This window comes from Arachis hypogaea, chromosome 15, assembly GCF_003086295.3.
Source record: "Arachis hypogaea cultivar Tifrunner chromosome 15, arahy.Tifrunner.gnm2.J5K5, whole genome shotgun sequence".
Lineage (NCBI taxonomy): Eukaryota > Viridiplantae > Streptophyta > Magnoliopsida > Fabales > Fabaceae > Arachis > Arachis hypogaea.
This window is the reverse complement of record NC_092050.1, coordinates 151,570,129-151,697,634: the sequence shown is the minus strand read 5'-3', so window position 1 is coordinate 151,697,634 and position 127,506 is coordinate 151,570,129. Positions and strand designations below refer to the sequence as shown.

The 127,506-nt window shown below is 32.5% G+C and overlaps 2 protein-coding genes and 1 pseudogene across 4 annotated transcripts; 2 read left to right on the top strand and 1 right to left on the bottom strand.

Moving 5' to 3' along the window:
• The first annotated feature begins 35,897 nt into the window (after nt 1–35,897).
• LOC112751371 (lupeol synthase-like) lies at nt 35,898–52,430 on the top strand (annotated as a pseudogene).
• A 16,542-nt stretch (nt 52,431–68,972) lies between these two features.
• Nucleotides 68,973–71,758, bottom strand: LOC112751368 (uncharacterized). 3 transcript variants are annotated; one of them, XM_072218432.1, is made up of 4 exons: nt 71,071–71,758; nt 70,896–70,979; nt 70,678–70,814; nt 68,973–69,193 (listed from the first exon to the last, which is right to left on the bottom strand). In XM_072218432.1, exons 1-2 carry the CDS (start codon nt 71,459–71,461, stop codon nt 70,975–70,977), a joined length of 396 nt encoding a protein of 131 aa, XP_072074533.1. In that variant the 5' UTR covers nt 71,462–71,758; the 3' UTR covers nt 68,973–69,193; nt 70,678–70,814; nt 70,896–70,974. The 3 variants fall into 3 exon arrangements, with proteins under 3 accessions (XP_072074533.1, XP_072074531.1, XP_072074532.1); XM_072218430.1 differs by having other exon boundaries at nt 70,896–70,959; XM_072218431.1 differs by having other exon boundaries at nt 70,896–70,954.
• Nucleotides 71,759–74,831: 3,073 nt separating this feature from the next.
• LOC112747248 (lupeol synthase-like) lies at nt 74,832–114,322 on the top strand. Its single transcript, XM_025795210.2, has 18 exons — nt 74,832–75,112; nt 75,281–75,466; nt 77,791–77,880; nt 78,071–78,268; nt 94,908–94,992; nt 95,123–95,289; nt 97,103–97,291; nt 97,410–97,523; nt 99,808–99,927; nt 100,040–100,162; nt 100,464–100,562; nt 101,303–101,359; nt 101,439–101,485; nt 102,636–102,779; nt 102,962–103,139; nt 103,301–103,381; nt 114,010–114,093; nt 114,212–114,322. Exons 1-18 carry the CDS (start codon nt 74,918–74,920, stop codon nt 114,320–114,322), a joined length of 2,268 nt encoding a protein of 755 aa, XP_025650995.1. The 5' UTR covers nt 74,832–74,917.
• Nucleotides 114,323–127,506: the final 13,184 nt, after the last annotated feature.

The following is a 127,506-nucleotide window of genomic DNA, read 5'->3' as shown; positions in this document are numbered from 1 at the left end:
CCCGCCTTGTGCATGCAGCAACCCATTGGCCAGCGGCAAACCCTTAAATGGAGCTCAGTACCGCGACGGATTAGTCCTTGACCTGCCGGGTTGGGGGATACCGTGGGAAACCAAAAAAAAAAAATTTGTATCAATATAATATCTGAGATAAATTAAGTTGGATTGGTCTAATGGTATCTCATTAATCCGCTTAATTAAATATCCAACAAATTAATTTTTAATTTGCTGGATTAGGAATACCTTAAAAAAAATCCGAAGTAATCATTAATCATATATATGTTGGTGGACCTAATATTAAATTGTTAATAGCTCATTTAGATAATTGGAACATATCTAATATTAAAAAAATTATAAAGAACATAATATTGTAGTTATGTATTAGAAACAATTATAAAATTATATTGTAGCCCATGCTGTTACAATACATTACAATATGTGAGAGAAGTAATTTATGTGTCCTTTTTAGTGTCATAACAGTCAAACAGACTAATGACCATAATAGCGGAGGAATGTGGTAGATTTTGTATATGGAATTGGGGAATCTGTTGGAGATAATCAGAATTAGGTACTTTTTAACGTAAAATTGATGTAGAAAATCACCCTAAATACAGTAAATAAAACTGTAGGTGTACCATGAACAATAAAATAACATTCTTAATTTAACATGGAAAATTTTAAAATTATTGAAAAAAAATTACCGGCCGAATTCTAAAAAAATCTACTATATTCAATCGTACTTGTAATAATAGTGTGATCATAGTAAGACACTATTTTACTATAATTTATAGTAACTAACAAATACTAAAAAAATTATCTAAAATCAAATGTTTATTCCTCACAACACTCTAATTTTATATCATACACTATCTTCTATAGTATTACATTCACTATAAGAGAATTTATTTTACAGAAACTATGAATTGCTTCTGTTTTGGACGAGTAACAATGTTGTAAGAAGGGTTCTACTTATAGAAAAAAAATTGGGCATGTGCTACAATATAACTGTAGTGCCAATTTTTATTCTCCGATTCGGTGGTTATTTTGCACCTTTCTTTCTTTTATTTTCTTAGCCAACAATGTTGACTTTTATTGCAAAAAAAAGCCATATTCACACGGTTTTAACAGAATTTAAAGAAATAAGTAGAGAAAAGAGTAGAAGGTGGATTTGCATCAGAAGATGAGGGACAATAAAGAAAAGATTCGAAGTAGCAGCGGTGATTGTGTATAACGAACTCGTAGGTGGATGGAAAATAATATGGGATGAAGTGTGGGGATTTGAATGAAGTGCTATCAATAGAGAACAGAGTAGTCGCAGAGGTATAAGAGACTAATAAAAGGTTGCAAAATATGAATGTTGTAGAAAGTAGATATCTACGGTTGTCTGAGAGAAAATAAACATGGAGGACAGAGGAGGGAGAATATGTGTAGATTTGACGTGCAAAGTTAAACATTTTGTTGAGCTAAGTTTGATTTTGGGCTTATATATATATGATGACAAATATTTATTGAGTTAAAGTCCAACTATGGTTTAAAGTGTGTTTTAGCGATGCAGGTCCATTATTTATTTTTCAGCCCAACAATGTTGCTTGAGTATTCCTTTAATGCTTCAATTCAATGCATAAGTCCAATACCTTTAACAAGCACCGTTTAGCAAAAATATAAAGAAAGAAGGCTATGCATTTGTAAAGTGATACATGGGCATTTGTCTTCATTATGGAAAGTGAAGGACAGTTGGAACAAAAAGACATTAACAACACAACAAAGACAGCTGGGATACTCTCATGATATTAGGACATCAACAGACTCCAAGAACATTAGCAAATCAAAATGCAGAAGATCACAAGTAAAGTTTAGAAGAGCAAAACAAAAACACAGAGCTATGGACAACAGTTAGAATGACTCAAAAATGGAAGTGTTTTGCAAGCCAAGAAAGACAGCAGCTCCAAGGACAACAGAGGCTGATGGATCAGACCCTCCAACAAGCAACGTTAGTGAAGCAGGATGGAAAAAGAACTGCATGCCATAGGTGACAGCTCCAACGGGTTGATGGTACGAGGGATTGAAAGAGGAATGGAGAGCAAATTGGAAGAGTAAGCTGATTCTATAAGAAACTTCACTTCAACATTTGAAAGCAAGAAAAAGAGAGAAAATTCAAAGCAACATATCCTCTCAATCGAGTTAAATTCTTTTTCTTCTACTAGTGCTTCATTTTTTATTTGCTTTGTTATGGCCGTCTTGTGTCATCTTTTGTATTGAGAAAAGGCTGATTATGTGAGTGAAAAATTCACAAGAGAAAAAGCTAGAAAGATGCATGAAAGAGCCACTGAAAAATCTGTGTAATTGAGATGTTGAACTAGGATTAGTTTCCCTTGCCAAGTTGGGATAACACTTGATGAGTTTGAATCTGTTTAGGTTTTTCTTGCCAAGTTGGGATAGCACTTAGTGGTAGATTGAATCTGCGGGTTCTCCTTACCAAGTTGGGATAGCACTTGGTGTTTCTGAACCTGGCTAGGTTCTCCTTCCAAGTTGGAACAGCACTTGGGTTGCTAGGCTTTGGGGTAGAAAGCTTAGTGGAAGATACTAGATGAATTAGGTTGTAATTCATTAGTATTGGTGTTTGTAATCTGTTTAATTATAGTAAAAATTCCACCATAGTTGTGGTGGAGACTGGATGTAGGTTTCATGGCACATAGAAACCGAACTAGGATACATGCTGAGCTCTATCTCTTCTTCCCTTCTCTATTTTATTTCTGAGTATGAGACAAAACGAAAAAATCTTCTGCATATTTAGCTTCTGCGAAAATAGAGCATTAGAACTTCAGTTCTGAGTTAACTTGATTCAAGCCCCCTTCTCAAGTTCAGGAAGTTCCATCAATTGGTATCAGAGCAAGGTATCAAGAAGTCAAGCTTCACAACTTGGAGCAAAGATCCATTGCCAACAATATGGGTCCTAACATCATGGCATACACACTCATTGAAGGGCAGTCAAATAATAGACCTCCTTACTACAATGGAAACAACTACTCTTACTAGAAAGAGAGAATGAGAATCTCCGTGCAATCAATCGACTACAATATTTGAAAGATTATTCTCAACGGACCAGATGTTCCAACCAAGCAAATTGCTGATGGAGAAGTTGTGGCAAAAGAAGACAATGAGTGGACAGAGGAAAAAAGAAGAAGGTTGAACTCAATGCAAAGGCAATCAACCTAATGCACTGCGTAATCAGTTTTGAAGAATACAAAAAAGTTTCAAGATGCAAGACGGTTAAAGAAATCTGGGACAAGCTCAGACTCACCCATAAAGATACTAAACAAGTGAAGGATACTAGAATTGACATGCTGATGAAGGAGTATGAAATGTTCAATATGAAGGAGTATGAGAGCATCAATCAAATGTTCGAAAGGTTCTCAATAATTATCAACAATCTGGATGCCATAGGGAAGAGCTATTCCGAAGAAACTTTGGTAAGGAAGATCTTAAGGAGTCTTACTAAGAAGTGAGAAGTAAAAAACACAGCCATCTCTGAAAAAAATGATTTGATAAAAATTACCTATGATAAAACTACTCACATGTCTCAAGACAAAGATGACAAGAAAAAAAATGTAGCACTGAAATCAAGAATGACATCCAAAGAAGAGGAATCTGATGATAGTTTCTCAGATGAAGAAATAGTGCTCTCTGTAAGAAAAATGAGGAGATTACTGAGATTCAAAAATAAAGGCAAAGGAAGTTCTTCATCCAAAGACTTCAAGAAGGATCAAGCCAAGTTCACATGTCACCACTACAAGGAACCGGGTCACTTCAAGTCAGATTGTCCTTAATTAAGGAAAGGCGAAAAATCAAAAAAGGAGAAAAAGAAAGTGATAATGGCAACATGGGAAGATTTGGAAAATGACACCAGTTTTGAAGGCTCAGATCAAGAGGCTCAACTATGCTTGATGGCTGATCACGATGATAAAGATGAGGTAGATCTCTCTGACCTATTTTTTGATGAATTGCGCTACATTATCAAAGACTTTACTGTGAACTCTAAGAAACTCGTAGATAAATATATTAAATGCAAGAAAGATAATGAAGCATTGAGAGCTGAAAATAATTTTTTACTGAAAAAAGTAAAGGCAACTGAAGCTTATGATGAAATTTCTTTAAAAGAAGAAAATGATGCTTTAAGAGCTGGATTAAACAAATTAAAACTCAAGCATACAATCACTGTTTCCATTGATTTAATTGCTGAAAATGAAAGGTTGAATAAAAAAAATTAAAAGCCTTAATGAAAAGACTTAACAAAATTTGTTCAAGGTTCACAAAATCTTGACAAATTACTTGTTGGTGAAAGATTTGGTTGTAAAAAACCTGGACTTGAATTTAAAGAGGAAAACAAGGCTGTTTTCAAATAAATTGTTAAAAAATTTGAAGTTTCCTCTTTCAAGAGTGTCAAACCAAAAATTTTTAGTAAGCCAAAAAAATCAATGAACAAGAGCCATTGCTATAAGTGCAATAGAAAAGGTCATAATCCTCTACAATGCTTCATCTTTCTAAGATTTTTTGGTAATGATAGTAAACTATATAAAGCTGTTCATGATTATAAAACTCTTAGACAACCAAGAAGATTTCACATGAGAGGTTCCAAATGAATTTGGATACCTAAGGTCAGTTGAAGAACATGCAGGTTTGGCTTACATCCAAGAAGAAATTGGACATGTGGTATCTTGATAGTGGATGTTCAATGCATATGATCGGAAATGATACTTTCTTCATCAAACTCAACAAGTATGATGGATGATTTGTCACTTTCGGAGATAATGGTAAAGGTAAAATAATTGCTATTAGTAAGGTTGGCAAAGATTTTTCTACTTGCATTGATAGTGTCTTCTTGGTAGATGGGTTAAAACATAATCTATTGAGCATAAGTCAATTGTGTGACCTTGGATATGCTATAACCTTTAGGAAATTAGATTGTAGGGTTATTAATGAGAAAACATGGGTTGTTTTATTTATTGCAAAAAGAAGTGACAATGTTTATGGTCTCACACTAGATGATCTTAAAGTTCAAAATGTTACTTGTTTCTTTTTAATAGAATTTGAAAAATGGATGTGGTATAAGAGACTAGGACATGCTAGCATGTTCCAAATCTCTAAGCTTGTTAAAAATACTTAGTAAGAGGTCTTCCTAATATTAAATTTAATAAAAAACATCACTTGTGATACTTGTCAAATGGATAAACAAACCAAAATCTCTTTTAAACCCAAGGAAGATGTCTCAACTAAGAAACCATTGGAGTTGTTGCATCTTAATCTGTTCGGACCAACTAAGACTCAAAGTCTAGGAGAAAAAAGTTATGGAATGGTTATTGTGGATGACTACACTAGATTTGGTTGGGTGTTCTTTCTAGCTCATAAATATGAAATATTTTCTATTTTCGAAAAATTTAGCAAGAAGATTCAAAATGAAAAGAGTTTAAAAATTATTTCAATTAGAAGTAATCATGCCAAAGAATTTAAAAATCAATACTTTGAATTTTTTTGTGATGAATTAGGCATATCACACAACTTCTCTTGTTCTAGAACACCACAACAAAATGGTGTTGTGGAAAGAAGAAATAGAAATTTACAAGAAATGGTTAGAGCTATGTTATGTGAATATGAGGTTTCCAAATTCTTATGGGCTGAGGCTGTAAATACAGCCTGTTATGTTTTAAATCGTACACTCATAAGAAATTTTTTAAAGAAAACTCCCTATGAACTTTGGAAAGGACATCCTTCTAATCTCAATTACTTTCATGTGTTTGGTTGCAAGCGTTTTATACTGAATATCAAAGAAAATTTGAGAAAATTTGATCCTAAAACACATAAAGGTATTTTTCTTAGTTATTCCACAAATAGCAAAGCTTATAGAGTCTATAACAAGAAATCTAAGACAGTTGAGGAGACCATGCATGTCATATTCTGTGAATCTAACATTGTTCCTAGTATTTGTATTGATGATAGTCCAGGTTTTGAAGTTGAATTGACCAAAAATATTGAGAAAGTTTAACAAAATTCAAGCCCTCAAGAAACTCCATCTGCAAGCAATGAAAACACTGATTCTGCAGGAGACAATTTGGAATTATCTCCTGTCGCAGCAGAAAATCCTGATGCAGAGGCCATCGTTTATCAAGAGGAATTAAAATGGACATTCAGAAATAAATTGGATGAAGATGGAACCATTGTCCAAAACAAAGCAAGATTGGTTGCTCAAGGCTATGATCAAGAGGAAGGGATTGATTTCGATGAATCATTTGCACATATAGCTCGAATGGAAGCCATTAGATTGCTCTTAGCCTATGCGGCTCATTGCGACTTCAAGCTATTTCAAATTGGCATAAAATTTTGCTAAGCTAATGACAAGTGAATTTGATATGATCATGATAGAAGAATTAACTTTCTTCCTAGGCTTGCAAATCAAGTAAACTACAGAAGGCATTTTTGTTTATCAAGAAAAATATGCCAAGGAATTTGTCAAGAAATTTGGGCTGGAATGTGCCAAGCCAATGAAAATCCCATGCATTCAAATATCAAGCTTGACAAAGATGAACATGCTAGAGATGTTGATGAGACACGTTACAGAGGGATGATTGGTTCTTTGATGTATCTAACCTCCTCAAGGCCTGATATCATACAAAGTATTGGTGTGTGCTCAAGATTCCAATTCAAACGCAAGGAATCTCATCTCTCAGCTGTCAAGAGGATTATTTGATATGTGCTTGGTACCACTAATTATGGTTTATGGTATCCCAAAATCAATTCTTTTCAATTAGTGGGTTATTGTGATGCAGATTTTGCTGGGGATAGAATTGATAGAAGAAGCACCAATGGTATATGTTGCTTTCTTAGCAAATCACTCAATGTATGATCAAGCAAGAAGCAAGCAATAGTGGCATTATCCACTGCCAAAGCTGAGTATACTACAGCCTCTTCTTGTTGCTCTCAATTACTATGGTTGAAAACTCAGTTAGCTTACTATAAACTGAAAGTATCTAATATTCCATTATTTTGTGACAATATAAGTGCTATAAATATTTTAAAAAATTTTGTTTTGCACTCAAGAACAAAGCACATTGAAGTTAGATTTCATTCTATAAGATAACATGTGCAAAATGGAAATTTAGATATTCAGTTTGTTAAATCTTAAGATTAACTAGCTGATATTTTCACTAAACCATTGATAGAAGAGAGGTTCTACAAATTACGAACTGCACTGGACATTCTTGATTCATCTAATTTTTCTTAATTTTTCTGATATTTTGGTTTGAGCATTTTGTCTCATAGATCGAGATGAGATTATTTTGGACAGGATGATGAGTGGGCTTCATTTATTAACTTGTCACTAACTGAAATCGTTGGAGGCTTCTCAAATTTGGTGGGCTTAGGGTGTTTGCTTGCATACTCACAGATGGACCACTTATGTCCAAAAATGTTGGGCCTACTTGAGACTTAAAATTTAAAACCATTGTTTTCTATTTTGACTTGGATTTATTTTTTGTTTTCAACAATTAACTCTATCAACTTTTGAAAACTTGGTTCATTTGGTTACTACTGTTAAACTCAATTATTTTCAAAATATTTTTTAATATTTTCAAGTTGAGACCTTTGCACTACTTTAGATTTATTTTTTTCCTCTTCATGAATCATTTCACACACGCCACTCTTCACTCCTTCACCCCACTTCTCATTCTGTGATACATGGATTATGTTTGCTCTTCTTTCTAAAATTTTCATTTCATTCGTTTATTTGTTGTTGAGGCACATGCATGCATGTGTGAGTTCAAAAAATGCTTTGCCTTTTGCCATGTTGCTCACAAATATTTTTTTCAGTATTATAATTTTGATTTTGGGACTGAAATTTTTAGGAAATTTAAATTCTTACATTAAAGGGGGTGGTGTAGTAAAGAAAATAGCGACCAAACGTAGAAGCACTGATGAGGATACTAAAGCTCCGGTTCATGGTAATGATTCATTGATTCTTAAGTTCAATTCAACCAAAATCTGAATCATGACTGGAATCATGGAGGATTTTCTCCAAGAATTCGTGAATCTGACAGATCTTCTCATCAACTTTGGGGCCAAAAGGAAGAGAGCTGAAGGCATGGAGAAAACTGCACTTAAGAAGACAAGGGATGCATTCGCATTCTCAAAAATTATGTGGAGGAAATTGAAGTTGAGTGTACCATCACTGACAATGAGGATGAGGATGAAGGCTCTGATGACTCCAACTCTGATGCCTAGCTACTCTCATCTCTAATTTAACACTTTGCTTTGCTATTACTTCAGACTGCATGTGTTTAGCCACTAACAAATTTTTTGTAGGGTCTTTCATTTTCCTCCCTGATGACAAAAGGGGGAGAAAAGAAAAGAAATGTTAGATTTGGCTTAGGTTATGGATGATGATGCTTAATGATATGTATTGTCTTGTGTGTTGCAGTGTTACTCTGCTTAACTTTAATTGCTTATGCTCTGTGTTATTGTTGTTGTGATATATTGCTTTAGTAATTTTTTTTGGCTGTTTTAAGTTATAACCACTTGAAGAAGTAAGCCAAGATTAAAGGAGAGAAATGCTAATTTTGAGGGGGAGCACTATACATTTTGGATGGTCATCAAAGGAAAGTGTTCTCAACTTATTTAAATTAACATTTTAAATTCAATTATCTTCTTTTATCATGTTTGTCATTAAGGGAAAGATTGTTGAGCTAAGTTTGATTTTGGGATTATATATATGATGACAAACATTTATTGGGTTAAAGCCCAATTATGGTTTAAAGTATGTTTTACTAATGCAGGCCTATTATTCATTTCTCAGCCCAACAATGTTGCTTGAGTATTCCTTTAATGCTTCAATTCAATGCATAAGTCCAATGCCTTTAACAAGCACCGTTCAACAAAAATGAAAAGGAAGAAGGCTATGGATTTGTAAAGTGATAAATGGGCATTTGTCTTCATTATGGAATAAAGGACAGCTAGAACAAAAGGACATTAATAACACAACAAGGACAACTAGGACACTTTCAAGACATTAGGATATAAACACACTCTAAGAACATCAGCAAATCAAAATGCAGAAGATCACAAGTAAAGTTTGAAAGAGCAAAACAAAAATGCAGAGCTATGGACAATAATTGGAATGACTAAAAAATGGAAGTGTTTTGCATGCCAAGGAAGACAACAGCTCCAAAGACAATAGAGGTTGGTGGATTAGACCCTCCAACAAGCAGCGTTAGTAGAGCAGGATGGAAAAAGAACTGCATGCCATAGGTGACAGCTCCAATGGATTGATGGTACAAGGGATTGGAAGAGTCAATGAAGAGCAAATTGGAAGAGCAAACTGATTCTATAAGAAGCCTCACTTCAACATTTGAAAGCAAAAAAAAGAGAGAAAATTCAGAGCATCATATCTTCTCAATCGAGCTGAATTCTTTTTCTTCTACTAGTGCTTCATTTCTGATTTTTTGTTATGGCTGTCTTGTGTCATCTTTTGTATTGAGAAAATGCTGATTATTTGAGTGAAAAAAGCCATGAGAGAAAAGGTTAGAAAGATGCATGAAAGAGCCACTGAAAAATCTGTGTAATTGAGATGTTGAACTAGGATTAGTTCCCTTTGCTAAGTTGGAATAGCACTTAGTGGTAGATTGAATCTGCGGGTTCCCCTTACTAAGTTGGAATAGCACTTCGTGTTTCTGAATCTGACTAGGTTCTCCTTCCAAGTTGGGACAGTACTTGGGTTGCTAGGTTTTGGGGTAGAAAATTTAGTGAAAGATACTAGATGAATTAGGTTGTAATTCATTAGTATTGGTGTTTGTAATCTGTTTGATTATAGTAGAAATTTCACCATAGTTCTAGTGGAGACTGAATGTAGGTTTCATGACACATAGAAACTGAACCAAGATACATGTTGGGCTCTATCTCTTCTTCCTTTCTCTGTTTTATTTCTGAATATGAGACAAAATAAAAAAATCTTTTGCATATTTAACTTCCACAAAAACAAAACATTAAAACTTCAATTCTAAATTAACTTGATTTAGCTCCCTTCTCAAGTTCAAAAAGTTTTATCACATTTGATTTTAGTTTAACCAATCGATTAATTGCACTTGGATTTCGCTTTTTGCTTTGGAGCAAATCTATAATCGATTGATGCAGGTTTGATTACCAATCTGGCAAACCCCGTCCCTATTTCACTTAATTCTAGCAAATCAAAATTATCAGACTCTCTCCTAAAATCTATATCATTTCTCATTCTCATTCTCCTAGTTGGGAGAAAAAATTAACTCGAAGCTCTCATGAAGTGTATATCATCATCCTGATGAAATAAAGAGGACTACCATTCATGCTCTTCTTCTTTAATAAAAAACTAATACTGCTGTTATTTGGTCTTTCCTGAGTTAAGAGTCTTGTGTGAGATTTAAATAAAAAAATAAGAATAAGACTTGTATGCAAATATAAATTTTAAATGTCAGTTCTTATAAATGATAAATAAATTTTTAATTTTTTTTGTAGATAAATAAATTTATCATTAAATTTAATTATAAATAAATCTTTAATATTTATAAATGGGTTGCGAGACACATAAATCCTTCCGTACGAGATTTATATCATCACTAGAAGAATCGATGTGTCTTCTATTTACGTATTTTAATTTAGTAAAAATTTTATTTGTCTTTGCAATAAAAATTCAACCACATTTTTTTTTCTTTTATTTAAAATACGTTCAATCAAGACCATCAAATCCTTTGCCATAATACTTGCATACACAATATGCCATAAATATAATTAGAATGAAATTATGTATTAATCATGTTATGTATACATTAAAATTAATCTATTAATATAAAATATATATTAAAATATAAAAGATATATTAAAAATAGAGAAACATTAGATCATCAATTTAATTTTTTTAGTTTAAAATTTTTTTAGTTTAATAATTCAACAACATATTTTATCTCATATTTTTAAATATTGATAGTCTTTTGATATTTTTCTTAGAAATAAGTTAAACAATGTATTTATATATTTTAGTGTAATAGCATTTTTAACAATAAAGAGATAACCCAACGTTTCAATCACATAAAAGTAGTTGTAGGCAAACCCCATCAACCCACACACTCCGCAGTCGCCACAGTTTATTTAGGGTAACACTCAACGCTGATCATTAAAGCACCCATAATGAGTCACTAAACATTGCAATACAAAAAAAAAAAAAAAAAACCCAAGATTTTCATGTGTTTTTACCATATTATTAAAGCTAAAGATCAACATTTTTTTGGGAGCTCAATTCACATTATTATTAATGAAAAACCTTCGTCCTAAGAAATAGGAAGAACTCACATCATGAAAGAAAAAAAAAAGAAGAAATTAAAGAAACTCGTAAACAGCAGAAGATGACCTCGGTTATATAGATTAATAATGCTATGTTTAGTTAGTTTGTTATACTGATTCAGTCAGGGAGAAAAGGATGTTACATGCTAAAGATATATCAATTTGAAAAGAATCATTCAGAAGATATATTATATGCATAACCCTCTTGTTCCTAACTGGCTTTTTTGTTTTTTGTTTTTTTTACCAAAGATAGGAGACTCGAACCCGCAACCTCTTAATTGAGTATGGGGAGATTATGCCATTTGAGCTATTACTCATTGGCTCAAATTTTAAAAAGATAGGAGACTCGAACCCGCAACTTCTTAATTGAGTATGAGAAGTCTATACCATTTGAGCTATTACTCATTGGCTAATGGCTTTCTATTAAACTTATTCTAAGGTACTTATTTCATTCAGAAGATTTTATATATGCATAAGCATAACCCTCCGATCTCGAAGTCATGTTTATAATTAAAATATATTTTTAGTAAAATTAATAATAAAATATTATGTTTTATTTTCAGTTAATATTTTTTTATACTATGTGATATTACTTTTGTTTTAAAATAATTTATTTTGATATATATATTATATAATATTTATTAAATTTAATTTTTTTAGAACAAATTTTTATCAAATTGTTATTTAATTATAATTTGTAGAATTGTATATACTACTAATTATTACTGGGTAGATCTGATTTACTTAGACAAAATTTAAAATTGGGTTTAAATTTTAAAATAAACCTAATAAAATATTCAAATGAGTTTGAATTTAATTAAACCCAATTTGATAGTCCATGAAACCCCTAAACTTAGCAACGGTTATACTTTTTTTTTTTGTTTTTTTTTAGGTTTTTATGTTTTTGGAAAAAGACGTATATGTACCAATATGCGCCAATAGAGTTAATACTCAAAATGGTTCCTGAAATTTAACCCCAACTCAATTTAACCCTCAAAACTTTTAAAAAATTTTGACTCGTGCCTCAATTCGACCCTTCTGTCATTTTCCTTTATCGAAAAGATGACTTGCCAATTTTAATTGACACCTGACACTGTAACGGTGAGATGACGTGACCAAATTCTTTAAGACATCAATTTAACCATTTACAATTTGATAAAATCTAGCGCCCCAATTTCTCCAAATCATAGTAGTCTCTTCAAGAGTAGGAAAGGATGTTGGGAAGCACCAGCCAAGACTTGGATAGTTCTAGTAAAGCTCGTTCGCATGATGGATGGGTGAAAAACGCACACCGTGACAGAGGTAGAAAGGTTTCACATTAGTGCGGTTGTGGGTTGCGACCTATTCTTCGATGGTCCGGGATGGATTCCAATCCAGAGAGACCATTTTATGGATGCCCTAACTATAATGTAGGTTGAATGGTTGCAACTTGATTCTGTGTCTTATTTCTCAAATTCTTCTTGGTTTTATAGTTGTTCTTCCTTTTAATTTATTCTGGATTTTTATGTTGTAGACTACCGATATGAGATGGTGCGATTTTTTTAAATAGACAGATGTTGAAGAAGAAGCCATAGTTAGAAGAAATGAAACTCCAGTTAGTAAAGATGGGTGAAAAATATCTCTAAAATGAAAAATTAGTGCAGTTGAAGCTGAAATTATAATCTTAAGAATGTAGAATATTATGTTGTCTATATTTGTCATTATTTTTGAATTTGCGATTGTAACTTATGGATTAAGTGGGTAAAGTACCAACCCGGTCCCTATCCATTTTTCCGAATGACAAGGCGATCCTTAACCAAAAACACGTTCTATTACGATCCCTGACCATGTACTCCGTCTACCAACCCGGTCCTTCTGTCACTTTTACGGCGAAAACTCGACGAAAATTACTGACGTGTCAGGTTCAAAAATGGACAGGGACCTAATTGTCTCTAAATTTAAATTAGTTAGGGGTTTATTTGTCTTTACCATTCTTTAAAAAATATTTTTTAATTATTTTTTTATTCATTATATTAATATTCTTTTTTAATAAATTATTAAATATATGCTACAATAAGTACAAACTAATTAATAAATTATTCAAATTTAAAAAGATCATTTATTATGAAACCAAATAAATAATTTTTAAATATAATTTTTAAATATATAAATAATAAACATTCAAATTCAGTTAATACATTAATAATAATAACCCTATGATATATATACTATTAGTATTATAATTAATGAACACATTATTTGATATATAGTAAACTTTTTTTGACTAATAACAAATTTAATTTTTTATCTCTTTAAACTAAATTAATAATTCTATTATGTTTTATTTCATTTAGTATTAGTAGCCTACTCATAGTGTATTTTAGTGCAAAAATATCAAATAAAATTATTAATTTAGTTTAAAGAGATAAAAAATTAAATTTGTTATTAGTCAAAAAAAGTTTATTATATATATATTAAATAATGTGTTCATTTGTTTTCACTTTATTGTGAAAATTAACTAGATCATAATACTAATAGTATATCATAGGGTTATTGTTATTAATGTATTAACTGAATTTTAATGCTTATTATTTATATATTTAAAAATTATATTTAAAAATTATTTATTTGGTTTCATAATAAATGATATTTTTAAATTTGAATAATTTATTAATTAGTTTGTACTTATTATACCATATATTTAATAATTTATTAAAAAATATTAATATAATGAATAAAAAAATAATTAAAAAATATTGTTTAAAGAATAATAAGGACAAATAAACCCCTAACTAATTTAAATTTAGAGACAACTAGGTCCTGTCCATTTTTGAACCTGACACGTCAGCAATTTTCGTCGAGTTTTCGCCGTGAAAGTGACAGAAGGACCGGGTTGGCAGACGGAGTACAGAGTTAAGGACCGTAATGGAACATATTTTTGGTTAAGGTCGCCTTGTTATTCGGAAAAATGGACAGGGATCGGGTTGGTACTTTACTCTAAAATATATGTAAATGTGATATCAATCATGTGAATGAAATATTATTATGTATTTGATTGTTTTTTTTTATGGAGTTGGAAGTTGATGACAAAATAGAAATAGAATTTTATGTTTTCTTGGACAATGATGTATCTTGTGAAAGTTGTTTAAAACTGAAATGATATGAAAAAGGTATAAAATTTTAGAAAATAAGTTATAAAAAAGAGTAAAGTGACAATTAGGTCTTTGAAGATTTTGACTTTGGACTGATTAGTCCCTAAAGAAAAAAAGTATTAATTTAGTCCTCTAAGATAACAAGCAGTGGTCATATGATGTCCTTATATCAATTCATCAACTAAAACTTAACGGTAATACTTATATGTACTATGAATTACTCATGTCTATCTATAAAAGATAGTCATGTAGATAATAATTTTTGGAATGAAACTTTACTTGTTTTGATAGAACTTGTGATAAATAGAGAGCATCTCATAAAAAGTATATGAAAATTCAAAAGATAATAAATGCTTCACTGTCCAAAACTACATTATTTTCCTACTCACGCGACAATAACGAGACATACACCACTATAAATAACAAAATACATGGACAATTCGATTTTATTTTGCACTATTCATTAACAGAAGGACATACATGTCCACCGTTTGCTATCTTGGAGGATCTAATTGGTACTTTTTTTTCTTCAAGATCTAATTAGTCCAAGGTCAATATCTTCGTGGATCTAATTGTCACTTTACTCCATAAAAAAACAAAAGATAGTCATTCATTTAGTAATTTATAGTGATTAATCATTAATTTATAGTGATTAATCATTTCATCAATGATAAGCAGCATTAGCAATAGCAGTATCTATAACATACCACAATACCCTACATAAGACAATTTCAAAATATCCTAGTCAAAACAGAATACCCTACATATTAAAGTTTTAAAATATCAAAAGAGTATAGTTTGAAAAGGCTCTCTACAAAATATGTCTTACACAACTTTTTCTAATTAACATTGCAAACCATATTCTATTTTGTTGTTCGTGGTGTGAAATCCGGGGTGGGAATGAATTTCATAAACTTTGCCAAACATACAATTGTCCCAAAACTTGCTCCTTACATTGAGTCCATCTTAAAAGTTATTTTTTTCTTAGATTGCAGCTTCTCAAGCCTTGTCAGTTGTTGTGAAGGTGGAGATAGTTCTGATGGAGGGACCTAGTAAAATTTTTAATGTTATTAAAAATCAATATAACCCAATAAAAACTAATTGAATAGTATCAACCAATTAGATCCAACCAATATTTAATCGTGTATTATAAACCAATACAAACAAGTCAACAGTTAATCAAATATTAGAAACCAATAATTACCTGTTCTTGATTTTTTTGCTGTAAGTAAATTGGTTGGGTAAGTACAATCTTTGAAGCTTGTGTGTCATCAACAGCTTGAAGTAGTGCTAATAGAGCATTTGCATTAATTTCACCAGTTTGTGTATCAGTAGTAGCAGCATTTGCTAGCTCTGTAGTCTTTCCAGCCTTGGAACTTTTTTCTTTTGCAACAAGAGCTATTGCTGCATTAGCAAGGGCACTAGCAAGGCCATCAGCCTTCTTATGAGCGCAACTCCTCTTTGTGTATCCTCTCGTATCAGAGTAAGTACAAGTGAATTATTTGTATTGCCTCTTCAACTTGGTTGAAGTTTTTGACTTCTTAACACCAGAGGGCTTTCCATCAGCGTCCTTCCTTTTTTTTTTGGTTATTGACCTTGACTTTCTCCTTATTTTAGGTGCATGAGGCTTATTGTGTTGACTTCTCTCCCAAAAATTCTGCCCTAGTATTAGATTGAGAGAGTGTCTGTAGGTATTTCTATAGGCTTTTATAGTCAGCCAATGATGACAAAAGTTCTCAAGATTTCGATTAATCCTGGAGATGGCTGCACATGCATGAACACACGGCATGCCTACAAAGACAAATATTATGAAACAGTATTCAAAAATCTATTTAATCAAATGGTATAAATAAATTGAGACCAATCACTAGTTAAACAAATAACAAGACTTAATTCAATACAAACTAGTCACTATCTATTCCAAAATCTGTTTAATCAAATGATATAAACAAATAGAAATCACTAGTTAATAACTTTATTACCTGTTATTTACCAAAACCTATAAGTGCAGATGCTTTTTCCTAAGTCAACAGCCATGTTGGTAGGCTAACTGTGGAGCTCAAATCTTTAATACTCTTCATCTCCACTCTAAACCGGTGTCTATTTTTGAGATTCTTTCCGAATTTTCTACAATCTACTGTGTTGTTTTGGTGGGAGCTTACCAATATGGTGGGATAACTTGATCTTGTTTTTTGCAGTCGACCACATTGAAAATATCTGAACCTCCTCTAATAGGGTGATTATTGGCTTAGCTCTGTATTCCTTGATCATCGAGTTAAAAACCTCACAAGCATTATTACAAATGTTGTCAAATTTTTTTATCATGTCCAAAATATGCCCTTATCCATGCTTCTCTAAGCCACTTATCCAAGTATGCCCAAGCTTGCTTGTTAAGTCTTTTTAACTTATCCATCTTCTGATCAAAATCATGGCGAGTTATTTTTCTAGCACACTCCCATAATAGTCCTTTACTCCTGTTCTTTTCACTATTTGTTAATATTCTTCCATACATGCCAGACACATAATCTATTGTGTACATTGGGTATGAACTCTTTTATTGTTGAAGCCAAACCCTAAACCAGTAACACAAGCAAATTCAATTATCGTGACTCAAACAGACCCCAAATATATTAAATGACCTCAATTAGACCCTAAAATTAACTTAAATAAACTCAAATCAACCTCCCAAATATTTTAACTGTACTAATAACAATCCTCACAACAAACATCAATAAAAAATATAAATACATTTTATGATTTATCTTTTGCATGTCTAACATAAAAATTCATTTGTTAGCAATGTAGTCACCCAAGTCATCAAGCAGCAGGTCCAAAAATCATCTCCAATTCTCTTTATTCTCGACATCAATAATTGCCCACACAATTGGATATATATATATATATATATATATAGTTGTTGGTCTCCTGAGCCACTGCTGAGAGTATTTGTCTCCCAAATCGAGTCTTCAAGAAGGCTCCACCAAGTCTAATCGGTGGACAGCAGCCAGCCTTGAAACCCCTCTTATATCTCTCCAGGTATACATACATTTTTTCAATGATAGAATCTTTTCCTTGAAGATATGTATCAATTTTTACTGTTAAACTTGGATTACTCTTAAGTAGTGTCTTTGCATAGTCTTTAACCAAACCATACTCAGCAGTTGCATTACCATAAATAATATTTCTTGTGTCGTGTTAAACCAACACAAATTAATTCTACCAAGACCAAGTTTCTACAATAATAAGAACTCTTACTATTGATTTCACCAAATTTCTATAATGTACAGTAATTATATTCCTTCTACATTGTTCTAATAATTTAAAATGACAAATTTATACGAGAATCATAGTTGCTACAATAATACAATTGTCTAAATATACGTAATTGTATTCCTTCTGTGATGTACAATAATTGTATTAGAGAACCATGAAAGAATAAGATTGTCTTTTTAAATTGATCAAGGAGAAATATAATTGCTCTAACAATGGTTGCTCCAGTAATAAATATATATAATTTCAACCGAAAAATCATGGACGAAAAATTAAAATGGGATATGAAGGAATAAGATTGTCATTTTAAAATAGAATATGAAGAATCAATGATTGTGAAAAATGGACAAAGAATTAAAAAATTTAGTTAATCACAGTCACATACATACAAAAAAAAAAATTAAACCCTGTAATACAAGAATCCTACCATCACCAACAACCATAATCATCCAATGTCTCCCAAAGATTCACCGATGAAGTAGAGCGAAAAAAACAAAAAACAAACCTCAACCAACATTTTGCAAAAAACAAAACATTGTATGTTAAGAGTAACGATTTTGTTACTAACCTGTTTTTGAAGAAATGGTGATTCTCAGGTATTTCATATTCACTAGGGAGGTGAAACAAGAGAAAAAAGCTTCAAACTTCAGTTACAACGACAATGATGAGCGGATATTTTATACGCTTTTTGGGGGTAATTTCATGTAGTTTTTAGTATGTTTTAGTTAGTTTTTAGTATATTTTCATTAGTTTCTAGGCAAAATTCATATTTCTGGACTTTACTATGAGTTTGTGTATTTTTATGTGATTTTAGGTATTTTCTGGCTGAAATTGAGAGACTTGAACAAAATCTGATTCAGAGGCTGAAAAAGGACTGCAGATGCTGTTGGATTCTGACCTTCCTGCACTCGAAATAGATTTTTTGGAGCTACAGAATTCCAAATGGTACGCTCTCAATTGCGTTGGAAAGTAGACATACAGGGCTTTCCAGCAATATATAATAGTCTATACTTTGCCCGAGTTTAGATGACGCAAACTGGCGTTCAACGCCAGTTCTCTGCCCTATTCTGGCGTTAAACGCCAGAAACAGGTTACAAATTGGAGTTAAACGCCCAAAACAGGTTACAACCTGGCATTTAACTCCAGAAACAGCCTAGACACGTGTAAAGCTCAAGTCTCAGCATTGGAGTTAAACGCCCAAAACAGGTTACAACCTGGCGTTTAACTCCAGAAACAGCCTAGACACGTGTAAAGCTCAAGTCTCAGCCCCAGCACACACCAAGTAGGCCCCGGAAGTGGATTTCTGCACTATCTATCATAGTTTACTCGTTTTCTGTAAACCTAGGTTACTAGTTTAGTATTTAAACAACTTTTAGAGATTTCTTTTGTATCTCATGACATTTTAGATCTGAAATTTGTACTTTTTGACGGCATGAGTCTCTAAACTCCATTATTGGGGGTGAGGAGCTCTGCTGTGTCTCGATGAATTAATGCAATTATTTCTGTTTTCCATTCAAACATGCTTGTTTCTATCTAAGATATTTATTCGCACTTCAATATGATGAATGTGATGATCCGTGACACTCATCACCATTCTCAACCTATGAACGCGTGCCTGACAACCACATCCGTTCTACATTAGATTGAATGAGTATTTCTTGGATTCCTTAATCAGAGTCTTCGTGGTATAAGCTAGAATCCATTGGCAGCATTCTTGAGAATCCGGAAGTCTAAACCTTGTCTGTGGTATTTCGAGTAGGATTTAGGGATTGGATGACTGTGACGAGCTTCAAACTCACAAGGGTTGGGCGTAGTGACAGACGCAAAAGGATCAATGGATCCTATTCCAGCATGAGTGAGAACCGACAGATGATTAGCCGTGCGGTGATAGCACACCTGGACCATTTTTACTGAAAGGACGGATGGTAGCCATTAACAACGGTGATCCACCAACACACAGCTTGCCATAGGAGGAAATTTGCGTGCGTGAAGAAGATGACAGTAGGAAAGCAGAGATTCAGAAGACAAAGCATCTCCAAAACTCCAACATATTCTCCATTACTGCATAACAAGTATTTATTTCATGCTCTTTTATTCTTCGCAATTCAAACTGATAATTATAATTGACATCCTGACTAAGAGTTACAAGATAACCATAGATTGCTTCAATCCAACAATCTCTGTGGGATTCGACCCTTACTCACGTAAGGTATTACTTGGACGACCCAGTGCACTTGCTGGTTAGTGGTACGAGTTGTGAAAAGTGTGATTTACAATTCGTGCACCAAGTTTTTGGCGCCGTTGCCGGGGATTGTTCGAGTTTGAACAACTGACGGTTCATCTTGTTGCTTAGATTAGGAAAATTTTGTCTTTTGGATCAGAGTCTTTTATTTTCTTTTCAAAAATTTTCCAAAAAAAATTATTATTTTTCTTTATTAATCTTTAGAGCTTTCTGTTTAAGTCTAGTTGCATGTTTTAAGTTTGGTGTTTTCTTGTTAGTTTTTATTTAATTTTTGAATTAGTAGTGTCATGTGTGTTTCTATTTCCTTAAATATTTAAAAAAAAAAAATCGTTCTTGGTGTTATCTTGACATTCAAAGTTTTCTTATTTGTTTTCTTTGTTTTGATCTGAAAATTCTAAGTTTGGTGTCATTTTAGTGTTTTTCTCTTTTCTCATTAAATTCAAAAATATCTTTTCTCTTTATTTTAAATTGAATTTTCGAAAATTACTTCTAAAAATTCAGATTTTCATTTTAAAAATCAAATCTTTTCAAAATTCAAAATCTTTTTCAAAAATCATATCCAAAGTTTTTCAAATCTTCTTAATCAAGCAATTATTTTCATTTTCAAATTTACACTTTAATTTCTAAATATTTTATTTTATTTTATCTTATCATTTTTTTTATTTGGTTCATCCTACTTAAATAAAATAAAAACAAAAATATATTTTCTTTGCAATTCATATCAATTCTATTTTATCCATCATGGATCTAAGTGGAAATGAACAGTCCAAAAGGACTCTGGGATCATATGCTAATCCCACTACTGCTGCATATGGAAGTAGTATATGTATACCTCCCATCAAAGCAGGCAGTTTTGAGCTAAATCCTCAGCTCATTGTCATGGTGCAGCAAAACTGCCAGTATTCCGGTCTTCCACAGGAAGAACCTACTGATTTTCTGGCACAACTCTTACAAATTACTGACACAGTACGTGACAAGGAGGTAGATCAGGATGTATACTGACTGTTACTGTTTCCGTTTGCTGTAAAAGATCAAGCTAAAAGGTGGTTAAATAACCAACCCACAGCAAGCATAAGGACATGAAAACAGTTATCAGACAAATTCTTGAATCAATATTTCCCTCCAAAAAGGATGACACAGCTAAGGCTGGATATCCAAGGCTTTAAACAAGAGGATGATGAATCCCTTTATAATGCCTGGGAGAGGTACAGAGGGATGCTAAGGAAATGTCCCTCTGAAATATTTTCAGAGTGGGTGCAATTAGACATCTTCTACTATGGGCTTACAGAGAGAGCTCAGATATCTCTAGACCACTCAGCTGGTAGCTCTATACACATGAGAAAAACTATTGAAGAGGCTCAAGAGCTTATTGATATAGTTGCCAGAAATCAACATCTGTACATAAGTAATGGGTCCTCCATAAAAGAAGAAGCCAAGGCAGTGTCTACTGGACTTGGTCCTCCAGAACAAGTTGCTGAACTCAATCAACAATTGTATTTTCTAACAAAACAGCTAGCAGAATTTAAGGAGATGCTACAAGACACTAAAAATGCTAATAAAAATATGGAAGCACAATTGAATCAGACAAAACAGCAGTTATCAAAGCAGATAACAGAAGAGTGCCAGACAGTTCAATTAAGAAGTGGGAAAATATTAAATACATCACTTCAGGGCAGCGGAAAGCCGAGAAAAGAACAACCGACAGAGGATGAGCAAAATATTATCCAAAATCCCTCTGAGGACAGTAAGAGCCTGGAGAGGAACAACTCTGGCGTTCAAACGCCAGAGAAGGATGCAAAGTTGGCGTTAAACACCCAACCCACGCGCAGTTCTGGCGTTCAAACGCCAGAAATAGGCAAGGAGCTAGCGTCAAATGCCCAATGGAAGCTTAGTTCTGGGGTTCAAACGCCAAAAACAGGTAAGAAGTTGGCGTCCAACGCCAATCAAGCTTCTAACCCTGGCATTCAAATGCCAGTGAGGGATCAGACACACACAAGTGCTGATAACAACCCCTCTAAAAAGGCTTCTCCAACCATCTTTGTAGGAAATAAACCTACAACAACTAAGGTTGAGGAATATAAAGCCAAGATGCCTTACCCTCAAAAACTCCGCTAAGAGGAGCAGGATAAGCAATTTGCCCGCTTTGCAGACTATCTCAGTACTCTTGAAATAAAGATTCCATTTGCAGAGGCACTTGAGCAAATACCCTCTTATGCCAAGTTCATGAAAGAGATCTTGAGTCATAAGAAGGATTGGAGAGAAACTGAAAGAGTTCTCCTCACTGAAGAATGCAGTGCAGTCATTTTGAAAAGCTTCTCAGAAAAGCTTAAAGATCCCAGGAGTTTATGATACCATGCACATTAGAGGGTAACTGCACCAAGACAGCTTTATGTGATCTTGGGGCAAGCATCAATCTAATACCTGCATCCACTATCAGAAAGCTTGGTTTAACTGAGGAAGTCAAACCAACCCGGATATGTCTCCAACTTGCTGATGGCTCCATTAAATACCCATCAGGCGTGATTGAAGACATGATTGTTAGGGTTGGGCCATTCGCCTTTCCCAATGACTTTGTGGTGTTGGAAATGGAGGAGCACAAGAGTGCTACTCTCATTCTAGGAAGACCTTTCCTAGCAACTGGACGAACTCTCATTGATGTCCAAAATGGGGAAGTAACCCTGAGAGTCAATGAGGATGAGTTTAAGTTAAATGCTGTCAAAGCCATGCAGCATCCAGCCACACCAAAAGACTGCATGAAAGTTGATCTTATTGACTCTTTAGTAGAGGAGATCAACATGGCTGAGAGTCTCGAATTAGAGCTGGAAGACATCTTTAAAGATGTTCAGCCTGATCTGGAGAATTTAGAGGAATTGAAAGAGCCTCTGAAACTTCCTCAAGAAGAGGAGGAACCTCCTAAACCCGAGCTCAAACCACTACCACCAATCCTGAAATATGCATTTCTGGGAGAAGGTGAAACTTTTCCGGTGATCATAAGCTCTGCTTTAAATCCACTGGAAGAGGAAGCACTACTTCAAGTGCTAAGGACGCACAAGACAGCTCTTGGATGGTCCATAAGTGATCTTAAGGGCATCAGCCCAACAAGATGCATGCACAAGATCCTATTGGAGGACGATGCTAAGCCAGTGGTTCAACCACAGAGGCGGCTAAATCCAGCCATGAAGGAAGTGGTGCAGAAAGAGGTCACCAAGTTACTGGAGGCTGGGATTATTTATCCTATTTCTGATAGCCCCTGGGTGAGCCTGTCCAAGTTGTCCCCAAAAAGGGAGGTATGACAGTGGTTCATAATAAAAAAAATGAACTGGTTCCTACAAGAACAGTTACAGGGTGGCGCATGTGTATTGACTACAGAAGGCTCAATACAGCCACCAGAAAGGATCATTTTCCTTTACCATTCATAGACCAGATGCTAGAAAGACTAGCAGGTCATGATTATTACTGATTTTTGGATGGCTATTCAGGTTACAACCAGATTGCAGTAGATCCCCAGGATCAAGAGAAAACAGCATTCACATGTCCATCTGGAGTATTTGCTTACAGAAGGATGCCATTTGGGCTGTGTAATGCACCTGCAATCTTTCTGAGATGCATGCTCTCTATTTTCTCTGATATGGTGGAAAATTTTCTGGAAGTCTTCATGGATGACTTTTCAGTATATGGAGACTCATTCAGCTCCTGTCTTGATCACCTGACACTAGTTCTGAAAAGATGCCAAGAGACTAACCTGGTTTTAAACTGGGAAAAATGTCACTTTATGGTGACTGAAGGGATTGTCCTTGTGCACAAGATTTTGAACAAGGGAATAGAGGTGGATCAAGCTAAGGTAGAGGTAATTGAAAAATTACCACCACCTGCCAATGTTAAGGCAATCAGAAGCTTTTTGGGGCATGCAGGATTCTATAGGAGGTTTATAAAATATTTTTCAAAAATTGCAAAACCTCTGAACAATCTGCTAGCTGCTGACACGCTATTTGTTTTTGACACAGAGTGTCTGCAGGCGTTTGAGACTCTGAAAGCTAAGCTGGTCACAGCACCAGTTATTTCTGCACCAGACTGGACACTACCATTCAAACTAATGTGTGATGCCAGTGATCATGCCATTGGTGCAGTATTAGGGTAGAGGCATGACAAGCTTCTGCATGTCATTTATTATGCTAGCCGTGTTTTAAATGATGCCCAGAAAAATTACACAACCACAGAAAAAGAATTGCTTGCAGTGGTTTATGCCATTGACAAGTTTAGATCATACTTAGTAGGATCAAAAGTGATTATGTACACCGACCATGCTGCTCTTAAATATCTACTTACAAAGCAGGATTCAAAACCCAGGCTCATAAGATGGGTGTTACTTCTGCAAGAGTTTGATATAGAAATAAGAGACAGAAAAGGGACAGAAAACCAAGTGGCTGATCATCTGTCCCGGTTAGAACCAGTAGAAGGGGCGTCCTTTTCCTCTATTGAGATCTCTGAAACCTTTTCGGATGAGCATTTGTTCGCCATTCAGGAAACACCATGGTTTGCAGACATTGCAAACTATAAAGCTGCAAGGTTCATACCCAAGGAGTACAGCAGGCAACAAAAGAAAAAATTAATTACTGATGCAAAGTACTACTTGTGGGATGAACCCTATCTCTTTAAGAGATGTGCGGATGGAATAATCTGTAGGTGTGTGCCCAGAGAAGAAGCACAAAAGATCTTATGGCATTGTCATGAGTCACAATATGGAGGCCATTTCGGAGGTGAGCGAACAGCCACCAAGGTCCTCCAATGTGGCTTCTACTGGCCTACCCTCTATAGAGATTCCCGAGAGTTTGTACGTAACTGTGACAGTTGCCAGAAATCTGGTAATCTTCCTCATGGCTACGCCATGCCTTAACAAGGAATCTTAGAGATTGAGTTGTTTGATGTATGGGGTATTGACTTCATGGGGCCTTTCCCACCATCATACTCAAACACTTATATTCTAATTGCAGTCGACTATGTATCCAAATGGGTAGAGGCCATTGCCACACCCACTAATGATACTAAGACAGTGCTGAAGTTCCTCCAAAAACATATTTTCAGCAGGTTTGGTGTCCCTAGAGCCCTAATTAGTGATGGGGGCACTCACTTCTGTAATAAATAGCTTTACTCTGCTATGGTCCGGTACGAAATTAGTCACAAGGTGGCAACTCCATATCATCCACAGACAAATGGGCAAGCTGAAGTCTCTAATAGAGAACTAAAAAGAATCCTGGAATGGACAGTAAGCACCCGTAGACAGGATTGGACAAGAAACTTGGATGATGCTCTGTGGGCTTACAGAACAGCATTCAAGACTCCTATAGGGACCTCTCCATACCAGCTTGTGTATGGTAAGGCCTGCCATCTGCCCGTGGAATTGGAGCACAAAGCCTACTGGGCAACCAGATTCCTAAACTTTGATGCCAGATTAGCTAGAGAAAAAAGATTGCTCCAGCTGAATGAGCTAGAGGAATTCAGACTCACTGCTTTCGAAAATACCAAGCTTTACAAAGAGAAAGCAAAAAGGTGGCATGACAGAAAGCTGTCATCTAGAGTCTTTGAACCAAGACAGAAGGTTCTGCTGTTTAACTCTAAGCTCAGGCTATTCCCCGGGAAACTGAAATCCCGGTGGAGGAGACCATATGTGATTATAAGTGTGTCACCATATGGCTATGTAGAGCTTCAAGATATTGATTCTAATAAGAAGTTCATTGTTAATGGACAGAGAATCAAGCATCATCTTGAAGGCAATGTTGAGCAAGAGTGCTCAAGGCTGAGGCTAGATTAAAAGCTCAGCAAGGTCCAGCTAAAGACAATAAAGAAGCACTTGCTAGGAGGCAACCCAGCCATTAGCAAAGCTTTTTATTTATTTAATTATTTATTTATAATCTTCAAGGTAAAGAATCAATTGCATAAGTTCACAGGGTTACAGAAAGATTCAAAATACAAAACATGGAGGAAGAGCTCACTGGCAAGAAAACGCCAGTAATAGGTATATTTGGGCGTTAAACGCCCAAAAGAAGCATCTACTGGGCGTTTAACACCAGTAATGATACCTTTCTGGGTGTTAAATGCCAGAATGGGTACCTTTCTGGGCGTTAAACACCAGAATGGGTACCATTCTGGGTGTTTAACGCCATACTTGCAGCATCCTGGGCGTTCAGAAAAACGCCAAGTGATGAAAGATTTCTGGCATTTAATGCCAGCCAGAAGCAACAGCTGGGCGTTAAACACCCAAAAAAGGCTACAGATGGGCGTTAAACGCCCAAAACAAGCAGCAGTTGGGCGTTTAACGCCAGGATTGTGGAAGAGAGGAAGTTTTTGTTCCCAACTTGATTTTTTTCAAATTTTCATATTTCCATCCATATTTTCTTGCATAAACATGTTCCCATACTTTCAATTTTCAAACTTTTTCCAAAAATTTTTAAAATATCTTAATCCTAAAATTAAATCTTTCTCAATTCTTCTTCAACCTCTTCTCAAATCTTTTTCAAAACAAATCTATCTTTTTCAAATTTTTTTTTCAAACTCATCAATATCTTTTTCAAATCTTCACAATTTTTTTAGAACAAATCTATCTTTTTCAAATATCTTTCATATCTTTTCAATTTTAAATTACATCTTTTCCTATCATAATTATCTTTTCCAAATCACATCTTCTATCATATCTTTTTCAAAAAATTTTCGAAAACCCACCCCGCCTTCCCTTTAAATCCTCGTTCGGCCTCCCCCTCTCATCCACAAATTCGAACTTAGCTCTCCCTCTATCCCTCTCCTTTCTTTTCTTTTGCTTGAGGACAAGCAAACCTCTAAGTTTGGTGTGTTTATCAGTGATCATTAAGCCAATACCCACTAAGATCATGGCTCCTAAGGGAAAACAAACCAACTCAAGAGGCAAGAAAGAGAATATTCCAAAACCACTTTGGAATCAAGGGAAGTTCTTAACTAAAGAACATTCAGACCATTACTACAAAATAATGGGTCTAAGGTTAGTGATCCCGGAAGTTAAATTTGATCTGAAAGAAGACGAATATCCGGAGATCCAAGAGCAAATTCGAAACAGGAGCTGGGAAGTCCTAGCTAATCCTGAAACAAAGGTGGGAAAAAATATGGTTCAGAAATTCTACTCTAATCTGTGGCAGACAGACAGGCAGAGAATAGCTGGAACCGCATTCTATGATTATTGAACTCTGGTCAGAGGAAAGATTGTTCACACCCATCCTGACAAAATAAGGGAGATCTTCAAGCTGCCTCAACTGCAAGATGACCTAGACTCCTTTAATAGGAGAATGATGAGACCAAATCAGAGCTTGGACAAATCCTAGAAGACATATGCCTCCCTGGAGCCAAATGGACAACCAACACAAAGGGTGTCCCAAACCAGCTCAAAAGAGGAGATCTCAAACCAGTCGCCAGAGGCTGGCTGGACTTCATTGGGCGCTCTATTCTGCCCACTAGCAACCGCTCTGAAGTCACCATCAAAAGAGCAGTGATGATTCATTGCATTATGGTGGAAAAAGAAGTGGAAGTTCATCAGCTGATTTCTTGTGAGCTTTACAAAATTGCAAACAAGAACTCCAAAGATGCCAAATTAGCTTATCCAAGCTTGATCTCCCTGTTATGTAAAGATGTTGGAGTAAAAATGGGAGTAGATGAGTATATCTCAGTTGAGCAACCAATCACCAAAAAGTCAATGGAAGGACAAGTGCAGGACGACCCCATCAAGAGGAGAGCACAGGAGTTCCTCTTGGAAATTCCTCAATTTGAATACTGGGGGCGCCTAGAAGCATCTATCACCAAGTTGCAAGAAGCTATGGATCAACTGAAGGAAGAACAGCAAAATCAAAACAGCATGCTCTGTAAACTACTTAGGGAACAAGAAGAGTAAGGGCGTGAACTGAAAGAACTGAAGCGCCAGAAGCTATCTCTTGAAGGGCCAAGCACCCCACAGACTAAAGAGGCATCTACCTCCCAAAGCAAAGGTTGTTGAGTCCTAATCTTAGCCTTAACTCTGTGATAATTGTTCTTATTAGAAATTTACCTTAGAAGTTATATATGAGTAGTAGTAATTAGTATCTCTATTTTGATTTTATCTCCAATTAAGCTATAATTTATTTTTCTCATCATCATCAAACATGAATAAAATAGCAGATTTTTAGAATAAGGAGGCAATATTTTTTCGAGTTTTTAATAAGGAAAATTCTAATTATTTATATGTGGTGGCAATGCTTTTTGTCTTCTGAATGAATGCCTGAACAGTGCATGTTTTTTATATTGAATTTTATGAATATTAAAATTGTTGGCTCCTGAAAGGATGATGAACAAGAGAAATGTTATTGATGATCTGAAAAATCATGAATTTGATTCTTGAAGCAAGAAAAAGCAGTGAAAAAAAAAAGAGAAGGAGCAGTAGAAAAAGCCAATAGCCCTTAAAACCAAAAGGCAAGGGTAAAAAGGATCCAAGACTTTGAGCATTAATGGATAGGAGGGCCCAAGGAAATAAATCTAGGCCTAAGCGGCTAAATCAGGCTGTCCCTAACCATGTGCTTGTGGCATGCAGGTCAAAGTGAAAAGCTTGAGACTGAGTGGTTAAAGTCGTGATCCAAAGCAAAAGAGTGTGCTTAAGAACTCTGGACACCTCTAATTGGGGACTTTAGCAAAGCTAAGTCACAATCTGAAAAGGTTCACCCAGTTATGTGTCTGTGGCATTTATGTATCCGGTGGTAATACTGGAAAACAAAGTGCTTAGGGCCACGGCCAAGACTCATAAAGTAGCTGTATTCAAGAATCAACATACTAAACTAGGAGAATCAATAATACTATCTGAATTCTGAGTTCCTATGGATGCCAATCATTCTGAATTTCAAAGGATAAAGTGAGATGCCAAAGCTGTTCAGAAGCAAAAAGCTACTAGTCCCGCTCATCTAATTAGAATCTGAGCTTCACTTAAAACTCTGAGATATTATTGCTTCTTGATTTCTTTTTATCCTATTTTATTTGTCTAGTTGCTTGGGAACAACCAACAGTTTAAGTTTGGTGTTGTGATGAGCGGATATTTTATACGCTTTTTGGGGGTAATTTGATGTAGTTTTTAGTATGTTTTAGTTAGTTTTTAGTATATTTTCATTAGTTTCTAGGCAAAATTCATATTTCTGGACTTTACTATGAGTTTGTGTATTTTTCTGTGATTTCAGGTATTTTCTGGCTGAAATTGAGGGACTTGAGCAAAATCTGATTCAGAGGCTGAAAAAGGACTACAGATGCTGTTGGATTCTGACCTCTCTGCACTCGAAATGGATTTTTTGGAGCTAAAGGAGCCCAAATGGCACGCTCTCAATTGCTTTGGAAAGTAGACATCCAGGGCTTTCCAGAAATATAGAATAGTCCATACTTTGCCTGAGTTTAGACGACGCAAACTGGCGTTCAACGCCAGTTCTTTGCCCTATTCTAGCGTTAAATGCCAGAAATAGGTTACAAATTGGAGTTAAACGCCCAAAACAGGTTACAACCTGGCGTTTAACTCCAGAAACAGCCTAGGCACGTGTAAAGCTCAAGTCTCAGCCCCAGCACACACCAAATGGGCCCCGGAAGTGGATTTCTGCACTATCTATCATAGTTTACTCGTTTTCTGTAAACCTAGGTTACTAGTTTAGTATTTAAACAACTTTTAGAGATTTCTTTTGCATCTCATGACATTTTAGATCTGAAATTTGTACTTTTTGATGGCATGAGTGTCTAAACTCCATTGTTGGGGGTAGGGGTGGCAACACTACCCGAACCCGCGGGTACCCACCCCGCCCCTACCCGCTCGGGGCGGGTAATTACCCGCCCCCGCACCGGGGCGGGTTTTAACGGGGCGGGTTCTTGGGCGGGGCGGGGCGGGGTCGGGTTTAGGTTGAACCCGCCCCTACCCGTCCCGGTATATATAATATATATGTAAATATATATATTTTTAATATATAATATACGTAACATATATAAAATAATTAGTAAAATGATTAATAATATTATATTATATATAAATTTTTACTTTAATTTATATTATGTATGTAAATGGTGGTTATATAATTTTTAAAATTTAATTTTATTTGTTGGATTTAATAATTATAGGGGCGGGTAGGGGCGGGGCGGGTACCCGCAGGGGCGGGTTAGGGTTTAACATTTTACAACCCGCGGGTAGGGCGGGGCGGGTTTAATGCGGATTTTCTGTAGGGCGGGGCGGGGTCGGGTAGAGCAAAAACCCGCCCCTACCCGCCCCGTTGCCACCCCTAGTTGGGGGGTGAGGAGCTCTGCTGTGTCTCGATGAATTAATGCAATTACTTCTGTTTTCCATTCAAACACGCTTATTTCTATCTAAGATATTTATTCGCACTTCAATATGATGAATGTGATGATCCGTGACACTCATCACTATTCTCAACCTATGAACGTGTGCCTGACAACCACCTCCGTTCTACATTAGATTGAATGAGTATCTCTTGGATTCCTTAATCAGAGTCTTCGTGGTATAAGCTAGAATCCATTGGCAGCATTCTTGAGAATTCGAAAAGTCTAAACCTTGTCTGTGGTATTCCGAGTAGGATTCAGGGATTGGATGACTGTGACGAGCTTCAAACTCACAAGGGTTGGACGTAGTGACAAACGCAAAAGGATCAATGGATCTTATTCCAGCATGAGTGAGAACCGACAGATGATTAGCCGTGCGGTGACAGCACACCTGGACCATTTTCACTGAAAGGACGGATGGTAGCCATTGACAACGGTGATCCACCAACACACAGCTTGCCATAGGAGGAAATTTGCGTGCGTGAAGAAGATGACAGTAGGAAAGCAGAGATTCAGAAGACAAAGCATCTCCAAAACTCCAACATATTCTCCATTACTGCATAACAAGTATTTATTTCATACTCTTTTATTCTTCGCAATTCAAACTGACAATTATAATTGACATCCTGACTAAGAGTTACAAGATAACCATAGATTGCTCCAATCCAACAATCTCTGTGGGATTCGACCTTTACTCACGTAAGGTATTACTTGGACGACCCAGTGCACTTGCTGGTTAGTGGTACGAGTTGTGAAAAGTGTGATTTACAATTCGTGCACCAGACAACAATAGTTCTTCATTGAATGGACGTATACAAAAGGAGGAGGAGGAAGAAGGGACAATTGGGGTTTTACTTTTGAAGTGGTTAACATTTGGGTTTTTGTTTAACCCCCTTCTCATGTCATACGATGTTGTTTCTCAATATTTTCGACACCAAGAGTTAAACGACGTCGTTTAGACAGTGCTAAGCGTCAATTAAAATTGTCAGGTCAGCTTTCTGGTGATGAAAAATGACGGAAGGGTCAAATTGAGGCACGAATCAAAATTTCAGGGTACAATTAGAGTCAATTAAAAATTTGAGTTCGGAATCAAATTTCAGAGACCATTTTGAGTATTAACTATATGCCAATATCAATACAAAATATTGTTGTCAATCACATAATTTTCATCACTTTTAATAGAGCGTATATGATCCCAAAATAATAAGATAAAAATCCAAAAGAATCAGATTTTAATAAAAAAGAACTTAGAAATAAATTAGGGTAGGTGTCCAAATCTTTATTTATGTTAGGACTAAATTTTTAAAGTGGTTTCTGAGATTGACGACATATACTAAAATAATTCTTGAGATTTCAATTGCACTAATTACGTTATTGAAATTGAAAAAATTGCACTATATTAGTTTCTGGCCCGTTTTTCATAAATGACAAACTGACATGGCTTGATGACGTAGATTTTAGTGACATATGTCACCTCATAGTTTGGCCGCGTATAACAGTATGATGACGTGTTGGTCAGCGACATATGGCATGATGATGTAGACGATTATGCCACGTGTCACCATACTATTTTGCCATATGTCGGATTATGCCACGTGTCACAATATTATTCGTCCACATGTCCTTCACTATATCATTCATTGCAGATGCACTAAATTGGTCCTACTTTGTATCAAATGACTCATTTTAGTCCCTAAAATTGAATATCGGATACCAAATTAGTCCCTTAACCAGTTTTTTTTTTTATTTTTTTATAAATTCAAAACTTTTAATATCTTTAAATACATTAATTTTAATTTTATCTTTTCAAAAGTTGTTTAAATACAATTACTTTTATAAAATGTTTAATTTTATTCACATCCGTTTTAAGAATGTCTGATACCTCATATAATTGACTTCTCACTAAATTAATAAGATAGATTTATACTGTTGATTATAATAATTTATTTTATCTATAACTTAGCTATGCGGCTTTTCATATATTACACTATTAATTAATATAAGTAGCTATTGTAACCATGACTTGAACAGTATTAAAACAGATACAAATAAATACAAGAGGCAATAATAAAGTTTTGAATTTAGTTAGGGACGGTTCCAAGCATACTATTGCGGGGGCAAGTGCCCACTACAATTTGGATTTTTTTAGTAGTACATGATAATAATATTTATTTGCCCCCATTAGATTATTAAATTTGACCCCACAACAATTTTTTATTTAACTTTTGGTACTTAATCGTCAATTTAAAAATTTCATAATAGATATTCGTTAGAACGATCAATTCTCAGATTTAAATGAAATTAGTGTTCTTTTTTAAAAATCAACTCAAAAGAATATTATTTATCTTTTTTTTTAATTTAACTTTAATTTTTGCGTAGCAACTGTATTAATTGAAAGAACTTTTTTAATTATGAATATCAATAAGAGTCGGCTTCTAACTGGGTTGGGAAGTGAATTTTTAAATAATTATTTAGTAATATATATAAAAAGAGAAATTTTGATGATAGTGTTAAGAGAAAAATTACTTAATTTTAAAAAAATATAAAACCTAAAACAATAGAATTTTAAAATATATATTATTATTTAAATTATTATTTTAATATTTTAATTTGTATATTAGATAGTTTAAAAGCTAATCATATTTTATAATAACAAAATATAATCATAATAATAATCATGCTATGTATACATAAAAATAACTATCGGTATAAAATATATATTAAATATAAAATATACATTAAAAGTAAGTTAAATAATACATGTATTTATACACAGATATATATAGTAATTAATAAATTATTTAATATTTAATTTTTTATATACATATATTATTTTTATTATAAAAATTATTATCATGTTATATAAATTTTGTCCTCATTACCAAAATTTTCTGGATCCGTCACTGGATTTAGTTAACATGTGTTCTAATGATACAAGTTAAAATTATTAATTAAAAATTTTATTATAAAAAACTGTAATAAAAATATAATTGAAATTAGTGTATCAAAAAATATTGAGAATTTTAAATATACAAAAAAAAAAGAGAAAAAATTGGTGAAGAAACTAATTTAGTGCACGATATTCAATTTCAAAGACTAAAATGAATCACTTGATACAAAGTAACGGACCAATTTGGTGCATTTGCAATGATGATACAGCAGATGACACATGGACGAATAATATTGTGTCACGTGACACAATCCAACACGTGGCAAAATAGAATGGTGGCACGTGGCATAACCATATCTACGTCAGCATACCACGTGTCGCTGACCGACATGTCATCATACCGTTATACGTGGTCAAACCATGAGGGGACACGTATTATTAAAGGTCCACGTTATTAAGCCACGATGTAATTGGATCAGGGACTAATATGCTATAATTTTTCTAATCTTAGGGATGTAATTGGTGCAATTGGAATATCAGAGACGATTTTAATACACGATATCAATCTCAAAGACCACTTTGAGAATTTAGTCCTTATGTTAGAGAGTAAGTGAGTAACGGAAACCTCTCAATAATGTTACGTCAAGCAAGTGTCGAGGATTTGAATCCCATTTTGTGGTTACAACAATCCATTGGCCAACAACAAACTCTTAAACAAAGCTCAGTATCGCGACGAATCAGTCCTTAGCCTGCCGAACTCAAAGACACCGTATAAAACCAAAATGTTAAGTCAACATCTCTAGATAGTCAACGATTATATTAATAACTACTAAAAAGAAAACGAAAGGAGAGAGGTATACATATCCATAATGGCTCTCAAATAGATGAATACGAGGTACTTCTCATCCGTTTCCCACATTGATTTGATTAGAAATAAATATGTTTTGATATTGCTGAAGTTTTTGTTTTTTCGGATATTGCTAAAGTTAGACTTACACTTCTATAAAGTGTGTTTTAATAACATTAGCTAAAAGAATACGAGTGAATCAGAAAAAAAAAAGGTAAAGTATATTTTTTGTCCCTAAAATTTGATAAAAATTTTAAAAATATCCCTAAATTTTATTTTGTTTTAATTTTGTCCCAAAAATTTTTGATTTGCATCAAATATACCCCTAACAGCTAATTTTTCAAAAAATTTAAGACCAATTCAATAACAATTTCATAAGAACAACCCTCAACACAAGTAAATCAAGCATAATTTTCATGCATTATTGTTAGATTGGTCTTAATTTTTTTGAAAATTTAGCCGGTAAGAATATATTTGATGCAAATCGAAAACTTTTGGGACAAAATTAAAATAAAATAAAATTTAGAGGTGTTTTTGAAATTTTTGTCAAATTTCAAGGACAAAAAGTATACTTTACCCAAAAAAAATATTTTGAGATAGCTGATAAATTATTTTTTAAATTTGTGAACGACAAAAAAATACCCCATATATATATTTTTAAATGTAATAAAAATATTCTAAAAATTTATAAAATGAGACAAAAATAAAAAAATATTTTTTTATAAATGATAAACAAATTAAATTTTATATTCGACTACAGCTTGTGCATTTAATCCGAAATTTTATAAGAAAATTTTAAAGGACATCCCTCACCCATGAATCCTAATTTTCTAATCTGAACTTTGAAACAGCTTCTTTCACTCTCTCTCTGAAGTATTCTCATTCATTTTTCTAAACTCTGAAGAACTCTCTCACCTTCGCTCAACAAGCTCTCTCACGGTGTCGCGCTCAAACTCTCTCGTGACTCGTCTCTAGTCTCTCACTTCTCTCTCAGTCTCGCACTCAATTGTCTCGGAGAGGTCTTCATGTTCTGTGTTGTCACCATCTCGCACTCAATCGTCGTCTTTTTTGCGTTCGTCTTTGTCAGCGGAAGAATCAGACAGAACCAGCATTTAGTCGTTATTGAAGTAAGATGGTTTGATGAGGAAGAACACAACTCAAATCTGATGGCAGCAAGATTTGTAACAGATGCAGCTGATTTAAGTCTGTCATTACTAAGAGAATTTCAGTCATTTTACAGAATATAATTTTGTTGCTGTAAATCATCTTTGTAGTTAAATTTTTTGTTGTCATAAATCATCATTGAACTTTAATTTACTTATTGTGTTATGTTTTTCTCTCTTTATTTAAATTGAGAAAATATTTTGTATTAGTGACTAATTTGTTATATATTTTTGTAATATTAATTGTGTTTAAGAATTAATACTTAATTTTTGTTAGTGTGTTTGTAAAGAGATATTTTTAAACATTTAATTTTAAGCTTATTTTTTTATAATTTTACATTTATATTTAATTAGATCGGGTCAATCGGTATAATTAATAATCCACCAGTTGAACTAGTGACCCGATAACCCAATCGTACAATCGGGCTAATTACCAGTTCGATTCTAATAACTATGTAAATTTAGACTTATTTTTTATTAATTTTTTTTATTATCAATCATTTTCGTTAACAGTAAAGCCATCAACAGCTAACACAACTATTGGGCCTTCTAACCACTAACAATAATGACACAAATAATGGAATTTAATTATTAATTAGTTGTTTTTAATGCAACCACCTAACCATATCTTAAAACTTAAATTAGGCAAAGGAAGGAGAGATATTGGTCATACTACTCCTCGTTCCTTATATAAGGTCCCTTTAGGTTTGAATTACTATAATCTCATCCTTATCAAGTAATAAGCTAAGCAAAGTTTCTAATCTAGGGTATATATACTACTCTCAAATTTGAGTCAACATCAATTAAAACCTTGCCTTATTTTATTTTGTTTTTTAGTATTGATTTTATTTGATGAATTACTAGAGAAAGGAGAGAACTTGATTGTAGTGGAGGATGTGGAAGTTGAAGATTGGTGAAGGAGGAAAGGACTTGATTTCAGCAAACAACTTTATAGGAAGACAACATTGGGAGTTTGATCCAAATGCAGGAACACCACAAGAACATGCTCATGTTGAAAGGCTTCGTCAAGAGTTCACTAAAAATCGTTTTTCAATCAAACAGAGCTCTGACCTATTAATGAGGATGCAGGTTTTTTTTTTTTTTTAAATAGAAGTTTCAAATACAAAACTATGTCTTATATTAGAACTTACAAGTTTTATAGTATTCCTATAGTATATATATAATATTTTTCGATGACATTTTATATTAATTATTTATCGATGATTTGTTCTTTAAAAATATTTAATTAATATTAAAAATTATTCATAAATTATTATATTATTTGTGTATATTTATATATAATATTTCACACATTTTTTAACCAAATAAATCAGTATTTAAAATAATTAAATTTTTCTTAGGAGAATATAAATAAATCAACCACAATAAATAATAAAAATTTATGAATACCAATAAATACGTATTTTTATGCAGTTGATTGCTGAATTTTTGTGTTCATATATATATATATATATATATATATATATATATATATGTTTTGCATGGTTGTTTATTCTCTCTGTATATATTAAAAAGGAGTTTTAATTATGATTTTTTTAAATAATAATACAATTCAATCATTTAACTGATAAAAGCTAATAGTACAAAATTATTCTTAGTATTAAAATGGTCCAAGCAAGCTAGTTAATAGTATTAGGCTTGATTTAGTAATTTTTTTTAAAAGGGTATTTATATCACTATAATAAAAATATTATATGTCTTATTTAATTTATATTTTTGTAGTAATTATATATTTGTTATTATTAATATATGTTATAATAATAATTATATATTATATATTTTTTGTAGTCACTAAAAAGCAGGTCATTATAGACAATTATATAATTGTCACTAAAAATTTCTAACGACAAAGTATAAGACGGCTGATGTATAATTATCAGTAAATATATTGACGGTTATTTTTATTATCATTATTAAAAGTAAACTAAATAGTAATTAAAAGTATTTTTTTTTTGTTAGTAGTGTATTTTTAAAAAATACAAAGATCTCGTTTTATATTTAGTTAAAAAAATCATGTACTTAATTTATAGCATTTAAAAAATAAGAGTATTTTAAAAAATACTAAAAAAACTATTTTTTAAAATTAGTTTATATTTATTAAAATTAAAAAAATTTAATATAATATTGTATATTAATAAATATCTAAATTCACTCTTATATTTATGTCTCTATAATCTTTTTAAATTTAAATGTCATTTTATCAAACATATTAAAATAATTGTTATTTTTTGTATTTATTAAAATTAATTTTAATTTAATTAACTAAACATAGATTATACGATTTAAAAAAATATATCTTTTAAAAATCAGATTCAATAAACTACTCTCAAAAAGTAAAATTTTATCAATTTGATACTAGTAATAAGTGGTTGATGCTTGACGGACAAAATACAGATGTGAAATAAATACAATCTACTATACATATTAAAAGAAAATTAAAAACAAAGAAAAGAAAAAGAACAGTCAATGTAATAATCACATCCACTTACTTCAAATAAAGTCAGTTTTATTTAGATATAGAGGTGGAAAAAAATCAGATAGTCTGTTAGAAGTTCATAATTTAGTCTGTATTTAGTTTGGTTTAGTCTGTATTTAGTCTGACTTAATCTGATCTTTTATAAAATAAACAGAGGCTCAAATTTTTATAAAAATTTTAATATATTAATAGGCCAAATCTATATTCATTAATTAATTTTATTAATTAATTTTATTAGTTTGTCAGATCTATTTAAATCTATTAACACATAATTATATATATAAATAATTTATTTATTATTAATAAAATTATGAGATATTTTAAATTTATTATATTTAATTATAAATATTTTAAAATTTAAAATTCTTATAAGTATTAAATATGATATATTAAATATAAATAGTTTTATTAAAAATAATTTTTTAAATAATATTTTTATTTTTATAAAAAAAATTAACAATAAAAGACTTCAGGTCAGACCAGGTTGAATGACACGCCAAGTTTAGTACTTTAAAAAAAATCTATATTAGACCTCAGACTTAAGCTAATTAACTACCTGACATACATAAAGTCTGACCTGTTTTCTCCCTATTTAAATAGTATTTCGTTAATCGAACATATTTAATAATTAAAAAAATTAATAAAAAATAAATAGAATTTGTCTTATTTTATATTTATTAATTATTTATATTAATATTTAATATTAAATAAAATAAAATTTTATCTTTTTTGTTTATCTTTATAACATCATATCACCGCTCATTAATAAATGTTTATAACCTAATAATAAATCTTTGGTGGTAAGGTTTCTTTTGTGAAAACTAGAAAAACTCCAAACTTCAAACTCTAATACTGACCTCAAAATCGTTATCCAGTAGCATTACCTAGACTCTAAACATAAAAACTCCAATCTAAAAACAGCGGCAAAGTTTATTTTCAAATTATTGTGAGAAAATAAAAGAAGCAAAAGTATTCTTATTATTGTATATATCTAAAACAAGCAACATATTCTTTTTTCACAATACCCTAAAAATAAGAAAATTAAAATTATTAATTATCCAAAATTATTATATTATTTAATACTAATTTCTTAGCTTCACTTTTCAAAAATGAAACAACTCAAACAAAACAAAAATTCTGAAACTGGCGTTTGAATTTTCTTCTCAAATCAGTCAATAGGCGTAGATGACTAGATGGTACGAGAACTATGACATGTATGTAGCTATCTAATTCATTATTTAAAAAACATGTCAAACTTATTTTTTATTGGTAAAACAAAAAATATATACCCTGATTGTTAAGTTATATTGATTTTATAAATACTTTTTATTATGGTTGTTTTTTTCAAAGAAACAAGTTACAATAGCATTCACAGTTACAATTACTAGGAGAGAGTTATCCTTATCGGCATATTATTATTATTATTATTATTATTATTATTATTATTATTATTATTATTATTATTATTATCTAAAAAGTTAAAACATATATGAACAAACACAAAAATGATTAAATTTCTTCTGGCACGAATCTCTTTTTTAATTTTTGGGGGGTTTGAAGTATCAAATTTTGCATAAATTTTTTTTTATTTTATCTTTTATTTTTTTATATAATAAAAATAAATTTCTAATTTTTTTTAAATAAAGATTCTAATATGATGTAGGTAACATTAAAATTGTTGAAAAATAAAATTGACAGATACTTTTTGTCCCACCGAAAAAAGTTAACTTTAATAATAATGACGGTAATATTAAAAAAAATAAAAAAATAATTAAAATTTATTTTATTTAATATTTATTAATTATTATAATAATTAATAAATATTAAATAAAATAAATTTTAACTATTTTTGATTAATTTTTTTATTACTAAATATTTCTGTAATAATAAGTAATAACTTAACTCGCACACATGCAGCTAAGAAAGGAGAACAAATGTGGAGAAATTTCAGCGGCAGTGAAAGTGGGAGAAGAAGAGAAAATAACAGAAGAAGCATTGCTTACAACAATGAGAAGATCTCTCACTTTCTTTTCATCCATTCAATCACATCAAGGTCACTGGCCTGCTGAGTTTGCTTGCCCTTTGTTTTTCATTCAACCCTTGGTGAGCCTAATTATGCCCATTATTTAAAATATTGAGAATATTAATAATTGTAATTAATTGTATATTTTTATTATAACGTAAAATGATAAATAAAATTTTAAAGATTTACATTTTGAAAAGATTAATCTTTAAAAAAATTAACAATAGTCTTATAGAATAACAAACATAAATAAGTTAGTTTAAAATAAGATTTTTTTACTTTAATTATAGAAGTTAATTTGAAGATAGTGTAAAAATCACTATTATCTTCACATATGCTATCTTAAAAAGACTTTATTATTAATTTTTTTAAGATTAATCTGATTAAAGTGTAAATCTTCAAGAATTTATTTATTATTTTACTCTTTATTATATACTCAAAGGGAACTCAATATTAACAAACATTTTGAATTTGATCATAATTCATAAAATTGTTAGATACATAATTATTCATGTTATCAATTTAAATTTTTGAGAAAAATGACTTAATAATATGGTATAAAAATTTCTATATCTGAAAAATTTATTATTCGATCTTTGTTGAATTTTAAAAAAAAATAATATAAAAAAAATAAAGTCTATACAAAAATTTAAGTAAATTTAAAAAAAAAATTCTTATTTAAAATGATGTATTAAAATTATAATTATTTATATTATTTTTTTATCCACTTAAATTTTTGAGAGAAACAGTTTTATAATAGAGATAACAATATATTTTGTGATCAATAATTATTTATCATTTTGGCAATCTCGGCCGGTGACAAAAGAAGTATATTAATCACTAATATTAATTGTGGATAAAAATAAGTGTATGTGGTGCAGGTAATGATACTATACATTACAGGACATTTGGATGTTGTTTTAGGAGCAGAACATAAGAAGGAAATTATTCGCTATTTGCATGTATAACCATCAGGTACAAAATTTACTATATTATTTTTAAATATATGTATCAAAAGAATAATGATAGAGAATCAATTTTTATCATTAATATGACTATTTTTTTTAATTATTTTATTTATATTAAATTTTATACCTTAAATTATAAATATCTAATCTAAAATCTTAAATTATAAATTTAAAATTATTTTTTTCAAAAGTTGACTTATATACTTTCTCATTGACCGAATAGTTCTCAAAAAGTTTAATTTTCACTATGCTATGCAACCATTATGTGAATATTCAAATATGAGCCCAATCTTATTGTTATTTCATCTTGTTGTCTCTATACTGGATCAGCTCTAAATGTCTCCAAATCTTGATATATTATCCAACAAAGTCAATTATATTCAAACAAAAGTGACACAACATAGGGAGAATATCGTTAATTATCTCGCAATCATTATTAGTTAGTTATTGATGCTTTGAATATATATGGTGAGACAGAACGAAGATGGTGGCTGGGGATTCCATATTTTGGGTCACAGTACAATGTTTGGATCAGGATTGAGTTACATTGCATTGAGAATACTTGGAGAAAAACTTGAAGATCATGAAGACAAGCCAATGGCCAAAGCCAGAAAGTGGATACTTGACCATGGTGGTTTAGTGGCTATTCCATCGTGGGGGAAGTTTTGGGTTTCGGTAAATCTATTATTACTTATTAAGACGTTAATCAATTGATGAGGAGTGTAATAAATAAATATATATACATGCATGTTAATATTAATATTAATAATTTACTATATTTACCAAGATTGGAGAATTGGATCGGTCACTTAATCAGTTATCAAGTGACTAATTCAATAGTTTAATCGAATTGTGATTGAATCGATTTAATTAAATATAAAATAAAATTATTAAAAATTAATATAAATTAAAATTTTAAATATTTAAATTTAATGACTTTTAAATTAATAAAATTTAAAATTTTATATAATAATTTATTTATAATTTATCATTAAAAATTCATAAATTCAAATATTAAAATTTATGATTAAAAAAAATTAAAACGCATATAATTGACAAACACGTTATGTTTTACCACTAAAAAGAATCAACAATAACAAACTAATTTTAAACACTACTTACACAAATAATTTTTAATTATTAAATCCAAACATACACAAATTACATACAGCTAACAACTAAGTATGAATTATTGAACACAAACTTACACAAAATTTATATTCACTTTAGTAACAAACCAATAATACATACAATCTTAGAATACAAAATTACCAATTACATAGAAATTACAAACTCAGAAGTCAGAATTAAAATTACCATCAATAATCAATAAAATTATTTTAGAAAAATTAACCTAAACAAAGAATTATCAAGAATTTCAGAAATTAACAAGAATAATTAATTAACTCATAAGTATAGATTAATAATAATTAATTTCAGAAAAAATAGGATTGAAGAAGTAATGGAGGAGTGCTCACTGGAGAAGAAAAGATGGCCGACTAGTCGAGCGGCAGAAACGTTTACGAGGAGATAACGGCCGAGCAGTTAAACGGAGGTGATGGCCGAGAAATTAAATGAAGATGACAGCGAAGAGGACAAGCAAGCAGAAACGTTCGCGTTTACAGAATGAGATCAAAGAGAGAGCTTCACGACGGCGATGAGAACAAGGTCGAGCAGACATCCGTGACAGTGATCAGAAGAACTCCGAGAGACCTTCGCGACAATAGCATGCTCTGTATGACACAGTGCCAGTAGCGACGGCATCCTCTGGCTGAAGAGAGGAGTTCGGCCATGGCAATGGAGAAGGTGGCTATTAGGGTTGCTGATGGTGAGTGTGAAACGACTATTGAGAGAAATAATGGGGAGGAGGTGTTCCGATGGCAATAGTGAATGTGGCTTCTAGGGTTGTTGAAATAGCACCCTCTCGCGTTTTGTTCTGTTTTTTTTTTTAATATATAATGGAATAGTTAACTGACGGTTAAAAAATCAGTCTAATTTTATCGGTTCATCGGTTAACTACTGGTTGACTGCTTTTTTTTATCATTTTTTATAGAACGGTTTTTGACATCAACTGAACCGATTAGAAGACTGGTTCTCAGTTAACTCGATCGAATTGGTTGATCCGGTCTATTTTTCAGAATATTGATATTTACTAGATAAATGCCACATTTGAAAATGAACACATATATACATGCATGTTAATATAATTAAAAATATTATTTATACACCAAAATCAGTCACTACACTACTAAAAAAATTACATTTAACGACAATAAAAATAGTTATTAATATATTTATTGAAAATCAAATATTAGTTGCCTTATACTGCTGTGTCGCTAAAAAGTTCTAACGACAATTATATAATTATTGATAAATACCTTTTTATTGGTCGTAAAAAATACATAATTATTATCGTTATAACAAATAGTAATAACTGCAAATATATAATTGTCAAAGATATATATTACATAAGAAATATAGTAATTATTATGTTATTGCCATTAAAAATTTGTCATTAAAAACTTATTTCTATTATAGTGCAAAATCAATTATTATATATTTGTACATAAATATATGTATAATTTAATTTATTTTTATTATATATTTTATATTTTAATATATATTCTACACTAATAATTAATTTTTGTGATTAATTTTAATATACTTATCGCATTGGTTGATTAATAATTTAGTATACTTAATTTATTTGGTGGAAGGTGCTTGGAGTTTATGAGTGGTCAGGTTCCAATCCATTTCCACCGGAGTTATGGCTTCTACCCAAATCTAGCCCTATCCATGCAGGTTCGGTCAAGATAAAAATTTTGAGTTTCTATAATTTCTTTTTTGCATGAGCATTATTGCTAAGACCAGTACTTCCTTATATGATAATAGGTCACATAATGAGCTATTGTCGCTTGGTTTACTTGCCCTTATCATACGTATATGGCAAGAAATTTGTGGCTCCCATCACTGACTTAATCAAGTCTTTAAGAGAAGAAATGTACATCCAACCTTATGATCAAATCAACTGGAATAAAGCCAGAAATACTATTGCTAAGGTCAATATACAAACTTTAATTCTTTATTATTTTTTCTGATGAATAATGTTAACTAACTAACTTTTTTTTAATCAACATTAACTTTTTTAAAATTATTTTATTTATTTTAAATTTTAAACCTTATATAAAAAACTTTTAAATATAAATTTTAAATTATAAATCTAAATATTAAAGTTGACTAATGTTGATTAGTTGAAAGTTAATTTCTTATATTTTTCTTTTTTTTTTCTTTATTTGCAAAAATATAGGTAATCAATTTTTGGTTAATCAACATTAGTCAACTTTAGTATTTAGGTTTATAATTTAAGATTTGTAGTTAAAAATTTATGATTTAAAGTCTAAAATTTAAGATAAACACTATAATTTTAAAATATTGGCTGATCTTGGTTGAAAAACATTAGTTATCTATCGTTACTTAAAAATTATTAATTACTTAATTGTTTATGTTTTAGTTTTGCTTAATATAAAACATAGGTTTTAAGGTCATATATCTACTATATACCCTACAAAACATTCCTTTGGATATAAAATTACCATCAAATTCATGGTGAACGGGATGAAAATGTATAAATTTGATGAAGTGTCAAACAATTAGACAAAACTTTACTAGAATGTTTAATTCAAATTTTGAAAAACTTTACCAGAAAATGATTATACATGTTACTATGGCTTTTTGAATCTGAGGAGACTAAATTTTTTCATCACCTAAGTTTTGTATGAGACTGTTTTTGATGTATTTACAGAATAAAATATTACACATTATTATATAATTATATTTATACTTTTAGATAATTATTTATATCATTAACATAAAAAATAGTTATTTTTATTAATGTAATATTATATAATTATTGAATATAAGTATAAATTAAAATTATTTTACACTGTTTGTGAATCAAATTAAATTATTTTTTATAATAAAAAAGCTATCCATATACTCATCTAATTTTTCATAATAGAAAATTATTTATGAAATGAGATTCAAATTAATGAGATGCAATTTCAGGAGGACATCTACTATCCACATCCTCTAATCCAAGATATGTTTTGGGGATTTCTTAATCACGTTGGAGAACGTTTTCTAAACACTTGGCCGTTTTCCAAGCTTAGAGAGAAGGCATTAGAAGTCACAATGAATCATATAAAATATGAGGATGAGCTTAGTCACTACCTTTGCATCGGAGTTGTTGAGAAGGTATATTTATAACAATTATACTACCCATTAAGTATATTTATTGGTATTTTTGCACCAAATATGAAATCTTATATGATAAGTATTTTTTATATACATGCATGTAGCATAATTGTTTTATACTATAATTTCAGTTCCAATATCGGTTAACATAACTAATTGTCCATGAATGCAAATGAAAGGTTTTGTCTTTGATTGCACATTGGGCTCATGAGCCAAATTCAGAGGCATTCAAACTTCACTTAGCTCGAATCCCTGATTACTTTTGGGTTGCTGAAGATGGCTTAAAAATTGTGGTTAGTATTGTTCTTCTCTAAAAATTAAAGTACATTTTGGTTTTGTAAGAATAGAGAAGCTTAATAATTAGATAATGGATAATGCAGTGTAAGTCTTGTTAAATTTTTACTGTTGAATGTTTTTTTATAAATTATAAGTTTCAGTCATTTAATAATTAGATTATTTCATATTATCTTAATAATCAAAGTTATGAAATTTAAAAATTCAAACGTTAAATATATATTTAATAGTCAGTATTTATTTATATTTTCAAAATTATATTGTATATCACAATAATAAAAATAGTGTGTATTTTAGTATGTTTATACTACAGTGACTATAATTTTTTAAAAAGTATTACTAAAATTATTTTTATTATTTAACAATATTTTTAATTTAAAAAATAAAAAATATTATCAAAATATAAAAATATTATTTTAATGTTAATAATACTTGTATAACTATTATATTCACCGAACCAAGTTTGGTTGGTCTAGTGGTTAGCTCACTAGTCTGCTTAAGCAAGTATATCGAGGGTTCAAATCCCGCCTTGTGCATGCAGCAACTCATTGGCCAGTGGCAAACCCTTAAATAGAACTCAGTACCGCGACGAATTAGTTCTTGGTCTGTCAGGTTGGGGGATACCGTGGGAAACAAAAAAAAAAAAACTATTATACTCACCGTAGTAATTAAACATCTAAAATCTACCAATAAAAGTATATCAAATTTTATAATTGGATCGATGTGAAGAATATTTATAAAAAGTTAGCCAATAATAGAAATTATTTCGAGAGAAATATGGTAGTTCTAATTGAAACTAATATACTTGGGCACTAAACTGATAAAAATATATAATGCCAAAAAGCATACATTTCGTTTATGATAGATTCATTTAAATTCAATACAGGCCCTCGGTTGTCAAATGTGGGATGCAGCATTTGCGGTACAAGCAATAATTGCATGTAATATGAACGAAGAGTATGGATATGTACTTAAGAAAGCACATGACTTTATAAAAGCTTCACAGGTAATAACAAATAATCATTTATCACTTGAATAATATAATATTTGTGCCTTAATCAATAACATTATTCATGTTAATCAAAGATTCGTGAGAATCCAAAAGGTGACTTCAAGGCAATGCATAGACATATATGTAAAGGGGCGTGGGCATTCTCAATTCGTGATAATGGTTTACAAGTTTCTGATAGTACTGGAGAAGCATTTAAGGTTAGTTCAACCATATTCTACTAAATAAATGTGTCACGTCAAAGTTTATCCTTTTTTATTTTTGTGTTTTTTTTTCTTTTAAAAATGTTTTTGTGTTAGTTAAGAAAAATTCAGAATTAATATTCAGCTAAGTCTATAAAATTATTCCGGTACTTTACTCTGGCTTTTAAATTTTAATTTATTCAATTTGATTTTTAATTTAGCATTAGTGGAAACTTACGTTAGTCTCTAATTTAATGTTTGTTACGAAATCATTAATAACGTGCTGAAATAAATTAACAACTATTCTGTTAAATTTTTTTAATAATTATCTGAATTGGCAATTAGAATTTTTTTTAATCTCGATTTACTCCCTACGAAGTATCTAAAAAGAAAAATTCTTAAATGGTCTCTGATAATTATCTTAAAAGACAATGAGATTTTTAACAAAAAATATATTCAATTTAGTTCTTGAACTTTATTTTTATGGGACTAATTAACCTCTATATCAGTGTTTTTTTTGTTTTTTTTATATGAACTAATCAGTCTCATAAAAATAAAACTAAAAAATCAGGTTGGATATTTTTTTGTTAAGAGCCTTATAGCCTTTTCAAAATAATTTTCAGAGATCGAGTTGAGTATTTACTCAATCTAGTTAGTTTTTTTTTATTATACTAATAAGTCACCAAAAAATCATACGTGATAATAAAAAATATATATATATAATCTTATCTTATGTGTATAGTATAATATTCTATATACAGTCACATACTAAATATATAATAATGTAATTTTATCGAGCAATAAAATATTATCTTATGATAAGTCGGGCTTGACAGGTAGTAGGTAATTAAGTCTATTAATTAAGAAAATATATAAAAAATAATTTTTTAAACAATTAATATTAATCAAATTTTTTATCATAAAATTATTTCTTAAAAAATATTTAAAATTTAAAATTAAAATTTAAAATCTAAAATTAATATTTAGAATTTACGAACTAACATTTAGAATTTAAAAATATTAATTGATGTTAGTTGAAATTTTTTTTTTTTAAATTAAATTCATTAATTATATATTGTCACTGTACGTAGAGGGTGAGGGGTTTGGTTTTGCTTTTGTTGTATGTGGGTTTTAACTTTAACTCGCATTAAATCATGATATAAGTATGAAAATGTAATTACTTAGGATATTACCATGAGACATATACGTAAATTTTGTCTACTAAATTGTGAGAAGAGAATAAATTTTATATACGGATATAATACTTAATTCTCTTTCATGATTTAAATTGATAAAAAAAAGATAAATATATATAAAATTAGTTTAGAATAATCTAATAATATTAATATGCATTTATTTTATGTAAATTTTCCTTAAATTTATATGTAGGCTGCACTTCTATTGTCAAAATTGCCAACGGAACTAGTTGGGGAGAAAATGGAAGAACAATGTTTCTATGATACTGTGAATGTGACTCTCTCTCTACAAGTATGTCGTTATATCATCGTTTTTTATTATTAGGGTTAAGTACGATTTTGGTTCTTAAGGTAGGGACTAAAAATTGTTTTATTTTCAACTTTTTTTTTTGCTATAAAATGGTCTCCAAAGTTTAACTTAGCTTTAAGAAAAAACTATCAAAAGTACCCACGAAGTTTATAAACGCTGACAAAAGTATCCATAAACTAAGGAAATTAATGATGTACTCATAGAAGATGGGTTTCGTATGACAATAGTATCCAAGCCCTAATTTTTTTGTTAATTTTTTAATAAAATTCTCAAACTACCCTCACTCTCAACCTCAACTCACTTTTTCAACCTTCTATAACCCAACTTGTACCTTTAAAATCTTTGTCATGAAGTCAAAAACTATTCCTATAATAGACCAGGCCAAAATCAATGGTGGTGGTGGTGGTAGAGGACTTCGACCGATTCCTAACAGATAAATTTAGTATGGTGAGCTCTTTTCCATTTTTTTCGCTAATCCCTTCACACAAAGAAAGCCCTCAAATTAAGAAAAAAAGGAAAAAACAAATGAAAACTGTTCCTTTATGATTCTTTCTCTGATTTTTCATCGGTATTGATTGATTCTTTTGTTAATCTCAGCGCTGCAATCCTCTGTTGCGTTATTATCCAAAATTTCCACCATAAAAGGTTCATTTCATCTATTGTAGGAGTAGTTTTGGACTCCATGGCAAGTTTTAAAGGTGCATATTGAGTTATGGAAGATTAAAAAAGTGAGTTGAGATTGAGGGTGGGGATAGTTTGGGAATTTTATTAAAAAATCAACAAAAAATTAGGATTTGGATACTTTTGTCATACGAAATTCATCTTCCATGGGTACATCGTTAATTTTCTTAGTTTATGGGTATTTTTGTCAGCTTTCGTAAATTTCATTGGTACTTTTGGTAATTTTTCCTAGTTTTAAAATCAATTTAATTTTTCACACATTGCAAACAATTTGGTGAAAGTTACAAATAATTTTATTGAATTTCAACTGCAGAGTAGTAATGGTGGATATCCCGTGTGGGAGCCTAAGATAGCCTTTCAATGGTTAGAGGTAAGAAAATTTAAAAGACATTTTGGAACACAAGATTAATTTAAGAATTTGTTTTAATTGAATAACATAATTTTATTTAATGCAGAAATTTAATCCAACTGAAATATTTGAGAGCGTTATCATTGAAAGAGAGTAAGATTCACCCTTGATTAGACAATTGTTTTAGAATAATTATTTAATTTAGAGGATTAAACTATGATTATTTCATGAGTTACACGTATGTATTTAGATTTATTATGAAATAAAATATGAGTTTTATTTTAATGTATTAACAATGTAAAATATTTTTTATATTTATCTAATTGTATGTATTTTTTGAATGATTATTCACACCGTTAAAATATTTTATAAAACCATTTTATAATACATCAAAACTAAATTCATCAAACATTATAAAAGACAGAGTATACTCTAAGGTTTAATTATTTCCGCGAGAAATTCTGGAACAACTAATTGCCAACATATAACTAATACAACTAATTTGAGTTGATAGCTACGTAGAGTGCACTGCATCAGCAATGCTTGGCTTGGTTATATTCAGAGAGCTTTATCCAAACCACAGAAGAAAGGAAATAGATCAATCAATTTCCAAGTCAATCCATTTCATTGAAACCACACAGAATCCTGATGGCTCTTGGTATTCTTGTTCAATTTTTTCCTATTTTCAAAAAATATAATTATAAGAATAATTCAAAGGTTATAAGCACAATGATATATACAGGTATGGCTGTTGGGGGGTTTGTTATACATATGGCACATGGTTTGCAGTGGAAGGACTAAAAGCAGTTGGAAAGAACTACCATAACAGTCCTGCATTGCGCAAAGCATGTCAATTTTTGTTGTCAAAACAACTTCCTAATGGTGGTTGGGGTGAAAGTTACTTGTCAAGCCAAAACAAGGTCCATATTACTTTTATTTTGCTTTTGAATGATCTATGCTGGATTATACTATACAGAGGAGATAAAAAAATTATCATAAAACTGTTTCTCTCAAAAAAAATTTATGCAAGAGCTTTTTTTTTGGAATTACATGAATATAATCTTTGGCATATTTTTTTTCTCTTTTTATTTTACCTTTTGCTATTTTTTTGGTAGAATAACAAAGATCAAATTCTAAATTTTTAAGTCATAAAAAGTCTGATACTATTAAAGATCACAGTTAAATAGAGCAAACAAAATGTGGTTACACAAATAGCTAAAGAAAATCAAGATTGTTTGCTTGTTAGATCAAAACAAGGTCTACATTACTATCATTTTGCTTTTGAATGATCTATATTGTATTATACTATACGGAAGAGATAAAAAAAAACTCTCATAATAAAACTGTTTTTGTCAAAAGTTTAAGTTGATAAAAAAAAAGTGCATAAATAGTTATATTTTTAACAGATTTCTTCACACAAGTGTCTCTTTTTTTTTTTTTTGAATTACATGAATCTTTGGTATGAATTTTTTTTTTCTCTTTTTATTTTGTTTTATGCTATTTTTTTTCTTTTGGAGGATAATAAAGATTGAAATCTAGACTTTTAGGTTATAGAAGGTGTGATACTATTCAAAATTACAGTAAAATAGAGCAAACAAAATGTAATTAGGCAAATAGCTAAAGAAAATCAAGATTGTTTAGTCTCATGTTAGTTACACATTCTGATATATTGTTATGAGTATTTTCTTGTGATCTAAGCTATTTAAAGTCTCATGTATAAATAGCCTTAGATCGATTAAATACTGAAGGGTATTTACAAATTTGATTAATTAAAATTATTAATATTATTGATATTATTATTAATATTATTAATATTAATAAACGGTTACTAATCGTTTAGTACCATTTGGTTGAAGGGACACAACCTTTTAAAGATTGTGTATGTTCAAAATATTGTGTTTATTGGCTAAAGGGATACAACTCTTTAACGATTGTGTATGTTCAAAATATAGTATCTATTGGCAATAGAAAAGACACAACTATTTGTATACGTAACTAATCATAATTGCTATGTGCAATATGTATAAATAAGTCATTGTCCACTATTTCAAATATACAAGTACTAAGTGTACAATTTACTCAATTATTAAGAGATTTTCTTTGTTTAAGAGAGTTGAGAATTTCTTACCATTGCTAATTAAGAAATTCTTAGGTTTCATTGTATTCTGGTAGAGTATTGTCATCAACCATATAGCAACTAAGTGTGGGGACAAATATCTCTCTAAAGAAAGCGATCTAATCGTGCCTTGAAACCACTACACAAATATAAGATTTTGTCATCTTACCATCTTCATATACCCAACAAATACTACTAACAGATAGAATACTGAAATCATTTAATACACAATTACTGATATTTTTCTTTCTAGTTTTCTTGCATAGCAAGTTTTTTCTTTAGTTCTATTGCTTTCGATCTCACTGCATAATTGTATCTTTGCAACAATTTGCACAAATATAATGTCATGATACTAAATATACCATTTTCATTACATCAGAATTGTACTCATATAAGATGGTTAATTTCTTTGTCAAACAGGTGTATACAAATTTAGAAGGCAACCGCGCAAATATAGTTCAAACATCGTGGGCTTTATTGTCGCTTATCGGTGCAGGGCAAGTAAGTAAAATCTTAAACTGTGTTTGGAACGAGAAACATGATACGATAGAATATTGAGATAGAGAATTTATTTTTTCTTTTTTTTTTTTTTTGAAATGCACATAGTGAAATAATAGATTTTACTTTCACTTAGTTTTTATATCTATTTTGCAAACTGCAATTATCATATGTGATATATAGTACTATACTCATATGGTGAACCCTGTTTTTCAATATATTATTGCATGCATAGTTTCTATTATATAAAGTTTTATTTTGTATCAAAAAGGCTGAGATTGATCCAACACCCATACACCGTGGAATGAAGTTACTAATCAATTCACAACTGGAAGATGGAGACTTCCCTCAACCGGTAATTAATTAATTAATTAACTAGTCCTCTTTATATTTATTTTCTTCATTAGCATTTAGCAGAAAACAATGTATATATTTGTGTGTCATTTACTAATCAGTCATCAACATAATTTTAATACTTTTCAAATACGTATATACAGGATGCCACAGGAGTATTTTTTAGGAACTGCTTCTTGAACTATGCATCGTATCGAATGATATTTCCTATTTGGGCTTTGGGAGAATATCGCAGCAGAGTTTTGCATACATGAACCACTGCATCCATAATAATTTAAATTCTCGAATTCACTCCTACTACACTTTTCTAAGCTGCTTTTATCATAATAATATGGTTGCTTGTCTACAATATGTAAAATGTGTTTCGTATTTCGTATGTATTTGTTTGACTTTGATACAAGTTGTCTTTTCTCAAACATCTTGCTCTATAATAAATTTATATGAATGTTTTATTTAATTGGTCGTACTTTAATAGTCATCCTACTTTTTTTGCCGAGTGAGAATTAGTGTTGAAGGTTGTGTGTGACAATGGTGAAGAGCATGAAAGAGAGCGAGCAATTAGAAAACTTGCTTAGAACGATGAATCCCACTGAATACAATTGAAGTGGCTTAATTTATACAGCACAAACTTCTCCTAACTAACTATCTGCAATATGGCGGGAAACTTAACAACTAAAACTAACTTCACAACTATACTAACAAATTGAAGTGGCTTAATTTATGATATATTTTAAATTTTATCCTTTAAATAGATATATCAAAATCCGTAACATATGATCATAAATGCTAATGTAAGTTATATTAAAATAAATATGAATCACAGTGTCATTAAAATTTATCTGTGAACAAAAATTTTAACACACATAATATTCACTATATTAACTGAAGTATTAAAATTAGAAAATAAAATATTACTTCTTAATACCTGTAGACTAATTAAAAAGTAAAAATATTTTCTATTTCAACCTAATTATATGTGAATAATATAATAAATTCATGTGGGTAAATTCATTATATAATTTACAACAATTATAAATATATCATATTAATATTTATGTGATTTCTTTAAATATAATTATTATCAAGAATGTTGTGTCTACTCCTCAATAAAGGTTTAATTACTCTGTTAGTTCCTATAGTCTTGCAAAATTTTTAATTAGATCCCTATACTTTTTTCCTTTTAATTGAGTCCTTGCACCAAATTTTATTTTTAATTAGGTCTCTATACTTTTTTTTTCCTTTTATTTGGGTCCCTTCACCAATTTTTTTTAATTGGGTCCCTATATAATTAAACCAATTACTGTTAAAAGGGACCTAATTGAAAAAAAATTTTGGTGTAAGGACCCAATTAAAAAAAAAGTATAGAGACCTAATTGAAAATTTCCCAAAACTATAGAGATCAACAAAATAATTAAATCCTTAATAAATTATATATTAATCACAATATGATATACAGCAGAAGAATTAATATTACATATAAATATAACCATTATCATCAAATAAATAAATTCAGTGACTAGCAAAATTAAATATATTCCACTCGCTAAATGATTTTGATAAAACATGGAGTATCCAAGTTCAACAAAACAAAATTGCAATTTTTGCTTCAACTTTGAATCCAAACAAGTGAACAGCAACAACAACAAAACTGAAGCCCAGTTAAAAGCAAAATGGGCCAAATATAATATATCTTTCAAACACATAAATGCTTATATTAAACAATTTAATTAATAACCAACTTGGGTTGGTCGAGTGGTTAGTTCACTCATTTGCTTAAGCAAGTGTAGGCAGTTTGAATCCCGTATTGTGCATACAACAATCCATTGGTTAGCGACAGATTCTTAAATGGAGCTCAGATAAAAAAAAGTTTAATTAACATCTTTTTAAAAAAATAGTTTAAACAATAATATTTATATAAAGTAACTTATAAATAAGTTATTTTGTATTTGATTTTTTATTTTAATTTTAAAAGTACTTATTTTAAAAGATATGTGATAAAAAAAATTTTATTATGAGAGAATTTATTTTTTTTTTAAATTTTTCATAAACACTTAAATAACTTTTTAAACTATTACAATTTGATTTTTTGAAAATTGTATTAGACATTAATACTGTACATTTTCATAGTTAAAAGTAACAAAAAAAATTACTTATAAACCTATCCAAACATACCTATAATAAGCACAATAATAATTTTATAAAAAGTCACTAAAACCTAAAGTAACGCACGTTTTCAATTCTTCATTTTTGCGTTCTTGTTGAACACATGTCTCCGCAATAGATTCTCTCTATTGTTAAAAAAAATTGAGAGTGTAAAGTGTGATCTCTAACTCTTCATTATTTTTTCTCTCATATTTATTCTTAATCCCACTTATAAAATTAATAGTGAAAAATCACACTTAAATCTCTCAATTGTTAAAAAAAATTGAGAAGATCCACTCCCATATAAAAAACAATTACAGCAACAAAAAATTTTGTCAGTAAGTATTATTTATTATTCACTCTTCTCATGATGCATTAATTTTAATTTTAATGACTTTTTTTTATTTCAAAATTCATATTATGCATTTTTTTAAAAATAATTAATCAAAATAACGCATAGTGATTCAATTTTAAAATGACAAAGCAGAGACAATTTTATTCTGATATTACATGTTAGATATTTTATAAAAAATCAATAATTCACGGATTTCCATTTCTTGCTAATAAAATCTTTGATTTAATTTAAAATTTTCAATTCTTTAATCACCAAGTCAAATGAAATCAAGATGTGTTTGTCTGTTATGTGATCAGAATTGGAGACTCAAATTTTATAAAAAATTTTAACAATTATATTCTTTTCATTAAAAAACAGACCAACTACTAATATAATTAATTAATAATTATAACACTACCCAAACTAATTTCTATATGAACAAATTGGACTACAATTATAATAAAAATTCTAACAAAACAAAGAGGGGGGAGAGAGTTGACAGTAACAACCAAAGTCTAGCATGAGCAACAAAAAGTGGAGAGACAGAGAAGACCATGAAGATATGTATAGAAAGAGGGATGGTATTTGAAAAGGAGGAGGAGAAATGTGTCTTGAAGGAAAAGAGGGGGAACAGAACATGTTGATGGAGCCAGTAAGATGTTACTAAGATCAGATGTGAAATTTAAGTCAAAATGAAGCTATATTTTTTTGAATTTTAGATAATGAATTTGCAATACTGGAAGGTAGTATGATTGTCAACAGGGATTTGAAGGGTAAGGCCAAAGAAAAATCGAGATACAAGAAGTATATGGAGATGTTGAAATAATAATAAGATCTTCAAAGTTTAGGAGTTTCACTTGTAGGATATAAAGAAAGAACTATATGGTATGGAGTATATTAGTGTTGATAGTTTGTGTAGTTATTGTGATGGTGGCTCTAAGAGGTAGCTAATTTTGTTTGGATGTTTATGTAGTTTGTTAGGCTGTCTTTTTAGTTTTGTTTTTGTGATCTGGTGTGTTTTTACTTGGCGCTGCCATTGCTAATTGCTATGGCATTGAGTGTTTTAAGTATTAAAAGAACAAAAAACAAAGGAGGTGGGAAGGGAATACGAAGAAAGTGAAAGGAAAGAGAAGTATATCTCATCAAAATACTTTGGTGATAACTATTTTCTAGAGATTGAAGTATATAAATTGCAATCTAGTTCTTATTACTTATCTCAAACTATCTATATCAATCGACTCCTATGGTATTAGCTGCTAAACTGTCAAAATATGGCAATGATAATTTTAAAAATCCAACATTGTATAGATCCATAGTTAGTTCTCTTCAGTATACTATGTTAACATACAAGATCTGAGAGAGATTGCTTATTTTATAAATAAGGTTAGGCAGTAGATGTAGAATCCTTTGTTGTCACATTGAAAATGTTTTAAAGGATTTGAAGGTCGTATCTTGCAAGAACATCTTATCAGGTATTAATTTCTCATTCTAGTTCTGACTTGAGAATGTTTGCTTTTTCAAATTCGGATAGTGGGTCAAACATTGATAATAGAAGATCAACCTGTAGTAATTGTATGGTCCAACAAAAAATAAATTTCGGTGAGCAAATCAGCACAAAAGTATAGTACCATGGGCTTCAATTCTTGGCTACTTTTGACATAATTTGAATACTAATAAATCTACTCAAGGAGCTTCATGTCCAGCCTATTGCACTTCTAATTTTGTATTATGACAATATAAGTACAGTATTATTGGCAGATAATCCAAATTTTCACAGTATAGTAAGACAAAGCACTTTGCACTAGATTTTCACTTTGTCCGTGAAAGAGTAAACTAAAAAAAAGCTGCTTAATGATGTTCAAATAAGTGCAATAGACCAAGTTACTAACATTTTTTACGAAAGCTTTAAATCCATGGTTTCTTTTTGAAAAATTCAGAAGAAACTTAGAGTGACTCCCAAGAGATGATTTTAAGTTTGAGGGGATAATAGAATGTATAGTTAGTTAGTTAGATTAGGTAATATAGTTAGTTCATGTAGTTATAATAGAAATTGTAATGACAGAATTTATTATTCGGGTGTGCTGAGCTTTCTATATATATAGCACAGCCTTGTACATGTTGGGGATTCAGATTTAATATTTTTTCATAGTATTTCAAACCTTCAATTCCTTTCATACTTCTTCTTCCCTTAATCCCTTCAGAGGAGATTGAATTTCAATTTAATATAAATATAATACTTAAATATTCTCTTTCACAATTAACATTAATAAATATATATAAAAAATAAAAATTAAGTTAAAATAATCTAATAATATTGTTCTTCATTTATTGTATTTACCTAAATTTCCCTTAAATTTATATGTAGGCTGCACTTATATTGTCAAAATTGCCAACTGAACTTGTTGGGGAAAAAATGGAAGAACAAAGAGTCTATGATGCTATGAATGTGATTCTCTCTCTACGAGTATGCCTTTCTATCATGACGTTCTTTATTATTACTTTATTTCTGCATATGCGTTCCTTTTTTATCTGTTAATTTAATTATTCTATAAATTCTTATAAGTTTACAATGGTTTATATAGTTTAAAAATTTATTATTAAATTTCTATAGTTGATAAAAAAATTTATTCATTTTTTTATTTTATTAGTTTAATTTTTCTCTAGTTTTGTATAGTTTCACCATAACCTATATAATTTTGTTATTATGGATTTCATTAAAACTTTTTACCTAGAATAAATTTGAAAAAACAAAGCCAATATGAATTTTAAATGTGCAAATTTTTAAATACTTATGTACAATTTTTAAATTTTTTATGTTTAAATTTTTGTTAGCTAATTTTTGTTGTTTCCTAAATAAACAATTTATTCACGCATATAATTTGATCAAAGCAACCAATTTGATGTGATTTTACTGAATTTCAACTTCAGAGCAGTAATGGTGGATACCCTGTCTGGGAGCCTCTGATAGCCTTTCAATGGTTAGAGGTAAGAATATTTAAAAAATAATTGGACACAAGATTAATTTAAGACTTTATTTTAATTGAATAATACAATTTTGTTTAATGCAGAAATTCAATCCAACCGAATTCTTTGAGGGCACTATAATTGAGATGGAGTAAGATCTACCCTTTATATATATATGCGCTAATTGTTTTAGAATATTTATAATTTGATAGGATTAAATTATAATTATCTTATAAGCTTTTGGAAATAGTGGTTTAATATAGTATTAAAATTTTTAGGTTTAATTATTCTGCTGTCTCTGTAGTTTCGCAAAATTTTCAATTAGGTCTTTATATATTTTTTTAATTGAGTCTTTGCACCAAATTTTTTTTTAATTGGGTCCTACACTTTTTTTTCTTTTTATTTAGATTCCTGTACCAATTTTTTTTTAGTTGGGTCCCTATAAAATTAAGCTAATTACTACTAAGAGGGACTTAATTGAAAAAAAAATTTGGTGCAGGGATCCAATTAAAAAAAAAGTATAGGGACCTAATTGAAAATTTCACGAAATTATAGAGACCAACAGAGTAATTAAACCAAATTTTTATAATCTAAAGTCTAAAGTTTTGATCTTTATTGATTTTAAAAGAGATAATGATAAGAAAAAAAATGAACAAAATAACACAAATTGAAACTGAATAAAAAAAATATTAAAATTGAAATAAAAAATAAAAGGGATAGATTGAAATTGGATATAAAGAGAATCACTGTATTTTTTATCTAATTTCTTGATGCAACAAGAAATGGACTCTTGAACCTAACTTATTCACACCATATTTTAGAAATTGAGTCAAAATGATTCTTCAACCTTCTACTCAATTTCCCATGCATCAAAAGAGGGACTCATTCAACCTCACTTGTTCACACTATGGTTTCATTACGAAATCAAAAAGTGCTTTGGCAACTCTAATCACTCAATAATACGACTATAGTAGTTAAGGAGCGCAAAAGATTCGATGGTCCCAAAACGTTTGGACCATTAAATGGTCCCATAACAAAATATATTTTTTAAATTTTTTAATAATTGCTAAATAGTTCTTATCTAATTTTAATTACAAATTAATCTCTTATATATATTATTTAATTATAAAATTTATTTTTTATTTTATAAATTATTATTTTATCATTCATCTATTTTGTTTATTAATAATAAAAAAACAATAACGAATTAGATCTTCTATTAATTGTGATAATTTTTTGGCAATCTCGATCGATTAAAATTTTATCTTTGATCCGTTACATCCGTATAGGATTGTGAAATTGTGTTTTTTAAAAAATCAATTGATCGAATTAACAAAACAATTAATTGAATTTTAGATTTTTCATAACTCAATCGATTATAATTCAGATTATCACAAAACAATCGATTAAAAGTGAAACGATATAGACGAAAAAGAAGTTCATGGTATAGAATACAGAAAGCTTTTGGTACAAAGCCATTTATGAAAATAATGTTTGCTTTGCAGTAATTCCTGTGTTCTTATCTCGTTTTTCCTAATGTCATTTCTATGTGAATGCAAAGTTATTCTATGAGTTGAGCTGACCAATGCTTATGGTTCAAGGAATACTGAATTCCATCGGAAATTATTTTTTTTATAGATGCAGTGTTGGTGAATTGGCCGGATATTGGCCAAGGAGGGAAATTATCGGTGGGTGGAGCTCACCCTCAACACGTCGGGGGCGTGGTGGCTGAGCGGGAGAGCCAGGTGGCAGCACGCCGGGGGCGTGGTGGCTGAGAGGAAAAGCCAGGTGGCAGCACACCGGGGGCGTGGTGAGTCACGACGCAAGGAGCGTGGTACGTCAAGGCCCGTGAGGCTTGGCAGAGCTGCGCGGAGTCCCAATGGACCTGCTGCACCACGCGGGGGGCGTGTTGCAGTCCTGCCTGCATGCAGGAGACAGCCCCCACCCCGGAAACCAGCGCCAGTGATGCTCCATGTATATATGCATGCGTTGGGCTCTCTTCTTCTCCTCCCATTCATGGTGTTTGAGCTGAAGCAAAAAATATAAGGGAGAAGGAGAGAAGGAAGTGGGTTAGTCTGTAGGTAGTATTAGTGAGGAGAGTATAGTGAGTAGCAGTGAATAGTGGTGAGTTAAGTTTATACGTGGAAAGAAAAAGAATATTAGTTTAAAGGATTAAAAAAAAATGGTACGTAATTATCTGACGCCTGAAGAACATATTATCAACTATTTGGATCATCCTATTTATGTAAGTAAACAAATTTTTTTTTTTGCTGTATTTAAATTATTTTATTTTTTATGTATGTTTTTTATGCATGTATATTTTGTGTTGAGAATATTATTCTGTGTATTTTATAAATATTTTAAGAATATAACAATAATTTTTATAAAATAAACGTTAATAATAATAATAATAATAATAATAATAATAATAATAATAATAATAATATGTATAATTTGTACTAATTTTTGTTATTAAGAATATGTTGAAGAATAAAAAACATATTCTGATGTTGTAATAATATACGCAACGTGAGTAAGATACCGCTGCTGGAGGTGGGTGGCCGAGCCTCTGCGCTGGAAGATACCGCTGCCATCGTCGGGGAACACTGTCGGTAAGGGTTTTAATTGTGGTTTCTGTTCTTTTGGATTTCGAGAAGATTTTTGATGCTGCGTGGTTATTATAGTTGATCCACAGGAGTTTCTGGCCGCTACCTGAGCTGCTGTCAGGTCAGTTTGGGATTGCGGCTCGTCCGTTCTGCTGTTATCGTAAGTATATTTTATTTCAAACTCTCGGTGTTAGTATTCCGTTATCAACTATTGAGAATTTTGCGATGTTAATATCTCAGGGTTGAGTTTCGAAAATTGTATGATTAAAATGAAAGCTGCCGCGATGTCGTCTTGCTTCGTAGACTAATTGGTTTCGTTCCTTGTTACTGCGATGCTCTATTAACAATTATGTTCTAATTTCATTTAATATCCATTTCGCATTAATCCCAATTTATGTAAAATAGGTTGTCGTTGCTGTGAATCTTGATTGTGAATCTTGATTGTCGCTGTTGATATTGCCTGGGAATCACTGAGGTTGTTGCCGCGAGTTAAGAATAGAAAGATGACTCTTGATGCGTTAACTTTTAAAGGGTTCGACTTTGAGGTAGGGGTTTTCTAAAAAGCTATTTTATATTTTGGAATTGTTATAAATGGATATTGATGTGAGAATTATATACTTTTTAGTGATTGTATAAGTCTTATGTATTGTCTGGCTGTTTTGAACGAATATGATTATATGTTTGCTTGGATTATTGTTTGGTTTTGATAAATGGACTGTTATTGGATTGTTTCCTTAAAGTTTTGAAAATGGGTTTGGTCATTTGATAATGAGTTGATTTTGAATCGGTTTTCTTGGAGAGATAATAATGATATGAATGGTTGGATTTAGCTTGCTTTTAAACTGATTTTGGTTTTGAACCCGTAGAAAGGGTTGCAGAAAGGTTTGGTTGGGACCCGAAAAGGGTGACAAAGTCCAAGTTTTAGGAGAGATGCTGCCGAATTTTTATGAAATTAAGATCCTGTTTTAAAATGTGATTTAGAAAAGAATTTGGATTTGAGAGGTCCTATTATTTGGTTTTTGATTTATTAAGAAATAGATGTTTCGAGTTTAAGCTGTTTAAGAAAAGTTTATGTTTTTCCGATTGATTTAAATATGAAAGGGCCTATGTTTTGAAGTTTGATTAAGGAAGTGCTTTTGGAGGAGTTTTAGTGGATTAAAAAAAAAAGAGATTAAATTTTGATTAATTAAATTCGTTTTGTTTTCGAAATGTTCTTTAAGTTTCGGCTTAGCGAGACTAAACAATTCCGAGCCTTTGGGAGGATTTTTGATTTAAGAACGAAATTAAAATTGGTTTTCAGATTAAATAAATTGGTTTTGGTTTAATTAAGTTGGTTTTGAAATTGGTTCGGAATATTTGGATACATGACTTGGTTTTGGTTTAAATCCTCTTTCCTTTATTCAAATCAAGAAACTAAGGTTTTAGAGGTTAAATGAATTTAAGAAAATGAGTTAGGTCAGTCTCCCCTAAAGACTTGAGACTCTGCTGAGGAACTTTTGTTACCAAATCCTGTTTTAGAATGAATGATTTTGAATCCCTCGGAAAAGGCTTTTGATTTGGTGTAGTTTCTGAAATGTTTGGAAAAAAGTTGTGGAGAGTGATCTTATTTTTAAGAAAAAAAATGGGAATTTACATTTGAGGAGAAGTGGCTAGCCACCACGTGCTCAGTGACCATGTTTTAAAAAGAGGAATTTATGTTTGAGGAAAAGTGGCTTACGAGCTTGAAATGATTTGAGGAATGGAAATTTTAATGCCAAGGTTGGAAAGAATTGATTTTTTATTTCAATATTTTATGAGTTTGATGATGTTGGATAGTGGAAGTGCTATTATGGTATGGGCCGGATGGTTGTATATGATAATAAATTATGGCTGATTGTGGAATATATTATGAGCCGGATGGCTGAGTATGAATATGGATGATTATTGAGTTGATAAGGTGATTGTTGCACTTCCACTTATCTGAGATATGAGTTTTCCTGGGTAAAATCAGTGGCTAGCCACCACGTGCTCCAAGTTGAGACTCGATACTTGCTGACCCCATGTTGTAAGTGTGGCCGGACACTTTGAAATTTCCGGATGAGCTCGCCCCCGTGGATAAACACCAGTGAGGGTGTTATATGTTTATGTTTGAGAATTACTCGAGTAGGGGATGCAGACAGGGGGATAGTCCAATTGTTAGCTACCAGGACTTGTCGGGTTGGTTTTATAACCGACAGATGAGACTCATCAACCACTAGGATAGGCATTCATCATATGCATCTATGTGACATTGTGTGGGTGTGCATATTGTACTTGGTTTGCCTATGTGATTAATTATGTTTAATTGCTATTCGCTCTATTTGAAGTAATTTTTTGTGCTTGAACTTTCCTACTTGTGTTTGTGACTGAAACTCTGTTGGATTGTGGTAATTGGTTGTTGTTTGGATTGTTTAGGCCTAGGGCCTTAGTTGATCATGAGGTGGGCTGAAGGCCATGTTTGGTTTGTGTTTCTGGTTTAGAAAAGTATGAAAAACTAAACTGGTTTAGCATAGACTTAATGAACCTATTCTTGGAACATGTTGGTCATTCATACTGTCTAGGAAAAACCTTTTGAAAGGCTTTAGAATTTTTGAAGAAATAACAGTTTCCTCTCTCAGAAAAGATTTCAGATTTTCAATAGTAAACCTTTACTTTTGAAAAGATGCATAAGGTGGTTATTAATCACTGTAACGGTTTTATTTTTACGTATCCTATTATAGTAATTCTGCAACCCTATAGTGAGAATCCTTTCGAGGATGATGTTCTCACTCCCCTACAGGTGTTTTCTTTTCAGGATATGGACGAGGAAGTCACAAAGAATTTATTCTATTTTCTGTTTATATGATGTATTGTATTGTTTTATATATTATGTTTTTCCTTGCCTTTATCTTTATACATTCTGTAAGAGGGATAGAAATTGTATTAGTTAATGCTTGTAAAAAGTGTGTGGAGCGGTAATACGATTTAAGATTTTAAACAGGCTCATATTTTTGTGTTAAGTATTATAAGAATTCTCGTAATACCCGAGCTATCAGAGTGGCACAGCCGAAAGCGTGACATCTTGATAGTTAGGGTGTTACAACAAGAAATGTACAAAAAATTTTATATCCACCACATCAAGTTACTCAAATCAGTTATTAAAATTAATTATTAATATAAAATATATATTAAAATATAAAATATATATTAAAAATAAATTAAACAATCAATCATATTAGATAAATATTAAAATCAATTATTAATATTAAATATATAATAAAATATAAAATATATATTAAAAATTATTTAAATAATATATGTATTTATATATAAATATATGGTAACTAATTTTAATGTATAAATAATATTTTTATTAAAAATAAAATATATTTTTTGTCTTTGAAATTTGACAAAAGTTTTAAAAATACCCTTAAATAATCCTCAACAGTTAAATTTTCAAAAAATTTAAGACCAATCTAACAATAATGCATGAAAATTATGTTTGATTTGCTTGTGTTGAATGTTATTCTTATGAAATTATTATTGAGTTGGTCTTCGTGAATATATTTGATACAAATTAAAAACTTATGTCACAACAAAATTGAAACAAAATAAAAATTAAGAATATTTTTAAAATTTTTGTCAAATTTCAGAGACAGCAAAAAGTATACTTTATTCTTTTATTATATAATATATATAAATATATAATGACTAATTTTAATATATAAATAACATTTTTTTAATATACTCACCAAAATGATTTAATCTATTAATATATAATAGGAGAGTAGTAGTGGGTTGGTTGCTTGACAAGTGGTGCTTTGTATAATAGACAAGTGTTACTCTTTATTGCATGACAAATAGCAAAACAACAAAAATTAATATTAATAAAGTAATAAAAAATCTGATATGAACAAAACAATTGGCGGGATTTTGATTCAAATTGAAATTCAAAATGATTTTGTTACAACTGTTTTCATATATATGTAAGTTAAGCGGTGAAGAAAGAAAAGAAGGAAAGAGAGAAAGAAAGAAACCGACGGTCACAGAGAAGAGGGTGGCGACGAACAAAGAAAACGATGGTTGAAGAAAGAAAAGACGACAGAAGAAGAGAACGACGGTGAAGAAAGACGAAGAAAGACGGTCGATGTCGCAGAGAAGAAGAAAATGATGGCGAATAAGGTAAGGACGACGGAAGAAGGAGAAGAAGGTGGCGACGACGACGACGGTCACAGAAGCTAAATCGGCAGAGAAAAAAAGAGCAACGAGGCGACGACGGTGATGGAGTCCACCGTCGCTGTTGGATCCGCAGAGCCGCGTCCTCTGCAGGACGGTGTCGCCGTCGTTTCTTTAGTGGTTAGTGCTGCGAATGAAGGATGGTTAGTTCTCTCGCTTGGATATACTTTATTTTGTTGTTTGATTGGTTGAAAATGCTAATTGAAATTGAATATGGATTTTCGTGTTAATATCTTCAGAATGGCGTGCTACACTTAAAGAAGAGAACGGTGAAGGAGCAGCTAGCCGCAAGTTGATGACACCGGTGTAGAGAACGGTGAGCTTTGGTATCCTATCGTGGGCAGTATTACAGAGGTAATTTACTTTTAAGTTAGAATAGCCACACAAAATCAATGTGTCTCCGAGAAATTAATGAAACTAAGGAAGTATTTATTTGACTTTCAAACTTTATCAAAAAGCTGTGTTTTCATATATTTGAAAAATTACAACACGTTTAGGAAATTTACGTGATCTAAATCTTTTTTTTTCAGTGATAGCAGGTAATTAGGAGCTAAAATCATGTTTAGGAACTGTTGTCAGTGAATATGGTTGTGAATGAACTAGAGGTATATATCTTGCACCACCAAATAAGAAGCTACTTTCTGAAGGTGAGTAGAGGTATATATCTTTTGTTCTCTTTGTTTTATTTGAATGTTTTGTGATGATTTCATTCTCTAAATCTCTTTGTGGTTACTGATTATGTGTTTTGGCCTTTTTTGTTTAATAATTGAACAGGATGAGGTACTACTCTTTTGTCTTCTGCTAGACATTTGTAAATCTAGACTTGGATTCCATTGTTTGCTTGAAACTCTATATGCAAATTCATAATACAAAGCACTTATATAGAATATTTTGGTAGTTGAATTTTTAAATATCTTACATTAGGCTTTGAAGGACAATATTTTTTTGAATATTTTCTGTTGTAGACATTGTTCCCAGGTTAGATAATTGTTTACATCGTTGCAGCAGGAAAAAGCACCCCAAAGACATGTTTTTGGTGAATATATATTTACAAATATAAGACTATAATCAGTTTTGCTTGCCTGTGATGTGTTTTGTTAAAACTATAACCAAAATTTTTATTATCATCTCAAATTGCTTGGGTTGTTGACATTCATGTTGCAATTGGGGATTTAGATATATTTTTCTTTTAGCAATGACAGTGATTGCAAGTAGAAGATAGTTACTTGAAGTTTGTCTTAAGGCTTCTCTTATTGGTAGTGTCTTAAGGTGGGATGTCTTTGGTCTCATATAACTAATTGCAAGTGTTTGCTTCAAAACTTATGGCTACATTAGCATGTCTCAAGCCGGTTCATTTCTCAGTAATTTCAAGCTTGAACACTACATAAAAATCCCGTCAAGATCAATGTCTTGCTGCGGGTATATTCTTTATGAACAATTTCAGTCCCTTCCTCATCAAAAATTTTTGCAGAGTTTATATATTAGTTTAATTATAATTGTTTATTTACTGTGATCCAATAAAAAAAATAAGAAATAAGAAATGACATTCATAAGGAAAAATGTATGCACATAAGCTGATAATAATTGTCGCATAGGAGGGAGATATTGTCAGTTCTGCATTTTATTGCCCATATATATAGTTCTAGATTCAACATAAGAATATACCTGCAATATAATGCAGAACGAGGTCTATTTGGTAAATATTATGATTGGTGTGAATCATTTAGTATGTATCCCATGACAAATGATCTCCTTCTTGCTCCCCTGTTTTTGAATAGTGCCACAGGTTTGGGCTGAATGGTGAATTTTAATTGCATGTTTCTTTGTATATCGTTTTCTTCATTTTTTTAGGAAAGAATATTCATGATTGAGGAATCGAGCAGTGTTTTTTTCTTCTCCTATTCTTTTTTGCCATTAAATATTCTTTTTTTATATTTTTTTATTGAAATGCAGCGTCTTTGAGTAAAATATTAACGAAGTTTATACTGTATAAGAGGGACAAGAAACTAGCATTAAGAGATTTTCTCACATTATCGATGATTTTGTTTGATTTCCTTCTCTTTTATTTGGTGATATAAGCTTCAGGTTTCTATCAAGCTGGCCTGTGAGTCTGTGACTCGGGTTTTAATAAACTGAAAATTGGAAATTGTAAAGAATATTCATAAACATCATTAGAGAAAAACCTAGGGAGAGAGTACGTCTGAGTATTCAAAAAAAAAATATTAAAGTTTGATTATTAAACTGTATTATCATTGTGATTGTTCATCAGCCACTTATTCAATGTAGCTTTATGTTGCTGATTAGGTTGTGGATGCAATTCAAATATATATACATATATATTTTTACATGTAAATATATAATTCCTTTTAATACATTAGCCTCAATAGAACAAATAATTAATTGCTTTCTTTTACTATAAACTGCAATCAAAAGCCAAAGAACCAACAGTATAATTGTTGACCTGTTTTTAAGGACTGTTTGCTGTGATATCGGTTTTCAATCTCTTGGATATGAGTCTTTCATCTAATATTACTGTGTAAGGCTTTGAACTGATGTATAGATAGTGAAAATTGTTGTATTCCTTGAAACTGTGATTGAATCAGAGTAAAAAAGCTTTGTTTTTTGAGAATGTTGATGCAATCTACGTATTTCTCCATGTATTTTAAATTTTCCATAATTGTTATGCAGTGTTTGTTGAGGGTCCTTAAAAAGAAGAACTCAAAGTTATTAACTGCCTCAGCAGTGTTTCTTCCAGTTCACCCAATGATGGTTTCAGTTATTCAAACTAGGATGATGGAGGTAACATGTTTGTGAGAACTTTGTCCTTAACTTTTAAATGTTGAATGGTTTAGGATTTATTTAAATATAGCATCCATGTCACCACCTTAATATTTAATATAAAGAAATTAATTGTTGGATTAGAATCAATCTTCTTTAATTGTTTTTGTAGCGAAATCTGAATAAATATGAGAAACTACATGACCTATACTATATATGAATTATACAAGAACCAAAAAAGTTATTTAACATTTTTTGCATTTTGGTTAGTATGAGGACGTTAAACTTTGATGCAATTTCTGTTCTTCCTGTAAGTTTGTGACTTAAAAAAATATATATTAAAAGGAGATTATAACATGAAGTTAAGAAAGAAAAAACCTCAAACAGCTCGACCTTTGTTGTTTTTTTTTTTCTCTTTATTCTTCATTGACTTGATTTTTATCAAGTCTACACTCTACAGATACTGAGATACATGTATTTCCAGTTTTGTAATAGTATAATGACTTTCTTGACCAAAGGCACATATGGTAGTATTCACTTCTAAAGTTCATACATTTTCTCAAATTATTCATCTAAAATCATGTTTTGAGATCCGTCTTTTAAAAATCATATCGTTGACTATAGATAAAGTACTATTAACATTGAAAATTTCTGATCTGTCCTCTGATCAAATGATATTGGATTATGGATAAAATTTAATTTGTGCATTTGATAGTTATTTATTTATTCTTTTTGTTGTTGGATAGCTTACAAGGGAGCCAGAAGCACCAGACAGGGCAGTGGCTCAATGGCATCTATGGAAGAGCGTAGTGGCAGAATGGTGTGCCGCACTTGAAGAGGAGAAGATTGGGAGATTTCGATGTCGGCAACGGTGGAATGATGCGACAAAAGAGGGGAGCACACAGACAAGCTTTTGGTGGTTTGAAGTCACTCCCTCAAAGCATCAGAATGAGTTTCCATCAGTGCCTCCTGTAAACTCAGCTTACTCTATCCAGTCAGATGCAGTTGAAAATGAATCATATCAAAGCTCCCCAAAGTACCCTAGCAGACAGGTATTATTCTATCATTTCATTTTTGGATTTTGATTATATTTTGTTATACTCTTTTCTATCCTCTTCGGTACTCTTGATATTTCTATTTATTTGGGTTTGATGCCTGTAGTCAGCAGCCCTTATTCTATAACATATAGAGAAGAAAGAATAAACATTAGTATGTTATATCCATTTCATTTTAACTAATTGGATCCAAGACTAAAATAACACAACTTTATGGATTTGCACCCACCATCACATTGTTAGAAATTCTTCATTTGGTATGTCAATCCTCTCATCACTAACACTTCACATATGCCAATATAAATTTTTTCAAAAGATGTTTTGAGTTCTTAATTTATTAGCTGGAATAGAAGGATTTGTTTTTGGGAATTCTGTAAGAGATAATTTTGGATTAATGAAGATCATCAAGTAATGCAAAAAATAATTCTGTAAGAGAAATTTTTGCTGAAATGTGAACATGAGTCGTGGTGTTGTCCATGTCTTTGGTTCAAGGGAGGCTTACCCTTCAAAAGCAGTGCGAACTGAGTAACTTTGAGCATACTTTCGAATACTGGTAAGTGGTAACTAAGAGCTTTGTCCCTCTCTTTTGCTTCTATAAGAAAAAATTAAAGAGAAAAAAAAAACAAAGAAGTGTCTATTTTGTGCATACTTTCAGGTAAAATGTTTTTTTTAAAGCTATTCATCTTGGATTGTTTCTGATGTTACATCATTAATGCTATTAACTATGTTTATATTATATGGATTATGTAACACCCTTACTATCAGAAATCACGTTTCCGGCTGCGCTACTCTGATAGCAAGAAGTATTACGACTACTTTACATACTAAATATTAAAATAGGAGCCTGTGACTCGACTCTGTATCGCTGATTCCTTTGAAAACTGGAAATTAATACTTTATCTTAAGAAAAATACAAGCAGGCATAGATTCATATACAAGAACTCCTTACATAATATCTCATAATATATAATATACATATAAAACATATAACTCCTATCCCTCTTATAAAAACTTGTAATAACAAAGACGAGGAAAGAAAATAATCTAATTAACACGACATATAAACCAAACGCAATATAACTCTTCTTAACGCTTCTTCATCCGGTTCCTGAAAAGGTAAAGCTGTAGGGGGTGAGAACCTAACCACACGGTCTCACCACGGAGTTTCAAAGTTGTCATAAGAAGATATTCAATAAGAAAACTGTTTTCAAATTCAGTGATTATCATTGCCTTATGAATCCTTTTAAAATCCAATAGCTAATCGTTCAAAACCTTTTCAAAGAAACAATGTTTACTATTTTCAGAAATCTAAAGTCTTTTTTTTTTCTCATAAGCAAGTCTCAATCAGAAACCAACCACGCAATCAAACAACACAATCATTAATTCAGCACCAGAGTCCATTCTCAAATGTAACACGCCAAGACAAACACAAGCAAGACAGACAACGAAAGCACAAGTAGGAAGCAGTTACAGCAAATAGTTCAAGTAGCAATTAAGAACAGTTTAGCAATTAGGCAAACCAAAACAAGTTCAAACCCAAGCAAAGCATACAAATGCATATGATGCATGCCTGTCCTATGGCTGATGAGGCTCATCTGTCGGTTATCCAGCCAACCCGACAAGTCTGAATTGTATTTAGACTGTCCCCCGACGTGCATCCCCAAGAGTCTATGCATAGCTTTTTCTCAAATAATCAATATTACTCAATGGGGGTAACATTCCCGAGAATTTATATAGTGCCCGGTCACACACTTACATCGTAGGGTCAACAGAGTATCGAGTTTTCAACCTGGTACACGTGGTGGCAAGCCACGGCACTTAATCCAGGGAACCTCGTATCTCAGATATTTCAAATTCATAAGCCATGTGAATAATTCAAAGTTCACATCTCAACATTCTCAACATCATAACCATTCATCAATCCAAATCTCATTTCCAAGTTCATTTCAAAGCCATATTTCAAATAAAATCCTCATCATCCTCTTTTTCATTCTGTTCGTTAACAATCTCAATTCCAAAACAAAATTCTTTCTTTGATAGACAAATCAACCTTAAAACGTATAATGCTTAAAAACAAATCTTTTTAATTAATTACTTTAAATAAAACTTTTAATTTTATAAAATTTCAGCAGCGTCTCCTCTAAAACTCGGACACTGCCACCCTTTTCGGGTCCAATCCAAACATTTCTCAAACCATTTCTCAACCATTTCCAAATCTCAATCACTTTCCAAAATTCAACCAATTCCAGCATCAAATTATTTCCAAATCAAACCAATTCCAATAATAAAACTCTTTTTAAAGTCAAACCAGCTCAAGTATTAAATCATTTATAAAATCAGACCGACTCAAAATCAAACCGCTTTAACTTCAAACCAAGAAAAACCACTTTCCTAATAATCAAGTAAATAACTTTTCAAATCTATTTGTTATCAACAACCGTACTTCACTCAAGCAATCAAGCACTCAATAATCCAGTCCAACAAACCATCACATCCACAAGACAAATATAATCACAGAAATATATCTTTTTGCATCAATATCTATTTATCACAACTCTGTAATATAAAATAGATTTTAAGAAAAAATCCTACCTCGATTGTGATCTAACTACGAGACATAAACTCTTTTTCTTTCGGCTCGCATTCAGCGGCAGCTGCATCCACAGTTCCGTTTACTTTCACAACAAAAACGGCTTTTACTCCAACCATGCGATTACCGAAACTCGACCCTAGAACGTCAATATCACGAAATTCTCAATAATTCATAGCAAAATAATAGCAGTAAGGATATCAAGGTTAAAATAACTTACTGCAGCTATAGAAAACAGAACGATGGAGCAGCAAAGAACATAATCAGAGACCTATGCATCTGTCCTGATGGCAATAACACTATTCTGATTGGTAAGGCAGCAGGGATATCAATAAAATCAGAATAGCAGAGCAAAATAGAAATAGAACAAATTCAAGAAAGGAGGAAGCATTTACCGGTAAATCTGGCCTGGTTCCAACAACAGCGTATAGCCGAGTAACTTGCAACAACCAAAACCCAAGAAGACAGAGGATTCAGATACGGTCTCCGGCGGCCACGGACACGGTTGTGCGACTCAAAATAGAACCAGATAGAGCGGCGGTAGCCTCCAGCAACTCCGGTGAGCTTCCTCGACGACGGTGATGGCAGGAGCTTCGGCGGTGCTAACCGAGGCTGGACGGCGGCAGGAACGGCGGCGATAGCTTCACGCAGCACGGCGGCGCCTATCCTTTCCCCCACCGCGAGCTCTCTGTCTCTCTCTCGCCCTCTGTTCCAATGACAGCGACGATGGCTCCCTTCGGCGACGACGACGGCGCGAACAGGAGCAGCTGCGGCGGCGAACTTCATCTGCGGCAGCGAGCTTCATCTGCAGCGAGGGACGGCGTAATAGCATCGTTCTTCTTCTCCTCTGGCTCGTGGTCGGCGGCGACGGGCGCGAGGTCAGTGGCGATCCGCGGTAGCTGTGGCAGCGGTTTTCCTCTCCCACCAACGCTCTCTCTCTCTCCTTGGATCTCCCCTTCTCTCGATTAGCAGCGGCGGCGGCGGTGGCAGTGACACCCACCGCGCCGCCTCCCTCTTCTCTTCCTCGGCAGCCCCCCTTTCCCACTTCCCTTCTTTCCTTCTCTCTTTCTTCTTTTCTTTCTTTCTTTCTTTCCTTATTTTCTTTTGTTTTTTCTCTGCTGTGGGTGTAATAGGAGAAGGACTGATGGCGGCTAGGGTTAGATACAAGTGGGATTAGGGTTTAATTTGGGCCAAATGGAAAATTAGGGATTTTTAGACAAATTGGAGTTTTGTTAAATTTTAATAAAATTAAGAGATATTATATTAAATTAAATATAAAATATCCATCTTTAAATTGGGTTTTCAATTACAAATTTATAAATTAGTTTCAATTAAATACTAATTAAATAAAAATTGGAGGCAAATAAATTAGTTCTCCTTTATTTATAAAATAAGGTTAAAAATATAAATATTTAAAATTAAGGCATATAAAATATTCACTATTTTTCAATTATAAGAACTCTAAATCAAAAATAAGAGTTTACTCAACTTTTATATAAAAATTTTCGAAATATAGTCTTAAATAAATATAATCATCGTAAATAATTAATTAATAACTTTTAAAAAGTTAGAGGTCTTACAGATTACAAATTTTTTGAGTGCCAAATTTTTTATTTTCAATAGAGATTTGAGAAATTATATGTGTATTTATAAACTACTCTATGAACTCAATAAACAATTTGATTTGAGTTTCAAAATGATATTTTTTTAAAATTATATGACAGAGAAAAGAAAGGATAAAAACAGTTAGATATATATATATCCATTTTGTTTTGAATATGCCCCGTCATCACAGTTAGCAATTCTTAATTGATCAATTGGGTTTAATTAACTGGATCCTACACTAAAATATATTTATGCTCTGCTCTTTATTATGAAGTTCGAATATATCTTTTGTTTTGAGTTAACAAACTAAGACTAAATTCTAATTTATTTTGTGTTTTGCTCTAATAAAAAAATGTAGTTTAAATTTACATTTCAGTAATAAACTTCAATTTAGAGTTTGGTTCAATACTTCCCCAGACGAATGGCAGACAAATGTGTTACATGCATATCATTATAGACTTATTTTCAAGTGCTAACACCAATAAAATGGGAGAGATTAGAAAATGTGTGTCTGTTTTTTTTTTTTTTCAAAAATAATAAATTGAACCCTTATATTGAATTCAACCACTATGAGGTTGTGAATATTATATGCATCACTTTTGTGTATGCTTTTTCTTTTAATATTTAAAGTGATAATCTATTATGGTGCTTGGTAATTTTGCATGAAGTTTTCATATTTTTGGTAATTAGAGGACTTGCGAAAAATAGTGAAATCCAAGAGGGTAATTTTGCAGGGAGTTTTCATATTTTTGGTAATTAATATACAATCTCTGTAACTCCTTGCTTTGCAACAACTGGAATGTTATTATCTGTGTGATTAATATATAAGGAAAAGTGAAATTACGTATTGTTAATTACTTGGGTACATCCGTCATTTACTTTAATTTTGTTGTAAAACTAGGTAAGTTTACTTTTCAATAGGTTGGAGTTATATGGATAATGATGGCTTCGTTAACATCTACTCATATATAATAACATGAATTATTATAAATGATGATGATGGCTTTTCTCATTATTTAAGTGACCGTATAAATATAACTAAAAAACGAGTAAACGAAATTAAAATACTAAAAACATCCCCTCAATTCATAATTATATAATTCCATTTTCAAATCTTAAATCCTGTGAAATTAATGGGTGTTTGCGGTGTGATTTGGATCGATTTAAGTTAAAAACTTATTCGATCTGAACATTAATTTTATTTACGGTGCTATTTGAATTGGATAAATTTTTAAAAAAATTAAATATATATATATAATAAGTCTCAATACCAAATTTTAAACAACTAACCCATACATAATAAGTCTAAAAAATATTTTAAAAAACTAACAATAACATAACAAATAAAAATAAAATTATAGGTTAGTTAAAATAAATAAATAAATCATATTTTGAATATAAAATATTTATTAAATAATAATAATACATAAATAGTATAAAAATATATAACAAATTGAATATGTTATAAATATAATTATAAATGTAATAAAATAATAATATTATAATACATTGTACAATTTAGATTGGATTTGATCGATTACAAGAAATAGATACAAAATTCGATCTAGCAGTTTGTAAAAAATAAAATCTAATCAAATCCAAATTAATACAATTTTATTCAATTTTTAATTTAAATTAGATTAGAGGAGCAATTTAATTTGTATCATTTTAAATTTAAACACCACCAACGAGTGAAACCAAATAAAATGTGGCCATAGTGCCAAACAACGATTTTCGGTCAGGAGCCATAGCACCGCGGCTCGACTTAGACAGACCATCACATCCGGCTCAGCGCTTAGGACAACCACCACTACCCCACCACTACACCATGCACCCACATCACCTGATATATACACCAGTCCGCTTCCAATTCATCCAAACCCTTCTATTATTTTATCATATATCTCAATGGATATAACCTATAGCATACCAGACCTCCTACACTGGAATACCTGAAATGCTTCCTATACTATATTAGTACAATAGAATATTTGTAGTTCAAAATATAAGTAGGACCATTATCCTGATTTTTAAATAAGATTGGTATAAAAAGAATGAATAACTATAATACACTAACTGTTAAGTGGTGTTTTTACAATTTAAGTATATAATTAATTAAACAAAATTTACAAATAAAAAATTATATTTCAAACATTTTATATAAATTGAAATCATAATTTAAACAACATTATAAATTATTTTTAACGGTCCTCTGTTCCACTTTGTTTAGATAAGAAAAATATAATCATACACCAACAAATATAATAATGAAATTCAAAAAAATTTAAACAAAAAAATAAGTAATATTATAATGCAACTAACTAGACATTTATTAGTAAAGAAGTGAAGCTTCTCCACATACATTAACATATTTAAATTGAAGGATTGATTTTTATATTACACATGTTTATATCATTGTATTTAAATTTAGACTTTTTCTTTATTTCTTTAATATTAATTTTTGTGATTGATTAGCCATATAGATAAATTATATAACCGCGCGCGTAGCGCGGGTGGTACTCTAGTTCAGATTAATAATTCCACATTTCTATATATATCTTCCTGATGAAACTTAAGCTTTACTTTTTATGCATACAAAAACCTCGTGTGTGTGTGTGTGCGGATAGTTAAGATAAGATGTGGAAGTTAAAGATAGCAGAAGGAGGGAAGAACCTGGTTTCAGGGAACAATTTCATAGGAAGACAACATTGGGAGTTTGATCCAAATGCAGGAACACCACAAGAACGTGCCGAGGTTGAAAGGCTGCGCCAAGAGTTTACTAAAAATAGATTTTCCATCAAACAAAGCTCTGATCTCTTAACGAGGATGCAGGTATATAACAGTTGATGCTCTTCCTAGTTTTTTAAAATCAAAGATAATATCGGTGGAGAGAGTCGAACACAAAATTCTAAATTCATGACCCAGTTACGTCCTTTATTAATTATTTGATATTTGGTTTCACTAATTAATTGAACTGTTAATTTATTAACTAACTGGCAGCTCACAAAGGAGAACCAACGTGGAGAAATTCCAGAAGCAGTGAAAGTGGGAGAAGAAGAGAAGATAACAAAAGAAGCATTGATTACAACAATGAGAAGATCTCTCACTTTCTTTTCTTCTATTCAAGCACATGATGGTCACTGGCCTGCTGAATTTTCTGGCCCTTTGTTTTTCGTTCAACCTTTGGTTAGCTACGATCAAATTCATAATAGCTTTTTTATATGATTTATTATATCATCGTTCATTTTTTGAGTATTAACCCTGTTGTTTACATGGATCTAATGATACAAATAGTAAAATTTTTCCTAATAATAAACCCATCGTTTCCGGCCTGAATATTTCCTCTTTTAACAGAGGATATATTATTGGAGTTAAGCACTATTTTAGTCTTTAAAATTAAAATCGTTTATAATTTTTCTTAAATTATTCATAAAGTTACAATTATTTTTAAGTGTAATATTTCAAATGAGTCTCTAAGTATAGAGAGTAGTGATAGAACTGAGTCAAAGTCAATTAACAAAGATAAAACTAATTCTGATAAAACAACATTAACTAACTCTGCATTACTTGAATCATAAGTTACCTGTTTTGAGTCTCTGATAAGGCAATAATAATGACCTTCAGCCCTTTTACTAATCAAGACTAATACATCACAATTAGATCATTGTTTTCCTTTTGCTCTCTCTCAAGATTTCATATTCTTGTTCTTGCACATCACTGCACCTCAGCTTCTCTTACATGGTATTAGAGCTTAGAGCTTATCAGGAATTGGGCGAAGAAGAGTTTGAGTTTGCAGGAAAGGTGGTGACCCGGACCATGGATTGGGAATCTCAACAAATTTTTAGTTGGATGCTTTGGTTATGGAGTTTTTAAAAAAAATTTTGGTCAGACACTTTAATTTTTAACAAATTTTAATTACCAAATCAGTCCACCAATTTTTATTTCGTTAGACAAATCAATTTACACATCATACCATTTATCTTTTTGGAAGGATTGATTTGAAAATTCTAAAAAAAATTTAATACTGATATGTCTTTATTAAATAACAACAGAGATGTATTTGTCTAACAGTTAATCTAATTTTTAAATAAAGTTAAATTCTACTATACTCTTTCTATAATAATATATAAATTACCCTCTATGATATGTCATTCTTTAATTGGTTATATTAACTATGGTTAAACTATTTTAAAATTAAATTATATCCCAAAATGAATAATTGTATAATTTACTAAAATACTACAAACTGAATCTTTTCTTCTTCCCCAAATCATACTTCCAGTGGCTTTCTCCATTTTTTTCTTAGACCCTTTATTAAAATGCTTGTTGGTCCCAACATCACTTGTCATTTCATTGGACTCATTCAACCTTCCTGAATCATACCCTTTTGTTTCATTGGTTACTTATAGATCATCAGACATCTTAGAACCAAAAGACCTTGAAACACCTAATGTCTCCAACTCTTTCATTGGGCCATCACATATGTCCTATAGAAAGGAAAAAATGACACCAGGAAACCAATAAAAAAATAGCAGCAGATTATTCAATAGTAACTTTTTATTACTTATATCAAACACCATACCTTCATAAAGCTACTGCGGGACTGCGGGGTTGAGGTGGCTACGGTGGTTGGCATGGCTGCAGGGCAATGGAGGCTGCGGGTTGCGGGGCTGGGTCAATGGGTGGGTAGGGCTTAGTTGATTTTTTCTTTCAATTTTAAAGGAATGGGGTTGTTGCATTGGTTTCAGAACAATGATAAAAAATATAAATTTGTTTTTTAATATTTATAGAAATTATATAATTATCCATATTATAAAACTATTTAATTACAAAATGTCCCTATTTTAGTTAAGATATTAACTCTTAGTGGATTAAATTAACTCAAATTAAAACTAAACATCCAATTAAAATATATCACGTCATAGAAGGTAATTTACATGTTGTTTTAGAGGGGATTGAGTAGAACTCACCTTTAATAAAATATAGCGTAAAACTTAATTTATCTAACAAAATAAAATGATAAAAACTGAATTGATTATTAAAATTTGTTGAAGATTAAATTATCTGACTAAAAATTTTTTAACAACCAATTTAGGATATTACTCTATTTTGAGTAAAAAATAAAATAAAAAATAGTTTTAACCAAACGGTTGATTTTATAATTAATTTTATATATCGTTAACACATTTGTTCACACAAAAATTTCTTTTGGTTTGAGTGAATTATTTACGTAAGCTTTTTTTCTTTTTTTTATTGGTCTTATATTTTTTTTTTAAGATCAATAAAAATCAAACTTTAAACCTTTAAGTCATAGAAATTCTAATACTATATTACATATCACCTTCTTTAAAAGTCTAAAATAATATATATATATAGATAAAAAATATATGTAATAAACAATTTATACATGTTTTTTTATTTATCTTATACTAAAATTTTTATATAATTTATTTATTTTATCTTATACCGAAATACTTATTGATGTTAAACATTGTTGTTAATTACTGCAGATAATGACATTATATATTACAGGATCCCTTGATGAAGTTATAGGACCAGAACACAAGAAAGAAATTATTCGATATTTGTATAATCACCAGGTAGGTACATTTTTTTCACTTCACAGAGAATCTTTTTCTTTTCAATAAATAAATATATCTGTCCACTACTTAATTTGGTTATAAGTGAAAAGACCAACCAATATATAATTGTTGGTTGCCACAATCATGAAACAGAACGAAGACGGTAGGTGGGTAATTATTGGTTTGAGTAATTATTCTCATGAGACAGAATGAAGATGGTGGGTGGGGAACCCATATTGTGGGTCACAGCACAATGTTTGGATCAGCATTGAGTTACATTGCATTGAGAATACTTGGAGAAAAACTTGAAGATCATCAAGACATGCCAATGGCCAGAGCCAGAAAGTGGATCCTTGACCATGGTGGATTAGTGACTATTACATCCTGGGGAAAGTTCTGGGTTTCGGTAAATACATTATACTTGTTATTATTTATTTATTTATTATTATTATTATTATTATTATTATTATTATTATTATTATTATTATTATTATTATTGGATTACACTCGATTGATTTTTAACTTTTGTTGTGGTTCCGAGATAATAAAATTTCAGAAACAAAAAGTATATTCAATTTTCAAACTACAAATAATAATTCATGAGTAAATGTTTATACTTTTTAGTCTTAACATTTTTGATATGGCTGTTAAAAAGCTATAAATCGGCTTCGCAGGTTATAACTTGGCTTCATGCGTTATAATTTGTCCAAACGTTATAATTTAGATTTGAACACCATAACAAATATCATAACGTCTTGATATGGTATTATTATTCTTCAATAAAAATGATTGCTAAAAGCATAATTACTTTACTTAAACTAAGTATCGATCTAACTTAGATTTTAAGTGTCACTCAGAAAGAGGATTGGCGACGGCCTTATATAGAATATCTCAAGAATAGGAACATTCCCCAAGGTATTGAAAATGTTCGGAAATTCCGACGACAGGCGTCTTTCTTCATTTTATTTATAATCTTTTATATAAACAAGATTTTTCTCGTACTTTGTTAAAATGTCTCTCCAAGTTGGAAGCCAACCTAGTTATAAAAGAGGCACATGAAGGCATTTGTTGAACCCATGTCGGAGCTCGGAGTCTATCCTCCAAAATAATTCATGCTGAATTTTTCTGGTTGACCTTACAACAAAATTGCAATGCCAAAGTGAAAGCTTTCCTTAATTGTCAAAAACACTCTCCGATAACACATATTCCAACCGAGTTATTACATTATTCCGAGGTAAGCTGGCTATTTTATCAATAGGGGTTTGATATCCTCAGCCCTTTTCCTCTGGCACCAGGATAGGTAAAATTTTTAATCGTCGATATCGATTATTTCTCAAAGTGGATTGAAGCAAAACCCCTAGCTAAGATAACATCTCAACAAATGATCTCTTTTGTCTGGAAGTATATCATATGTAGATTTGGCATACCTCGACATATTATCACTGACAATGGTCGCCAGTTTGCCGATCAAAAGTTACATCTTTTTTGTAGAACCTAAAAATAGCACAACACTTCTCTTCAGTGGAACACCTGCAAACAAATGGATTAGCAGAAGCAGTCAACAAGGTCATTCTATATGCTTTACAAAAAAAATTAGACAACGCTAAAAGATTCTGGACCGAGCTCATACCAGAAATCATATGAGGTTACAATACTACTATCCACTCAACAACCAAGGAAACACCCTTCCGACTGGTGTATGGGTCTGAAGCCATGATCCATGTGGAGATCTCTCAGTCATCCCTCCGAACTCAAATTATCAATCAACAATTACAAGATACTGCTCGGCAAATTGACTTAGACACTATAGAAGAAATCCGAGAATAGCAACCCTCTGACACCGAGTTATGCAAGAGCATATAACCCGACGATACGACCAAAAAGTGCACCCCCGATCTTTTCAAGTCAACGATTTGGTACTAAGGAAAACTTAACAAGTTAGGCGACCTCCAGCACATGGAAACTAGCCACAAATTGAAAAGGTCCTTTCCGAGTTATTGAAATCCTAGGAAATGGTGCATATCGTTTGCAATCTTTAAACGGTGTCATTTTACGCAACACTTGGAATATTTCTCTTTAAAGCTTTATTATAGTTAAAAGTCAGGGTTAGACTTGTACTCTTTTTCCTACTCACAAGATTTTTTCCAAAAAGGTTTTGGTTGGAGAGGTTTTAACGAGGCAAATTCACTATCCAAGATTCTCATTTCCCTCGGCTCTTTCATCATCATCTACTAAAGCGCCATCCTGAACAATTTTCCCTGGCTCCATCTGAGAAAAATCATAGTCAGGTTCCAAAAATTTCACTTGCAGCACAGCATGCTCAAAACCCTCAACAAACAAATCCAATATTTCTGTTTCCTTATTTTCTCCAACTCCTTTAATTTCACAGTAACCTCGATTACTTGATCCTTCATACTAGACAGATTGCTTTCTTTCTTTTTCAATAATTCAGCCTCCTTTTCATAATTATCCTTCATCACCTCCAATTCTTCTTCCTTTTTCAAAAGCTTACCCTCTAGATCCGAAATTAAATTCTTCTTCAAAGCCAATTCGTCCCTCAACTTGCTCGGTTCTTTAATCTTCCCTAACAGCTTTTTATGCTTAACTTCTTGGCTCCAACCAAAGCTAGTCAAATGCAAACCAAGCACCTAAAAAAACAACACACACTTATGCACAATCAAACCAACATCAAACAAAAAGAAAAACAAGTCATACCTGCATATACTGATCAATGGCGATGTCTCCAACTTCATTTGCCAAGGCCACATCGGTCGACGATTGACAGACCTCATCAGTCACAACCATAAAAGGGAAATCTTTTCCCCAAACAGAAGATCCATTGACATCATCGACAAAACTATGAAGTTTCTTCTGATTCTCCATAAAAGCAGTAATCTCCTCCAAAGGTATCTCTTTACCCTTCTCAGCGGATAAATCAATATCAATAAAATCTGATTTTCTTTTCTTGAATATGATTTTCTTTCGGCCTTGGCTGAGGTTGGTTCACCTCACCTTCCCTAACTCCCTTGTCCGGGTTTGATGACGAACCCTCCTTTTCCACATTTTTGCTCTTAAACCGAGCTCTCAAACTAGCAGCGAAAACCCTAGGATACTTTCCACCTGGTACAAAAACAAACAAACAATCAACACAATTCTTGGCATTAAAAGCTATGACTGCCTAATCATATTTACCAAACTTACCCCAAATAACTTATTACAGCTTGCTTATCCTCTTCCCATGGAAGTAAGTCAAAAACCGATATTAGATTCTTCTTGTCAACAACTTCCACCAAACATTCAATAAAACACTCATTCCTCCGACTAATCTTTTCAAAGCCCAAAATATGTTGTGGCTCAGGACACCACCACAGAGGAAACTTCTCCCCTAAATTCTCATCCAAGTAAAACGGAAAAGCATCCTCGGCACTTCTGACTTTCAAATACATGTCTTTAATTTGAAGTCTTTGAACGATGACTTATATAACTTAAACACAGAAAAACCCGGTGTGCTATTCAAGTTCACCCAAGCCCCTTCCAAACCTCTTTTGCCTGAAACATATAGAAGAACAACTCCAATGAATACTTTTCATCCAAAAACCCCATCAAAATCTCGAAACATCGCAAAAATGCCCACCCATTAATTAGGGTGAAGCTACGACGGGGCACAGTTCAGTTGATTCAAAATATTGCACTGAAAGTTTGTAAATGGAAGCTTAACCCACAATTCATCCAACTCAAAACTATCCATGTAAAAGAATTCACAACCATTTCCCCTTTGAAATACATGGTCAGACCTAGAACACGGTAGCAAATCCAAACAGACTCTAGATCCTACCCTCACTATCTTTGTGGCATCTATTTCACTAACACTCTCACTATCAACAAACAACGAACCCCATATTTTCACGTCTTTACTCACCCACTCATTCGACCAATCAATCTATGTCTTTTTATCTTTGTCAATACCCATTCTTCACAAAACCAAAAAACAAATGTAGAAGAAGAAAGCAAAATAAAATAGCAAGAATAGAATCATATACGTACATCTTTTACTCATGTCCTTATCAATACATTTCCCAATGTTTTTGATACAAGCAAAGTTATATTTACCAAAACCATTTGGATTCCAAATACATAATTACACCCAACACTAACAAACTGATTGATTTCCAACTACACAATCATGACCGTTGCCATCAGTCAAATCAACGGTACATATGACATTGGTAAATGGGAAAGCTAAACCATTATTTTAATGCCATTAAATGTTTCTCTCTCTTTATTTAACAGCTTATTCTTTTAATCATTTATTGTTTCTTTTAAATTCTTATTTTTAATAAAGTATGTTGAACCAGGGGCTCCATAATCATCACACTCGGCGAGACTCATCAAAAGCTCAACCTGCTTTATTAAAATATCGTCAGGCCAAGCTTGGGGCAGTGATATGGCTGTTATAATCCAATTAAAAAGCTATAAATTGGTTTCGCACGTTATAACTCGACTCCATGCGCTATAACTCGTCCAAATGTTATAATTTAGATTCGAACACCATAACAAATATCATAACGTCCTGATATGGTATTACTATTCTTCAATGAAAATGATTACTAAAAGCATATACTACAAGAGACACGCTAAATAGCGGCAGTTTTTTGATGGATTTGTGTCAGTTTTAAACCGCCGCAAAACGACATACCAACGGTTCCAGAAGCGTTGCGAGTTAGGGGGTGGAGATTTGATTTTGCGGCGGTTCTAACAAACTGCTGGCACAATCGTAGCAAATCAGATAACTGATTTTGCTGGTCAATGGATTTTAAAAATTTTTTGGCGGTTTTAAAACCGCCACAAATCTATGTAGGTTTTTTTTTTTAAAAAAAAAACGACAATTTTGAACCGCCGTAATTTCATACTTGGACTTATAAAAAAATTTAATAATTACAATAGTTTACGCCATTTTTCTTTACTATAACCTATTCTCTATACAATTTTTTTTATTATACTTGAGATATTAGTATTAAAGAACACTGAATAAACAATATTAAGAAAAAGTTGCATAATAATATAGAATCTAAAAGATCATGTATTATTTGACTGAAGCATATACAAGAAAATTCTACCAGCAACAGAAACAATAATAGTAAATGAGAATCATCTTTGAAAGTGTTGTATATCGCTGCACCTCACTATTTTTTAGTCTATGAGCCTCATCTACCATCAGATAACTCCATCTGATCTTGGAGAGAACAACCTTGTCTTTCAAAACTACTTCATATGTAGTCAACAACGCATTGAACTTAATAGGTTTTCCAAGCTTTTTATCATTATAAAATTCATATTGTTGACAAACTTGTCACAACACAAAAAATTAAGATTGATTACAAATAACACCGTAATACAACATAAAAAATAGCTTACTTATCTTATCTAACATAAAGCAAGATAATAAGAAATACTAGGACGAAAACCCAGAAGCATGCAGATTCAAAAAAATTCACAATATAAGCTACATATACATGTTCATAACTAAGTCAGTGCAAGATTCCTTTTGATGTTACTCACTTGGCAGTTAGCATACTTAGCCAGTTTGATAAATCTACTTATAATATACTAACATATCTGATATATAAGTCGACAAATACTTCACCTCCTTTTACTCTTCGGAATCACGGAATTGGTTGTGCTGCAACCATTTTCCCAAAGACAGCATCAAAGATCTGTTGAGTTTTGCTTCCAGATACCTTTATGCTTATTTGAACAGAAGAATTTAAAAGAATCATTCACCATTTAAAATTTACAGGCATAAGGAAACCATGACTATGCAACCCTAGAAATTACATGTGTGGGACAATTTAACAACCAATTGCACATTACTAAACGTGTAAAAGAATACAACAAAAAATTGTATGTGCTCCTGAATTCCATCTTTTTGTCAAAAGACTTATCCAAACACACACTATGCTTTTGAGCAAAATCATGAGCTTGCATATGCTTATTATTGAATAATGTAATTATCATATTGTACATATATCTAAACAATTATTTCATGATTCTACCCTGTTGGCCCTGCATATTCCTTCTCTGATCATTTAAACTTATTTCAATTAGAGGTTGTGCCTGTATGTACCTTTAGTTATTTAAAATCACTGATGTCACCAACAGAGACAGAGAACTCTTCAAACTATGCAGAAGTAATTTCAGCATCTACAACAAGAAAAACCAAAGTCCAAGAGAAATTATTTTCATAAAAATCAAGAGTTTCGATTAAAATGAGCATGGTTTGAGCTAAGGAAGACTAGCACCTGATAAAACGGCAGCATTAGGAAGATATCTAACGTGTTCCCTGAACATTCCAAATTTAATATGAATGAATTTAAGCAATTTGAACTCGCACAAATAATGACGCAATTTGAAATAAAGAAAGCAGCAGTGCCTTTTTGTTACAGCATGTCTAAGCTTCCATGAAGGAGGCAGATGTGTAAAATTCATGGTGGGGATTATGAACTCATCTACTCTATGCTTGCATCTGGCCACCTGCAGCTGCCACAAAATATGTATTTTAAAAATAAACAAACTACGATTACTGACTTCTCTCAGAATAGAAGAAGATGAATAACCTGTGGAGTTTTATTTATGATGAACGTTTGAGATAGAGATGCTGCTTGCATTGTTTGTATGTTACAATTGTCACCGGAAATATACGCTGAGCAAGAAAATTCGCAAATTAGAAGAAATGAGGACTGAGGAAGTACATATCTGGTAATTCATATCTGATATTTTTTAGCATACATATCTGATATTTTTTTGCATATCAAAACCACAAGATGATGCAATTTTTCGCAATAAAATATGGAGTTAGCTGTTAGTACAAACAAAAGAGATAATGCTAGTAGCAATAATACACTATAGAGTTATATACCAAGAAACAAAATTTTCTCTAGCCAGAACAATACAACAACAACCAAGCCATATCTCATTAGGTTGGGTGCACTAAATGGATCAAACATTGCCATCCATAGTGTCCTTATCATAGATCATATCTGCATAGAACTTTAAAACATATTCAAAACACTTGGCATATTGTCCAACACTTGGCATGCAAAAGTATAAACAACATAAAATAGCACTAACAAGTATTCTTTGCAACACCAATTCAAAATTCAGAACCAATGACATGAAAAATCAGCAGCATTTCATAGTGACTCAGCAAAGTATCAGTTAATCAATCCAAACAAATTGAAATCCAAACTCAAGAAGCTTTTAACAGCATGTTTAACTATGTATAAACTAACACTAATTCTAATCAGAAAATCCTAATTCTAACCTAAACTCAACTAACAATAGCAAATAATCTTAACCAAATCAAATTAACACTAGAATCAACATATAACTAATCCTAAATTAACTAAAACATAGAAGAAAAGGTGATCTAAGAACCTGAGTCAAAGAACAGAGCAAGAGCATAGGAGAAAGGGATGCAGTGGCAGTGACCAGCCGCTGCTCCGTAACTCTCTGGAACTGAAGTGGCTCTGTTCTGATTCTGCGACTAGAAATGAGGGAGGCAGGGGCGAGCGAGAGAGCCACAGTGCGAGATTGTAAGGAGGAGAAGAAGATGGTCACGGCAGTGCTGAATGGTAGCCAGCGGCGAGACAAAGAAGGCAGGAGACAGGGGAAGAGAAAGAGAGAAAGGATTTTCACGGGGGTTGTTCGGCAAAGGTGGGAGAAGAAGAAGAAATAAGGGGAGAAGAAGAAGAAGATGACGGTGGTGGTTCTGTGGTTCTAACAGAGACACTGGAGGTGATGATCGATGGTGGCGTTGCGTTGGTGGTCCAAGAGAAGCAAGGGTTGGAGAAAGGGGAGTCATTCAGACTTTAGAGCTCTGAACTTTGTCGAGTGAGTGACGGGGCACTTAGGGCTTTTGGCTCTCTTCTTGATTTGATTTGCGACAGTTGGGAAGATAACTGCTGTTATCTTGGTTCCTTTTGTAGCTGAAACGCAAACCGCTTGGATAACCATTCCTATCTTGCCAATTTGTGGCTATTTGATAAATAGCCGCCAATTAACCGCCACTATCCTCCATATTTGCTATAGTGATAACTGTTAATACCTCGCCTCACATATAAAAAAGGTAAGGCATATTATCTTTGGACAATTCATACGAATATACATTGAACTGACTTAAGCATCGGAGTGCCTTTTGCAAGTACCCTCCCCTTTTGTTCTTTCCACACCAAGATATACTCTCTGGATGTAAAGCTCGGAATTGGCTACCAAGAAGACGAGCTATATCCAGTCAATTCACGCAAGAACAATTTTAAAATTGACACCAATCTATTCTTAAAAGAAATTATTGATGCCAATTTAACTCAACGGCTTTGTAATTCATCAACATAATCTCAAGTTGATGATTGTGTAAAACTATTTTACTTACTAGTTAAGAAGATAACTAAAAAAATATGATATGTATTATTTTAGTTTTTAAGGTTTGGGACAAAATTAAAATCATCCTTAACCTTTTTATTTTTATTCAAAATAATTCTCAATGTTAAAATTATTTTTAAAATTATCCGTTTGACTATTTTATCCTCACATCACTAACTCTATCACCATCTCCATCAAACTACCCATTCTTTCTTCTTCTGATTCTAATGTTCTTCTTCTATCTCACACACATTCAAAAGAAAAGAAAAGAAGAGAGAAGCAAAGAAAGTGAATAAGAGAAGGAAGAGGAAGACGAGAGGAGGAAAAAGGACAACGTTGATGGGATTGAGTGCTGTCGTCGTCATTGACGCAGCAAATCGAGAGAGAGCAAGCACTACAAAAAATTTGTTGGATACTGGCGGATTTATCAAAAAAAAATCCGCTAATATGTACCGTCAGAATAAATCCGACGGTATAAATCTTTTCAGTAATTGTTTATTGGCAGATTTTTTCGTCCACTACTAATTATCGTTGGAAAATTTTCGCTGGTAATTCTTATTGCCATATTTTTTTTCAATAAATCCGATGGTAATAAATTATTAATTAATATTTAAATTAATAACTACTAGTGAATTTAATCGACGGTAAATACAACGGTAAACTTAAATTTTAAATATTTAAATTCAATCATTTCTACACTAATAAATCAGAAAACACCAATTAACTCATAAAATAATTAACTCAAATAATAATTGTAAGAATCCAATTTTCAGTAAACAGACTTTTTTTGGCTATTTTAAATTTATTTTACAAAATTTTGAACCACGACCTAATAAGAAATAGTGAGGCTGGCCCAATGGTATAAAAAATTAAGAAAAAGGCCATTAATATGGTCAAAATTGACTTTATGAGGGTAATTAATCCCCCTAAGTCAAGTTTGACTAGTAAATAATAAATATTAGCTTTTCATTGGTTTATTTTCCTCACTAGAGACTTTTTGAGATGGAAATTCACTTTTAGTGACGGTTTTGCGTGTGTCGAGAAAACCTCTAGTAACCGAAAACCTCGGAATTAGTGGTCAAAATAATTTTTACCCAACTAAATGTGCCTCAAAATTTATATTAGACATCCATTCATGATTTACTCCTTTAAGAATAAATATTAGCCATTAATTATTTTATAGCACGGTAAAAGTTATCCGAACCAAATTTCTGACTAGTATTCTGCAAACGACTCCTAGAGACCCCAAATCTTCTTACTTGGCATCAAAGTAACTTGTATCTCCTTCTCAGCCTCTGGGACGAGACTATCTCAGCCTTTCAACCCTCTCTGATGTGCTTTTAACCTCGAGTAACTAACTGTGGTTAACCGTGGATAAGCTCGACACGTAAGCGCTGACCAAGCTTCCTCGTTTTCACGCCCCTTATTCATTGAAGCTCAGACCTTGACCACAAAAATTCCAGCCCCTTTTACCATCATAAATTCACTAGACTTTGATTTTTTATTTAAGGAAGTATTTGCCACAAAATTCATAAAACACCTTACACATTTTTGCACTCTTTTGACCAAATTCTTGAGAGAGAAAGAGAGAAAATTCTGCACACATTACCTGCATTTTCAGCCTTTTATCTCACCATTCATACACTATTCTTCAAGTGTTCTTCAAGGACTCAAACCATACAAGCACAAACTCTTGTCCGTTTTCGTCAATCTTTGCGTTTATACCGAATTCGGCTAAGCAAACTCTTGTTCTTTCTCCTTTTCTTTTTATTTTAAAAATAAATATTAATAATGATGAATCCTTACTCTTCTCTATGTATAGAGAAATCATCTTGAAGCACCCATGGAGCACGCCTAAGGAGTTAAGGATTTTCGAGCTCACTGTGGTTGAATTTTGACGTTTTTTGACACTTTAGGCCCAAAAATGAAATTCACCACCACCAGCTGTGTTTCTGCCTTTGTATGCACATTTTCTAGTGTGAGAAAGGTTTACTAACTAAATTACATAAGAGGTAAGGGTTAGGATTAGTTAGAGTATGTTTGTGCTTGATTTTGGTGTTCATATGAGCCACTTTGTAGTGATTTTGTCCTTGATTCTTAATTCTGAAAATTCAGTGATACTTCTCTATTTTTAGACTGTTATTTGAATAATATTTGAAGCTTTTTTGCCTCTGGAAAATGTATGGGACAGTAAAAAATTAATGGAGCACTTGGGGTTTAAGTTTCAAGCCTTAAAAGTCACTAAAAGTGGATAAAAATGAAAAACTGCACCCCTGAAAATTCAGCCACTAAATGATCATGACAGTCACGTGTATAAGGGTTAAAAAGAGGTTAAAAAAATTATTTTTAATCCTATGAAAAAAAGGTATAAAAGTAAAAAGGGTGTTATGGTCATTTTTGGGTAAAAAGAGAGTTAAAAATATAATTTAAATGAAAAATGAATAAAATTATGAACTTAGTATCATTAGGGGTAAGATAGTAATTATATAAATTATTTGAGTCAAAATTATAATTATAATTATAATAAAGTTTCGGGTCTAAATAAAAGCTTTAGTAAAAGTTAGAAATAAAACGGTAAAAAGTGGTAAATAGAATAAGTAAATAAATTAATAAAAGGTGAAATGATCTTTTAGGTCCCTAAGTATAGAATTGACATTAATTAAAAGTATTATGGATAATTTGGTTATATAAAAATATTAGGATTAATCCGGTAACATTTTGACGCTAAATCAAGTTAAATAATAAACTAGAGTATTTAGGGACATATTAGTAATTTTAGGCATAAAATCAAAATTAAAAAATACTAATTAATTTAATGAAGGGTAAGAAGGTCTTTTAGAAAAAATATGAGGGTAAAATGGTGAAGTACACTAGTGGTGAAAGTGTCAATAAAAGCCTAAAGAAAACTAGAAAAACGAAGTTATGTACAAAAAGGGTAAAATTGAAAATGTACAAAAATTCCAAGAACAAAATGGTAAAATGTGACAAGGCTGAGATATTTTAAGAAAGAATCGGGCACAAATTTTATTTAAAAAGAAGGGCAAAGAAGTCTCTTAGAGATAAAGTTTATTGAGATGTGCCGCGAAAAAAGAACTGTAAACCCCAAGGTGCTAGAGGTTGTTTGGAGGCGGGTATTTACCCACTGATTGCTAAAACTATGTTTCTCCTTTGTGCGTATATTATGGCATCAAGCGTTGCGACGATTGCCTGTTGTCACGGACTGGTGGTATGCTTAACCACATCGACACGTATACACGGACGGACGCAATTGAGAAACCATATCTAGGACTAGTTCCTAGGTAACGTCAGGTTGCGGGTAGTCAACCGACGGATGAGCTCATGGCCTGCATGGAACTAGACATGCATCATACTTGGTTGCGGCATTATCTATGTTTGTGGTTGCTTACTTGTACGTGTAATTGTATTTTGTCTCTGCTTCCTGTACTTTGTGTTTGTTTACTATTCTGCTATATACTTGTGCTTGTACTTGTTTGTGTGACTTACCAACCTAACTGCGCGAAGTCTTAGACTTAGGCTGCGGAACCCATAGTTTTCTTGTGTAGTACCATGCTGAAAACCTTAGGTTCTCACCCCTTACTTCCCCATTCCGCAGATGCAAACTGGCGAGATCTTCTTTGAGTTTCCAGCCTTGGGACTAGCGAGCACGCACCAGTAGCATTATCAGAGGGTCAGAGTGACTTCTCTTACTTCCACACAATACTTCCGTGTTTCTTCAGCTACCAGGGATCGATGACCAGCAGTAGTTATAATAGTAGCAGTAGTAGTAGTTGTCTTTGCCCTTGCTTTGTATAGACTTTAAGAGGGATATGTGCTTTTGTAAATACCTATATAAATAAGTTAGAATAGGTCCCTGACTAGGGTGACTCTTGTGAGTGAGGCCTGTTAGTATATGGAGTCTGTAAATATTTTCATGAATAAACAACGACGTAAGCCGGTGTGAATTATGATGTACTAAATGAGGCTTAGGGCATATATGCATGATATTACTATGTTTTATGTATTTTCTATGCTTCATGTATATATTATCTATTTAACTATTATCTATTTTCTTATATCTATATATCTGACACGTGATCTCGATTAGCGCTACAGGCTCATATGTATATATTTAATATAAAGTCTAGAGTCTCTAAGAAAAGCCGTGTAGTAGCGCCTAGCGGCTAGCATTGGTCATGACGTGCTAGAAGCTGGGTCGTTACAATAATAAATTTAAAAAATTAACAACAATAAACAATAAGTGAATAATTAAATAGAAAATGAACAAGTTAAGATTAACTCAGACAATTAACAACAATCAACTAATTAACTCCAAAAATAATTAACTCAGATAATAACAAACTTAGAAAATTAACAACAATAAATAATAAGTCAATAATTAACTTAGAAAATAAACAAGATAAGATTAACTCAGACAATTAACAATAATCAATTAATTAACTCCAAAAATAATTAACTCAAATAATAATAAACTTAAAAAAATAACAACAATAAACAATAAGTCCATAATTAACTTAAAAAATAAACAAGTTAAGATTAACTCAAATAATTAACAACAATAAACTAATTAACTCAAATAATAATAAACTTAGAAAATCAACAATAATAAACAATAAGTCAATAATTAACTTAGAAAATAAATAAGTTAAGATTAACTTAGATAATTAACAACAATCAACTAATTAACTCAAATAATAATAAACTTAGAAAATTAACAACAATAAATAATAATTCAATAATTAACTCAGAAAATAAATAAGTTAAGATTAACTCAGACAATTAACAACTCAATAAATTAACTCAGAAAATAATTAACTCAAACAACATCAGACCAAAAATCAAAACAATGCAATTGGGGATCTTACTCTTGCAGATTCACTCGGATGAGCAACACCATATTATATTGCTCCTTAGCTTCTGTGTCGCTAATGTTCTCACTTGAACTAATATCAAACTTCATAATTATCATAGAATTTGAAACAAAATAATAAAAATAGAATTACAAATCAGAATAATAAACATGGAATCATGAAAATAAAATTCAAAATCAAAATCATAAAAAAAAATTTCAAACACAAAACCATCAAAACAGAATTAACAAAACCCTAAATCAAAACAAATTTTAAAAAAAAATCCTAAATCTAAACTAATACATTAACTAAATCTGAAAAACAATTAAATATCTAATACAAACATCCTAATTGTAAATTTTTTTAATACACAACAAATTAAAATTAGATAAATTAGGGTTTGACGTTTAACTATCCAAAACTAATTAGTGAGTTATCAGGAGATAGTGGTGGTGCAGAGGACTTTGTTGACATGGTGGTAGCACGAATGGCAAAGTGGCGGCGGCGGTGACCAATTGACAGAACTGAATTAAGGTCTTTTTTTTAAATAAATTGAAAATAAATAATAGGAAGAAAGAGGAGGACAACATACCTGGAGGGAAAAAGGAGGCAGCTCCGGCAACACAGGGAGCAGCGGCGACAGCGATGGCAGAAATGGTGGGAACGATGAAACGGCGACGATAGAGCGACCAACGTCGCGCAAGGAGTCCACGTAGTATTTGAATGTTGTTGGTGGTGACCGACGCTGATGGAGGGACTGCCGGAGGTGGTTTGGAAGGGGGAGAGAGAGAGAGAGAGAGAGAGAGAGAGAGAGAGAGAGAGAGAGAGAGAGAGTAGTTCAAAAATGAGAGAGGAGAGGGTTTGCGATTCGAATTAAGAGCAAGATTACCGTTGGATTTACCGGCGGATAAATCTGATAGTAATGCTTTGCAAATGACCAAAATACAGTGTTGCACTAATTTGGATTACCGACAATTTATTCGTCGGTAAATTCGACAGTAATGATCATGCTATTTTTTCTTTTTTCCCTCTAATTATTACCGGTAAATTTACTGTCAGAAAACCAAATTCGACGGTAATTTTTTTACCCGACGAATTTATTACCAAATATGCCAGTAAACTCGCTGCTAAATCTGACAGTAAATCTGACGATATTCAGCATTTTTCTTGTAGTGAAGAGTAACAACGACAGCGGTTTCAAATCTCCTCTTCTTCCCTTTTTCGCAACGATTTCAGAGATCAGGAACAACGGCGGCGGCAATTTTAGCAGTAGTGGCAGTGCTAGTAGCGGTGATTTCAACAGGGATCTCATATCTCCTCTCTCTCTCTCTCTCTCTCTCTCTCTCTTTCTCTCTCTCTCTCTCTCTCTCTCTCTCCCTCTCTCCCCAACTAGCAGCAATGGCGGCAAATTCCCTCATTGTCACTGTCCAGCTCTCCATTTTTTCTCTTTCTTTCTTTTTCTTCTTCTCCCCATTCACTCCATCTCTCTTGTCTCTCTCTATCCTAATTTTTTCTTTCATTAAAAAACATGAATGTTACGTCATTGAATTTGAAAGATTAGATTGCAATGGATAATTTTTTTGTTGTTCTTAAATTTTAATGGTGTATTCTTGTTGTCGAATACTATGTTTTTGAATTTGAATGTTTTTTATTTGGTAGGAGTAAGGGGGTGATGGTGGTCATGAGGGTGGTAGTAGTAGATGATGAGATTGGAGTTAGAACAAAGAAAACGGTAGTTTTGTCCAAGAATTTTTATAAGGATGATTTTAATTCAAAATGCAATCTTGAGGACCATTTTGAATTAGAAAAGGTTAAGGAAGATTTTGATTTTGATACTAAATCTTACGAACCAAAAGTGTGCTGGTGGAATTGAGTGAAGTCGTCACCATTGATGCAGCAAACCGAGAAAGAGTGAGTAAAGTAATAGCGATGGTGGTTTCAGATTTGAAGAACAGGAACAACTTGATTTCAGTAGTAATGATAGCGGTGGTAGTGGCGATTTCAACAGTGATCTCTCTCTCTCTCTCTCCCTCCCTCCCTCCCTCCCTCCCTCCATCCCTCCCTCTCCCTCTCCCTCTCCCTCTCCCTCCCCCCCAGTGACCCAACTAGCAACAGTGACGGTAGATTCCTTCACCGCCACTGCCCAACCCTCTATTTCTTCTCCTTTTTTTTCTTCTTCTCCCCCATCACTCTATCTCTCTCTGTCCTAATTTTTTCTTTCTTTCTTTCTTAAAAAACACGAATGTTGCATTGTTGTTGAATTTGAAAGATTAGGTTGCAATAAATAATTTTGTTGTTGTCCTTGAATTGAATATTGTATTATTGTTGTTGAATACTATGTTCTTAAATTTGAATACTGGTATTTGGTAAGAGTAAGGAGAGTGGTGATCGTGAGGGTGGTGACGGTAGATGATGAGATTGGAGTTAGAACAAAGAAAATGGTATTTTTGTCCGAAAAATTTTAAAAGAATGATTTTAATTCAAAATACAACGTTAAAGACCATTTTGAATTAAAAAAAAAAGTTAAGAATGATTTTAATTTTGATCCCAAATCTTAGAAACCAAAATAATACTTATCCCCTAAAAACACAATGAAAAAGTATGAGGAGCTAATGTAATTAATGTACAATGTGTACAATGGAAATATTTTTGAAATTAACATTAAATGATTATTATATTAATTAATTACAAAATTATTTCTAATTTCAAATACAAAACAAATAAGGATTACAAACAGTTACGAACACCTCCAACCGGTTTTCCTCTCCCTCTCCATCCTCTCTTATCGGTGTCGTGCCGCCACAGACACCAGCCGTTGTAGCCCATAGCTCCGGCTGACACCGATGTGCGCACCACGAACGCCCATCAGCACCGTCGTCGTTCTCCGCTAATGCCATTCAGATGCAGTCGGAACCTCGCCGCCTGTGCACGCTGTTAATTTAGGATGGTTATTTTAGTAGATATGCGGATGGTTACTTTATTTTTATGTAGATGATTATTTTGACTGGATTGAGTTTAGTTATATATAATTAAAATAAGTTGGATGTTCAATTCATTAGATATACGGATGATTATTTTTACTTTTAAGTGGATGGTTACTTTTTATAAAGGTGAGTGGTGTGTGGCAAGCCAAACAGCGAAGGTGAAGTGGGATGATTATTGATGAAGGTGGGGGTGGCCGCCGATTGAAAAAAAAAGAGGGTATTGGAGTGAAATATTTTGGTAAATTAGAATTTTTAGATAGTTATTTTTTTGAAATAATTAATTGAATTTTTTGAAAATTTGAAATTTAAAATTGGAAAATTTAAAATTTAAAATTTGATGTGAAATAACTAAATGAGAGTTTTTAAATTTAGAGTAATTTGTAGAGTGGTTTTTATTATTTATTTTTATTGGACCAAATAAATAGCCCATTATACATATTGTACAAAAACTCCATTAACTTCCTAAGGACATTCAAACACAATATATAGTCAATATGTCAGCTAGTTAATAAGATACCAAATAAATTACAATTAGTTTTGACAGAAAAATATAAGTGATGTCAAAATTAGTATTATGATTAAACTGGTGTCAATGATTTTAGCACTAGATTATTTCATCCTTAAATGTTAGGGATAAGAAAGGTATATAGTACATATTTGCTCAAAATAGTTTTGTTATATCTCAGCCATAGTGCCATACAGGCAAGTGCATATGAAATTCAGTACACATGTATAACATATATATATAGTACTTAATTATTTTAATTTGTTGAAGGTGCTTGGAGTTTATGAGTGGTCAGGTTGCAATCCATTTCCACCAGAGTTATGGCTTCTACCCAAATTCAGTCCTTTTCATCCAGGTCATTATTTTTTTCCCTAATCAACAATTTCTTTGTTCAACCAAATTTTATTTCTTTTTTTTTTTTTTGTTATTTTTGCTCTAATTATTGTATGTCCATTATCCAATTAATTGATGATATGCTATAATAGGGAAAATCCTGTCCTATTGTCGGATGGTTTACATGTCCATATCATATGTATATGGGAAGAGATTTGTAGGTTCTATTACTGGCTTAATCAAGTCTCTTAGAGAAGAAATGTACAACGAACCTTATGATCAAATTAAATGGAATAAAGCCAGAAATACTATTGCTAAGGTAAGTACAAACTTGTTATTTTCTTATGGAATCTTCATATCTTTACATAATTAAAGGCGTATTTGATTTGTTTTGGTTTTTGTTATGCTACCTAATAATATAATTCTAAGAGAAAATGGCACTTTTCTCTTTATAAAATTATTAAAATAATCTATTCGTTAGTCTGCTAGTCTAACATACGTGCTTCATTCAATAATAGTTATAATTACGTATATAAATTAATAATAACAGTAATGCATTTTATTTATTTTTAATATTTTATCAAGTGAAATAAAATATTTTAACTTATTATAAAAATATTTAATTTGAATTTTTTATATGTTTCATAATTAATGGTAAAATATTAAAAATAAATAAAATTTATTATATAAAAAACATTCCTTTAGATAAATTTAGTGTGACCTGATGAAACAGTAGTGAAAATGCGTAAATTAAATATTTTCTAAATTTAAATGTATATGTGTCATAAACTTATTTTTTTTAAAAAAAAATTTAAGCTAATAAGAGAAAGTATGTGAATGATTATACTTATATCTCTAATAAGCGTTCCTTATATTAAGAGTCTCTTTTGAATTTGTATATGAATTTTTGTATAGTTTTTTTTTAGGGATAAGTATTGTTTTGGTCCCTAACGTTAAGGGTCAGAATCGAAACCGTTCCCAACGTAATTTTTGATTTAGAATAATCCTTAACGTTTTTTTCGTATTAAAATTGTCCTTTTAATTTTTGTTGGACAAAAATACCCTCACTACTACCAGCACAATTACCTCATCCACCACTACTACCACCAACACCAACAGCACCACCACAACCAGCACCACCAACACTAACACCAACAGCACCACCACCATCACCACCACCACCACCAACACCACCACCGCCACCGCCACCACCACCACCACCAAGAACACCAAACAACAGCAACAACACCAAACCAAGAAGCAGAAACAGAAAACAAGAAAGCAGAAGCAAGAAAACAGAAAGCAGAAAGCGATGCAGATGAGGCTGCGAGGCAGAGGCGGCGAGGTGGCGAGGCAGCGAGGCGGCGAGATGGCGGCAGTGACTCGCGTCTCCTCTCTCCCTCGCGATCCCCAACGGCGACGGCCACGACGACGGCGACGGCGGCTCCAAACTTCGCCGTCGCCACCGTCCCCCTCCCCCTCCCCCTCTCCCCTTCCCCCCACCCCCACCCCGCGTCCTTTCCCCTTCCCCCCACCCCGAACCCGCGTCCCCTTCATTTTCTTCCACTTCTTCTCTGGCTTCTTCCACTTCCCCTTCTCCCTCTCCTTCTTGACAGCGACGGTGGCTCCAAGCTTCGCCGCCGGCGCCGTCCCCCCTCCCTTCCTTCCCCTTCCCCTTCCCCCCTTCCCCCTTTCCTTCGTATACCCTTTTCCTCCCCCCTAAAACGCGTTTTCTTTATTTTTTAAAAAAAAATTTATAATTTTTTTATTAAAGTAGGGATAGTTTAGGAATAAATTAAAATTTTTTATTAAAAATGACGATTTTAAAATGAAATGCAACATTAAAGACGATTTTAAGTCAAAAATTACATTAGGGACGGTTTCGATTCTGACCCTCAACGTTAGAGACTAAAACAGTACTTATCCCTTTTTTCTATTTGTCTTATGTTAGCATTTTTTTTTAGAGTTCAACAAGAATTAAATTCTAATAAAGTTTTTTGTTGTAAAAATTTTGATACTATAACATAAAATTACTTCTTCAAAAAATTTAAACTAGTAAGAGAAGATACATGAATAATTATATTTATATCTCTAACAGTGAAATTCAATGTCATGCATGTAAATAATTTCAGGAGGATCTGTATTACCCACATCCTTTAATACAAGATGTATTATGGGAATTTCTCTATCACATTGGAGAGCCCTTGCTAAATCGGTGGCCCTTTTCAATGCTTAGAGAGAAGGCACTTCAAATTACAATCAAGCACATACAATATGAGGATGAGATTAGTAACTACCTTTGTATTGGAGTTGTAGAGAAGGTATACATGATAACCAAAAGTATATATTAATTATCACTTATTAAATTGCTGTAGTATTTATAGTATCAATGTCCATAATAAGTACAATTAATTAATGAATACCTAATTGAAATGGAAGGTGTTGTCTATGCTTGCATGTTGGGTTGAAGATCCCAATTCAGAGGCATACAAATTTCACTTAGCTCGGATTCCAGATTACTTTTGGGTTGCCGAAGATGGTTTAAAAATTGTGGTTAGTATTTTTTTTCGTCTTCTGTAACACTCAAAATAAACTTCAACTTTATGTAAACATGTAAATTGGTATAACTTTAAGGGTTTTGTTAGGTATACAATGACTTTAATTTTGTGAACAATATGAATAATATGAATAATGAGATCTAGAAATGACCCAATAAAGTAAAAAAATACTCCACCGCTAAATTACCTTCTAAACCCTAACATTAGAATAACCATCCGCACACCTCATGAATTGAATATTCAGCCATTGTTAACTGTGCATGAGTAAACCGAATCAAAAGGAATAACCATCCAATTAAGAATCAACATAATCATCTGCATTCCTATTGAATTGAACATCCGGCATATCCATCATTTACATTGTTTAATATTCTCATTGTCTTCCTATACTTTTCCTAACTTTAAATAGTTGTTATTAGTAGAATGATTCCATACAAGAGTAGTTAAAAGATCAAATATCACTACAACACTATTTTTTCGACGGTTATTTTTACTGTTTACCAACAGTTTTAATCATCTATAAATTTTTCGCGATGGTTATAAAATTACATCAATTTAATTTTAGAGTTGTCAGTGAATTTAACGACAGTTTAGGACACATTGGTAAAACCATATCCATCATTTACATTGTTTAATATTCTCATTGTCTTCCTATACTTTTCCTAACTTTAAATAGTTGTTATTAGTAGAATGATTCCATACAAGAGTAGTTAAAAGATCAAATATCACTACAACACTATTTTTTCGACGGTTATTTTTACTGTTTACCAACAGTTTTAATCATCTATAAATTTTTCGCGATGGTTATAAAATTACATCAATTTAATTTTAGAGTTGTCAGTGAATTTAACGACAGTTTAGGACACATTGGTAAAACCATTGTTACTTTTTTTGTGACGGTTTTAGAATTATCAAGTTGTCGTTAACTTATAGCACTTATTATGGTGGTTTTTTTTCTATGTTTAGCAACAATTTGAAATCATCGCCTAAACTACTTGTTTCTGTTACAATTTTTTGCTATATTTATTGACAAGTTTTAAAACACCGCTAAAATGACAGTGAAAAATTATGTTGAATGCTTGTGGCGGTTTTGAACTACCGCATTCTCTTTAGCATCAAAATTTTCAGTTTTTAGTTATGATATAAATTATTTTCATTATAAATAATATAGTTTATATGTATATAAATACTATAATATCAAATATTTCTTTTTTAAAAATAGAATTTGACAAAAATACCAACATTGCATTTCAAAAAATATGTAGCAAGTTTTACATAGTCATCATAATCCTATGAAATCATAAATTCAAGCAACAAGTTTTAAGCACGTTTTCAAAAATGTAATTTCAAATAACCTAATCCTAACAAGTAAAGTTAATAATAGTTCTAAGAAAAAGTATAGGCAAACAACTCCTAATCAGTTAATTTTAAACAATTGTAATTAATAATTATTAATTGTGTATTTTTAAAAAATAAAATTTAAATAATCACTAATTAATAATAATAAATTAATATGAAATGTAATTCAAAAATGCTTGTTAATTAGACTCCTATTAATTATCTAACGAAATTGTTAGTTGGTCTATTTTGTTGAAGTTCATGTGACTAACAGAAGATGATCAATCTTGTCTCAATTAGTTATTCAAAATTTTCAACCTAGAGTTGAAAAATAAAAAAACAAGATTTTAGAGTAAAATCAAAGGCAACAAAATATTTCATCCTCAACTTTATGCTTGAGTGGCAATCACATAACCATACAAATTGCTGCTAAAGTTATATAGTCACCATATATAGGATAAATTAGGGGTAAATTATCCTTTATAAATTAGAATAAATTGCCTACATTAAATTAGATATAAATTATAGTTTTCAATGTATCATATTTTCACTATATTACAAATTTAATCCAATAATAGTGATGATCGTCGAGAATATTTTCAAATATTTTCTTTACAAATAATGACTGTAAAGATTATTCACTTTTTCATAGGCAATATTAAGAAGGTGGATTCTAAAATTGTTATGTTTATGGTGATTATATGGTAGTTATGGAAGTGTTGTTAAAATTAAAATTATTTTTTTATATATTTTGATAACATTTTTTAACATTTTTTAAAAAATGTTGCTAAATAATAAGAGAACGTTATTTTAATTTTAACAATACTTTTTAAAATATTATATCCACCATAATTATCGCACTATAGGTATACTAAAATGCACCTATTGAAAAATGTTTCATAATGGTATTGATTGTAGCAATATAATTGACTTTAATGCAGGGTATTGGTAGTCAAATGTGGGATGTAGTTTTTGGTATGGAAGCAATACTTGCTTGTGATCTTAGTGAAGAATTTGGACCTACACTTAAAAGAGCCCATGACTTCTTGAAGGCTTCTCAGGTAACAACAAATTAAAATATTACTTACCGTTTAATATATGCCTTATAGATGCTATAATAACTAATGAAAGTAAGAGACTTACTTAATTGTATGGTGATATCATATTAAAAAGGTTCTTGAAAATCCATATGGCGACTTCATGGCAATGCATAGACATATTTCAAAAGGGGCGTGGACATTTTCAATACATGATCAAGCTTTACAAGTTTCCGATAGCACTGGAGAAGCGTTAAAGGTTAAATTCACCATTCTGCTAATTAAATATGGTGGTGGTGTTTAATTGTTTATCCTTGTTTTTCAAATACGAAAACAAGAATTCAATTATAATCATACATAAAAATTAAGAATGGATTAATATTAAAAAAAAGATGATTATAATATATATATTATTTTTGAGAAACTTATATTAACAGATGGTATATAATTATCTTTAATTTGGTGTAATTATTTATTATATTCTCTATATCTACTCAATTATTCTCTCTTTTTTGCAAAACTAGCTATAACGGTTGCTACTAAATTATATTTTTCCATAGGCATCGATTCTAATGTCAAGAATGCCAATTGAAATTGTTGGGGAAAAAGTTGAAACACAAAGACTATACGATGCTGTGAATGTTATTCTCTCTATACAAGTATGGCATTCTACATATCCTTCATGTCATTTTTTCATTGTAACCATACATTGAGATATACATCCTCTAATGTTTTAAGAGTCTTGCTAAAACTTATTTCAATAAGTTTCTTAAGAGTATTTATGATAAAATATTAAATTGGTCATTTATGTTTGGGTCTAATTCTGTTTTGACCTTTAAGGTTTAAAGTGTTCTATTTGAATTCAAAAAAAGTTTCATTTAGCTTCAATGTAGTCATGCCATGAAATCAATATTAAATAATTAAAGAAATTCAGTTTTTAAATATGAAAAACTTATATAACCAAACTCTTCAGTTGTTGAGGAGAATTTCTTGCGGTAGAGGTGACGATAGTCTTGTTTTCGTTGCTACTGATGAATTTTTTCGCGGAAAGTGAGTTTTCGACGATGTTCTCCATGTGCTTAAACTAAGGCAAATGGCTTGCGTTGATACATCCGCTGTTGATATGTGCTTCTCGAGTTTGTACCTCTTCTTTAAGGAAGGACATTAAAATGGAACGATAATATTAATTATTTAATATTAACTTTACGGCAGGACTACATTAAAACTAAATAAAACTTTCTTGAATTTAAATAGGACACTTTAAACCTTAGGACCAAAACAAGATTAAGTTGAAGGGACCAATTTAATACTTTATCCAAGTATTTATTAGTAAAGCCCTAGTTATACATGGAAAAATAATTAAATGTGATTCTCACATGTTCACTGATTTCAACTACAGAGTAGTAATGGCGGTTTCCCGGCTTGGGAGCCTAAAAGAGGCTATCAATGGTTAGAGGTAATAACATTTAATTAGAAAGCATTTAATTATGGACTTTGTTTTGATTGAGTCACACATTTTTAATTAATGCATGCAGAAATTCAATCCAACAGAATCTTTTGAAGGCGTTATGGTTGAGATGGAGTAAGATTTACTTAAAATTATATATGTTACAAATTGAGTTCGCCAAATATATAATTATTTTTATATTTTTATTTAATTATTTAAAAGTTTATTATAAATAATTTCAGGATATATTAACAGAATTTTTATGATTAAAAATATCTATATAATTCGATCTTTGCATTATTACTTTAAAAGAAAATATTTAATTATAAGACATTTATATATATGCAGTCTTTGATAGTTATAATGTCTATATAATTTTAACAATATTTAAAGAGTGTTGTTAAAATTAAAGTAATATTTTTTTATTATTTAATAATATTTTTAATTTAAAATTTGAAATAAATAGTATATTTTCAAATTGTAAAAAAGTGTGCCTTGAATTTAGCAATACTTTTTAAATGTATCAAGCCTAGTACACAGAGAGAGAGAGACCACAGTTCATCAAGTTTCAAGCCCAGACATACACACAGACCAGAGTTCATCATGTTTCAAGCCCACACACAGTTCATGTTTCAACACTTAAAAAGAGATCATTGTATAAGAAAACGGATTAGATATATAATCATATATATTTTTGCTTCATTTGTAAATATATAGTTGGCCAATTCTATAGTGCCTATCAATTGTTGTCTAACTTTTGCCTAACTTATCTTTTGTAGTAAGTTTTGAATTTTTAAAAATAATTTATTTTTATATCTTTTAAATTAAATATTAATTTTTAACCTTTTTTAGTAAATAGGCACCATTTTTTAGGCACCATAGCATTCACCTATATAGTTTTGCAACTGTTTCAAGCCCACACACAGTTCATGTTTCAACACTTAAAAAGAGATCATTGTATAAGAAAACGGATTAGATATATAGTCATATATATTTTTGCTTCATTTGTAAATATATAGTTTTGCAACTGTTGGGTAAAAACCGCCGCTAAATCTTGAGATTTTGCTGCACAACCAAAAAATTCCCCCCAAACAGCCGAAATCTTCCTATTTAGCGACAGTATCAAAAACCACTAGTACATTTTTGCCACAATCTATCGAGTTTGCTCTAGTGAATTAATTAAACTTTTAGCAGAAATAATTTCATGACATTATATAAGATCTTTTATATTATGGAATTAGTTCATTAATTCAGCTAATAATTTGAGTTGCATGTTGTGAAATAGTTACGTAGAGTGCACATCATCGGCACTGCAGGGCTTGCTTATATTTAGAGAGCAATACCCAATGCATAGAAGACAAGAAATAGATCACTCTATTTCCAAGGCAATCCATTTCATTGAAAACTCACAAAACTCAGATGGCTCATGGTATTTATTTATTTTTGCTTTTTCCCTTCCAAAAATTTACTCCTTATGCTATCCTATTTTTAAAGATGGGATTAATTTATTAGAAACTAATGAAATGTCTTGTTTTTATTACTTTTTAATTTAAATTGTTTATTAAGTGCAATCGTACTTTAACATAGTTGATGAGAACATTTATTATACAGGTATGGTTGTTGGGGAGTTTGTTATACATATGGCACATGGTTTGGTGTAGAGGCACTAAAAGCCGTTGGAAAGAACTACCATAACTGTCCTGCATTGCGCAAAGCATGTCAATTTTTGTTGTCTAAACAACTTCCTAATGGCGGTTGGGGTGAAAGTTACTTGTCATGCCAAACCAAGGTCATGCCTTAATAAATTTCATTTTGCTCTTAATTTTGGACAATACTAAGAAACTAAAGAATATCATTAAATTATTACATGCATGTTTAATTTCCTTTTTTTGGGTTGTTGGGGTTTTGTTATTTTGGTGTTGCCTTACACGCTCAATTTCCTTCATTTAGGTATATACAAATCTAGAAGGCAGCCGCGCCAACTTAATTCAAACTTCATGGGCTTTGTTGTCTCTTATTGGAGCAGGACAGGTTAACATTTTCAAATTATCTAATTTTTCTTATATGATGATATATAATTAAAATAACGGTTGTGCTAGGAAATTAATTAGAAAAGTAGCCGATTAGAGTCAATTAATTGAAAAATAAAAGATTTATTATAAAAAAATAATTTTTACTATCTTAATTTTTCAAATTTTAAAACTAAAAATATAAAGAATTAGCTTGAATTAGCTTATATTGTGTTCCTAGATTTTTTCTTAAAATAAAGGCCGCTACTATTAACATTTAACAGATTGGTTTTTCAAAGATACGCGTCACAATTAGTTAATAAGTTCCTACAAATTATTGGAAATTTGTAAAAAAAGCCTTGTTAAATTAGAAATAACTACTATATCTATCCTAAAATCTTCTACAATTTTCACATCATTGTTCTCAAAAAAAAAAAAAAAATTAAAGAATACAATATATATAAAAAGTGAATTCTATTCAATCTTCTCTAAAATAAAGAATAAATTATCTCTTGTGATATATCTTATTATTATTAAATAAAATAAGTTAATTTATCATAATTAATTTTAACTTTTAATTTAATCTAAGTTTTATTAACCTATGACCCAGTTGCTAAAGGAAGTTACTTCATGTCATAAGCTTGATATTACCTTTTGAATATCTATATTTAAGAAAATTATGTTTTCCTTTTAGTAAGACAAGTCTGTTGGTTTCTAATTTTTCGAATATTTGATCAATTTTTTAGAACATTAAAGGGTACCATAAAAAAAACAAGGAAGAAAGGGAAGGGAATATAATATAACAAATAGTTACAGAATTGAACAATTGAAGAATACATGGTATAACACATAACCAAATAGAAATCAATACATAGATCATAACTTGGTAAAACTTTATATTATCGCAATAATAAAAGAGAAATTATGCATATTGAATTAGGAAAAGATCAAATAAATAGTAGTGTTATATAATGATGATTTGAATTTAATTTGGTGATTCAGTAAAAAAAAATGTTGTTATACAATAGGCTTGATATAAATGAAAACTCCATATTGAGTGCCAACCACGTTAGATTTTATTGCTTTTCTTCATACACATGAAATTATCAAAAATTTCTGCAACACAGAGAGGGGGGGGTGTGTGTGTGTGTGAAGGATAGCTAAAATTATAGAGGTTCTCCAATAGGAACTGATTCGTCCGAGTACTGGAGTGACCGAGCTTAGCAATTCCGATATTGCAGGTAGAGTGGAAGAGCTATACGTCGGTCAAGGTCAAACACCGCGGCAGAAATACCTGCAAAAGATATTCCGACGCTCAAGTTAGTGATAATCTCGAGTGAGAGTAATTAAGTAAATATAAAGACTGAGAATAGAACATGATCTTTAGTCGAGAATATTAGTTCGGCTTTATAGAAGTTGTTTTACCCGTTTACTGTGGATAAGTCCGAGTTTGTAGGTTGGTTATCATATTCTATTTTGGTGATTAGGTTTGTTGAGCACGTTTTTTATTTTCAAATGAGTGAGGCCGATCTTATCTGTTCACGTGCCGAGCTTTTCGGGCGGCCGAGGATAGTGGTGACGTATCATAGCCCCCAAGCTTGCCTTAGTTTGGACAGGACTAAGGCGAGCTTTTCGAATCAGAGATGTCGCAAGCCTCGGCCGTTGAATTGTTGCCGTGTATGTTCCTTACAGCCCCCAAGCTCGGCTTGGTTCTGTGCAGAATGCAAAACGTTTTCGTGTGTAGTAGTGGCTTCGTTCTTCGCGCCATTATGACATGATTGATGTGAAACGTGCCCCGTTTTTCGAGGCACCCCTGTCCGTTGGATTCCTTAGTGAGTTAATGCTTCTCTTTTTTAACAATCTGGATTAAATGCAAGGGGTTTAGTAACCGTTTGTTTCATAGAGGTTATCTTTTGTTGTACTTCTCTTTTCTTTCAAACTGCTGGGTTTTGGAAAATAGTTTGTTTCTCTTCCTGTCTGAAAATGAGTAAGCAAGGTCAGTGTTGATTCTTCCCTGCTTTTCTTCTTTGCTTTCTTGCTTTCTCTTTCGTTGCCCCTGATGGAGAACTGTAATGTGGGTGACCCATATGGTTGGGTTGATGCTAGGGTAAAAGAGCGTGTGTCTCAGTTTGATGATGAGGAGTCGGTGAGGCTGTTGGGGTCGAACTTTTGGGTCAGAGATGGTAGTAACATTAGGATAGAGTTATTACCTTGCAGGAGGGATGATCGGGTCTGTGACCGATTAAATGATTAGTCCTTCTTCTATATGTATAGTTGTCTGTTCACTGAGCTAGGCGTGAAGCTTCCCTTTATCGAGTTTGAGTGTGGGATTTTGTATTGGTTAAATTGCGCCCCAACGCAGCTTCACCCTAATTCTTGGAGTTTTGTTCGGGCGTTTGAGATATTAATGGAATTGTTAGATCAGCCGCCGTCCCTCAGGCTATTTTTCTCTTTATTTCAAGCGAAAGGGGTGAGTCGGGGTTTGTGGGTGAACCTTAGCAGCTATCCTCGTCGGGCTATATTTGGTTTATATAAATCTTCGTTTAAAGATTTCAAATCCATGTTTGTAAAGGTTAGAAGTGTTCCTAAGGAATTTCCCTTTTATTTAAACGAGCACTTAGTCGAAAGGTTCCCTTTATTTTGGTATCCCGAGCCATATCAAGCACTGGATGTAGATGATAGGCTTCTTGATGATGATATCATGATGGATTTCTTGTTTAAGTCTTTGGGTCCAAAAGGTTTGTTGTCGGTTGCTGAAATGTTGAAATGGGATACTGATAGGCAGGCTGTGTATGAACACTTAGGTAATTTGTTTTATTATGTTTGTTTTCCCTTATTTTATTTTGACATGTCCCTCCTGATTTGATTGTTATTGATTTGCAGCCGAGAAAGCTCCTGCTATTACCACTGCGGGTTTGAAGTCTTACTTCAACCAACGCAAGAAAAGTGAGAAGGAAGTTTCTTCCATTGTGGGGAAGGGTCCTGCTGCTGCGATGGTTCAATATGGCCCCGTGCAGAAGTCTAAACGGAAGAGAGGACATGCGAAAGGTGGTCTCACCGAGGTGTTGGACGGTAAAGGAGAGTCTTCAATGATACTGCAAATGGTTGAGTCTGCGTATGAATCGCATAAAAGGCTTCATGGATATGATGAGAATGAGTATGCTAGATCTCTGTGGGCAAAGCTTTACCCTTTTAGTACTATGGCTGACGAGCTTTGCTATTTTTCGGATGACATAAAGATGATTGATGAAGTGGGCCGAGCTGGTGTTAGCCGGTTTCTTCAGGTATAACTAACTGTTGTAGTGTTGTGCATGGTGTTTTTGTGATGTTGTCATTACTTGTTTTCTTTTTGTAGGTGATTGGTGCTCGTATTGTGGCCATTGGTAGGGCACAAGAGCTCGCTTTGGGCCGGGAGGAGAAGGAGGCTTCCCGTGTTGAGGAGCTGTCTGGAATCATCCAGGAAAGGGAGGGGAAAATTGCTGAGCTATCTTCTTCCGTAGAGAAGAAAGAGTTGGAATTGGCTGAGGAGAGGCGGCTGCATCAGGCGTCTTCTGAATGATTGAAGAATATGGGGTCCGAAAATGATCAACTTTCTGCTCGGATTAAAGAGTTAGAGAGTGGAATTTACAAGGCTTTTGCTCAAGGTTTTGAGCGTGCCGTTTCTTAGGTTAAGGTGCTTTACCCGGAAGCCGATGCTTCGAGACTTGATGTTATGAAGGTGGTCGTGAATGGTTAGCTTATGGATGACGAGGCTGCTGCTGGAGGTGATAGTGAGGAGTCCAGTATTGATGATAAGGCAGAGTAGGCCTTTTTTATTTATGCTTTATTTTGTAAGCTTTATATATAGCGCTTTGGCCTTAGAACTTGTATTTAACTTGTTTGTTTTGCGTTTTGGATAATTCCGAGTATTATTCTCGGTTGTGATTTTTTGGTTTCCGAGTATAGAGCTCGGTTTTATTGTGACTGTTTAGCCTTTTATAAGATATGACGTTTGGCAAAGTTATGATAACAGTAAGGTTTTGTTTTGCAATAGCAATGGTGTTTTCGTAATGAAAATGGTCGTCAACGGCCAATGAGGTTATCAATAAGGAGAGCGGTAGCTCTAGTATAGGTGATAAGGCGGAGTAAGCCCTTACGATTCGTTGTAAAAACTTGATTTGCTTTTGTTGTTTGGATTTTTTCTGAGTATGAAGCTCGGCTTATGTTTCTGGATATTACCGAGTATGAAGCTCGGATTGTTTTGATTAACACTCTTTTGCTATAAGGTATGTCCATTATTAGGATTATGATAGCATGAACTGTTTATTTGCAATAGTAATGGCGTTTGTACAATCATTTGTGGCGTCCGGCCTCGTTAAAACCCTCTTCGAGTAAAACCCATGCTTTTTGGGAAAAAAAAAACCTTCGAAGGGGAAAAAGAGTACCATCATCCACGGGTTTACAATATGTATCATGATTGATATTCTCTTAGTGAGGAGACGTTCCATGTTCCTGGGAGTTGGTCCCCTCTAAGAGTTTCCAATTTGTACGCCCCCTTTCTGAGGTTTTGTTGTACTCGGAATGGTCCCTCCCAATTTGCTGCTAGCTTGCCATGTGCTGGAGGTTTTCGAGCTTCTTTTGTTCGTCTGAGCACAAGGTCTCCTTTGTTGAAGGACCTGTGAACTACTCTTTTGTTGTGTCTTTTCTCTATGAACTGTTTCCTGACTCGTTGCTTTATGGCTGAAATGTCTCTTTCTTCTTCCACAAGGTCCAGCTCGGCTGTCCGAGCTTGCAAGTTGCTCGATTGATCGTAAAGCTCGGCCCTTAATGTTGGGACGCTGACCTCTACTGGTATTAGTGCTTCTGCCCCGTACACTAGCTCGAAAGGAGTTTCTCCTGTAGCAGATTAGATGCTGGTATTATAGCTCCATAGGATTTCTGGAATGAGGTCGGCCCACTCCCCTTTGGCCTCACCGAGCTTTTTGTTTAAGCCATGTAAGATAATTCTGTTAGCTAATTCGACTTGTCCGTTGGTTTGCGGGTGCTCGACTGAGCTGAAATGGTGTTTAATGTTAAAATTTGTTAAAAAAGCAGCGAGTTTATGGTCCATAAATTGTCTCCCGTTGTCCGAGATTATCTCTCTTGGGATACCATATCTACATATAATGTTTTTTTCATAGAAAAGATCTCACTTTTTCTGCCGTTATATGTGCTAGTGGTTGTGCTTCTATCCACTTAGAGAAATAGTCTATTGCTACTAAGAGGAACTTTACCTGGCCTGGCGCTTTCGGAAAAAGTCTGAGGATATCCAATCCCCACCTATCGAAAGGCCAGCTTACATCTATGGTGTGGAGCTCTTCAGCTGGGGTCTATGAGAGGGTGGCGTGCTTTTGACAATTATCACAAGCCCTGACTTTTGAAATACAGTCCCTTTTTATCTTCGGTCAATAGTATCCTGTTCGCAATATTTTTGCTGCCAGTGCTCGGCCGCCGATGTGGTTTCCACAGACCTCTTCGTGTGTTTCTGCCATAACGCCTTCGGCTTCATCTTTGCTGATGCATTTGAGGAGTGGTTGGGAATATCCTCGTCTGTACAGTGTATTTTCGACTACTGTGTAGAAGCTTGCTCTTCTTCGGAAAAGCGGTAAGTTCGGCTCCTCTTCTGGTATTGCACATGTTTTGATGTAATTGAGAAAAGGTGTTCTCCAATCTCGTACCTGCATGATGTTTAGAACTGTTTTTTGCTCGAAACTCGGCTTGTCAAGTGTTAGTTGGCACAGTGCCGATGTGTTTTCTGTTTGCCTTGTTGTGGCTAACTTGGAAAACACGTCGGCCCTAGTGTTTTGTTCTCGGTTTACATGAATAATATCAAAATTGCTGAACTTTGAGATGAGATCCTTTGTTACGAGCCAATATTTCTCTAACAAAGGATCTTTTACCTGGTACTCGCCCTTTACTTGGTGCACTATTAGTGAAAAGTCGCAGTAAACTGTTATCCAAGATTTCCCTAGTTGTTGGGCGAGTTTTAGTCCTGCTAGCAGGGCTTCATATTCCGCCTAATTGTTACTTGCGTTGAAGCGGAATTGTAGTGATTGCTCGGCTATCACTGTGTCTCCCTCTTTTAACATTATTCCTACCCCGCTGCCTTCCTTGTTTGATGCTCCATCAACGTGCATACTCCAGTTGACCTTTGTATGTTGTGCTTCGTTGGTCATTTCTGATACAAAGTCGGCAAGTATTTGCGATTTCAGAGTTTTTCTTGATTCGTAATGAATGTCGAACTAAGAGAGCTCGACAGACCATTTTGTTAATCGTCCGGCGAGCTCTGGTCTGGTTAATATCTGCCTCAATGGTTGGTCAGTTCGTACTATTATTGTGTGACTCTGAAAGTAGTGTCGTAGTCTCCTTGCTGTAGTGATTAATGCCAACGCCAACTATTCTACTTTTGGGGGTATCTTGTTTCTGTTGGTTGTGATACTCGGCTAATGAAGTATACTGGGTTTTGCTTTTTTCCTGTTTCGATTACTAAGACCGAGCTTATAGCATGGTTAGACACTGATAAATATAAGTGCAAAGGCTTACCCATATCTGGTCTCTGGAGTATGGGGGGTGACGTTAAGACCCTTTTGAGTTCCATGAAAGAACTTTCGCATTCTTTTGTCCAAGTGAATTTTCTGCCTTTAGAGAATGTTTGGAAAAAGTGATAAGATCGGTTTGCTACTGCAGGGATGAAGCATGACAAGGCAGCTACTCTTCCTGCTAGTTGTTGGACTTCCTTTACTGTCTTTGGGCTCGCCATATTTAGTATTGCGTGACACTTTTCTGGGTTGGCTTCAATCCCTCGTGGGGTTAGCATGAAGCCGAGGAATTTCCCTCCTTAGACTCCGAAAGCACATTTGTCCGGGTTGAGCCTCATGTTATATGCTCGGAGTTGGTTGAAAACTTCTACCAAGTCATCACAGTGTGACCCTTGTGCAGGCGTTTTTGCTACCATATCATCTACATAGACTTCTATATTCTGACCTATCTGCTGTTGGAATACTTTGTCCATTAATCTTTGATATGTCGCACCTGCATTCTTTAAGCCAAAAGGCATTACATTGTAACAAAAATTTTCATGTTCTGTTATAAAAGCTGTTTTGCTTTGGTCCTCTGGGTGCATCAAAATCTGGTTATAACCAGAGTATGCATCCATAAAACTCAAGGTTTTGAAACCAGAAGCACTATCAACTAACTTATCAATGCAAGGTAATGGATATGCATCTTTAGGGCAAGCTTTGTTTAAATTTGTAAAGTCGACGCACATGCGCCATTTACCTGAGTTTTTCCTTACCATTACGACATTTGATAGCCATGTGGTGAAGCGAATTTCTCTGATGAAACCTGTATTGAAGAGTTTCTTGGTTTCTTCAAGTGCTGCTTGCTTTCTCTCCTCTCCGAGGTTTCGTTTCTTTTGTGCCACTGGTCGGACTGTCTTATCAATTGTTAGTTTGTGGCAGATAACCTCTAGACTTATTCCAGGCATATCGTTCGGTGTCCATGCGAACAGATCGGCATTCTGGCGCAGTATGTGTATGAGTTCTGTTCGCTCATCCCCCTCCAGTGCTTTTCCGATGTAAGTATACTGCTTTTCATCTGCTGTTAATGTTACTCGGTGCAGGTTGTCCATTGGTTGGGGTCGCTCGCCGAGGTCTTCTCTAGGGTCGAGATCGGCTAACATTGTGGCTTCGGTAGAATTGCGTATCGCTTGGACTTGGGGCCGAGCTATCTGTTTCGTTTGGATTTGCTTTAGACTAGCATTGTAGCACTGCCGAGCTTCTTGGTGATCGGCGTAGACTGTTGCTATTCTGTTTTTCTGCACTGGAAACTTAACACACAGGTGTAATGTGGACACTACCACTTTGAATATATTCAAGGCGGGTCTCCCAATTATAATATTATAAGGGCTATAACAATCTACTATTAGGTACTGAATATCAATGGACTTCGACATAGGGATCTCTCCCATTGTGTTCGTTAGCCATATGTGTCCCATGATGGGGACCCTCTCTCCGGAGAACCCAATTAATTCTCCCGATGAGGGCTGTATTAGTTTTTCTGATAACTTCATTTTTTTAAAGGTAGAATAAAACAAAACATCAGCACTACTACCTGGGTCCAGCAGTGTTTTTCTTACCAACAGCTCTCCAACCTGGATGGAGATCACCACTGGGTCGTCGAGGTTAGGGCTTGCCGATCTGAAGTCTGATTGATTGAAGGATATTATGACATTTGGGTCCTTCTCCTTCTTCGGCTGCAGTGTTCCCTCGATTGCCAGCATTGCCCTATAGCTTCATTTTCTGGCCGAGTTTGTTTCACCTCCGCCAGCGTATCCCGCTGATATGTGGCTGATGATTCCTCTTGGCGGATCAGGAGTTGTTTGTTCCTTTTTGTTCTTATCTGTCGCTGCTTGTTTGTGCTCGTCCCTGTCCAAGTTTGCTCCTCTGGCTTTTCGACCTTTGACATATTTGTCTAAGAGCCCTTGGCGTGCCAGTCTTTTGAGCAGGTCTTTTGCAACGATGCAGTCGTCCGTGGTATGGCCGAACTTCTGGTGGAAGGCGCAATGCTTGCTTCTATCCACGAATCTTTGGTCATGGTAGTTCCCTGCTCGAGCTGGTGACTTCACGATTTTGGCATTCAGAATCTCTTTGATGATGTTCTCTCTTTTGGTGTTGAATCTGGTGTACGTATTGTATTTTGGTGTGAACTTGAAAGGTTTCTTTGTATCCCTGTTGCCTGGCGATCTGAGAGCTTTTTCCTCATCTCTTCGATGTGGCTGTTTGTCCGACTTTTGGGCCTCGCGGAGTTCCTCAATCTCCATTTGACCTGCGGCCCTTTCTCGGAACTCTTCTAGTATTTTTGGTTTTGTTATCGCGATAGTTTCCCGGAATTTTCCAGGTCTGAGGCCAGCTTTGAGGGCATGCAAGTGGACAGCCGGATCCAAGTCTTGGATCTCCATAGTAGCCTCAGCAAACCTGGTCATGTAGTCCTTTAAGCTCTCGTGCTGGCCTTGCTTGATTGTTCCCAGGTAGTCTGATCCACTGACATATATTCTCGATGCAGCAAAGTAATCAATAAAAGATCTCGCCAGCTCCTCAAAAGAGGAAATGGAACCTGCAGACAATTTAGAAAATCACAGTAATGCAGCATCATCAAGATAAGTAGGAAAAGCTCGGCAAAGCACTGGTTCGTTATTAGCGTCGTTAAAGAACATCATGGACTGAAATTTCTTAACGTGAGCTCGGGGGTCACCGAACCCCTTATATGGTTCCAGTGCCGTGGGTAGCACAAAATTTTTTGGCATCTGGAACTTAGTGATCTCTTCAGAAAAGGGATTTTCAAGGGTGAGCTTCTCTTTAGGTGGAATGATGTTCAGGGAATCTGTGTTGCCCTGAGCCGAGCTTTTGGAGCTTTCTCCTTCGTGTTTTTCATTGTTCTAAGCGGACAGCTCAGCTATCCTCCGCACCTCCGCCTGAAGTTCGGCGATTTGAGCTAGAAGCTCTGCCTGTGTGGGTTGTGAATTTTCCTTGTCAGCCATGTTCGAGGATCGGAAATCCTGCAAAACAGAGTAAAAGACTAAACAAAGGGAAAAGTGGGGTTAGATGTATTCCGGCCCCACGGTGGGCGCCAGTGATTCGTCCGAGTACTAGAGTGACCGAGCTTAGCGATTCCGAGCAGGTTGCAGGTAGAGTGGAAGAGCTATACGTTGGTCAAGGTCAAACACTGCGGCGGGAATACCTGTAAAAGATACTCCAACACTCAAGTTAGTGATAATCTCGAGTGAGAGTAATTAAGTAAATATAAAGACTGAGAATGGAACCTGATATTTAGCTGAGAATATTAATTCGGCTTTATAGAAGTTGTTTTACCCGTTTACTGTAGATAAGTCCGAGTTTGTAAGTTGGTTATCATATTCTATTTTAGTGATTAGGTTTGTTGAGCACGTTTCCTATTTTCAAATGAGTGAGGCCGATCTTATCTATTCACGTGCCGAGCTTTTCGAGCGGCCGAGGATAATGGTGACGTATCAAGAACCAAGGAAATTTTTGAAAAAAAAAAGCAAATAAGAGAAAATTATTATAACAGCAGAGAGAGTGTTTCGAGAATTTCTAAATTTTTAGTGTCTCTTGGATTTTCTTTTTCTTTGTTTTTTTTATATTTTTTTATTAGAATTGATTAATTAATAGATGTATGCTTTGAAAAACTATAAAATGGGACTTCTAGTGATTTTTATAATTTGCAAAAAAAAATTATATCATAATTAATTAGTTAGTAAATAAAACTTAAACTTAATTAAGAGTTAAAGTTATTTATGATAAATCAAATTTATTTCATTCAATAATAATAAAATATATCATAAAGGATTATAACTTATTTCTTATAAAATGCCATCGTAGTAAAAATAGTGACACCTGAATAAATAATTTTAAAAAGAGTGACAATTTGGCAATAAATTTTTAAAATAATGATATATTAAAGGGAAAAAAAAGACTATTTATAACTAACCTCAACATGAGATAACCGTTGATATGAAGAGAATGAAGATCTTTTTATTTTTCTGAAGGAAGTTTTTATATGTAATGAATGTAAATTGTGCTAATCATTGGAGTTTTGTTGTTAAAACTTAAAAAGGGTGAGATAGATGCTACACCCATACACAAAGGAATAAAGTTAATAATCAACTCGCAAATGGAAGATGGAGATTTCCCACAGCCGGTAATTCTTCCATATAAATTATATCTAAGCACTTAGTAAAAGTGGTTCTATAATCAATATATATATATATATATATATATACACACAACTTTTGATCATTTCTAATCCAATTTTCCAGGAAGCAACAGGAGTGGTTTTCAGAAACTGTGTCATAAACTATGGATCATATCGTAACATATACCCTATATGGGCTCTTGGAGAGTATCGGCGTAGAGGGTTGCATGCATGATGATCCAAATCCACCAACTCAACCACTACTCCTCCATGCTTTTCTTCTTATATATATTTATTTATGTGCTAGCTATAGATAGATGATCAAAGTTATTAAAATATCGAATTAAACCCTAAACAGTAAAACATCTTGTCTGTACGTAATAATGCTATATATATATATATATATATATATATCAAACATTCTATTATGTCTATGCTTATGGTGGTTACAATAGTTGAAAGGAAGTTATCTTTAATAGAAAAAGGTAACATTAATGTCTAATACTTCTTTTTAAATAAGAGTCTTTTTTTATTTTTTCTTTTTAATTTTTGCATAAGCTTTTTTTTATTTATTTTATGTTATTTTTTTAATTTTTAGGGTTCATTGAAACTCTTAATCTTTTAAATATAGAGCTTTAATAACATATCATAAAATTATTCATTCTAAAAATTTAAATTAATAGAAAAAAATAGGTGAATTATACGATAAAGATGTAAGTTTACAGATTTTTTTTTATGGGATGAAAGAGGGATTGAAAAAGGTAGGACCCACACTTTGAATAACAATAAAATAATAAAAAATAACTATAAATAAAATTTATTTTCCCTCTGTACCACTTCAATCTGTATAGTAGAGTGTTCCAAAAAGTAACATTAATAATTATATCTCTAATAGAATTTAATAGAAAAAAGAATTGTAAACACTGAATTTATGTGTTATTAGCTTAACTCAATAATACTGATATACACATATTTATAACGGTATAGAAGGTACGTTAGGTTGGTCTGCATAACTGAATTCAGATACATCTTTTACAACTGAATTAGTTAACTAAAACTTAGCATTTCATTAACCTGCATCCTTTACACCTCTCTTAGCTTCAAATTCAAGAGTGGTTTTGGAACCACTCTGAGTTTGGTCTTCTACTTCTCAAAGGTAGCTACAGTAACTAGTTTTGGTAATATTCCTGCTAGCTCTACTCAGTTCCAAGTATGTGAACAACATGCATCAGTTTTTTATTAACCCTTTCTCTAACAATTTGAATGTCTAGTTAAAAATGTTTGGTCTTATTATGGAGTACTGGATTAGCTATTAGTAAAACAATACTTATGTTATCGCAGAAAATTATTGGAGCAGTTCGAAGCTTCATGTTTATTTCTTAAAGTAAGTTCTGGATCCATACAGTTTCAAGCTCACACGCTGCCAAGCTACGAAATTCTGCTTCAGCAGACAATCTGCTTATAGTAGCTTTTTTCTACATGACCAAGAGATGAAATTAGTTCCCATAAAAACATATAACTAGAAATAGATTTTCTATTCTCAAGATCAATAGCCCAATCTGAATTAGAGAAGGCATAGATCCTATAATCTTCACACTCGTTCATGATCAATCCCTCGTGTTTCGTTCCCTGTAGGTTGTGCAAATTTCTCTTCACTGTTTTCCAATAAGAAAGCAGTGGATGATGCCTGAATTGAGAGATTTTATATACAGCAAATAAAAATAATTCAGATCTAGTCACGGTGGCATATTATAATGCTCCAAGAATAGATCAAAACAAGATTGGATCTTCAAATTTTTCAGACCCTATTGAAAGTAGTTGAATAGAGAAATTCATTGGGCTTGGCATAGGGGCAGCAGTGTTCATTCCAAATTTTGATAATAATTTTTCTATATATTGAGATTGGAAAAGATGCAATTGTCCCTCAATGCTGTTGTCTACCTTGATACCTAAATAGTATAGTTTTTCCAAATTTTTTAGAGTAAAAACATTATTAAGAGAGTGAATCATGGCCTGAATTTCTTCATAATCATCTACATAACATAATAAGAAAATTATAGATTTTGGACCGTACTTGACAAAGAGAGAAGTATCTGATTTTAATTTGTATTTTAAAACCAAAAGAGAAAAGTGTGTTGCTAAGCTTAGTGAATCATTCCCTTGGAGTTTGTTTTAAATCATATAGACTTTTATTGAGTTTGCAAACTAAATTTGGTGAATCATGATCAAAATCGATTGATTGAGTCATATAGATGGTTTGATGCAAATTCCTATTAAGGAATTTATTGTTAAAATCGAAATGTCTTCATTATTGTCTAATTTTGTGAAAGAGCTAGAGATAGAACAAGCCTGATAGTAGCTAGTTGATTACAGGACTAGACACTTCTTGAAAATCAATGCCTTCATGTTGAATGGAAGCCCTTGGCAACCAATCTTGCTTTGTACCTTTGAATTGTGACATTTGAATTTTTTTTACTGCGAACACCCATTTGCATCCTATTATTAGCTCATAGCCTCAAGCCATGTATTAGCTCGAATAAGGACCTTGTATTCTTCCCTTATAGCCTCAAGTTAGTGAGGTATAGTGAGAGAAATGTGAAGAGATTTTGGTACAAGATCAACCATTTTTTGTTCACTATTGATGACAACAGTGTATGTTTTGAGTTTTGATACCCCAGCCTTAGCTCTTGTTGTCATAGAATGTTTATTTGTAGAAGGTACATAATAGTGGAAGATTGATTTCTATGGCTGACATAGGGGTCTGTTTAGTTAGGGGATTTGGATAGTAAGGCATCAGTATTTGAGGTACTTGTGGTATTTTGATTGTGAGTAGTAGTAGATGTTTCAAAAACTGGTGTTGGAAAAAGGGGGTTATTTAGTGTTGGTGGGTTAATAGTGATCTCTTTTGTAATTGAAGCAATGTTATTATTGGACATAGAGGGCATGCATGGTATTAGATGGCTTAGAGGTAAATAAGGTAGAGTATAGGAAAGTGTTTTTATCAAAACCACATTGTCTTGAGACATAAACTTTTCCTGTAGGTACAAGGCACTTGTATCTTTTTGGTCAGAAGATTATCCTATGAAAACATATTGTTGTCTCTTATAGTCAAACTTGTATTGATTATATGGCCTAAGGTGTGGATAGCATGCACTATCAAATACCTTAAGAAACTTTTAATCTGGTTTAGCTGAAAAAAGAAGCTCATAGGTTGATTTAGCATTCAAAACACTAGTTGACAGTCGATTAATAACATAAGTAGAAGTAAGAAAAGCTTCATTCCAATATAGTAAAGGTATAAATGCTGAATAGAGCATTGCCAAATCTATATCAGTGATGTAATGATGCTTTCTTTCATCTCTACCATTTTGTTCAGAGGTATATGGACATGTTTTTCTATGAATGATACCTGATTGTGAAAGAAAATCTTGAAAAGGATGGGAGGGGTACTCATTACCATTATCAGTTTGAAAGTTCTTGATTGTATGACCAATCAAAATTTTCATACTTGCCTTATAGTGTTTCAAGGCTTGAAAGACCTGAGACTTAGTGACTAACAAATAGAGGCATGTTTATCTTGAGAAAGCAACAATAAATGTCACATAATAACGAAAGCCAAGATGTGAAACTAATAGGACAGCCCTCCAAACATTTGAGTATACTAATTCCAAAGGTTTAGTGTATTGTGTTAATGAATTTGTAAATGGCATTTTTTGCATTTTTACTTGCATACAGTGTTGACAAACAGAATAATATAAAGAAAAAGAGTCAATTTTATTGCTAATAAGTTGTATATTACATTGTTTTAAGACTTGCTGAGCTGTTTTAGTTGCAGTATGTCCAAGTCTCATGTACCATATATTGTAAGAATTGTAAAAAGCAGAATACAAAGTAGAATTCACATGTCGCTTAACCTTTAGAAATTTACAGATGCTATTGGTTCTGATTCCTTGCAAGAGAAGTTCCTTAGTATGTTCGCACTTCAAACAACAAGAATGAGCATGAAATTCAAAGTAAACCCGATTGTCCTCAGTAAATTTAGCATCACTTATACAGTTCTTTGTTAAATTAGGAGTATAAATTAATTGATATAAATTGAAAATAAGATTTGAATCTTTTGCAAGAAGTAAAGAATGACTTATATAGAAAATATTCATACATTTGTGAAAGAACGATTAGCTTGTGATTGAGATGGATAGGGGAAAGATTGATCAAACCTATAATAATAGTAACAAGCTAGATGGCCAATTTTACCACCTGAGGGCGAGAAGTTCCAAAATTGCCTCTGCCTTCTAGAAAAGCGCCCACGACGACCTCGTCTTCCTCCAAGATTAGCTTGTGCTAAGTGTGCAGCATTTGAAAGTCCTTATTAAGAATTATCTCAATTTGTTCTTCACTAGTGATGGGGTTTCCAAGTGCAGTAAGAGAGTCACATAGATGTTTGATCTTCTAAATGTAATTTGAAGCCTTTAATCCTTGCTTCTTTGTTTCTTGAGTTGAGCCTTAAACTGTTTTACCTTGATAATATATTTTGTGGATCTGGCAAAGTAATCCTCAATCTTTTGCTAGCTTTCATATATAACAAAACTCTCACCCCACCATTTTGTTGTTGAATTCTTCATCCATAGAAGCAAGCAAGAAGAAGATGAGATTATAGTCTTCTTGCCTCCATTGCTTGTATTTTTTAGATTCTGTTCCTACTGCACGATTTTCATATGATGTAAACTGAGCTGGGATTAATTCCTTCTTCAAGTGAACTTCAAGGTCTTGGCCTCAAATGTCAAGGATTGTTGTTGCCAAGTTTTGAAATTGTTTTCACTAAGTTTGTTGCTTATGGGATTCTGAAACGATTTGGCAATGAATGGGATTGTTGGTGGGACAATGAGGGCATTGTTGTTGGGTTGAGCCATGGATCAAGAATAAACCTTGTTCTTGATACTAATAAGGATGTTATCTTTGATAACTTGAGTCTCAAGAAAAATAGAGAGAAAAGAAAATTGGAATTGAATAGAGAAAATAATTACAAATACTGAATGTATGTATTATTAGCTTAATAATACTGATATACACATAATCATAAGGATAGAAGGTATGCTAAGTTGGTCTGCATAACTGAATTCACGTCTTTTTTACAATTAAATTAGTTAACCAAAACTTAGCATTTAACTTTCATTCTTTAATGATTATGCAAGTGTTTGTTAAAATTTAAGTTATATTTTTTTAATAAAAGTTTTTAAAAAATATTATTAAATAATAAAAAAACATTACTATAATTTTACCAATATTTTTGAAATAACATAATCACCTTAGCATAGGCATATTAGTTCCACACACTTATATAATATATATGGGGATGTATTCTATTTCTATGAGAATGAAATTTTTATATGAAAATGTAAAAATGTATTTATAATTATTAAATTATTAATTTAAATGGTTAATATTAAATGTATCTAATAAATGGTATATAAATACTATATTTATTATAGTCATTAAATTTATACTAAATGCATTTATAATTATTATATTTATAGTCATTATTTTTATTTTTATTAAATAAATTAAAATAATTAGATTTTTTATTCAAATAAAATTAAAAATATTTTGATAATTGAATGTATTTTTTAAAATTTATACAAATATAAAATATAACTTTTAAAAATATATATTTTTTAAAACTAATCCAAACTCACCTTATATTACGTTATTGAGAATTCTTAAAACAATTTAGTAATCTAAAATTTATTTTGTATCTCCTATATACCACTCTTGATCCTGGAGCTAATGATTGGAGTTTTAACTAATGAGTTTGCCTTTTTTTTAGCATCTTTTTGTTGGGTCATCGTAGGAAGCTCTCAACTATCGCGAAGATTTTGGAAAAAAATCAAATGAGAGAACATAAGATGAGAAGACAGCACATCTAACTCAAAATTTTAAGGTAGTAAATTTATAGGTCTCTCATCTTATGAATTCCTCACTTTTTCTTACTTTTTTTGATGTGAAACTAATTTTATACACTCCTCACACTTGTAATATTAACATTCTTGGTCATGGCTCTGATAAACCATTTCCATCACTTGATCAACTGAGGTGTCCAAGCCACATCCCTCATATATAATGCTTTGTTCTTTTTTTTTTTTCTATTTTGTTAACATCCTGCATGAAAGTTAAGCGAGAAAAAAAAATCTTTCTATATTTTTTAAGAAATTCTATTTTATATAAATTTTTAAAAAATACATTCAATTATCAAAAATATTTTTAATTTTATTTGAATAAAGAAATTTAATTATTTTAATTTATTTATTAGATATATTTTAATAAAAACAAAAAATAATAACTATAAATATAATGATTATAAATACATTTATATATATAAATTTAATGATTATAATAAAAATATTACTTGCATATTATTTTTTAAGTATATTTAATATTAACCATTAAATTGAATTAATTCAATAAATATATTTATAGTATCATTTATTTGATATATTTAGTCTTAAGTATTAAAATTGATCAATTTAATGGCTATAAATATATGTGCTTGATTATCTAGCTTCGACGTAATATTAATTAATCATCGGTCATGCTTTTGTTATCCACTAATCATCTTAGTCCATTATTGATTCTCAAGTACATTATCCACTATTGTAATTGTACTGTATCTCTAATATATCGGCAAAATTGAGTTACATTTTGGTAGGATCAAACAAATTTAAAATAATTAATCTTATTATAGCAAATTTTTCTCCTAAAATTTCGTACTTAGTCAACTACGAATATTTCGATTAACAAACTGACGAATAATTCAGCTGTAGCTGCTATAAATCAGAGACTGAGCCAACAATAAAGGGGCAGAAGATCAGTAATACAATAGACAATATTATATTCACTCTCTTTAAGATATTTTATTAACTTGAGCGTCGGAATCTTTTTTGCAGGTATTCCGTTCGAGTTCGAGTTCACATGGATATTTCACTTCTGAACCAGAAGCCATGAGAAATCCAAAAGGCAGTGTAAAGCCGACCTATAGCTCGAAAGAGTATCCTTTCCAGAACATTTGGCATTCACCATAGGGTCCATTCTCGTTTTTAGTTTGACCTAATGCTTTACCAGTTTTTCTTGTGTTTCCTTTTCTTTGCAGAGGTTGAGTCATGACAGACCATTCGGTAACTCCTCAACCCCCCCTCCAACTAATGCCGAGCTTTCGGCAACAAACGCCGCTCTACAAGTGGAAGTCCAACAAATGGCCGAGCTATTAGCGGCGAAACAAGACAATAAAAATAAAAAGGATGATCACAAGAAGGTTAATGAGGACCTTCACGAAGAACACCAATTTGAGTCAAACGTGTAGACAGGCAGTGTGCCTCCCAAAACAGAAAGGCGGAGGATTGACCCCTTTTCCAAGAAATAATGAACTATGAAATGCTTAAAAATTTCACGCTCCCAATGATATTGGCACCGTACGAAAGAATCAGAGATCCTAAAGTTCACGTTACTAAATTCAAATCCATGATGTTTCTTAACAGTGACTCCAACCCTATCTTGTACCGATCTTTTCCTACTTTTTTAGATGAAGCTCTTTTACTGTGGTTTTCTAATTTGCCTGCAGGTTAAATCTCGAGTTTTGATGAATTCGCCAACTTATTCATAAATAACTTTGCAACATCCAAAATTTATGTACAATATTTAGACTACCTCAGTACAATCAAGCAAGGGCAACATGAGAGCTTAAAAGACTACATGACACGTTTCACAATGACAGCCATAAAAATTTCAGACCTCAATCTGGAGGTACACCTGCATGTATTAAAAAGTGGCCTCCGACCTGAAAAATTCCAGGAAGCAATAGCAATGGCAAAGCCGAAGACGCTGGAAAAATTCAGGGATAAAGCAACTGGACAAATTGAAGTAAAAAAACTAAGGGCAGCTCGAAGAATGGAAAGACCACCATCTCGAAGGGAGGAAGAAAGGCCACACAGATCTCAAAACAAGAACCTTAAAAAATCATTCAAATTGACACGAAAGTTCGATTCATAGACTAAGTTCAACACCAAGAGAGAGGATATAATCAAAGAAATCCTACACAACAAACTTATAAAATCGCCAAGAAAACCAGGAACATATCAAGATCAGAAGTATGTAGACAAAAGCAAACACTGCGCATTCCACCAAAAATATGGCCATGCCACCGATGAATGTGTAGTATCCAAAGACCTATTGAAGAGGTTAGCCAGACAGCATTTACTAGATAAACATGTCACTTCCAGAAATCAAAAGGAAGCAGCCAAAGACACTGACAAATTGAGCCATAGTTCAGATCATAAAGACAAAGGAACTTGGCACAGAGTAGTCGAAACTTCTACTTTGGAAGGAGTAATAAATTACATTTTAGGTGGTTTTGCAGGAGGAGGAACAACCAATACGGCCAGAAAAAGAAGTTACTAAACCATGATGATGATGGATGGATCTTGTCAAGAGATACACACTTCACCTCCAACGGAATAAATCACTTTCGACGCGTCTAACTTCAAGTCACACTGTCCGAACTTGGACGATCCAGTGGTGATTTCGACACACATGGGAGAGCTAACAGTAAAAAAGGTCCTGCTTGACCCCGGGAGTAGTGCAAATGTGCTATTCTACTCCACTTTCAAAAAGATGCAACTCAGTGACAAAGCACTACAGTCTTCAACCAGAGAATTAGTAGGGTTCTCTAGAGAAAAGGTACCCGTATCAGGTTATGTATGGTTGAGAACAACACTAGGGGAGTCTCCAAACTCCAAACCCCTAGATATCCAATTTTTAGTGGTTGATTGCAATAGTCCTTATAATATCATTTTGGGACACATGTCCCTTAACTCTTTTATAGCTATTTTCTCCACAATTTACATTTGTGTAAAGTTTCCTGTGCAGGGCAATGTAGTGGCAACAGTGCACGCCGACCACATGGAAGCTCGGCAATGCTATAATGCAAGCTTAAAGACCATTCCAAAAAAAAATCATCCCAAGATTCCACTCTGTCTACAATACAGAGAGCATTCTAACTCTGGTTGAGTTGGACTCGTGGAACAATAACAGTCGACCCGCCCCAACGGGCGACCTAGAAAAGGTACAATTAGAAGAAGCCGACCAATTTATTAACATCGGCTTTGTTTTTTCTGCAGGAACAAAACAACACCTCGTCGAACTGTTGAGATGCAATTCTGATCTTTTTACATGGACACCTACTGACATGTCAGAAATTGATTCGAATTTTATATGCCACAAGATAGCAATCAATCATAATGTCCGACCTATACAACAGAAACACAAAAAATGCTCGATGCAGGCTTCATCCGAAAACTTTGATTCTCATCGTGGCTAGCAAATGTGGTAATGGTTAAGAAGAGCTCGGAAAAATGACGTATGTGTGCGGATTTTACAGACCTGAACAAAGCATGCCCGAAATATTCTTATCCACTTCCAAATATTGATAGACTAGTAGATGACACCATGTGGTTTCAAGCACTCAGCTTCATGGATGCCTATTCCGACTATAATCAAATATTAATGCACCCTGATGATGAGGACAAAATAGCATTCGTAACCGATCAAGGTAATTTTTGTTATAAGGTTATGCCTTTTGGGCTGAAAAATGCAGGGGCTACTTATCAACGATTAAAATATATGTTGATGACATGGTGGTCAAATCAAGTTTAGAACAACAGCATAAAGCCGACCTTAGTGAGGTATTCCAACAACTCTGAAAGTACAATATGAGATTAAACCCAGAAAAATGTGCATTCGGAGTACAGGGAGGAAAATTCCTCGGATTCTTGCTAACACATAGGGGAATAGAAGCCAACCCCGACAAATGTTAGGCTGTAATCCAAATGCAGTCACCTCGGTCAGTCAAGGAGGTGCAACAACTCACAGGCCGCTTAGCAACCTTGTCACGTTTCCTGCCCGTAGCAGCCGCAAAGTCATACCACTTCTTCAACACCCTAAGAAAAGCCAAAAAGTTTGTCTGGACGGATGAGTGCGAAAGAGCTTTTACTGAATTTAAAACTCTTCTCAGTTCACCACCCATACTCTAAAAACCTCAGCAAAGTAAACCCCTATATCTGTACCTTTCAATTTCAACTAACACAATCAATTCTGTGCTTATAACAGAAATAAAGAAAGAATAGCACCCAGTATATTTTGTGAGCAAAGTCCTGCAGAAAGCCGAAACAAGGTACCCAACAATAGAAAAACTAGCATTCGGCTTATTACAGCTCGGCATTTGCGACACTACTTCCAAACGCACCAGATAGTAGTTCAGACCGGTCAGCCACTACGTCAAGTATTGGCAGAACCAGATCCAGCAGGGCGACTCACAAAGTGGTCAATAGAACTTCCAGAGTTTGATATCTGCTATCAATCATGAGGATCCCCTAAAGCACAAGCACTGATTGATTTTATTTCAGAATTCACCACCACTGAAAGTGCAACCGCTGAATGGGAGCTGTATGTAGACGGCGCATCGAACGAAAATGGATGTAGAGCCAGAATCTTACTAAAGGACAGTGTCAAAGTATATGCCGAACAGTCAATAAAATTTCTTTTTCAAACAAGCAACAATCGAGCTGAATATGAGGCACTACTGGCCGGATTAAGACTTGTAGGAAAGGTCAGAATCCAAAGCCTCAAGGTATATTGTGACTCTCTCCTTGTGGTATAACAGGTAACGGGTCATTTTTAGGTACGAGATCCACTCCTAGTAAAATACCTAAATACAGCAAAAAATATGATACAACAATTTCAAAAATTTGAAATATCACATATACCTAGGATACAAAATTGTAGAGCATATATTTTATCTAAATTGGCTACTTCCAGAATAACTAATTCAACAAATACTATGTCACATCTCACACTAACAGAACCGAGTTTAGATGCCAAAATTGTTTTAAGTGTATCATGATGCGTGAGCATCTTGTACCATTTTTTCCTTTATTTTCTAGTATTTTTAGTTATAAATTATTAAGTTTTATATTAATTTAGTGCAAAAATCATCTTTGGATGCTACTTTGAGTTGCTTTAGTATTTTTATGATTTCAAGTGAAACTCGGAACAATTTGGTAGAGTTTTTAGCAGAAACAGAGAAGTTGGTATACCCCCCCTTGGGGCGCTAAACGCCAAGCTGGCGTTTAGCACCAGCAACATGCACGTCTCTGCCCCCTCTAGGGCGCTAAACGCCCAACTGGAATTTAGCGCCAGCAAAGCTGATCCGAATTTGAAGGCACACTCTTGGAGCATCTCTAGTTGGACTTGGTTTTTATTAGTTATCCTTTATTTTATATTTATAATTTTTATTTAAGAACAATATCTTTTAGCGGATTTAATATATTATTTTATTTTCAAATTAAATTAGGTTAGATATAAAAGGGAAAAGATTCTCCCTTTAGGGGGATTCAAACTCTTTTGGTTTTTGGTGTACTTTTCAGAACCCTAATTCTTCTCTGTAATTCATGAGCCACTAAACCTCTTTGGTTAAACTTAGTAGCTCTGTTTATCTTCTATGGATTGAAATTATTGTTTTTCTATTTTAATTAATGTACTGATTCAGTTTCAAGGATTACTTTCGCACTTAATTTTATGAATCTGGGTGGGACGAAAGTATGACCCTTATTCTTGATGCGTTCTTCTGACCCTTGGAGGAGGTCTCTCACCTGAACACAGTTTGAAAGTAAATTTCTCCTAAATTGCTAATTACATGAACTAATTGGGATACGTGATATATAATCCTGTTAGCTTTGGGTAATTAGGGTTTTTGTGGCCATAAACTAATTTTGAACTTAACCCGCTAATCTGAATCAAGTAACCACGACGGTGGTGGTTGATGAAGGTTAGAGGAGACTAAATCACTAAGACATTAGGGTTTACTCATTTACAGTTTTTCATGAAATGAATCATGCATTGTTAAAATAGTTGGTAAGAAGTTTTAATCTGGAAAAGTGAACATCTCCGAAACCTTAACTGTTTTCTCTCACTGTTTTTATACCAAACATCTTATTTTCTTTCTTTACTCTTTGATTTACTGTTTTATATGATTTCAACCACCAAAACAACTTTCTATTCGCCTGACTAATCCAACCAGTTAGCTATTGTTGCTCAGTTCCTCAGTCCTCGTGGGATCGACCCTCATTCACCTGATGTATTATTTAGACGACCTGATGCACTTACCGGTTAAGTTGTGGAAATTCTAAATTCCGCACCAAGTTTTTGGCACCGTTGTCGGGGACTGACGGTAATTGACAACTACCAGTTGTCTAGTTGCTTAGATTAGGTATTTTTCTTAGTTTTGTTCGTTTATTCTATTTTTATTTTCCTTTAATTTTTTGAATTTAGGTCTTATTTATTTTCTCTTAATTTTTAATTTTAAGTTTGGTGTCCCGTTTGTGATTCTTCTTTTCTAAATTTTTCAAAATTTTTAGTTTTATTCTTTGTTTGGTTTTCAAAAATTTTAGGTTATTTTCTTTCTTAATTTTTGAATTTTTCTAGTTATTTGATTACTTACTTTACTTTATTTCTTTTTATATAGGACACCTCACTGGGAATTCTCTATACTTTGATGTAGAAACTCCCACTTTGCATTGTTTTCTATTTGTATATACAGAAATAGGAAGGAGTTCATCATGGATCCACATGGAAATGGACAACCCAAAAAGACTATGGACTCTTACACCGCTCCTACTCCTGATTTCAATGAAAGGGGCATTATTGTACCTCCTATTGGAGCAAATGATTTTGAGCTCAACCCATAACTGATCATTATAGTACAAAAAACCTGCCAGTTTTATGGACTCCCATAGGAAGATCCGAATTTTTTCATCTCCAACTTCCTACAGATCTGTGATACTGTAAAGACTTAGGAAGTGGATCCTGAGGTTTATAAGCTAATGCTCTTCCCTTTTATTGTAAAGGATAGAGAAAAGCAGTGACTTGATTCTTAGTCCAAGGAAAGCTTGAACACCTGGGATAAAGTGGTCAACAAGTTCCTGAACAAGTTCTTCCCTCTTGAGAGACTGACTAAGCTAAGGATAGATGTTCAGACTTTTAGGCAAGGAGAAAGTGAGTCCCTTTATAATGCCTAGGAGAGGTACAAGCTGATGCTCAGAAAGTGTCCTCCTGACATGTTCTCAGAATGGGTCAGGATACATATTTTCTATGAAGGACTTCTTGATATGGCCAAGATGTCTCTAGATAATTCAGCAGGTGGTTTCCTGTAAATAAAGAAGACACTTGAAGAGGCCAATGAGCTCATTGAGATGGTTGCCAATAACCAGTACTTATACTCATCAGATAGGACTTTAGTGAAGAATGGAGTTATGGAAGTAGATGTTGTAGATACAATTCTTGCTCAAAACAAACTCCTATATCAACAGATGAGTC

Excerpts from the sequence above, each read along its gene's own strand:
- LOC112747248 (XM_025795210.2), top strand. The coding sequence starts at position 74,918 with ATGTGGAAGTTAAAGATAGCAGAAGGAGGGAAGAACCTGGTTTCAGGG. Across the intron at positions 94,993-95,122 it reads ATTCAGTCCTTTTCATCCAG|GGAAAATCCTGTCCTATTGT; the intron begins GTCATTATTTTT and ends ATGCTATAATAG. Across the intron at positions 99,928-100,039 it reads ACTTCTTGAAGGCTTCTCAG|GTTCTTGAAAATCCATATGG; the intron begins GTAACAACAAAT and ends CATATTAAAAAG.
- LOC112751368 (XM_072218430.1), bottom strand. The coding sequence starts at position 71,461 with ATGAAGTTCGCCGCCGCAGCTGCTCCTGTTCGCGCCGTCGTCGTCGCC. Across the intron at positions 70,960-71,070 it reads GAACCAGGCCAGATTTACCG|GACAGATGCATAGGTCTCTG; the intron begins GTAAATGCTTCC and ends TATTGCCATCAG.